The sequence below is a fragment of the Arachis hypogaea genome, chromosome 18, assembly GCF_003086295.3.
Source record: "Arachis hypogaea cultivar Tifrunner chromosome 18, arahy.Tifrunner.gnm2.J5K5, whole genome shotgun sequence".
NCBI lineage: Eukaryota > Viridiplantae > Streptophyta > Magnoliopsida > Fabales > Fabaceae > Arachis > Arachis hypogaea.
The window spans coordinates 12,064,908-12,209,086 of NC_092053.1; the positions used below are offsets into that span (position 1 = coordinate 12,064,908).

At 34.9% G+C, this 144,179-nt stretch overlaps 11 protein-coding genes, 1 long non-coding RNA gene, 3 other non-coding genes and 2 pseudogenes across 18 annotated transcripts; 9 read left to right on the forward strand and 8 right to left on the reverse strand.

Annotated features, from left to right (window-relative positions):
- Positions 1–8,404: 8,404 nt before the first annotated feature.
- On the forward strand, positions 8,405–8,512 carry LOC112773865 (small nucleolar RNA R71). Its single transcript, XR_003188390.1, has one exon. It is a non-coding gene; the product is annotated as a small nucleolar RNA R71 (small nucleolar RNA).
- Positions 8,513–23,657: 15,145 nt separating this feature from the next.
- LOC112771985 (fasciclin-like arabinogalactan protein 9) lies at positions 23,658–24,729 on the reverse strand. The gene has a single exon (XM_025816854.3). The coding sequence runs from the start codon at positions 24,551–24,553 to the stop codon at positions 23,810–23,812; it is 744 nt and encodes a 247-aa protein (XP_025672639.1). The 5' UTR covers positions 24,554–24,729; the 3' UTR covers positions 23,658–23,809.
- Positions 24,730–26,493: 1,764 nt separating this feature from the next.
- On the forward strand, positions 26,494–28,047 carry LOC112771986 (uncharacterized). Its single transcript, XR_003187299.3, has 3 exons — positions 26,494–26,980; positions 27,283–27,406; positions 27,541–28,047. It is a non-coding gene; the product is annotated as an uncharacterized lncRNA (long non-coding RNA).
- Positions 28,048–29,545: 1,498 nt separating this feature from the next.
- LOC112772478 (large ribosomal subunit protein eL27-like) lies at positions 29,546–29,942 on the forward strand (annotated as a pseudogene).
- Positions 29,943–31,017: 1,075 nt separating this feature from the next.
- On the forward strand, positions 31,018–33,548 carry LOC112771821 (uncharacterized). Of its 2 annotated transcripts, none has more exons than XM_025816640.3 (2): positions 31,018–31,948; positions 32,850–33,548. In XM_025816640.3, coding segments are annotated over exons 1-2 (663 nt in total). In that variant the 5' UTR covers positions 31,018–31,286; the 3' UTR covers positions 32,851–33,548. The 2 variants fall into 2 exon arrangements, with proteins under 2 accessions (XP_025672425.1, XP_072081280.1); XM_072225179.1 differs by having other exon boundaries at positions 32,854–33,548.
- An 11,367-nt stretch (positions 33,549–44,915) lies between these two features.
- LOC140181237 (serine/threonine-protein phosphatase 7 long form homolog) lies at positions 44,916–47,202 on the forward strand. Its single transcript, XM_072224765.1, has 6 exons — positions 44,916–44,993; positions 45,838–45,894; positions 45,940–46,259; positions 46,439–46,732; positions 46,843–46,897; positions 47,017–47,202. Exons 1-6 carry the CDS (start codon positions 44,916–44,918, stop codon positions 47,200–47,202), a joined length of 990 nt encoding a protein of 329 aa, XP_072080866.1.
- Positions 47,203–47,309: 107 nt separating this feature from the next.
- Positions 47,310–47,660, reverse strand: LOC114925763 (uncharacterized). Its single transcript, XM_029294872.1, has one exon. The coding sequence runs from the start codon at positions 47,658–47,660 to the stop codon at positions 47,310–47,312; it is 351 nt and encodes a 116-aa protein (XP_029150705.1).
- Positions 47,661–51,030: 3,370 nt separating this feature from the next.
- LOC112769224 (transcription factor VOZ1) lies at positions 51,031–54,585 on the forward strand. Its single transcript, XM_025813680.3, has 5 exons — positions 51,031–51,233; positions 51,515–51,761; positions 51,974–52,132; positions 52,942–53,443; positions 53,569–54,585. Exons 2-5 carry the CDS (start codon positions 51,540–51,542, stop codon positions 54,039–54,041), a joined length of 1,356 nt encoding a protein of 451 aa, XP_025669465.1. The 5' UTR covers positions 51,031–51,233; positions 51,515–51,539; the 3' UTR covers positions 54,042–54,585.
- Positions 54,586–55,370: 785 nt separating this feature from the next.
- LOC112769225 (ras-related protein RABA1f) lies at positions 55,371–57,461 on the reverse strand. The gene is made up of 2 exons (XM_025813681.3): positions 56,944–57,461; positions 55,371–56,002 (listed from the first exon to the last, which is right to left on the reverse strand). Exons 1-2 carry the CDS (start codon positions 57,165–57,167, stop codon positions 55,570–55,572), a joined length of 657 nt encoding a protein of 218 aa, XP_025669466.1. The 5' UTR covers positions 57,168–57,461; the 3' UTR covers positions 55,371–55,569.
- A 1,557-nt stretch (positions 57,462–59,018) lies between these two features.
- TRNAR-CCU (transfer RNA arginine (anticodon CCU)) lies at positions 59,019–59,091 on the reverse strand. Its single transcript has one exon. It is a non-coding gene; the product is annotated as a tRNA-Arg (tRNA).
- Positions 59,092–63,506: 4,415 nt separating this feature from the next.
- On the reverse strand, positions 63,507–86,026 carry LOC112769578 (rac-like GTP-binding protein RAC2; annotated as a pseudogene).
- A 670-nt stretch (positions 86,027–86,696) lies between these two features.
- TRNAA-UGC (transfer RNA alanine (anticodon UGC)) lies at positions 86,697–86,769 on the reverse strand. Its single transcript has one exon. It is a non-coding gene; the product is annotated as a tRNA-Ala (tRNA).
- A 46-nt stretch (positions 86,770–86,815) lies between these two features.
- LOC112771874 (pentatricopeptide repeat-containing protein At1g06270) lies at positions 86,816–89,592 on the forward strand. Of its 3 annotated transcripts, none has more exons than XM_025816706.3 (4): positions 86,816–86,954; positions 87,154–87,228; positions 88,258–88,352; positions 88,420–89,592. In XM_025816706.3, exon 4 carries the CDS (start codon positions 88,474–88,476, stop codon positions 89,503–89,505), a length of 1,032 nt encoding a protein of 343 aa, XP_025672491.1. In that variant the 5' UTR covers positions 86,816–86,954; positions 87,154–87,228; positions 88,258–88,352; positions 88,420–88,473; the 3' UTR covers positions 89,506–89,592. The 3 variants fall into 3 exon arrangements, with proteins under 3 accessions (XP_025672491.1, XP_025672492.1, XP_025672493.1); XM_025816707.3 differs by having other exon boundaries at positions 88,444–89,592; XM_025816708.3 differs by having other exon boundaries at positions 88,487–89,592.
- A 4,211-nt stretch (positions 89,593–93,803) lies between these two features.
- Positions 93,804–98,493, forward strand: LOC112772591 (basic leucine zipper 34). Its single transcript, XM_025817556.3, has 4 exons — positions 93,804–95,482; positions 95,814–95,904; positions 96,012–96,138; positions 97,758–98,493. The coding sequence occupies exons 1-4, from the start codon at positions 94,878–94,880 to the stop codon at positions 97,928–97,930; spliced, it is 996 nt and encodes a 331-aa protein (XP_025673341.1). The 5' UTR covers positions 93,804–94,877; the 3' UTR covers positions 97,931–98,493.
- A 3,006-nt stretch (positions 98,494–101,499) lies between these two features.
- Positions 101,500–102,981, reverse strand: LOC112769579 (uncharacterized). Its single transcript, XM_025814082.1, has one exon. It carries the CDS (start codon positions 102,979–102,981, stop codon positions 101,500–101,502), a length of 1,482 nt encoding a protein of 493 aa, XP_025669867.1.
- A 3,394-nt stretch (positions 102,982–106,375) lies between these two features.
- On the forward strand, positions 106,376–109,129 carry LOC112773165 (sodium/calcium exchanger NCL). Its single transcript, XM_025818227.3, has 7 exons — positions 106,376–106,906; positions 107,202–107,387; positions 107,508–107,689; positions 107,782–107,927; positions 108,026–108,299; positions 108,403–108,702; positions 108,793–109,129. Exons 1-7 carry the CDS (start codon positions 106,459–106,461, stop codon positions 109,039–109,041), a joined length of 1,785 nt encoding a protein of 594 aa, XP_025674012.1. The 5' UTR covers positions 106,376–106,458; the 3' UTR covers positions 109,042–109,129.
- A 647-nt stretch (positions 109,130–109,776) lies between these two features.
- LOC112773240 (RING-H2 finger protein ATL40-like) lies at positions 109,777–110,984 on the reverse strand. The gene has a single exon (XM_025818315.3). It carries the CDS (start codon positions 110,824–110,826, stop codon positions 110,095–110,097), a length of 732 nt encoding a protein of 243 aa, XP_025674100.1. The 5' UTR covers positions 110,827–110,984; the 3' UTR covers positions 109,777–110,094.
- Positions 110,985–144,179: the final 33,195 nt, after the last annotated feature.

The window sequence follows — 144,179 nt, forward strand, 5'->3', positions numbered from 1 at the left end:
TTTGGCCACCTTTAAATTTTAATTTATTTATTTTTGGATATGAAGAAGTCTGCAAATTGATCCATGCAAAGAGACCAGAAGAAGAAAAAGAAAGAAATAGTAGTTTGTTGAGAAACTTAATTCCTGCTTAGATTTATTACCTGCGCATGATTTGTTTTCTAAACAATAAAAGGTAGATCATAACATAGAGATTATATATGTATTATTATTATTATTATTATTATTATTATTATTATTATTATTATTATTATTAAGAAATGATATGCCTGCTGGCTGCTGCTAATGAACTTTGAAAGCTAATGGTGCTCGTGTCTATTGTAGCACTGATAATGATAGTGTTATAACAACTATGCTGGCTATACGGATAAAAGACTTATAGCACTAGTTTTAATTTTTAAAAATTTTGGTTTTAGATAATAGAAAAATTTTGGTTTTAGATAATATAAAAGACTTATAGCACTAATATTATTATCTTTTAACTTGTGTATTTCCGTTTATCAACTTTTGAATTTCTTATGCCATGATAAACTAATTATTGTCTAGTGTGCATTACTCTTGATGGATTGGTAAGGTATTGACTGTGCGTTAAATGTCCATTAAGTGTCTTTCCTTTGCTGCTTCTTTTAACTTGTATATTTTCCTTGATTAACTTTGTTTTATATTATTATTATTATTATTATCTATAGGCTGAAACCGATAAAGAAGCAGGAGATAATAAAGGAGTCTCAGATAAGTAGATTTTTCCAAAAAAAATTTCTCCAAATGTTCTGGATATCACACTTGTTGATCTTCCAGGCATAACAAAGGTTCTTGTTGGTGACCAGCCATCTGATATCGAAGCCCGAATCAGAACAATGATCATGTCATATATCAAAGTTCTCTCCTGTCTCATTCTAGCTGTCACACCAGCTAATTCGGATTTGGCTAATTTAGATGCTCTTCAGATGGCGGGAATTGCTGATCCGGATGGTGTGCTTTTGCTTCCTAATGCCTTAAGCTCTATTCTTTTCACATTTCTGTGATTGCTTTAAACTATTTATTGTTCTGTTGCAGGAAATAGAACGATTGGTGTAATCACAAACGTCCAGTACACTCTTTCAACATACATTTGTGAAATATATAATGTTATTTCAAAGTTCTAACAAGCTTAGGCGCTCGTATGGCCCGTCCTACAGTTAGATATCATGGACAGGGGTACTGATGCCCGGAATCTGTTACTAGGAAAAGTTGTTCCTCTTCGACTTGGTTATGTGGGTGTTGTAAATCGTTGTCAGGAGGGGCACTTGCCATTGCTCGTGCCAATAAATTGGTCATACTTGAGAATTCTGCCTTTTATGTAGCATGGTAATTATATTAATTTCCCCTTTTTTTTTTGAAAAAAAATCACATATATATTTAATATTTTCTATTGTTTATTGATGAACTTCTATCATCTAGCCCTGAAGCTTGTGCTGCAATATTGTGGAAATCTTCCAAAGCTGCTCTTAAGGTAATGAATTTAAATCAGTTCTGACTTTTGGCTTACTTTGAATATCTGAGCAATTTTATAGCGACTTTAGTTAGTTTTGTATAGGCTGCTGAAAAGCCAATAATTATGGTGCACGAAATTGTGATGTCCAGGCTCAAACTATTCCTGGCACGTGAGCAACTTGGTACGCGTAATCGTGATTACACATTCATAATTTGGCACAACTTCGATACAACTAACCAGCAAGTGCACTGGGTCGTCCAAGTAATACCTTACGTGAGTAAGGGTCGAATCCCACGGAGATTGTTGGTATGAAGCAAGCTATGGTCACCTTGTAAATCTCAGTCAGGCAGATATAAAGTGATAATGGTGTTTTCGAATATTATATAATAAAATAGGGATAGAGATACTTATGTAATTCATTGGTAGGAATTTCAAATAAGCGAATGGAGATGCTTTTCGTTCCTCTGAACATCTGCTTTCCTGCTATCTTCATCCAATCAGTCTTACTCCTTTCCATGGCTGGCTTTATGTGATACATCACCACTGTCAATGGCTACTTTCGGTCATCTCACGGGAAAATGATCCAATGCCCTGTCACGGCACGGCTAATCGTCTGGAGGCATCACCCTTGTCAATGGCTTCATCTTATCCTCTCAGTGAATAATATGCTCACGCACCCTGTCACGGCACGGCTATTCATCTGTCGGTTCTCGATCATGCCAGAATAGGATTTACTATCCTTTTGCGTCTGTCACTAACGCCCTGCAATCGCGAGTTCGGAGCTCGTCACAGTCACTCAATCATTGAATCCTACTCGGAATACCACAGACAAGGTTTAGACTTTCCGGATTCTCTTGAATGCCGCCATCATTCTAGCTTACGCCACGAAGATTCTGGTTAGGAGATCTAAGAGATATTCATTCTAGCTTATTTCATGTAGAACGGAAGTGTTTGTCAGGCACGCGTTCATAAGGGAGAAGGATGATGAGCGTCACACATAATCATCACCTTCATCACGTTCTTGGGTGCGAATGGATATCTTAGAAGCGAAATAAGATGAATTGAATAGAAAACAGTAGTACTTGCATTAATCTTTGAGGAACAGCAGAGCTCCACACCTTAATCTATGGAGTGTAGAAACTCTACCGTATGAAAATACATAAGTGAAGGTCCAGGCATGGCCGAGATGGCCAGCCCCCTAAAACGTGATCACAGGATCAAAATACAATCCAGGATGCCAAATACAATAGTAAAAGGTCCTACTTATAATAAACTAGCTACTAGGGTTTACATGAGTAAGTAATTGATGCATAAATCCACTTCCGGGGCCCACTTGGTGTGTGTTTGGGCTGAGCCTGAGTGTTGCACGTGCAGAGGCCATTTGTGGAGTTGAACGCCAGCTTCTGTGCCAGTTTGGGCGTTCAACTCTGGTTTTGGATCCTTTTCTGGCGCTGGACGCCAGATTTGGGCAGAGAGCTGGCGTTGAACGCCAGTTTACATCGTCTATTCTTGGCCAAAGTATGGACTATTATACATTTCTGGAAAACCCTGGATGTCTACTTTCCAACGCAATTGGAAGCTCGCCATTTCGAGTTCTGTAGCTCCATAAAATCCACTTTGAGTGCAGGGAGGTCAGAATCCAACAGCATCAGCAGTCCTTTTTCAACCTCTGAATCTGATTTTTGCTCAAGTCCCTCAATTTCAGCCAGAAAATACCTGAAATCACAGAAAAATACACAAACTCATAGTAAAGTCCAGAAATGTGAATTTAACATAAAAACTAATGAAAACATCCCTAAAAGTAACTAGATCCTACTAAAAACATACTAAAAACAATGCCAAAAAGCGTATAAATTATCCGCTCATCACAACACCAAACTTAAATTTTTGCTTGTCCCCAAGCAACTGAAAATCAAATAGGATAAAAAAGAAGAGAATATACTATAAATTCCAAACTATCAATGAAACATAGCTTCAATCATATGAACGGGACTTATAGCTTTTTGCCTCTTGAATAGTTTTGGCATCTCACTTTATCCATTGAGGTTCAGAATGATTGGCATCTATAGGAACTCAGAGTTCAGATAGTGTTATTGATTCTCCTAGTTCAGTATGATGATTCTTGAACACAGCTGTTTTATGAGTCTTGGCCGTGGCCCTAAGCACTTTGTTTTCCAGTATTACCACCGGATACATAAATGCCACAGACACATAATTGGGTGAACCTTTTCAGATTGTGACTCAGCTTTGCTAAAGTCCCTAATTAGAGGTGTCCAGGGTTCTTAAGCACACTCTTCTTTTGCTTTGGACCTTGACTTTAACCGCTCAGTCTCAAGTTTTCACTTGACACCTACATGCCACAAGCACATGGTTAGGGACAGCTTGGTTTAGCCGCTTAGACCAGGATTTTATTCCTTTAGGCCCTCCTATCCACTGATGCTCAAAGCCTTGGGATCCTTTTTATTGCCCTTGCCTTTTGGTTTTAAGGGTTATTGGCTTTTTCTGCTTGTTTTTTTTTTCTTTTTCTTTCCATTTTTTTTCGCCCTTTTTTTTTTCTGCAAGCTTTGTTCTTTGCTGCTTTTTCTTGCTTCAAGAATCATTTTTATGATTTTTCAGATTATCGAATAACATGTCTCCTAGTCATCATTCTTTCAAGAGCCAACATATTTAACATTCTTAAACAACAACTTCAAAAGATATATGCACTGTTCAAGCATACATTCAGAAAACAAGAAGCATTGTCACCACATCAATATAATTAAACTAAGTTCAAGGATAAATTCGAAACTCATGTACTTCTTGTTCTTTTGAATTAAAACATTTTTCTTTTAAGAGAGGTGATGGATTCATAGGACATTCATAACTTTAAGACAAAGTTACTAACTACTAATGATCATGTAATGAAGACACAAACACAAATAAGCACATAACATAGAAAATGAAAAACAGAAGAAATAAGAACAAGGAATGAATCCACCTTAGTGATGGTGGTGTTTCCTTCTTGAGGAACCAATGATGTCCTTGAGCTCTTCTATGTCTCTTCCTTGTCTTTGTTGCTCCTCCCTCATTGCTTTTTGATCTTCTCTTATTTCATGAAGCATGATGGAGTGCTCTTGATGTTCCACCCTTAGTTGTCCCATATTGGAACTCAATTCTCCTAGGGAGGTGTTGATTTGCTCCCAATAGTTTTGTGGAGGAAAGTGCATTTGAGGCATTTCCGGAATCTCATGGAAATGAGCTTCTTGCGCCTCTTGAGCTCCATGACTGGGCTCTCTTGCTTGCTCCATCTTTTTCTTAGTGAAGGGCTTGTCCTCTTTGATGAGGATATCTCCCTCTATGTCAATCCCAGCCGAATTGCATAGGTGGCAGATGAGGTGAAGAAAGGCTAACCTTGCCATGGTGGAGGACTTGTCAGCCACCTTGTAGAGTTCTTGAGGTATAATCTCATGAACTTCCACCTCTTCTCCAGTCATGATGCTATGGATCATGATGGCCCGGTCTATAGTAACTTCAGACCGGTTGCTAGTGGGAATGATTGAGCATTGAATAAACTCCAACCATCCTCTAGCTACAGGCTTGAGGTCCAATCTTCTTAGTTGAACCGGCTTGTCTTTGGAGTCAATCTTCCATTGAGCTCCTTCTACACATATGTCCATAAGGACTTGGTCCAACCTTTGATCAAAGTTGACTCTCCTTGTGTAGGGGCGTGCGTTCTCTTCCATGTATGGCAAATTGAACGCCAACCTCACATTCTCTGGACTAAAATCTAAGTATTTCCCCCGAACCATTGTAACATAGTTCTTTGGATCCGGGTTCTTACTTTGATCATGGTTCTTGGTGATCCATGCATTGGCATAGAACTCTTGAACCATTAAGATGCCGACTTGTTGGATGGGGTTTGTTAGAACTTTCCAACCTCTTCTTTGAATTTCATGTCGGATCTCCGGATACTCATTTCTTTTGAGTTTGAAAGGGACCTCAGGGATCACCTTCTTCTTGGCCACAACATCATAGAAGTGGTCTTGATGGGCTTTGGAGATGAACCTTTCCATCTCCCATGACTCGGATGTGGAAGCTTTTATCTTCCCTTTCCCTCTTCTAGAGGATTCTCCGGTCTTAGATGCCATCAATGGTAATGGAAAAACAAAAAGCTTATGCTTTTACCACACCAAACTTAGAATATTGCTCGCCCTCGAGCAATAAACAAAAGAATAGAAGAAGAAGAAGAAGAAATATGGAGAGGGAGAGGGATATGTGGTTTCGGCCAAGAGGAGTGTAGAGGGGTGTGTTGTGTGAATTTGATGAAGAATGGAGGGCTTTATATAGGGAAGGGAGGGGGGAAAGGTTTCGGCCATATGGGTGGGTTTGGGTGGGAAATTGGTTTTGAACTTTTGAAGGTAGGTGGAGTTTATGAGGTAGGTTTATGGGGAAGAGTGGATGGATGTGAGTGGTGAAGAGGTGATGGGGAAGAGAGTTTGAGGTGATTGGTGAAGGGTTTTTGGGGAAGAGTGTTTATGGGGTTGTGTGAAAGAGAGTGGTGAGAAGAAGTGAGTGGAGGTAGGTGGAGTTTATGAGGTAGGTTTATGGGAAAGAGTGGATGGATGTGAGTGGTGAAGAGGTGATGGGGAAGAGAGTTTGAGGTGATTGGTGAAGGGTTTTTGGGGAAGAGTGTTTATGGGGTTGTGTGAAAGAGAGTGGTGAGAAGAAGTGAGTGGAGGTAGGTGGGGATCCTGTGGGGTCCACAGATCCTGAGTGGATCCTATGGGGTCCACAGATCCTGAGTGGATCCTGTGGGGTCCACAGATCCTGAGGTGTTCAAGGATTTACATCCCTGCACCCATTAGGCATGTAAAAATGCCTTTGTACCCAACTCTGGGCGTTCAGCGCCAGGTTGGTGGCCATTTTGGGCGTTCAACGCCCATTTGTGTGCCATTTCTGGCGTTGAACGCCAGAACCATGCCTGTTCTGGCGTTCAGCGCCCAGAAGCTGCCCATTTTGGGCGTTCAGCGCCAGAACCATGCTCTGTTCTGGCGCTGAACGCCAGACAGATGCTCCTCCAGGGTGTGATTTTTCTTCTGCTGTTTTTGATTCCATTTTTAATTTTTATATTTATTTTGTGACTCCACATGATCATGAACCTAAGAAAACATGAAAAACAATAAAAATAAGAATTAGATAAACACTGGGTTGCCTCCCAACAAGCGCTTCTTTAATGTCAATAGCTTGACAGTGGGCTCTCATGGAGCCTCACAGATGTGCAGAGCTTTGTTGAGACTCTCCAACACCAAACTTAGAGTTTGGATATGGGAGTTCAACACCAAACTTAGAGTTTGGTTGTGGCCTCCCAACACCAAACTTAGAGTTTGACTGTGGGGGCTCTGGTTGACTCTGCTTGGAGAGAAGCTTTTTCTGCTTCCTCTCCATGGTTGCAGAGGGAGATCCTTGAGTTTTAAAGACAAGGGAGTCCTCATTCCATTGAAGGAATATTTCACCTCTGTCAACATCAATCACAGCTCTTGCTGTGGCCAGGAAAGGTCTTCCTAGGATAATGGATTCATCCTCTTCCTTTTCAGTATCCAGGACTATGAAATCAGCAGGGATGTAAAGGCCTTCAACCTTTACTAACACGTCCTCTACTTGTCCATAAGCCTGTTTTCTTGAACTGTCTGCCATCTCTAATGAGATTTTAGCAGCTTGCACCCCATAGATTCCCAGTTTCTCTATTACAGAGAGGGGCATGAAGTTTATTCCTGAACCAAGGTCACACAGAGCCTTAAAGATCATGGTGCCTATGGTGCAGGGTATTATGAACTTTCCAGGATCCTGTCTCTTCTGAGGCAATGTCAGTTGATCCAAATCACTTAGTTCATTGATGAACAAGGGAGGTTCAACTTCCCAAGTATCAATGCCAAATAATTTGGCATTCAGCTTTATGATTGCACCAAGAAACTTGGTAGTTTGCTCTTCAGTAACATCCTCATTCTCTTCAGAAGAGGAATACTCATCAGAGCTCATGAAGGGCATAAGGAGGTTCAATGGGATCTCTATGGTCTCCAGATGAGCCTCAGAGTCCTTTGGTTCCTCAGAGGGAAGCTCCTTATTGATCACAGGACGTCCCAGGAGGTCTTCCTTCTTGGGATTCACGTCCTCTCCTCTCCTCACAGGTTCGGCCATGGCGCTTATGTCAATGGCCTTGCACTCTCCTTTTGGATTCTCTTCTGTATTGCTTGGGAGAGTACTAGGAGGGATTTTAGTGATCCTTTTACTCAGCTGGCCCACTTGTGCTTCCAAATTTCTAATGGAAGACCTTGTTTCATTCATGAAACTTACAGTGGCCTTAGATAGATCAGAGACTAGATTTGCTAAATTAGAAGCATTTTGTTCAGAGTTCTCTGTCTGTTGCTGAGTTGATGATGGAAAAGGTTTATTATTGTTAAACCTGTTTCTTCCACCATTATTAAAGCCTTGTTGAGGCTTTTGATCCTTCCATGAGAAATTTGGATGATTTTTCCATGATGAGTTATAGGTGTTTCCATAAGGTTCACCTAAGTAATTCACCTCTGCCATTGCAGGGTTCTCAGGATCATAAGCTTCTTCTTCAGAAGATGCCTCTTGAGTACTGTTGGATGCAGCTTGCATTCCATACAGACTCTGAGAGATCATATTGACTTGCTGAGTCAATATTTTATTCTGAGCCAATATGGCATTCAGAGTATCAACTTCAAGAACTCCCTTCTTCATAGGCGTCCCATTATTCACAGGATTCCTTTCAGAAGTGTACATGAACTGGTTATTAGCAACCATGTCAATGAGTTCTTGAGCTTCTGCAGGCGTTTTCTTTAGGTGAATGGATCCACCTGCAGAAGTGTCCAGTGACATCTTTGATAGCTCAGATAGACCATCATAGAATATATCCAGGATGGTCCATTCTGAAAGCATGTCAGAAGGACACTTTTTGGTCAACTGTTTGTATCTTTCCCAGGCTTCATAGAGGGATTCACCTTCTTTCTGTCTGAAGGTTTGAACATCAGCTCTAAGCTTGCTCAGCTTTTGAGGAGGAAAGTACTTGGCTAAGAAAGCCGTGACCAGCTTATCCCAAGAGTTCAGGCTATCTTTAGGTTGAGAGTCCAACCATAATCTAGCTCTGTCTCTTACAGCAAAAGGGAAAAGCATGAGCCTGTAGACTTCAGGATCTACTCCATTAGTCTTAACAGTATCACATATCTGCAAGAATTCAGTTAAGAACTGAAAAGGATCTTCAGATGGAAGTCCATGAAACTTGCAGTTCTGCTGCATCAGAGAAACTAATTGAGGTTTCAGCTCAAAGTTGTTTGCTCCAATGGCAGGAATGGAGATGCTTCTTCCATGTAATTTGGAATTTGGTGCAGTAAAGTCACCAAGCATCTTCCTTACATTATTATTATTTTCGGCTGCCATCTCCTTTTCCTGTTCGAAAATTTATGAAAGGTTATCTCTGGATTGTTGTATTTTAGCTTCTCTTAATTTTCTCTTCAGAGTCCTTTCAGGTTCTGGATCTGCTTCCACAAGAATGTTCTTATCCTTGCTCCTGCTCATATGACAAAGAAGAAGGCACAAAAAAATAATAATAATAATGGAGATCCTTTATACCACAGTATAGGGATCCCTGTGTGAGTGGAAGAAAAGAGGGGGAGACAAAGAATGTAGTATAATGACAGAAACACAACTGTGAGGAGGCTAGAGATGTGAGATGAGATGTTAGGATATGAATGAATAAATAGAATGAGATGGGAGAGGGAGAATTTTCGAAAATATTTTTGAAAAAGAGTTAGTGATTTTCGAAAATGGTTTTTGAAAAATGTTAGTTTTTTTTTTTTCGAAAATTTTTTGAAATCAAAAATAAAAATAAAAATAATTAGTTAATTAAAAAGAAATTTTTGAAAAAGGGGGAGATATTTTCGAAAATTAGAAAGAGAGAATTAGTTAGGTGGTTTTGAAAAAGTTAAGAAACACAAAAAGTTAGTTAGTTAGTTGAAACAAATTTTGAAAACCAATTTTGAAAAGATAAGAAGTTAGGAAGTTAGAAAAGATATTTTGAAAAGATATTTTTGAAAAAGATAAGATAAGAAGATATTTTTGAAAAGATATGATAGGAATTAGTTTTTGAAAAAGATTTGATTTTTAAAATCACAATTAATGACTTGATTCATAAGAAATCACAAGATATGATTCTAGAACTTAAAGTTTGAATCTTTCTTAACAAGCAAGTAACAAACTTCAAATTTTTGAATCAAAACATTAATTGATTATGTTATTTTCGAAAATTTGGTATAAAAATAAGAAAAAGATTTTTGAAAAATATTTTTGGAATTTTCGAAAATAACTAAGAATTTTGAAAAAGATTTGATTTTTGAAAAAGATTTTGAAAAAGATAAGATTTTCAAATTGAAAATTTGATTTGACTCATAAGAAACAATTTGATTTTAAAAATTTTTGAAAAAGTCAATCCAAATTTTCGAATTTGATGAGAGAAAAAGGGAAAGATATTTTTTTTTATTTTTGAATTTTATGATGCAAGAGAAAAACACTAAAAGGATGCAATGCATGAAATTTTTAGATCAAAACAATGAATGCATGCAAGAATGCTATGAATGTCAAGATGAACACCAAGAACACTATGAATGTCATGATGAACATCAAGAACATATTTTTGAAAAATTTTTAATGCAAAGAAAACATGCAAGACACCAAACTTAGAATTCTTTAATGCTTAGACACTAAGAATTCAAGAATGCATATGATAAACATGAAAAGACACAAAACAAAAAATCATCAAGATCAAACAAGAAGACTTACCAAGAACAACTTGAAGATCATGAAGAACACTATGAATGCATGATATTTTCGAAAAAATGCAGGATGCATATGCAAGTGACACCAAACTTATGATATGACTCAAGACTCAAACAAGAAACATGAAATATTTTTTATTTTTATGATTTTCTAATTTTTTTGGATTTTTTTCGAAAAATTAATTGAAAAAAGAAAAATAAGGATTCCAAAATTTTTAATATGAATTCCAGGAATCTTGCATTCTTAGTCTAAAGCTTCAGTCCAGGAATTAGACATGGCTCACTAGCCAGCCAAGCTTTCAAAGAAAGCTCCAGTCCAAAACACTAGACATGGCCAATGGCCAGCCAAGCTTCAGCATTTTAACATCAGAGTATATTGATCTTGATAACAGATTGCAAGCCTCAGTCCAAATAAATTTAGACATGGCTTTACAACCAGCCAGGCTTCACATGCTTCATGAAACACTAGAATTCATTCTTAAAAATTTTGAATAATTTTTTTTTTTTTTGAAAACAAAGGAGAAAATTTTGAAATATTTTTGAAAAATTTTTGAAAACAAAACAAAAAGAAAATTACCTAATCTGAGCAACAAGATGAACCGTCAGTTGTCCAAACTCGAACAATCCCCGGCAACGGCGCCAAAAACTTGGTGTTGTTGCCGGGATTGGGATCTCAGACGATTCTTGGCGCCAAACAGGAACAATTAAGTCCCCGGCAACGGCGCCAAAAACTTGGTGCACGAAATTGTGATGTCCAGGCTCAAACTATTCCTGGCACGTGAGCAACTTGGTACGCGTAATCGTGATTACACATTCATAATTTGGCACAACTTCGATACAACTAACCAGCAAGTGCACTGGGTCGTCCAAGTAATACCTTACGTGAGTAAGGGTCGAATCCCACGGAGATTGTTGGTATGAAGCAAGCTATGGTCACCTTGTAAATCTCAGTCAGGCAGATATAAAGTGATAATGGTGTTTTCGAATATTATATAATAAAATAGGGATAGAGATACTTATGTAATTCATTGGTAGGAATTTCAAATAAGCGAATGGAGATGCTTTTCGTTCCTCTGAACATCTGCTTTCCTGCTATCTTCATTCAATCAGTCTTACTCCTTTCCATGGCTGGCTTTATGTGATACATCACCACTGTCAATGGCTACTTTCGGTCATCTCACGGGAAAATGATCCAATGCCCTGTCACGGCACGGCTAATCGTCTGGAGGCATCACCCTTGTCAATGGCTTCATCTTATCCTCTCAGTGAATAATATGCTCACGCACCCTGTCACGGCACGGCTATTCATCTGTCGGTTCTCGATCATGCCGGAATAGGATTTACTATCCTTTTGCGTCTGTCACTAACGCCCTGCAATCGCGAGTTCGGAGCTCGTCACAGTCACTCAATCATTGAATCCTACTCGGAATACCACAGACAAGGTTTAGACTTTCCAGATTCTCTTGAATGCCGCCATCATTCTAGCTTACGCCACGAAGATTCTGGTTAGGAGATCTAAGAGATATTCATTCTAGCTTATTTCATGTAGAACGGAAGTGTTTGTCAGGCACGCGTTCATAAGGGAGAAGGATGATGAGCGTCACACATAATCATCACCTTCATCACGTTCTTGGGTGCGAATGGATATCTTAGAAGCGAAATAAGATGAATTGAATAGAAAACAGTAGTACTTGCATTAATCTTTGAGGAACAGCAGAGCTCCACACCTTAATCTATGGAGTGTAGAAACTCTACCGTATGAAAATACATAAGTGAAGGTCCAGGCATGGCCGAGATGGCCAGCCCCCTAAAACGTGATCACAGGATCAAAATACAATCCAGGATGCCAAATACAATAGTAAAAGGTCCTACTTATAATAAACTAGCTACTAGGGTTTACATGAGTAAGTAATTGATGCATAAATCCACTTCCGGGGCCCACTTGGTGTGTGTTTGGGCTGAGCCTGAGTGTTGCACGTGCAGAGGCCATTTGTGGAGTTGAACGCCAGCTTCTATGCCAGTTTGGGCGTTCAACTCTGGTTTTGGATCCTTTTCTGGCGCTGGACGCCAGATTTGGGCAGAGAGCTGGCGTTGAACGCCAGTTTACATCGTCTATTCTTGGCCAAAGTATGGACTATTATACATTTCTGGAAAACCCTGGATGTCTACTTTCCAACGCAATTGGAAGCTCGCCATTTCGAGTTCTGTAGCTCTATAAAATCCACTTTGAGTGCAGGGAGGTCAGAATCCAACAGCATCAGCAGTCCTTTTTCAACCTCTGAATCTGATTTTTGCTCAAGTCCCTCAATTTCAGCCAGAAAATACCTGAAATCACAGAAAAACACACAAACTCATAGTAAAGTCCAGAAATGTGAATTTAACATAAAAACTAATGAAAACATCCCTAAAAGTAACTAGATCCTACTAAAAACATACTAAAAACAATGCCAAAAAGCATATAAATTATCCGCTCATCAACGGCTCAAGAACATTATAGACTTGGAATTGTGGATGGTGTTATTCCTGTAAGGAAATTGAAAAGCTCTGCTAGAGATTTTGTCTCATGACCTTCTTTGTGTTTTGAGTTTTGAAATGATGTTAGTACTATGATCTTCATATAAGAACCATTAGGTGGTGCACATGCTGATCCTACTTGGACTTCTCAGCAAATTAAGCTTACACTCACTCAGGCCATGGAGGTAATTAATAAAAATAATCTCATCTTTGTGAACATGTGATTGCATTTTCTTCTAAATCAAGAAATCATAAAGATATACAGAAAAATGTGCATGGAATTAAGGTTGTGCATGGAAACTATCTCAAAACAAGATATGCAGAAAAATGTGCAAATTTTGTCATAGGACAAAGACATGTTTGTTTTCGAATTATTCACTTTCTCTAAAGAGATTTGTGTCTCATGGTATCTCTATATTTCTGTCTCGAGACAGTTACCAAAGAGGGGCTAATGCCTAAGTTATGACTTTTTGTATTTGCTCATTTGATCTAATGGAAAAAATTAAATATTAAATTAATTGAAAGAAAGAGAAAAATGTACAAGACCAACAATGGTGTTGGTATAGCAGTTAAGCCATACTACAGCCTAGGAGAAACAGTTTTGTAGAGAACACCAATTGGAAGAGCAAGCCTGACTCACCAACAAATTAAATTTACTGACCATTTTCAACAACAAAAAATTTAGCTCAGCAACTAATTTTTGGCATGAAATTGTATGGCATGAATCTGATTAAAATTGTATGGCATGTTTAGTTACTATTCCATGTATAGCCATGTTGAGAAGTTAGCTGAAGACATTAAAAAGGGGGCTGCTTCCGTGGAAGGAGTAGAAGCAAAACTCTAGAAATCTTTAGTTAATATGAAATTAATAATGAGTTCTTATTAAATAGCATATTTCTTGTGAGACTACTGGTTTAGTTTTCTCTTCTTCAAAATGCTGGTAGTTTGCTATTTATTTGAGCAACTATCTATTTCTAACGTTCAATTTTTGTAACACCCTACCACACAGAGCTTTACACCTAGGATGTAAAATAGAGGTGGCGAGGCGTCACGACCTCTAAAATAAAATACATACTTATAATAGTAGAAAGAATATAATAAACTAGGAGTCTTGAAAAGTGGGTAAAACAAAATCACAAAATAAAAAGCGCAACGCTCGAGTAAATGGAATTACTTACGTGCTAAGAAACTTAAGAGTTGAGGGTAGGAAAAGTAAAAGAGTAACAAGAGTGCCAATAATACAGAGGAACTAGCTCCTGACTCAGCCTGCGAAGTCAAGGCTGGCCGGAGAATATTTACATATATATACATAAGTATCCCAAACACCCAAAATACAGAATCAAGTCTCTAGCTCTCCTGTAGCCTCTATGAGGAACAAAATAAATAAGTTTCTTGGAGAGCAAGCTAAGTACATAAGTATATATATACAAACAGAGAACCCAAAATGTCCCAAGGACTACTCCGCTTCAAAGATCAAAACGCCTAGCGAGGAGCCTCTCGACCTGCATCTGAAAACAACAACACAGTATGGGATGAGAACTGGAGGTTCTCAGCATGGTAAAGGTTCCATGCGTATAATAAGTAAGGTCCTAGGAATGCCATAGGCAATTCTAGAACTCCGTTATCACAATTACAGAACTTAACCTCTAAGTAAAAGCCATAAATAAGGTTAGGTGTTCTAAGTACACTATAATCTTTTGTCTTAAACCTAACACCTAACACTCAACCCATTCACCATTCCTCCGTCCCTCCATCTTCCATAAATTCAGCAGAGACAAGCAACCAAACAAATTCACGCACAAGTAATAAGCAGATAGTGCAAATAGCAAGAATAGCAGGTAACAGGACATATATGTTCAATTAGGCAATCCCAGATAATGCATAGCAATCACACAAACAAATACACATGATGCATGCCTGTTCTATAGCTGATGAGGCTCATTTGTCGGTTATCCAGCCAACCCGACAAGTCCGAAAATCTTAGACTATCCCCCGTCGCGCATCCCCATGAGTCTATGCATAGATTTCATATTCATACATCATTCAAACATTCATTCATGAATCACTCAATGGGGGGCTATCCATACCGGGAATTTCTACGTGCCCGGTCACCCTTACGACGTAGGATCAACAGAGTATCGAGATCCAACCTGGAACACGTGGTGACGAGCCATGGTTCTGTTACCCAAGGAAACTCGTATCTCAGATGTCGTCATTCATAAACCATTTAATACTCATAATCATTGTCTAGTCATTTATCAAGCCATGGCATCATTACTTCATTCAATAACCAATTTCCTTTCACATAACTCATCACATTTACCTCTTTCTTCATTCCCAAGTTACCTTAAAATTGTAACTTCTGCTATTTACTAAGCTTACTAGTAGAATCTAAGGTTAACAGGGCAAAAATAGGAGTTTAGGGGTTCAAAACCAAGCTTAAATCTTAAAAACTCAGGTGCTAAAAAACAGGGCGTGTGCGTACGCACACACCTATGTGTGCGCACAGCTCAACAAGAAAGCAAAACGTGTACGTGCGCACACATCACTGGGTGTGCAAGCGCCTCGCCTGTGCTAGTGCCACCAATAGAAGGCCCATCTTGGCGTGTGCGTGCGCACGACTTTATGCAAACTTTATATCGTTTTTAAGCTTTTAAAACCTTCTTCAATTTAGAACAAATCTCTTCTTCATCCAAAATTTGTGGAGCAAGTTATGGACGACCAAAGTTCATAAAAGTTTACTTTTTACCAAAATATACCAAACCCCATTTTTTACTAAAACTTACATTCCCCTTTTACAGACCAGTCACGTTCATGCTCAACATCTCAAAATCATCAACATAACTTACCCTTCACCATCATACAACCATTTTGCATCCTTAGCTCAATCATATTATATTTCTCCAACTTTACACATTTTGTTCACAACCAACACACTAATCCAATTCCACATTTTATCATCATCATAGAATTCCTCACCATTAGCACAACATTATTCATCATAATAATACCAACCAATCCAAATAAACATCATTCACTATCTTAACCATACCATTACTTTACCACAATCATAAACCCTTCATTCAACACCATCATACTAACCTATATACATACATGCATTTGACTCCCATTATCAATTTATTCATCAACATCACAAACACTAAACATTTAACTCATTTATCCATTTCAACTTATCCTATAGTGCTCTAGCCTAAGTTTTCACAAAACCTTATATGTTAAACGCACGAAACCTAAACCATACCTTAGCCGATTCCCGCGTAGTTCTTCCAAGGCAACCCACTAGGAAAGATTGCAAGCTTCAATACCAAAATTTCAGCATCTAGTTTCCAACTCCAAGCTTCCAATTAAGCTTCCAACATTCCCAATTAGCTTCATACCATATATATACACCTCACCTATATCATATCATGAATACCCATACATATACACTTAATTTCCAACACACATAACCAAGAAATCCAATAGGGTTTAAGAGTTTTCACCTGACTAACGGAGAATTGGGACAAGACTCAGTAAGTCCACCAAGTTAATTTGATCCTAAACACCGAAATTACACAAAATTTCAACACAAGCCCAAGAAATTTGAAACTGGAAATGGGAGAATTGAGAAAGAAAATGTGACTTTCTTACCTCAAAATATTATGAGCTTTGTAGAGCTTGACACCGCGGATGCGTGGCCGCAGACGGCTCGTCAATTGGAGTTCCGGATTGAAAGTTACGTAGAATTGAAAATTAAATTGAATTTGGGGTTAGGGTTTGATGGTTTCCCCTTCCTTCAGTGTGTTCTTCATGTTGGAAGGAAATGAAATGAGCTTCAGCTCATTATATATAGTGAATTGGTTGGGCCCACAGGCCCGGTTTGGGTCTGGTTCGACCGGTTCGGCCCAATCTTCGGCCAATTTTTTTTTAAATTGGTGTCAAAATTCTCGTTTTGACAAACTCTATCCTATTTTGATATTAGTTTTGTATTTCTAATTGTTCTAATTAAAATTCGATTTATTGACTAATTATTTACCGATTTTAGCGGGGTTTACAATTTTCTTTTGCAGGTAATATTTATTCACACGAACATGAACAATGAAAATGTTGGAAGGGCCTGTAGCAAACTTTTTGAGCATCTCTAGAAAAACTCCCAATGTAATAGAACTAACAATATTTCTTAGTTTGATATTTTGTATAGGAGTTATTACTTTTGATTTGCAATACTAAAAAATCATATATTATGTTTAATACTTTGAGTTATATAATATTTTGTCTATAGATTATAATTTTGTTATTGTGGAATTTTAATAAAAAAATTATTTGTTTAGTACGATAAAAATAACAGTAAAAACTACATTTTTAAAAGATAAAAAATGTCACTTTTATCCGGTAAAAAGGGCGGTTTGTAGCTGTCATTTTAAACAACATAAAACGCCATTTTAACCCGATAAAAATGACGATTTCAAATGCCGTTTTAACCAATAAAAATGTTACTGTTAGGGTAAAACGACGGTTCAAAAATTCCATTTTAACCAATAAAAACGCCACTTTGTTAGGGTAAAATTGGTGGTTAAAAAAACGCCGTTTATACCCTGGAAATAACGGTAGTTTGAACCGCCGTTTTAACCAACCAAAAACCGCCGTTTTATTTGAAAATAATGGTGGTTTGAACTGCCATTTTAACCTATCTAAAAACCGCCGTTTTAACCCAGGAAATTGTGGCGATTTTCTGAAAACCGCCGTAATAACCAAAATGGCGCCTAGAATTACGTCGCTTTCTAAAATCACCATTCTTGGTAATAATGGCGGTTCAAACCGCTGTAAATACCCAAAAAACTGCCGTTTTAACCAGAATTTTTTGTAGCGTCATACGATTCGTAGTTAAAAATCCTGAATTGTTAGAAGCAATTAATGATTCAGAGGGTGGGAAGATCAAATCCTTTACAATGAGAGAAGCTTTATAAGGTATTCATACCTGAGGGACTCATGTTTTATAATATGCCTGTGTGCTATGCTTGGAGTCGGTATTTGGTAGAACATAGCTCCTGAGCAATTGCTCTTAAGACCGTCTGCTTTGTGCTCCCCGAAAATCTAAACTCCTTTTTTCAATTAATAGATACTAAAAAATAAATATTAATATTCTACAGTAGACATAAAATATTTAGAGTAATAAGCTAAATTTCAAGAAGCCAATTTGCAAATAAAGCAGAATTTTTTCTCTAGAAAATTTACTTAAACCAAATCATAATATGGAACATCTACTAATTATGCATCAGAGCCTTTTCCCTTTGAATCCAGCTCCAACCAGCAAATACCCATGTTTTACTGGCTTAATGCCTTGAGACCTTTCCCTTGCTCTAGTCCATTTTTTGAGGAGAAAGAAAAAATAAATATTGAAGAAGAAGAAAAAAAATTCACAAAAAAAATCCATCTTTGAGCTTTCATGATAAAAGACTAAATAAACAACTATCAAATACACAAAAATCTTAATAAAATAGAAAATATTATTATATATTAATATGAAATCACTGTGATACACAATTAGGATTATCTGCATTTCATCTGCAAGATGCACAAAAGGAATATGTTTTGTAAAAAGTAACATCTAAGTGATTAATATTGCACCAACTACAAAAATAAAATTTTAACACAATAGTATAAAATCAACAAAAAGAAGAAACAACCTAATAAGCATGACACAGATAGCTAGCAATAAAATCCCAAAAGATAAAAAATAGATACTTTATACGCACCGGTAGAAGATTATTTGAAACTGCCGAAAGGAGTGCTGTCATAATCAAGGTAAATCAGCCATTACCACCTTAGCTCCTTTGACAACCCAGCACAATCTTATCCTTCAACCAAAATATAAGTAGGTTAAACTGAATAAAGCTTCAGGTTAGATTGCCAGATACGAAAAGTCTATGAAATTGAGCTAGTTTTAAAGAAAAAGTCGAAAAATGAAGTAGAACCATTCATTTTCTAAATATGCAACTACTTGAAACTCCTTAAACCGTATTCCATTGAATGAGTCCTAATTGCAACAAAAACTTAATCCCCTTTTCGACCATGGCTAACATCAAAGAAGAATTATTATCGCTATTACAAATCTAAAAGTTTGTACTCTTTGTGAACCAACATCATAGTCATGCAAGTATATGTATCACACATATGGCCACATTGGATTGTTAAAATATTTAACTTTCCTTCACTTGCCTGAAAAAAGAAAATAAAGTGAAAGTAAGTAATAAAATAAAAATTCAGTCCAGCAATCAGGCCGATGTACTCTCACACAATGAATTCAAAACGAAATAGTAGATAACAACCAGAATGAGTCTGAGATGCCAAAAACCATCCAAAAATAATAGTAGAATGACACTTTTCATCACACTCAGGCACTAAAACATAGCCTTCAAACAATTATTCGCCTCCACATAAAAAAAAATCTCAATCAGTAGGAAAAGATATGGTACAGAAGTAGCTAAAATTAGGATTTTCAGAGGCAACTAAAAATCTAAATAGCGTATATGGTGTAATTAGAGGATATGGAACGAACCTGCTGCACTCGGTGAACTTAAACAAAACCTGATTAAGCTACTTAAATTTTTTATTTAACTATTTCCTTAAACATAACCAAATCATTAGGCACGGGAACAAAAAGTTGTAAACATTTAGTTTTCAAATAACAAAAAGTTTATATATAATTTATAGATTTAACACACTATACTCTTCTCCAAAGCATAAACTAATTAACTAAACCTCATAATTGTCCAAATACTCGGCAACCATACAAAGGAAACAAATAATAAACAAAAATTGATAGGGATTCTCTTACCCTCACTAATTCAAAATTAACTAATCATTTTTTTCTCATTGGTAATTTTCTTTTCAATCTGACATAGAAATGAACATAAAAAACGGTATACCTTTTTCAAATTCCTCACTTTTAAAGGTAGTAGAACTCTCAATAACCACAGGCTTTAGAGATATTTCAATTGCAGAAATCTTCACATCCTAATTTGATTCTTATTAGCATATATTTTAACATGAAAATATAACAACTAAATTAATAAGAAAAAAGAGAGAGCACAATCCAAAAATAAATCCGAATCAAGCATTGGCCAAATGTCAACAACAGTGAAGAATAATAGTTTCATAATCACACACAACTTCAACATAAAAATCACAAAAATCTATTTACATCAAAATATAACAGTTTGGAACAAAAACTTAATCCCATAAAAGCCTGTAAATTTTGAAAGACATTCAAAGAAACCTTAGAATTAAACAAAGTGAATTCATAATTATGTGAAATACAATAATACCAAGAAAAGACGATGATGATAAACAAAATTAATTTCAGAAATAAAAACCTTACCCACTTTGAATCCGACTGAGATAATGAGAAAGATTCAAGGCAAAGATGCAACACCGCACATAACCTACACCAACGACCAGAGTGGTGGAGTTTCTTCCAAGCATCATAACGGCAGAGAATTTTTTCTAGCGACAGCACATGCGAAAACCAAACTACTTTCACCTTGATGAAAATAAACATTCAGAACAACTCAAACCATCGGAAAAGAAAACACATACCCAAACCCCAAATCAAAGACAACCAAAACACAAACGAAAATCCTAAATCACAGTTGATCTTGCCTTCCATAGATGCATCTGGGTGAAATACCCCCAATGATCGAAAAAATTCTCCAAACTCAATGACACCATTTTTCTTGAGACCAAACAGATAAAAAAAATCTACCAAGGAGAAACAAAAGTGACCATGCATTAGCAGGAGATTAAGACATAAAATAAAGCTAAGCTAACATTATACACTTTCGAACCATAATAGATGATTATCCATTAGAAAATTATCAATAAAATTTTATTTTAGGCTTTATCCATGGAATATATGTACCATCACAGGATTACACAACAGAACCAAAATATATATATAGTAATAATCTTTCTCAATATCTGATTTAATTATAAAGTAATTAAATCCCAAGAGCTGAGAAGATACGCAAACAGAAAAATACCAACTCTTTGCAAAAATTACGAAATAGCACACAGACCAACTAAACTTAAATATTCAACAACTTAAAATTTACATCAAAATGTTATCTTTGCAATTTTCAGATCTCAGATTTGGAAAAATTCAAATGACCAAGAAATTATGATAATCATAAGCTCGAGACCCCCAGGAGATGACTTTAACCCACTGTTATCCATTATCATCTTTAGCACCACTGCTTATCCTCAAAAGAACCGAAAAAATGTCAAAAAGGGGAAAATCAAAATTTAAAGACAAATTAAGATAGGATTGCAATGAAATCGAAATAGGAGAGGAGTAACCAAGATCCAAATTACAGTGAAAAGTATGGCTCCTCACCTGGCGAAACTCCTCGAAACCCTCGCTTGTGACCAGACAGCTATAGAGGAGGAGCCTGGTAAGTGTTGAACCCGTATTTTCCGTAACCGTCACCATCCATCGGACCGAACCCTTCACCAGGGCCGATTGGGAAGAAACCTACAGTCCTACTGGGAGAGCGATATGGCGGAGTTTGGAAGCCATAGCCGCCAGAGTAGAAGTGCGCGGGGCTCTGACAAGAGTTGTGGGGTATGTCATTGGAAAATCAGGGAAGTGAGAGTACAACCTCGAAGAGTGATGGTGGCCATGAGAATCATCGTTGTTGTTGTTTCTGTAGCGGTCTCCTCTGTACCTATCCAGCTTGGCCAATACTAAATTGGAATAATACCCTAACACCAGAAGAGATAGTTAGAGAGAGAGAGAGAGAGAGAGAGAGGATTTTTCATGTGAGATCTAACCTGTTTAGGATTTGTTTCAGGTTTATCGTAGCTGAACTCTTCTTCGGTCGAGGCGTCGCTGTCGCCGCTGCGATTTGCACCGGCCCAGACCAGAGAAACCGCGAGAGGCAGTTAGCCAGAGATCAAGAGAGAGCAGACCAGCGAGAGAGAAGGGAATACCGTAAAATGAAGGAAAGAGAACAAAAAGGAGAAGATGAGTGAGAGAGATTGCTATTATGGAGAAAAGAAGAATAGGAAAGAAAACCATTGGAGCTAGGGTTCAAAGTAATCATGACCTGTGGCACCAAATTCCTAAAAACAGCGTCATGCGAGAGGAAATTTGGATAAGTGTCACATGTACGATCGAATGAGAAGCAAACATGTATACCATTCAAAAGGAGATTTCATAAACGAAAAAAAATTCCAGCTAAAATATGAATCGACGTGAGATACAGAAAAATTTTCAGCTCGAAAATAAAACCACGCGAATTCTATTATTTATAAATATTCTTTTTGGTGGGGTTTAAAATACCTTAGGAGGAGAACTTCATACAGAAACAAAGCCGAAAAACAAAAAACAAAACCGGAAAACTTGAGGTAAAACCTCTCAAATTTTGGGACTCACCTAAGAGAGGTAACTAGATTTCTAGTTGATGATGAACAAACAAGAGATTACCTTAGCTTATCCACTCTAATTTGTAATTAGTTTCTTTTTATTTGTGCATTTCTTCCTTTTTGATGTAGACACTTTCGTATTGATTTCCCATGTCTATTCCATCAAGCTGTAATGCTGACTGCTGAGACTTTATTACTTATTAGTAGTTTTTGTTTTCCTCCCATCAGCGATTACAACACCAAGCAGTATCGCTTTTGCACCAATTTTCTATATTCTTTTATTTAAAATTAAAATGTTTTAGAACATATATAAGTCATATTTCCGAAAGAAAAAAAAAAAAGAGAAATGCTCCTTGAAAAAGAAAATTAAGATCCGTAATTTTAATTTGTATTAACTAACCCTTTTAGTCGCCATTTCAATCCCTTAAACTTAATAGTTTAATATTATATTATTTTTAGTTAATATTTTTAATAAAAATATTATTTATATACTAAAATTAGTCACTAATATATTTATGTATAAATACATGTATTGTTCAATTTATTTTTAATGTATATTTATATTTCAACATATATGTTATACTAATAACTGATTATCTTTTTAATTATTACTGATTAATTATTAACCAAACATAATAAATTTTGTGTTGATCCTATAGCATTACTCATGTTAGTTTGAAGGTGTTGTTTGAACATGATATTTTTTTTTTTCTTCCTTTTTTTGCTTCTTTGTGTTTGGGAGAAGTTTTCACGTCAATGAGTGAGTTCAACAACTCAGGAAAACAAAACATTTCTTCAACGATTTTAACCACTCCTTGCCCCCTCCGTTTTTTAGTAAGACGAATTGAGGGTTGGGTTGGAAAAATTATTCCTTTTATTTTGTCGTTCATTCAATAGTTTAATAGAAAAAGGAGAAAAGACTAATAAAATGATACAAGAGTATGGAAGAATAACTTTAAATCTACTGTATATTAGTTTCAACAAAAAAATATAGTTAAATTAACTATTTTAAATATATACCAAAATTAATTATTAAAATTAGTTATCATTATAAAATATATATTAAAATATAAAATATATATTAAAAATAAATTAAATTATACATATCTTTATACATATAAATATATAGTAATTAATTTTGTACCTATACATCATATTTTTGCAATACCATATATAAAATTTGTAGCAAAAGTGAAAATTCTAACCCACCACAATCCATCTTACAACTATAAAGCAAGTGAAAGCATGAGAGAATAATTAATAGCTAAATTGTATATACATATTAATATTTGTCTAGAAGAGAAAGTAAAACTGAAACATAAAGGTGTTATTATAAAATTTTATGTACTATCATATGATCTTACTCATGCATGTGATCCAAAATAGTTAAAGAAAAAAAAAAAAGAAAATGTGCATTAAATACACCAAAGAATAAGGTACATTATTATTTTAAAAAAAATCACCACAAATTTGCCTTGCAGAAAAGAAGACAAAGAAGAAGAAGAAGAAGAAGAAGAATGATAGAATTACAAGAAACACATATACATAGTTCCTCATGATGATGCCATCAAGAAAGAACACGCATGCAAAGCAAAAGAAACCCAAGAACCATGCCAAAACCCACATTATTCTTCATCCCAGCTACACCATTGCTATCATTCTTGCTTTCAGCAGAAGGTGAAGGCGCATCATCGGCGGCAGCACTTGTTGGGGTGGCAGTACCCTTATTAGAACCCTTCTTCTTGGGAGCCGGAGCCGGAGACGGAGAGTTAGCGTCGGCAGAGAATGCCTTGGGCCACAAAACCTTGTCGACTTGGTAAACAGCAAGCGGGAACTGTTGCCTCAGAGCGTTGTTAATTTGGACTTCAACAACGCCGGTGGAAACGTTGACTTGGTTGCCTTGTCCGCCGGTGAAGTTGAGACCCCAAGGAGATTGCGTCCTGACAGGGTTGCTAACGGTTAAGAGATCGCTGAGTGAGTAGTATTTTGGTGCGGAGTGGTAGAGGATGAGCTGGACTTTTTGGTCGTCCGAGAGGCCGTTGAGTGCGCCCGATGGAAGGTTCTGGAAGGCGTTGTCGGTGGGGGCGAAGACGGTGAAGCCTTGAGAGTTGGTTTTGAATTGGTTCTGGATTTGAGAGAGTTGTTGTGTGTCCTTTAGGAGTTTAAGGAGGGTGGTGTATTGGCTGCCTTTCTCCAGGATGGCTGTCAGGTTGAGTTGCCCCGAGGGGGCCGGGGCTGGGGCTTGGGCTTGGGCTTGGGGGTTTAGGAGGAGGAGGATGGGGAGGAGAAGAATGAATGTAGTGGAGGCCATGTTTGTTGTTTGGAAGAAGAGATAGTTAGCGAGTGATGTATGTGGTGTGAAGAAGTGAAGAGTGGCAAGGTGGGGTTTTATTCTTGGAATAGAATGAAGTTTGTCAAGGTTGATGAGACTTATTTGTTGGCATGAGCTGGCTCAAGCCTTGCAAAAATAATTCTTTTTAGACTTGTTACAATATATATATATATATATATATATATATATATATAAAGAAAAACTTTAGGATCCACCTATTTTTAATAATTTTAGTCATTATTTGACTGTTATAAATATTAAATTTTTATTTAATAAGTATAAGTGTAAATTATTGTTGGTCAAATAATAATAAAAAATAATAAATTTTGATAATTACGTATCATTGTATTATACATCATCATACTAAGTTCAGTTGGTTTAGTACTAATTAATTTAAATAAATCTCAAAAATTCAAATCATATCTTATACACACAATAATTTATTAACAAATAATAAATTTTTAAATAAATTTTCATAAATTAATTTTTAATATATTAAAGTAAAAAATATTATAAAAATAAAATATATATATATAATAAAAAAACTATTTACATATTAAAAATAATTATTAAAATTAATTATTATATATTTATATATAAATATTTTTATAATTTAATTATTTTTAATATATATTTTATATCATAACATATATTTTATTTTAATAATTAATTTTAATATACAAAGCATAATTGATATATATCAAGACATAGAGATTTAATCATTATACTTGGAACAAGAACCTAAACATGCAATCAGAATAACTTTGAAGATGATGTGCCGACAACATGAACTTTTCTCTATCTAGAAATAAATTTTAAAATTAGCTACATGTAAAATAAAAAAAAATTAAAATTGTGTGATTCATTTTATATATGTCGAGCGTTATTTGATATTATTAAGGTGATAAATTCCAAATTTATACATAATGCATAAAATATTTTATATATTATTATCTATGAAAAGGTCATCCCACTTTAAACAAAAATATAAATATATAGCCTATATAGAAGTAAGATAAGTATATTAATAAATCTAAATGTATAATTTAAAATATATGTCTCTTTTAATTTTAATATAATTATTAAATATAACAGTAAAAATCAATTATTTATATAATTTTTCCTTACATTAAAACATGAATAAGTGAAAAGTCGGATTGGATTATCTTATCCCTTCTACAATAGATGAACTCAAATTAAACTACCTTATTAGCCTCTATAGTTTACATTGTCAAGAGAGATGAAGTCAAACCTCTTGGCTTATACAATTTACATTAACTAAAGTTTTCTTATTGTCATTCTGTCTTTGTATATTGAAGATTTTGCACAATGAACAATTAGCCAGGCAGTTGAGGAAAATACATTATATATATATGTATAGTGGGTAGCATATTGCATAAAAAAAATTTTCCTTTATATTTGTACATACACATGCAGGTCTACTTTTTTAAAGTTTGTCTTGAGGATCAAAGTATATATCTTCGTTGTATGATTGTGCCGTTGAGGAAAATACATTATATATATGTACAAGTTGGACAGACAATAGGGGTAAAACCAGTGGGTGGCAGCCTGGCAAATGTAGTCATAACATACATGTGGGATTGTGGGCTCAATATATTAACCATGGTTCTGAAAACCGAACCGGACCGGCCGGTTCAACCGGAAAAACCGGGAACCGGTCACCTAGCCGGTCCGAGTAAGACCAGAAATCGTCTGGCAAAAAACCGGGGGAAAAACCGGTCAAACCGGCGGTTAACCGGTGAACCGGGAGAACCGTCCGGTTTTTTTGCGGTTTTTGGAAGGGAAGTTAAAAGATTAAACGGCATCGTTTTGGCTCTTTTTTTAAAAAAAAAAAAAAAAAAAAAAAAAAAAAAAAAAAAAGAAAACGCCTAAACGAAAGGAAGCCCTAAATCCCCTAATCAGTTTCCACCTTCCAGAGATCACCCACGGCCCCAAGCTCCAGAAGGCAGAAACCACCCAAGCACAGTTCACCACCCAGTCACACACAGCCATCAGCCTCTTCGCAGTCGCATACCCACCAGCCCACCACCACCAAACGAGCAGCCACAGCAGCGACGATGTTGACCACCGCAACCACCACCGTCGTTGCCGAGCTCGCCTCCTCCTTGGTCGTCGTCGAGCTCGCCTACTCGTTGGTCGTCGCCGACACCGCGTCCTCGCCGTTACTCGCCTCCTCCTAATCTACTAATCCGGGAAGCCTGCCCCCAAGCCTAGCCTCCACCACCGCCTTGTGCCTCTATTGCCGCTGCGCCATTCGTCGCACCGACCCCTGTTCGCTCTCAGACTCACCAGTCGCAGGCACGCTGTTTCTTCCTCGAGCGTCCGTCGTCTTCCTCTTCCCCTGGAGCTGCTGCATGCCTGCATACAAAGGATTTCTTGATTCTTGTAAGTGAAAATTTTTTCAAATAGGCACCAAAAACTGGTTACAATTTGCTAAAATTCAAACTAGTTTGATATTTTTTACTGTGGTGGGTGGTTTTATCAAACAGGAAGAAATGAATTATATAATATGCACTTGACTTAGTATAGATGCACAATGGGTAATCCCTTGAGGGACATTTATTTATAGACACAATTTTATGTGAAAGATATTGTTGATATTGATTTATCTTGACATGCTTACTTGCCTTTGGATATTGTTAAACAAGCTAAATGTAGAGATTGATAATTTGTTTTCATTATATCAGGAAGGTCATGAGGAAGCTCAAGAAGAGTTGCCTAAGAAAGCAAAAATCTTCTTTAGTACTGCAGTTCAGAACTGGGATGCTGACTTTTATGTGAAAGTTGATGACAGTATTGACATTGATCTGGGTAAAGAGTGTTTATATTTTGATCTCCTTATATAGTGTGTGTGTGTGTGTTTTTTTTTTTGATAAGCAGTTAACTGTTTTTTTTCCAATATGAAATTATTGACACATTTTTTTATATGTTGACTGGCCTAACAGAGGGATTAATTGACCTTCTTAACCGCCGCCGCGGTCAGGATGGGGCATATATTGGATGCATGAAATCTGGAGAAGTGATATCAGAAGAGTACTTTGTGAATTATGATTTCATATATTTTATTTCATGATAAGTTATCCGTGCCCCTTGCCTGCCTATGGTTATGCTTCTGTTTGTTGTTGGTTCTCCTTCACCAAATGTTAAATATGTAACCAAATACAAGTTGAATCTTGCCAGTTTTGGATTAAGCTTATAAGCATCATTTTGGTTGCTTTTCAGGGGCAAGGCATGGTATGAGCCTGAATGGTGGAAATTTGGGGATGAAAAGTCGTAAGTGATATAACTTTCTATGGAAGTTTTTGTTTATTAAAGGAGAGATTTAAGTAGCAATGGTTACCTTACTGCAATTACCTTGTCATACCTTGTCATTTATGTGCGTTTTGAATATTGTCATTTGAAGTTGTTTATGACCTTTTAATGATAAATTATGTATTGTAGATTTTGTGAAATTGTTAAATTTTGAATTTTATTAATTTCAAAATTATTGAATTTAACTTTTTAAAATTATGTATTCAATTTTTTATAATTTCACTCTATATATTAAACCGGTTCAACCACGGTTGAACCATTGAACCATTGAACCAGTTACTTGACCGGTTTGATGACCGGTCCGGTTCTCGCAACCTTGATATTAACCAATAAATAGTTAATTTGGAATAATTATTATTACCTTTACCTTATTTGTTTCTATATATGAATGTTCTCTAAGTCAATTGTCATAAGTTATAGGTATAAGGTCTGTTTGATTGGCCCATATATGAATATGATGGGTCTGTATATACATGTCCCACACACATTGTTTTGTTCTGTTACCTCGTTGGCGATTATAGATAACACAGCAATACAGATTCTGAGTACTTGAATAGTTGTTGATATAATGTGGTCGCCAAATACTTCATTCTGGTGGTGGTGGATAAGCATAAGCTGTCATTTTCGATCATACTAGACATCACCTGTGTTTGTGTAAATAATGAACAGCCGAGAAATATCTGTCCCAGATAAACACATAGTGGTAGGTCCAATTGCACCTTTTTTTTTTTTTTTTTTGGTCGGTAGATTGGATAACCCCCAATGTTAGGTACCCTAATGGATTGGACAACCTCCAATCCTAGATATACAATACACCCACACACTCTTCACATATTTTATCATATTTTTTTTTAATTGCACTCTCTAGGATTTGCACCCTAAACCTTAAGGTGAGAAAGGGGGAGAAATGCCATTAGAGCCAAGGCTCATTGCCCAATTGCACCTTATCTTTCAGCTCTGTTAATACCTGTACTATAACTATATATTCAGCCCACGTTCCTACTAAGCAACGGGTAATCCTCAAATTGGGCCATTTTCAAGTCGGCCCAATAATAGCAAATCAACAATAGCAAATCTAATCCCTGTTGTTTTATTTGAGTAAATTTTTATAATAGTTCCTGTAATTCACACGATTACTCAATTTAATTATTGAAATCGTAATTTTACTATAATAATCTCCCAAACGAAGCCCTGAGCACCATAGTGATTCCTAGTTTCCTTTTCAGTGCCGATTCAGCTCTCGGAGTACTGATATGGCTCTTGTTTGCCACGCCAGAGTGTATAATGACTAGTTGATATGGCTCTTGTTTATCACGCTAGAATGTACAATGACTAATTAACATAGTTAGATTGCAGTTGGACTTAATTTGATCCTTCTGTTATTATATAACCTAATTCATTCCCAATCTTTTCAAAACATTGCCTCCTCCTTCATCTTTTTTTCTTCTTCTTATCACTCTCTGCAACTACAATTACTTGATGTCTCAGATTTATGGTTACATTGAGTCTAGTCATCCCACTTAAGTTCAATTTTTCTTTCTACATATTTTCAACTAGTTTATGTTTAGAATTTTGCCATATTCCTTCGTACATAAACAAAAACAAAGAAAGCGCAGCACGCAAAAGCGGAAAACAAAGATGGTAAAGTTCTTGAAACAAAGTGGTTATCCTACTGTCGATACGTGGGTCGTGAAGCCGTCATCATACGCGCCTTCGACGATAGAACCTGCGACCGCCCCTACGGCCACTGCCTCGTCGTTGGGATCAAGAAGTAACCTTCTAAGGTTGTGAAAAGGGACTTTGCCAAGAAGACGGCAAAGAAGTTGCACACGAAGGCGTTCGTTAAGATGGTTAACTACTAGGACGTGATGCCCACGCGCTACACGCTTGACATGGATTTGAAAGAAGCCATTAAAATGCGTCGCTTCAGTCAAAGGACAAGAAGGTTGTGGCGCTCAAGGGAACCAAGAAGAGGCTCGAGAAGAGGTTCAAGTTTGTCAAAAATCATTGTCTCTTCACCCAGCTCAGATTTTAAGCATTTCAAAAAATAGTGTCGTTTCCATTTTATTTACCTTTGAAAATTTTTTGTGTTGAGTTTATTCAAGATCTGTTTGGATTTTAATAGTTTCAGTTTTGAGATTATATTTTCCAAATGATGTCTTTCATCAAAATCTACATTTTGAATCATATGCTAGTAGATAAATGTGGTTGTTGAATCTAATTTGCCTCAAATATTTAGTTTAATTTAATCAGACAAAAATAACTTAGTAACAAATAGAGTAATTTTGGCCTCCAAATTAAAGAGAAGAAGAAGAATAATTAGATTCATATAATGAGGGATAGACTAAATTGAGTCCAATTGTAATATAGTCATGCTAACTAGTCATTGTATATTCTAGCATAACATTTGTAGAGCACCGAAAAGGAGCTCAGGGACCACTATGATGCTCGGAGCATTAACTGAGATACCGCTATAGTGAAATTGGGATCTCACATATCAAATTAGGTAATTTCGTGAATCTCAGATATCACTTTGTGAATTTACTCGATCTCATTCACATGAGTCGGACTAACAGAAGATACGGGTCACTGAAACTCATATCCGATATGACTTGGGAAACAAATTAAATGTTTTGTCACTACTTAGGTTATCACCATTAAAGTGATAACTAATTCAAACATGATAGTAATTTTTTATTCTATAAATATCATCTACTATTTTATAAATATTTCGAATACTCAGGTATTTTTGTCAATATAATTTTACTTAAATTTGTTAAAATTTTTACTAATTTAAGTATCAAAATCTTTTATAAATACCTTTATTACTGTCCAAGTAAAAATGTAAAAAAAAAAATCATTATTTTAACAAATAATTCAAAAATTTCACACGAAAGCATTTGAACCTCAAGTCCAAATCTAAAATTCAATATGAAAAAAAAATTAATTCTCAAAATTCTACACCTAAGTTATAGTCTCTTTAAGTTATTACTATCCCGATATTTATTTAAACGGACTAATAAACTAACCACTAAACCAACCCAACTTAATTTTACAAAATTTTTTTAACAAATTAATGACTAATTTATCACATATCCAAATTCTATTTAAACGGATCAAATCAATCCAGCTTTTTTAAAAACAGTTGATAGATATTTTGGACCGGATCCAATGAAGTTGGGCTTGTGACGGTTGGCCTAGAGATTGCTGTGAGCCCATTGATTACTAAAAAAATAAAAAAGAAACATAATCACTTAATCGGTATTCGGTAATCATTCTGCTCTGGCTCTTGCTCTTGCTATAGTTGTGGTTGCAGCCTCCTCCTCCATCTGTGGATCGCAACATAATCTCTGTAAATTTTGATTTGTGAAGGCGGTGGATGGCAAAAAACAACAAGTTCACCTCCATCAACTTCAACCACATTTACGACAAAACAACCTCTTCCAACCATCAAACGCCCAAAACCGCCGCCCCTTCTTCTCTCCCCTCCTCCTCCCCTTCCTTCTCCGCTTCATATTCTTCTGTCTCTGCTCCTAACAAACCCCATGGCCGGATCCTCGTCCTGACCCGACCCACACCCAAGCCCATCACTCCACCCACACAACTCCCCTCCAAACAACCCCAACCCACCCCCATCCAAACCGTTCCCGATCAACCACCCTCCGACGCGATATCTCTTCGTCCCCAGGGCCGAACCGGATCCGGCCCGGTTCTATCGGGCCCCAATCTCAAGGACAGGGCGGTGCACGTGGAGTCGCCGCCTCCGCTGATATCTCCGAAGCCCGACAAGTTTGTGCCGCCGCACCTTCGGCCCGGGTACGTGCCGAAGGTGGAGGAGGTGCCGCCTGGGCCGGAGATGGGCCGGGGCAGGGATTTGAACTATAGGAGGGGTGCACATGTCGGGTCGCCGGGCAAGTATGGGGAAGATGGGCGGCCCAAGTCTGGCGGATACGAGAGGATTAGGAGGGCTGGCGGGTCGGATGCCGGGTTGATGGGCCGCCCGAGATCATCCAGTGGGAGTCGACCTAGTTCAAGTGGATGGTACGTTTCTTTTTTTTTTCCACTTTTTAATTTTTAATTTCCCTTCAATAGTTACTGTGCATGTGGATTTTTTTGTGGATTGTTTGGCCAATTATTGTTCCTTTTAATGGCGTTGACATTTTATAGAATTTTTTTCATTTTTTGGTTTTGTGGGTTTGTCGTTTCTTGGATTTTGGTGGAACGTCATAGTGGTAGACTGGTAGGTACTAGGAATCATCAAGCCAATAATACCTTTGGTTGTTTATGTGGATTATGTTTAGAGTAATTGGTTTGGTTGATGTGAATTTTATTAGTAGATGTTAAGTTAATTATCTTCCAATAATAGTAACTTTGGTTGTTAATATGGTTCGAAACTACCTGCTGGTTTTGCTAATTCTGGTGTTGATATGTAATCCGAACCAACTATTTTCTATTTGTACAGAGAAATGAGACCTGTAACGGCTGCCTTAGTTGTGAAAACTTTTTGTAGCTACTAAGTTATTAGTTATGACTTATGAATGTTTGTCGTGGCATGGTTATTTTAGATATTTGCCTAATAAGTTGACTTTTGTACTATCAAGTGGGTTGGCCACTTGCCATATTGTAATGAGCTATATCTTATTTATATGCCTTTATTAGATTGGGCTACATTCAAGTACTTGCTAAAATTTGATCACATTACTTGCTAATTGCTATCAATCATACAACCTTCCATATTGGTAACAAGAAATGTTTTAGGTACTCATTTTGCTTTGCACACCGAGTTAGTACATGCTAATTCTATAATTTGATGGAATGACAAACATGTGTAATGTGTTCTGATTTTAATATAGGTGTTTGCCATACTATTTGGTGTTTTCTTCTTTCCCTATTGAAGTCTGCCTATTGTTGAAAATAAAGGAGATTTATGTCTTTGTAACAGACAGGTTATGTTTCGAATTATTTTCCTGAGGACGAAGATAAATGCACTTGAAAGGGTTCTTCTCTCTGCCAATTCACTGCATGCATCATATGATGTATCCTTTGTCCCTCTGGAACTGACATCACTTCTCACAACATGAAATAGGTGACTACTCATGTGAAAATGATTAGAATAGTCTTTACTGAAAATAATAGCTAAGATGTGGACACGTATTATGTCAAACAGTTTAATTAACCATATCAAATCATCTAATAGCTTTCGGATGTTATCTTCAGATGAAGATTATTTTAACCATTTTCATGTGAGTAGTTGGGAAAATCTCAAATCAATGAAAAACAATACCTGACCATGTGGTAGCTTTTCAACACATATCTTCGGAGTTTATAACTAGATTTGTTTGTGCTAAGGAAGAGGCCTTAACACCCAAGTTATTCATTTTGTTGGTGTGAATTTGGCCCTTTCTTAACACCTCCCAATAGATTGTAGTATCAGCATACATATGTATTTGTTTTTCTTTCCAGCTAAACTGTTTAAAGGGCATGTTTTTATACTTTGATCATATGTTGTTTGAGAGGAGATTCAATCGTTGATTTTGCTTGTAGCAATTTGTTTCTTAACTGTTTTCAGCCAAGGCTATTTGGTAGTTGTCCCGTTGTGTGACCTACTTATATTCCTAAAAATCTTCTAATTATGGCCAAAGATCATGCGTACATAATATTGTAGTATTGTTGAAATTCATGGAAACTATTTTAACATAATAGAATAAAAAAAATGTGTCGGGTAGTAAATCAGTCATTTATATATAATATATATTAAAATAAAAAGTATATATTAAAATTAAATTAAATAATATATATTTATACACAAGTTCGTAGTATTTTTGAAAAACAATTAGCTTAAAATAATTCTCAAATGCAAAGTTTATAAATTGTTTTTTAGTGGTTATTTGTTTTACAAAATATCATCCTAATCCTTATATTTTAAATTTCACGAAGATTTTAAAATTCAGTTATAAATAGATGACAATTTATTTGAAATTAAATATAAGTCAATTATAATGGTGAAATATATTAGCAAATTTTTAAGAGTTTATTCTTAACATGTCAAATGTGCAATATAATTTTAATCAAGCTATATTTTTTCTCAATCCTAATTAACTAAGGGTATGTTCGCTCTAGGTTTTTCCCCCTTCGGTTTTTTGTATGCAACGAAGGTACTAGGTGTTAGCTAGTGCAACGAAACACACGGCGCGAAGCAAGTAGAGGGGTGTACATGGCCCAGTAACCCAGCTTCACTTGGACCATATACACCCTAAAGGGACTAAAAAGATATATATGTTTTAAATTAATTTTAATATTATGTTATATTAATTATAAATTTATTGTTTTGTTTGTAATCACACTTGTTGAATTAGAAAATAGATCAAAGAAGCATGAAATTAGAATTTATGGACAAATTCAAATTCAAATATGGATATCGACTTTTCGGTAATAAGTATGTTTTTTTCTTCTTTATAAATAAGTACATCATAATTTTTTGACATAAAGTTTATCAAGACCCGGATTTCACCGGTTTAGACCCGGTTTTATTGTGACCTGAAAGTAGTAAGATTTCACTGAATCTAGAGCCGGATAAGAATCTCAAAAATAGACCTAATCATTATTTAGGATCGAATCCAGGTCAAGATGAACCCGACTTCACCCAACCCATATACATCCCTAGAACTTCTAGTGGAAATGAAAATTGACCACGGGTCTTGCACAAAATAAACTGAACCTACACAGCAGTTCATTAATTAATTAATAATTTTTCTCCATATATAAGCTATTTTACCATACAAGTCCATACAAGTCATTTTTCCCTAAATCACCCTCACGCGCGCGTCTTACACACGCACATTTCAAGTGCCTCTTAATTTAACAGATTTCAATCAACACGCGAATATATAACTTCATTTTTCAAAAGAATTTTTCGTTTCTTTTTTCGAATTTCGCCTACGTTTTTCTTCCTTCGTTTTTGTCTGTTCTCTCTGCGTTCTCTTTCGTTGTTTCCGTGCGTTTCTACCTGTGTTCTCTTTCTTCGTTTTTTTCGATTTACTTTGTTCTCTACGTTCGTTTTTTAAATCAAGCTCTGAAATCCTTCTGAAGATAATGAATTATTCAAGTTCAGATTGTCAGTTGAACCAGAGCGAAGTGAATTATTGTTTTGAATCGAATGAAGTGCCTGAGGTGTGGTTGAATTCCAGTTAATATTTTCGTTAGTAGTTTATAATTATCTAGGAGAATAATGTTGTGAACCTTGCTTGTGAAAATTGTTGTTCATTGTTGATTGTTTGAATTGAATATAATGTAGTTGTCTGATGAATTTGTCCATTGCAGTCCATTTTATATCAGACTTTTTTGGGATAAATCAGACATATTTGGGTGTAATAAGGGAGATTTCGGTGTATTTACAGGTTCTGACTTTTCAACTGAATGAGGGTGAATTGTATTATTGTTTTGAATCGAATCAAGTAGTGAGGTGTGGTTTGAATCTAGACAATATAGTTTGTTTATAGTTTAAGATTTTACAGTTGAATTATTTTAGTTTCTGTTTGATGCTTATTCAATAGTTGTTGTTGCATTCTATAGTTTATCCTAGCTTTTAATATAGTGCATTATGGACTATTTTGGGTGTATTTTGCCGTTTCTGTGTGATGTTGATGAGGAGTTTGTTCCAAAGGTTGGGATGACTTTTAACACGCTTGAAGATGCTGCAAAATTCTACAAAGATTATTCGAAAGCTGCAGTTTTTTCTACAAAAGTTCGGAGCACAAATAAGAAGGGTAATGAAATTAAGAACCAATTGATTACATGTAGCAGAGAGGGGAAATGGAAATCGAAAATATTTCCGACCGAGAAGACAAATCCCTCAGCTGGTTTAAATTGTCCTGCAAGAATTTATATACACATATTGAAGGACATTGATGTTTGGATCATTTCGAAGGTCGTGTTGCATCATTCACATCCCTGTTGTCTAAATCAAGCAGAGATGCTTAAACAGCACAGGGAACTAAGCATGTCCGTGCATCGTACAATAAAGAATAACGAGAAAGCCAGAATCAGACCAAGTAAAACATACCAATCATTTTTCACAACAACCGGGGGTCACCGCGAGTTAAATTTTATCGAAAAAGACGTGAGAAATTACATCATGAGAGAAGTGCGGAATGTTTCGAAACTAGAGGATGCAAAAGAATTTGGAAAATACTTATTAAGAATGAAAGAGAAGAATCAAAAAAATTTTTTCGAGCTCGAACTCGATGTCGATCAGTCGATTAAGATTGCCTTTTGGGTGGATCAAGGAGCAGGGCTTCTTGTGAGTATTTTGGAGATGTATTTCATTCGATACCACATACAATACAAACAAGTAATATTCAGTTTCGGTTTATGCTGTTCAGGTAATGTTGTTTTTTAAATCTGCAACAGAGGTGTACATTGCTTGTTTTTGGGTTTAGAGAGATATTATTTCGGCAAATTTAACTATTCTTTTCTGTTTCGTCATATTCAGGCATAATCTGGTTTTTGGTTCTTTTGTCGAGGTGAATCACCACGGTCAGTCAACACTTCTCGGATGTGCTTTGATGAAAAACGAGGATACTCAATCATTCAAATGGTTATTCGAATATTGGCTTTGTTGCATGGGAGGAAATACTCCAAAAGGCATTCTCACCGATCAATGTGCATCGATGCAAAGGACTATCGAGGCTTATATGCCAACATCAATTCACTGGTGGTGTATTTGACACATCATGAAGATGATTCCAAGCAAATTAAACGGCTACAAGAGACACTAAGTAGTCGAACAAGAGATGAGCCATGTTGTTTGGAACTCTCTTACGAAAGAATCATTCGATAGGAATTGGAATGATTTTTTGATGAAGTACGGTCTTGGGGATAACAAGTGGCTTTCATGTAATCTTGTTTTTTAAATCTGCAGCAAAGGTGTACACTGTATGTTTTTGGGTGTATCTTAGTTCTGATTTAGGTATTTTTTGTAGAGCTTTTCGAAGACCATCATTTATGGATTCCAGTTTATTTCGATCACCACTTCTAGGTCGGGATGAGAAGCACACAAAGGAGCGAGAGCATGCACACTTTTTTTAACAAGTTCATTATATCTAATTCGTCAAACATTACGACAATTGCCTAGGAAGCAGGGAACAAAGAGAGAGAGAATCGAATGCTGCAGATTTTTATACTATCATACCGTGTGCAATAAAATCCTCAATAGAAGCTCAGTTTCAATACGTGTATACTCACGAGAAGTTTAAGGAAGTCCAAGCACAATTCAGAAAAAATGTGAATTGCATCACAAGATCAAAGCACTCCGCTTTAGGCTATACGGTATACGAAGTTGTAGAACAAGTTTTCAAATCAATATTCAACAAGTTTGCAGTTACATACAACACGGTAGCAGCTGAAGTTAAATGCCAATGCTTATTATTCGAGTCGATAGGGATATTATGCCGTCACGCTCTAAACATATTAAGCTTTGAATGAGTAAACAAAGTGTCACCGAGATAAATATTGGAACGATGGAGCAAGAACGTAAAGAGGAGACACAGACACATCAAGAGCAGCCACGGAGAGCCTCTGTTGGAGCCAATAAGCAAGAGATTTTGACGAATTGGTGTTTCGTTTGCAGAATATATGTGAATTTACATCAGAATCTGAGGAGCTCACTATGATTTTGCACCGGGCTTACATAATGTCATGGTTGAAATGCAAGAACACAAAGCCAAAAGCAAGGGGACATGTTCGTTGTCTCACGAAGATGCTAACTTAGAAATTATTAACGAGCTTCAAAGCCCTCCATGGGTGAGAACAAGAGGACGTCCCAAAAATAGACTAAGTTCAAAGATAGAAAAACAGATTGCAAATGCTTCAAAGAAAAAGAAAACGAAAGCTCTAAGCGAGGTAAAAGTGATATTCTTTAAACAGGGGGTAATTGAATTTATTTTTGTTAATAGTTTTACTAATACATGAGTTTATTTTTTCGCAGTTGAACCTTTTTTATGGCGGATTCGTGGTGCAATCAAATTCCAACCAATATCGTGGACATGTTATGAATTATCAGTTCAGAGATTTAGTAGCACAGGACAAGTTTTGGAGTGTAGTGTGACACTATTGGGGTGTATCGATGAACATTTTTTGGTGTATTCTGCATGCTCTTATTTTTTACATTTTCTTTTATATATATATATATATATATATATATATATATATATATATATATATATATATATATATATATATATATATATTGAGATGCTGCTGTTTGTGTTGGAAATTAGTGTCTTGAAGGGATTTGTTTGTTTTAAATTTATAATACATATACAATTCAATACCTAAGGAAGGTAACAATTCAAATTTCTGAATTGTCATAACTCCTGGTTAGATTTTAAAGAGAAATGTGTAAGCACGCAATAAGGTGTATTCCCGGTATTTTTGGGTGTATTATAAAAGGAATTCGGCGTATTAGTATATTTAATCTTTGTTTCCCTTGATTTTTTTGAACATGTAATTAACACCTTTTGAATACAACACAGACAGCTCCATAGAAGTTTATTTATGCAAACAAAATTTATAATAAGGTTGGATTAGATATTCACGAACTATACAATATTCAAACACAGTAAACTAATCATTGTCAATATCATCTGAACCTAATTGACAATATGGACTCAACAATGCTGCAGACGGCTTAGACAATCTGATTGCTTCGCTTTCTCGAATGGCTCTATCTCTTTCTTGATTCATCTCATGAAACAGAATCCGCAAAGCGTATTCAACTCTGTAATGGTCCACCTCCACCTACAGTTTAAAGAAATTTCTTTTCATTAAACTCTTTTAATTTAGCAAAATAATACATAGTTATATATTTTTAAACATAATTACCTGCGTCCAATTCTCCCAGTCATATTTGCCATTTTTAATGTTTTCCGGTTCAAGTATCTCGAGCCATTTCATTACATAAACCGCACAGTCGAAGATAAAAACAAAAACAAAACCAAAATAAAATAGGACAGTAAGAGAAAAGACAAAATTTCTCAGAGAGAAAGATGTATACCTCGTTTTCTGGCCCGCAATGTTGACATATGGCGATTCAATTTAATCATCCCTTTTAACGGGCAAATACCCTCATTCTAGAAATCACATAGCCCTAAAAACAAAAACAAAAAAAACAAACAAAATATAAGAAAGACTACATTTAAAACGTGATTACACCCAAATGATCCAATAATACACTTTATATTAAACAGCACTACACCCAATTCCTATATTGCTAACAACAGATAGAAACCAAGAAATTTATAGAGAAAACAAAATCAACTTACAACAAATCTATTAAGTTTCATTCTTTCTTTCGAGGGACAAGTTTTGTGATACGGGTCGATGACATGAAATTTTCTCTTTTTAACATCTATCATCCATATCCACCAATATTTTCCATAGCAAACCGGGGCAAATATCTGAAGTTTGGCCAGACAGAATAATTTTTTAGTTTAATTGGCACCTAACGAAAGAATTGTGATAAGAAGTTTTAGAAACAAAAACGTACATATGGATGGGATGACAATTTTTTCATATCCAAATAAGAGATGTACATTTTGTAGTCTTGAATATCGAAGGGCTTTTTATTTTTTAAATGTAAGAACTCGCCACCGCCATGATTCCAAAGCCATATTCTGCAGAATTTGTATAACACCGAAAGAAATAGTTACTACACACAATACATTACATAAATACACCGAAATTTGAGCTTAATACACCTTACCACAATATCAAGGGGCAGGCAATAAACTTATTATTCAAATCTTTTGATTCTTGTTTCGTTAAGAATTAGACACATTGCAATCACAATCTAGAAAAATAAAATACCCAAATTAATTATATCAATATTGCAATCACAACTCATAATTAAATCATTAATCTTATTCTAAAATTACCTCAGCTTCAATATGTGTATCAGCTTTTAAAGATGCAAAATGGATTTTTGAGATCTCCATCGATTGTTGAGCATTGAGGATGCACATTGTCTCCCACTCATTAATGCTTCCATCTTTATAGGTCTTTATATTAGTGGTCCAGAGGAAGCACTTTTCTTTGAGGTCGCCTGACACCTCACTCCTCCTCGCAAGAGTTTCAAACTTTTGGAGCGAGGGACTTCTATCCTCTGCAAAATTCAAGGCTGCCGCAAACGTTTGCAACTTGTTCCACCAGTTCCTCTAAGTCTTCAACCAGAATCGGGCTCTCTTGACTCTTTCTCTTTTCAGACGCCGATCGCCCCTCCTAATTCAGTGTCTCTTCTTGACTCGAATCAGTAAAGCCAAGGCTGAATGATGGCGTAGGAAATTTTTTCGGTACAAAGGATACTGCCCTGGCCATCATCATCAATGCAGCAGTGGCTTGAGGGGCTGGTTGACTGCATGTTGACGTACAAAATACTATAAGAATAAGAATAGACGATGATATCAAAAGAGAGTTATATTGTGTTAAACTTACATTTTAGAAGGAGCTGCTGGTTCTGTGGGTGTGCCATTAGCAGCTTGATGGGGTTGTGGAGTGCTGCACGACTAAAGAAAATGTTTTAAATTAGAAAAAAAATTAATTCCACCTCAATTCACAAGAGATACACCCAAATAAAAACCAAATACACCTCTATATAAAAGACATGTAACCAAATATTATTCCTTACCCCTTAATTGTTTCTTCTCTAATTTTTTCGCTCAGAGACTTTGGAGGGGTTGGTTCATTCTACAGAGAGCTTGATGCTCTCGTCTCTAACGGAGGTAGACATATTTAAAGCAGAACTCTAACCAAGACAACAATAAAAAGTTAATAAACTCTCTTAAAATAGAAGATTAGAAGGTTGAAATTTAGTTAAAAAACTCACATCTCGAGCGGTTCAGATTGCGAATGTGTCTCTTTCCGAACAACGATATTTTTTTGTTAAGCCAGGTCATTGAATGATTCTTCTTCTACACCCAACCTGAAATTCACAAAAATCATGTCAGAATACACCTCAAGCATTGAATAAAAACACAGCCTCTGTTTTATGAGAACTTACATAGTTGCAGATTTTTCTTTTTTTTCCTGTTTTTTTTTCTTGAATAAAACATTAAAGGATTTTTTTCTAAAAAAATATATACAGAATCAGAAGCAGAAGATGGTAACACAAGAATTAAGCAAATGGAAATAGAAACAAAAATTACATGCTATCACTTGGTTTGTTTACACTGCTTTGATCCGTCTGTGTTTGAAACATAGGATCATTTTCACTTTCCAGGTTCACCTCTGACATTCTAAGGACAAAATAAACATCATTCAGTAAAAGTAGACTATTTAATTACATCAGGATCTACGAAATTTTATCAAATAAAGGATCTTACGTTTCAGAGAAATCATAGTGAGCTTCTGTCGAGGGGAGCCTAGCTTCCGGTATGTTTGCCCTTTTTTCCTGCATCCTGGAAAAGCAAAAACAATCATCAGCAACAAAAACACCTTAAAATTGGCAATCTACACCCAAATTCAACATACTCTTGTGCAGCCTTTTCATTTGTTTTTTTCTTTTTTTGATTCACTAAAAATTGTTGTATTTCTTCAGTTCTGACAGTACATACAAAAGAATAAGTTAACAAATAAAATTTTGATGAAAAAGAGTAAGATAGCTTTACAATGTATCTTACAGATCATCGAATTCAGTTTCAGATGATGAATCCTCAACAAAGTACTTTCTTTTTCTGGATTGCGTCCTGGAAATCAAAGAAGTATCAATCACACAAACACAACAAAATTAATGATAAAATACCCCCGAAAGCAATGCATACTTTTTGGTGGAGTCTGTACTTTTTTCTTCGATTTTTATTTTATTATTGGCTCCGATTCTTCACTTCTGACAATAAATGAGAAACACTCTGTTACTACATAAAATTTTGATATAAACAGAAACATAGGAATGCAATGACAATTTCAGAATCTTACTCATAATCAGATCCACTTTCGTTTTCCGAAGAGCAATCCTCTACAGTCTGCTTCTTCTTTTTTGATATCATTCTGGACAGCAAACAATCATTAGCAAAAAATACCGTAAAAAGACAAAATACACCCAACAATATTACTTACTTTTTTGCTATTCTGGTTGGTTGTTTTCTTGTTTTTGTTGGTTCCTCTAAGTCTTGTTCAGACTCAGAGGAAATAGAAACATCACTCTCCGATGAAATGTCCCTTTTTTGTCTTTTTCTTTTTTTTCCCTCTTTTCTTCCTTTTTCATTGTCTTCAATTTCTTTTTCAGTTCCTCCCTCTTGACGATGCCCTAAAACAGTTAAAATATTAATGTACACCATGTACATAAAACAAATACACCCAAATTAGAGAAAGGATTCTGTTCAGTTACCATATGACCCTCAATTTCAGATTTGATTCTTTGAAGCAGTAACTTCCTATTCCAATGCCTCATCCAGGACGGTCTAGGGATTGCATCTGCATTCTTGTTTTTGTGTTTTGTTTCATGAAAGTATACAATCATCAAGGCATAGAGGCAGCCATCAATAGATTTTTTCTTTTTCAAGTGGTGCTCGCTTGTGCCCTTGATGATGAATTCGAGGACATAGCCACCCTAGTTCCACTCCCTTATGTTGTCCAGGCAAAAAATTAGAGGCATGTGGACCGGAGAAATTTTGTTTATCATTGTCGACAACAAGAACGCCATTTGAATATAAAGGATGAAAACCCTTTTAAACATAAGGCAATCTTCATCAGTGTCAACACCAATATCCATCATCTCATCCGTCAGATTCTTCAATGTTTTGCCCTGGAACCTTCTAAAAACTTCTTTTTCCTCCTTAGATAACTTTAAATTAACTTTTTCTGGAAATAGGTCCCCTACAGAAGCAGCAAAACAAGATCACCAATTACACTCTAATTCACTTAAAATACATCCAAATACCAACCATATACACCTCAATTTATTTTTTTATTACATGAGATAATATGAGTTCAGAATAATAGATTACAAAGAATGCAAGTATAAAGGTTTTGTGCAATCATTTACCAGATGCATTCAAGCGAAGTGCAACTCCTATTTTTTTGGGGTTGATGGTCAATTCATCGTACCGGGTGTCCAATTTGTTTATTACCACATTGAAGCTATATGCCAACTGCTTCAAGAGTTTATGTGGCAGATTTATCGGTGGGATGTGCATCAAACCATCAAATCCGAATTCCCAGACGATGACTTTCTTTTCTTCTCTCATGTGTTGGAACTTTTTATTCAATAGTCTTGTTGAGCATCTCAAATCTTTGGTTTGCTGTAAAGAAACGAAACGAAAATCATTTAAATAAGCTATATTTATACAAAGAAAAATTGAGTTAGTCTAAGATATATGTGTGCTTACATTGTATTTTTTTTTCCACCAGGGTTCTTGCTTGCCATTTTTACTGTAAGGAATAAATTAAAATATTGTTAATCGATAAAAAAACATCAACAGTTACATTCGAGTTTGATTGATATACACCCAAATACCAGCCATATACACCCAAATACCAGTCACATATACCTCTATTATTTTTTGAATTACATGACATTATATTAGTTCAAAATTATATTCAAAATTATATTCAAGTCAACCAAACCTGCATAAAATGACACCAAAAGCACAAGACAATACTCTGTTTCTAGTTACACTAGGTATAGAACAATAGCACCAATTACACTCCAATTCGATTGATATACACCCAAATATCAGTCATATACACCCAAATACCAATCACATACACCTCTATTATTTTTTGGGTTACATGACATTATATGATTTCAAAATGATATTCAAGTCAACCAAATATGCATAAAATGACACCAGAACCACAAGTACAAATTCAAGAACAACAACACCAGTTACAGTTGAATTTACTTGAAATACAGTGAAAGTTTCTATTTATACAAACTCAGTTCCAAACATGTAAACATGCACAAAAACACATTAAAATATACATTAAACAAAACGTAAAACAGTTATCACCTATTAAACAGTTTGACGAGAATGGTAATATCTATTTTCAACCAAGAACACATAATGAATCTACTTAACAAACAGGAATACGACGATATAGTGTTTCGCATTCGAAATGAGAAACAAAAAGTGAAAAACCTCGAAGATTAGTGAAACAATACCTTAAATAATCTTTCGGTTTTTTTTATGGAGATTTTGAAGTTTCTTGTTGATTTCCTTGAGCGTTGGCGACGATTTTGACAATTTTTCAGAGTTTTCGGACGTGGTTTGAATCTTGACGGTTGTGGTTTTGATCGAGGAAGAAGAAGAAGCATCTTTTATAATGGTGACTTTGTGAGTGAGCGTGCTATGAAAACTGTTGAGTAGCGCACGTGTTTACACGTTCGTACCGGTAATTCTCATTTTTATTGAGTTTGGCTTAACTTGTATGACTTGTAAACGAAAAAAATTGTATTTGTAACACGTCTGAATTAATTAGAATCAAAAGATAAAAATTAGTAGCTTCCAAAATGCTGTTTCCTGGTAACATGTTAAAGATAAATTCTCTTATTAAAGGCCCATTAAATTATATGTAGTGGACAGAGATTTATTTCGCTTTTTAATTTACATATAGAACCATCGAAGGTGTAGTGCGCTGATATGGGGGAGGGGAGTGCTATACAGAATGGTGGTGTCAGGGGGAATAATTCGGACCCTCCGAGTGCGAGTCACAAGACGCACGGTCCGAGTAGCGTGTAGTCTGTTGAGGCCACTGCCCAACTCGGACCCTCCAAGTTGCATAGCGTTACGGACCGTCCGATTTCTACTCAAACCAATCGCACGGTCCGAGTTCAGTCAAGCACTGAACACGCGTCGCTCTCTGCTTTATCCCCGAACGGTGCCCCTTTTTGAAGAAACAAACAACTTTAACCCTCCCTCACCATCCGAAAACCAAAGCCATCACTCACACTTCACTCTCACACCTTCTTCTTCCTTTCTGAAGCTGAGCTTTGCATGGTGGAGGAGAAGAAATAATGCCCAAAAAATATAAAGTTAAAGATGTTGATCGATCTGAGCTTCATATTATTCATTATCTCAGTGATCCTGATTATGTAAGTTTTTTTCAATTATTTTTAAATTTTACAAATTTTTTTATATTTATAATTATTAATATTAAGAATTTAATTTTTATAATTGTTGTTAGAAATGCAGTTGAAAAATATAAAAATAGATGGATTATGACTAATTTTTCAATATTTGTTAGATTTTTCTAAATTTTTTTTTACAGATTTTTAATAAGAAATATTATTATTAATAAGAAAACATTATCATTATTATTGATGGAAAGCTTTCGGTAGTAATAAAAGAAGAAGTAAATAGATCTCTTATTCAGTAGAGAATGTTATTTTTTTTTAATTTTTTATAAATTTTGAGTATAATTATTTGTTAGTTAATGATATTTAAATGTTTATTTAAAAAAGTAACTATAACTGTTATCGAAGAATTTAAATGTTAATGTTATTGTTATTGTTATTGTGAGTGAGAAAATGTTAATGTTGAATAATTAATAGGATTATTTTAATTAAGCCATGCTAGATTTTTTATTATGACAATGTTTATAGTTTTTAGAATATGAATGTTAAAATTTTGTAGAATACGAATGATGGCATATACTGATTGTTAATATTTTTTATTATTGAGGAGAAAATGTTTAACAAATGTGTAATTAGTATTAGATACTATTTAAGATGTTGTAATATTGTTGAGAATTTTCATTAAGAATAAATGTATTGGTAATGAATTTTATTTGTAATTATGAATAATTTTAAGGATTAATTAAATAATTTTAGAAGTTAAAAGAATTAGTTATATAAGGAATTAGTGAAATGATTGATGATGGGAAGTTAGTAATTGATAATTATAATATGACTAGTAATTTGTTATGTTTTTTTGTAGAAATTAAGAATGTTGACATGTAACCACCCAGTTCCTCTGGATCGGTACAACGATAAGGTGGAGGAGCATTTATGAATTACCGGGTTCTATCATGTGTCTCAGATTGGGATAGTTCAGTGTCAGAAAGCATTGGTAAATGCTCTAATCGAACGTTGGCACCCAGACACACACACGTTTCACCTTCCCATTGGTGAATGTTCCGTGATTCTTGAAGATGTGGCTCTAATACTTGGTCTTCCCACAGATGGTCTTCCAGTCACAGGGATGACAATGAGTAGTTTTGAAGCCATGGAGGCGGAGTGTTTGCTTCAATTTGGGGTTGCACCTCGTAAGGAGGACTGTAGATCAAGCTGCATAAAACTGACATGGTTGCGGAATCTAAAAGAGAATTTAGAATTGACTGACGAAATCAGTATACAGAGGTATGTGAGGTGTCATATTATGTTGCTGAACTTATTGATGTACTAGCCATCTGGATTATGTAATATTGTCTCATAATTGCCTAATATGCTAGATTAGATATTTTTCTATTAATGTATTAACCATTGTATTATATAATGCTACAGATATGTTATAATACTAGATTGTCATTAATTACTAGGTATGTGAGGTGTCACATTATGTTGCTGATTGGGACGATACTGTTTGGGGATAAGTCTGGGGCAGGTGTGCACTGGAAATTTCTACCCTTGCTTCGTGATTTTGTCAATATTGGACAGTTTAGTTGGGGTTCGGCATGCCTAGCACACCTTTACAGGGCGCTATGCAGGGCATCTCGTTATAACTGTAAGGAAATAGATGGTCCACTAACACTTCTGCTCGATTGGGCTTGGATCCGATTGCCCTATATATCGCCGTTTCCTAGAGAACCCCGCAGTTTTCCACTAGCAAACAGGTAATATTATGTTACAATCTATCCGTTTCTTGATATTTAAGATTCAGTTGAGCTAATTGAGGACATCGTATTAGGTAGCTTAACTGGGAGCGTGGTGACCAACGATATAGATTTCTGAAGCTAGCTCACTTTAGGAAGGCCTTTGATGAACTTCAGGAAGGCCAGGTGTGTTTTAATTAAAGAAGTATTAGTTTTGGGAATATTGGGCTTCGACAAAACTATCAGTCATTGTTATTGTTATTTGAATTGTGGGTTGTAATCATGAGTTTCCTTTATTTGTCCAGTTTGCCTGGGTTGCCTATGCTGTGGATCGTGTGGATCCGAACATAATTCCTGCTGAAATCTACATGCAATCGGTTGTCTGGAGCGCCACAGTACCATTGATGTCATTTGAATGTATCGAGTGGCATGCCACCGATAGGGTCAGGCGACAGTTTGGTTTCGTTCAGGGAGTACCTACTCAGGAATAGAGTTTGGATAAGGCGCATGGAGAGGTTCTGACTGGACCTAAAAACCTTAACTGGGCCATGACACCGACTCATTCAATTTGGGTGATGCATTGGACAAACAGGTATCACTACGTGCAGGGAATTCGGTCCACCTGGAACTCACCACAGTCACATCGAAGGCTACGTAGATCAACTGCAAACTCCAGTCCACTTGGCATCTCACGAACCTCAAATACCTCATTCTGGCGGTCAAAACAACTAACTTGGATGTTTCCTGATGCAAGTTGGTTTGCATGCAACTTCGATGTCACTATCTCAGAAAACACATGGCCAACATTGATCCGAGCTTCCGCCTCTGCTCTTTTACGGGTGAACAACTCATTTAGCCTGTAGAATGTTGCCTTCACAAGAGCAGTAATAGGAAGATTGCGTGCACCCTTCAAAACTGAGTTGATGCACTCCACTAGATTCGTCGTCATGTGACCCCATCGGTACCCGCCATCAAAGGCCAATGCGTACTGTTCGCGAGGAATTCGGTTTAACTAGTTTGTGTACGCCTCTCCGCGGTCCCTTAACCCCTGGTAACGCACTTCGTACTCCCGCACTGTCCTGGAATATCCTAGCAGATCAAAGCATATAGAAAGCAAAGTAATTGAGTTCAATAGATTTATTTAAGGCAATTCTATTAATAATTTGATTAAATTTAGTAAACGTTTACCGATGTTAACGGCCAATTTTTGTAGGTGCGGTGCCTTGAACTTTCTCATAAAATTGGACTCTATATGCCTGATGCAAAACATATGAAAAGCTCTAGGAGGTGACCAAGCTCCGTTACTACGTTCCACAGCTTTATTGATGGACTCGTGCCTGTCAGATATTAGACCCACTCCATCCCGAGTAACAACATGTTGACGGAGGTTACTAAGGAAAAAATGCCATGCCTCAGAAGTCTCTCCCTCAACAATAGCAAACGCAATCGGGACGATATTGTTGTTGCCATCCTGTGAAACTGTCACAAGCAGACAACCCTTATACTTTCCGTACAAGTGAGTCCCATCCACCTGGACAATTGGCTTACAATGTCTGAATGCCCTAATACAAGGGTAATAACTCCAAAATATACGATGCAGTACCCGAATGTCACCCACCAAGTCATCGCCTTGATATGCAGGCATAGTCTCAAAATGGACAACAGCTGATGACTCCTTGTGACACATGGCCTCAAACCATATAGGCAACGCTTCATACGATGCTTCCCAACCTCCAAATATTTTTTCTACTGCCCTCTGCTTAGCCAACCATGCTTTCCGGTAACTAACGGTGTTGTTGAATTTCGATTGCACTTCTGCTATAACCGATTTTACCTTTAAGGAGGGGTCAGCTTCAACCAGTGGCTTTATTGCTTCTGCAATTGTGATAGAGTCCAGCTTCGAATGATCCTGTGAAATGGTGGCTGTAGTACATGTGTGGCTACCATTATACCTCCTTATAACCCAACAGTACTTCGTGCTGATCAAGCTAACCCTGATAAGCCAATCACACCCTGACCCATACTGTGTACACTTGGCATAAAATGTCAACGGCTCAGACTCATATACCCGGTAGTCTATGCTTCGTCGTATGGTATACTCTTTTACCGCCTTAATAACAGCTTCTCTGGAACTGAACTCCATCCCAACGGCAAATTCACCATCTGCGACGATAGGAATTTCTGCTGGGACAAATGCCATAAGATAAATCTCATTAATACGCAGATATTTCAAAACCGATTCTAAAGGTAAATCAAATTTTACTGCATCCAGTATGCTATAAATCAAAACCTTCAACATGTTATGATGTCACGCTAAACAAAATAAGCACATCAACAGCAAATATAAAAAACCGGACCGGCCGGATCGACCGGAAAACCAACCGAACCGCACCGGTCCTGTCCAGTTCATGGCATTTGAACCGTACAATAGATCGAACCTGTGCACATAATAATTAAAAAGTCATGCAATTTGCTACAACCATATCATAGCCAACTTAAATATTATTTCCTAATAAACACTTTAAGCATATAAAGGAAAAAAAAACTCCTTAACGGGTCGAGGACCGGTTGGATCCTTACAACTACGACACATAATGCATGATTAAATAATGCTAAAAAAGGGTAAATTAGTAATAAATCAATCAATGTCTAACTAAAAAAACACTTCTATCACGATTACGTACCTGCAGTCATATATTCTGAAAATTCCGGAACATGCATGGCTTCCAAGTCTAAAACTCGCATGAATGATGACTCCTCAAACGGCACTTTGTTTGCGAGTGCATTTGCCACTTGTGTCACATCTGGCTCCATGGTTCTGTCACCTTGATCTTCATCACCATCTGGAACAACAAATTTATAGTTGCTTTCGAACTCTTCTTCACTGTCACTATAATAATCTTCCTGTAGAATATTCCGGTCAGCCTCAGATTGTTCAAACTCAACATACAACTCGATGAACGAGATCTGAGACCAGTTTTCAATATACATTGAAAACATCTCCTGCATGCTCGCTTCGTCCGTCACATATTTGGTTTGATACTGTACGAATCCACCAAACACCGGTATGGGATATCTGTATAGAATACATGATATCTTTCTTGCCCTCTCAGAACCAATTTTTTCACAGATTACTCCTTTGAGCTCCTCAAATGAGATAATAAAAGGAATAACAACATCTACTGGGTTTTCACAAATAAATTTTACTCCTTCAACCGTTTCTAACAAAATTTGACCAAAATAAAATATTTTTAGCAATACTCTGTCACTCATTTTTTTCACTCACCACAAAAGAAGCATAACCTTAGTCTTAGATACTACATTATCAAAATCAAAACTGAAAAAAAGAGAGAGTTTTTTTAAGAAGGAAGACGCAGCCGTTCAAGAAGAAGAAGGAAGACGCAGTTAATGTCCCACCACTTCACTTCACCCTTTTATATCACCAACTTTAAGGAACTCGAACCCTACGACTAGGTTAACTTGAACAAAAAAAAAAATTAAAAGATTGAATGCGGACCATCAGATTTCTACCAAACCGTTTCACAAAACGGAGGGTCCGAGTTCAATGATCTCCAATTGAATCTCTCAGCTAAGAACTCGGACCGTGCGATTTGCATTCCCATTCCTTAGTTTTGAATTCGTTGGGTCCGAATTCTTCTACTCGAATTTCTATCTTATTACCCATCAATTCGGACCTGCGATTTGTTAATAAAAAATACCAACCCAAAGAACACGCACGGTCCGAATTCCTTCAGCTCAAACTGACAAAAATCTGTTCTATATATTAGTGTAGTCCCCCCTAACTCCATATCCAAGCATAGCACACACATGCCCTCCATAACCATAAAATTGAGCCGATTTATTTCTGGCTGGTTTATATTTCAATATGACAACCTTTTTGTGTTTGTAAATAAACCAAACATAAATACAATATAGACTTTATTAAATTTAACTTTTGTTTATGAAAAGTGATTTAAGGAGCAATATGAGGAGCGAGGACTTCGTATTAAATCTAAGTAGTACTTTTTAAGTTATTAGCCAATTTTGTATATAATATAACAAAAATAAAAAAAGTATAGAAAACTATTTTTAATATTCAAATCTCATTTGGAGTATTTAGAATTTAGGATTTAAAATAAAAGTGTAACATTAGAATTTAAGATAAAAAGGATAATTTTAAATAAAATTAGTTTGATTGAAAAAAATTAACACCTTAATTAAATTCTAATACTTTATTATTAAATATCAAATAATCGCTTCCTCTTTTCAACATTTTAGTGCAGGAAGCTTACATTATGTGTGTTTATCATTAAATAAATACTTATGAAAATATTCCTTTTTTTAATAACATTTTTCCCATAAGAAAAAATAATATTAATAATGAGGAATGACCAAAAAGATCCCTAATATACATACGCTAATGCAATGCGGTGCGAAGCTTTGATGGTAATGTAGCAGACACAAAGGAAAAGAGATCTCCTTCCAATTGTAGAAGAACTTGTATCTTCTGTCCTTCTTCAAGGTAATTCTCGTTTCCACGTTCTTGGACAACTTTCAATCATAATTGCGCTGTTGAAATTTTACAATTCAATTAGGAAGATGGACAATTTGGTGATTTCAGTTTCATTCCCAAAATCGAAACTTTTTCCCTCCCCGGTTAGGGTTTTGTGTAGTCAAGTCAACAACCCACTGCTTCCTTCCTCCAACTGATTATGATATATATTTTTTCTTAATTAGTTTATTATTCCATAAATTTAGCATCCATGTGTAAATACTGAATGCTGATGGTGATTCTAATTGCAGATAGTCTGTTTTCATAAATATTGCAATGATGAAAGACAACTTGAAGAACAAATGTGGATCTTCTTCTCATCAATCCATGAAGGAGAAGGAAAAACACCATCTTGATAAAATTCAGGGAATTTTCATCAATCTTCAGTCTTCAAGGAAGGAGAATAGGTATAAAGACATTGTTATGTTTGAGGAGCAGATGCATCAACTGCTTAGAGAGTGGAAAGCAGAACTAGAGTCTCCAGCAACCTCCTTAGCTGTATGTTTATAATCATAGACATAGCTAATTAAGTATATATATCAGAAGTTATTTGTGATATGCATAGTAGTTTTAGATTTAAATGGTTTGATTGTAATTATAGTTTACATAGGATTATGGTGTCGTTTATAAAACCAAATTGCTTGATCTTCCCACTTGGTGGGGCAAGGCTTGGGTTGTTATTGGTAATCAAATATGCTGGTTTTCTATAGGAAGGAAGCCTTGGTTCATTTCCAGGGGAGCTGGCTCAACTTTTGCAAGAACTTGAGGAGAACGATGATGCAATCAGTCCATTAGAAAAGCCTGAAACATTGAAGACTCAGCTGCATCCTCACACTGTTCATGATGTGAACTATCCATCTTTTCATGAAGTGAGTTTCTGCCACTAGTTCTGGAAAGTCTATGTTGCATGGCTGTTACTTTCATTTAGTATGCTTCTTAGTTCTCTTTTAGAATTCGCTAAATATGGATTGCATCCTGTAAATAATGTTTTGGTGATCTTTTAAAGAGTTAAGATATGGAAACTTTTGCAAGATAAAGTGGTGCTTTTCCATTGCCAAGTATGGATTTCCATGGACCATGGGAGAAAGAGATCAAAGGATCAAATTGTTTAACTGTTTATGACATAATTATGTCAAGTGAAAGAGGGCATGATTCAAAATTAACTATAGTTTTAGGGATCCATTAGGGGAAAAGAGAAAAAGCAACAAAAAATGCATGATTAATTAGCTCTGTACAATGCATTGACTTAATAGTTTGGGTACTGTTTTCATCGGTGTGATAGTTATATAGCTTAGTAGTAACAGTTATGTAAGTTTAGTGTCCTGATACACTGAGTCTAATTCATGTTGTGTGTTTTCTTTTCTCATCATCTGTTCCGTTTAGTCCCGGTTATGTATTGTGTACTCTCAGCTTACTTTTGCAAAACCATAGTTCAATATATTTGAAAGTGTTGTTGAGAATTTTGGGAAGTGCATGCAGCATTGCTCTCGATTTCCTGTTTAGATTAATTTTAACTTGTTAAATTCGTAGATTTAGGTTATAAGCAGAAAAGAAATTCTGTGATATAATTTGAAATAGAATATGCATGAACAGAATATTTGTAGTGTATTTAGTTTTATTTCGTGCTTTCACTGATTCGATGCAATAAATAAGCTGATGTGCACTTGGTATCTTGCAGAAGTCTTTTGATGATAGCCACATGTTACATGATACTTTTGAAGGATTTGGTCAGTTTGATGGCCCTGCTTCAACTCTACAAAGTGATACCTCAGATATGATTACTCAGTTGGATTCCCATACACTAGTTATCGAAGAAGGCTTTGATTATGGCCAATTTTTTGAAAATGAGGCCAAACAGTGTGAAGAGGATACTATGCCCAACGTTCTTCCAAATATCTGCCCTCCTCCTTCTGCTTTTTTAGGCCCTAAATGTTCTCTATGGGATTGTTTCAGACCTGCTCAAGGGTTGCAAATTTGCCAGGACTACTGCAGCAGCGGTCATGAGCTTTTGGCAAATAACGAGGGTCTTCCTGGAATGACCCCAATTTTGCGCCCTGGAGGCATTGGAGTAAAAGATGGCCCTTTATTTGCTGCACTTCTTGCAAAGACACAGGGAAAGGAAGTTGGCATCCCTAAATGTGAGGGCGCTGCTTCAACTAAATCCCCGTGGAAAGCTCCTGGTGTGTTCGTGAAGTCAATTACTGATAACATTCTTACAATTTAATTTGTTGTTTAACAACAATCATGCTATCATCTGCAGTTTTATTGTTCAAGTTTAAATCAGTACTTTCTTCTGTTGTTGCAGAGTTATTTGATCTCTCTTTTCTTGAGGGTGAAACTTTGAGGGAGTGGCTCTTCTTCGACCAGCCTAGAAGGGCATTTGTGAGCGGAAATAGAAAGCAAAGATCGCTTCCAGATTACAATGGGCGTGGCTGGCATGAATCAAGGAAGCAGGTGATGAAGGAACATGGGGGACATAAGAGGTCCTATTATATGGATCCCCAGCCCCTAAGCTATCTCGAGTGGCATTTGTATGAGTATGAGATCAACAACCAAGATAGCTTAGCATTGTATCGACTGGAACTAAAGTTTGTCGATAATAAAAAGAAAAGTCCTAAAGCAAAATTGACAAAGGAATCTCTTGCTGATTTACAAAATAAGATGGGAAAGCTAAGTGCTGATGTTTTGGGAGATGATGGAGGCACCGCTGACGGAAAAATAAAGGCCAAGTCTGAGAATGGTGGATCTCCTGAGCATGAAACAAAAAATCCAGAGTGATTTTGTTCTTGCCAAATTTCTCACTAACATGTACATACATAGGATAGGTAGCAGCATGAGGAAACTTCTAACATTCTCTGGTTAGAGGAACACAGTTCCTTGTGGTAGATAGTGTCTCTGAGTCCAACGTTACAAGTTTGCATTGAATTTGACATTGTGCTGCCTTTGTTATCATTTGGGAAGATTCTGATCCTTTTGGGGGGGCATCAGTGGGAGCTCCCTTTTGTGGTCAAGCACCTCCCAATTTCTGACACAGCATCAATACAAATAGAACCATTAGGTTGCATGCCTTAGTTTTCTATTTTGTAGCAAGTTTTAGCATTGGTGTTTCATGGTGGTGGTGGCAAAATTGATTTTCTATGCAGATCATGTATGTTCTTAAAATGCGCATGAAGTTTGCTGCCATCTGGTAAATGATGCATTCTCATACAAACAGTACCCATTTTAGCATTAGTGGAGCAACATAATCGTGTAATTAAGTTACATTATAAATCTGTAATTCATGAATCTGCACTTCATTATTTTTGCTTTGTGGTTCTGCTCAGTGGCTTGTCTTTGTCAGATACTTATTTACACAGGACAGTTTTATTGCTTTCTTATAGCCATTAATGAACTTTAAAAATTGGATGGTAACTTCAATTCATTGTTTTGAGTTTTGACAAAGAAGACATTCATTTTTAGAGTGCTTTTGAAATGATGAGTTTCTTGTGAAAAAAATTTGGTAATGCTAAATATTACTTGAATCAAATATTACTAGATTTCCCAAATATGTATTATCCTTAAACAATGCAGAGTGTATCACGTTTTGTAAATTATGTTATGATAAGGAAAATGAAAGAGCGATATCATTACATCGTGTGGAGCAAGGAATTTCATAAGTATAATATTATAACATGAAGGGGTTTGAGGAAAGCTGGAGATGCTTCGTCCGCACGTTGCTTCGCCATGAAACCAACCACTTGGTCCATGCTACGTACTACTGGTTCATGCACCAACAATTTGTCCAAGTTTGGAAACTGACAAAAAGAGCCAAACAGGAAATATATATATATATAGTTCTTGTTAAAATCTCATTATTTTATTTTATTTTATTTCCATCTTTTAAGATATTTTAAATATTTACTTGATTTTAAGAACCAAAGATCCAACACACTTGTTTTTCTTCCTAATTCTCCACTACTATACGTCTATACCCAATGTAAAATAAATAGATTCATAAAAGTCCTATTTGTAAATTAAATTTCTTTAATGAGTCATCCTAACCCAATTCAAATGAGTTAAAATCCACTACCTTAAATATTATCTTCAAAATCCCAAAAAAAAAACACAAAAACCAAAAAGATCACTCATTCATATCAATCAATAGAATATGCCAATACACCAAATTTCCCAAAATAAGTGGGAAAAAAATGTGAAGAACAAAATGGTAAGGTATCAAACATTCATATGCATTCTAAAAAAAAATTTCAGTATACTACTATTTCGCACTGTCTATGATGATGAATTGCTCTCTTTGATCTCTCACAAACTATGCCGAGCAGCAACCAGATTTCTTAACAGCTGAGACATCATCTTTGCTTCCAAGATTTATGGTCTGTCCCTTTGGCAATGCTGCAGTGTCATTCACAGCCTCAAGGCTCTTCCTACTCACAACATTGTATATCTGAGTTAGCACTTCTGTGAAGGCACTGTCCACATTCAAAGACTCAAGTGCTGATGTTTCCATGAAGTATATCTTCTCTCTCTCAGCAAACTCCTTGGCTTCCTCCGTTGGCACGGCACGCAGGTGCCGTAGATCCGCCTTGTTCCCCACCAGCATGACGACGAGGTTGGCGTCCGTGTGGTCGCGAAGCTCCTTCAGCCATCTCTCCACGTTCTCAAAGGTCACATGCCTGCTGATGTCATACACAACCAATGCACCTACAGCTCCTCGGTAATAAGCACTTGTGATTGCCCGGTATCTGTGATAATTGAGAAGAAAGAAACAGATAAATATGGCATTCACCATTCAGGAATGAGTAAAGAATGTAGAATGAGTACACATATTTTGGAAAAAGGAAAAAAAAAGAATGCTGATTAGAATATTAGACTAGACTAAACTAGACAAGGCCACAAAGATTGTATTATTACATAATAGGTTATTCCATAATCCATATGTAACATAGAACTTTTCACCTTACATTAAATATGTTACACACTTTCTCTCTATTTCACAATTTATGTAACACCATGTTCTTGTATTTGTAAGACCATTCTCACTGGCAGATTAAGATTGACCTTAATCGTCACATTATCTCACTTCAAAATGGTTTATTTTACCAGAGCCATTCACACAGAGCTAAGAGTCCAATACTCCAATGCATTAAGTATTGATCAGAACAACCATTGTTTAGGATTAATTCATCTTGACAAAAATGAACAAATTGCAAAACAACCAAAATAACACAACAATTTTGCATCCTACCGCACCCAGATCCAATGGATTGAACATCAAGCATTCAGACACACTCCCCCCCCCCCCCCCCCCCCCCCAACACCAAAAAAACAAAAAACAACCAACACACACTAAGGAAATCAATTATCCAACATTAGCACATCGATGATCCATCAAAACCATATCATTAAAGCATAAAGAGAAAGAACTAGCACCATCATTGGCACACTAATCAATCCTACTCCAGATTTCAGAATCCCCTGTTTCATTGATCAGTGACCAGTGATCCAGTGCCCAGATCATCAAGATCAAACCCAACAATACCTCTAAACATAACAAGATCACTCATTTGCGAAATTTACTCAATTCAATTCATCATCGGGAAACAAATCTTACACATAGCATTGAGCAAAACAAAAATCAAAAAGAGAAGAAGAAAGATCATGAATTGAGGAAAAAAGAAAAGACCTTTCTTGGCCAGCAGTGTCCCAAATCTGAGCCTTGACGATCTTGTCGTGAACATGGACGGTTCGGGTGGCGAACTCGACGCCAATGGTGGACTTTGAGTCCAAGGTGAACTCGTTCTTGGTGAACCTCGACAACAGGTTCGACTTCCCAACACCTGAGTCTCCGATCAGCACCACCTTGTACAAGTAGTCGTACTCTTCCTCTGCTTTGTAAGCGCTACCCATTTTTTTGAAGAACTAAAGGATTTCGATTGGAGTTTGAATTGTGAGTGTTCTTGCCTTTGTTTGTGCTGATCGAAAATTCAGCGTGGGGTTTCTTTCTCTCTTGATTGTTGTTAAGGGCCGTTGAGTTTGGTGCTGTTCAGGGTTTAAAGCTTGAAACTTTTTTGAATTTGTAGTTGAATTGTAGAAGACAGTACACGGAGAACGAGAGAGAGAAGGAAGAAAGGCGCGTATTGAAGAAGGGAGGGAGAAGCCTTCAAAGCTCAAATGATGAATGATCTCTTCTTATTTAATACTATTTTATTTTCTTTGGTAAAATGATCATTAATAAATTAATAATTAACAATCATAATATTAATAAAATAATGATGATGTCAAGTGGGGGATTTGTTGCTTTCTTTGCTTCTCTTGTTGTACTATTCCTTCAACATCAAGATTCAAGGAAATCAATGTTACTTATCTAAATGATAAAAGTAGAAAAAATATATTGGGCAAAATAAAAAGTAAAAATTGCCCCCAAAATAAGAAACTTGAAAATGGATTTGTGTGATTATTTTGGGTATGCAATAAATTTTGAAAAGAATGACAAAAGGGAAGAGAGAAGGATATACAAAGAGAATAACTAGGAACCAAAAAACATATCAACCAAAAATCAGTCAAAATATGTTTGGGTTCCATGAAAAATCGAGTTTTGATTTGTGCTCCGTTATCTCAGGAGCGTTTTCAAACATATTATTCAAAAAGTGATTTTAATTAAACGATTTTGTTTACTTTTTGGCTGGTCACATTTTGGTTCCATATATTTTTCCATTTGAAAAATAATAAAAGTGAGGGGACAATTAATTATCTAAAAATATTATTTATACATAAAAATAATTATTAAAATTAATTTTTATATATTTATATATAAATATATTATTTTGTTTAACTCATTTTTAATATATATTTTATCCTGTAATTATTTTTTGCTTTTTGTATACACTTAACATAGTTATTAATTATCATTAGAGATTTGTTTTAATACAAATGAATCTCACAACATAATTCAAGTGTGATTATCTATTATTTCATCACTTTATAATTCTCTTTATTTTAGAACAAATAAAATTTATTTGAGAGTACTTTACTTGAAACCCTTATAAAAAGAGATGTCTTGAATTAACCAAGTAAAAGAAAATGTACTTTTTGAAGCTTTAACATACTTATATCCAATAAATAAATTAGCTTTTAGTTGAATTATTTTAACATACTTGTATCCAATAATATTACGATTTTTTGTTGATTAAGAAGTTATCCATCTTCATTCTTCAACAATATGACTAGTTGCATATTGAGACTCTGAATTACTGAAATGGATATATACCTCTATAACAGTTTTTGTTTTTTTTTTTCCTTTTTACATTTTGCCAAGAATTAAGCTTATAACAAAGTGTTCTAAAAAATATACCATTTGCTAACTCTGTCAAATCTAGTTGGTTGGCAAGACACATTTTAAGTAGGGAAATACTATGTCATATCATTCATTCTCATTATCATACTTCATTTCATGACATCATGTATAATGCAAATGCTATATTATTCAATACTAATATATCGTGTGACAGCAAATAAGTAATAGCTCAAATGACATAGTCTCCCCATACTCTTAATAGCTCAAATGACATAGTCTCCGAGTTCGAGTCCCCTATATATATATATATATATATATATATATCGTGTGACAATTTGCTAGACGGAAAAGAAAATGTCTGGTCATCGCTATATTAAGGCTGCGATTAAGCCAAAGAATGTTCAATTTGTGTAAGGTGTGAACACAAATAAAAAAACATTTCATTCTCTAGTGGTTTATAAAAACGCGCCAGGTAGGGGTCGAACCTACGACTTTCTGCTTAGGAAACAGACGCTCTATCCACTGAGCTACAGGCGCTTCTATAATAGCACCTTGCATATTGTTTTCTTGATGACAATTCAATAAAGAGGAGGATGATGTTTATGTATTGTACGTATTTGGAGCAAGTTTCGGTGCCTGCCATATCGGCTTTAAAAGTACCAATATCTCTCTGATTATTATTTCGGTGTGTCTTAATATTCATTTATCCTTAGGTATTGAATATTGATATCCTTTTAAGATATTGAGTGTACTATAGAAAAAAAATTAAAGATTTTGACGCTTAAGTTAGAAGAATTTTAGAAGTAAACGTTAGGTTTATGTGAATGTGTGTGAAGTGACCAAAATCATATCTAACAAATTTATACTGTGTTGTTTCAAAGTGATGGAGGTAGGTTCATTCGTTCAATCTTATCTGTATTTTCGATTTGTAAGGAGGTTGTATATGGTGGAAACAAAGTTCAAATATGATGAAATTCTATTTAATAAGTGGTTAGATTGTAGGTGAAAATTCAAGTGAAGTTGACTTCACATGAAGTTGATATCTTAGATGAAAATTTAGTCAAATTAGTTAAATCATCTAATGGCTCTTAGATATCAACTTCACGTGAAATCGATTGCACCTGAGTTTCCACCTAAATTGTTACTTAGGTCCCTCAACCTATGCGGTTTGGGCTGTGAGTTAGACAACTCTTATAGATTGATCGGATTAGTTGATGGATTCGAACTCATAGGGAACATCCAAAATAGATAACTTTATTAATTAGAATCTTTAATTCTTTATTGGACATCAATGGATCAAATTAGAGTTGAAATGCATTAAGGGCTAGTTATTTTCACAAACTCTACGCTCTTGTATACCAATTATCCTATCTATATATGATGTGAAACTCCGGGATTGGATCCTTTTATTTTTTTTTCACTTGAGAAGGTATTCTTATAGTATATTTTATATGTGAGACAAAAAAAAAATGAAAGATAAAATATTAAACGGTTAAATATTATACTTTACATCTTCAACTAAAAAAATAAAAAGATTTATTTTCGTAAAAAAAGAAATACTAGAGGATCATCAGAATTTATTATTTTTTGTCATCAATGTTTAAAAGTATATGATAAAGTATGTTGTTAGACTATTAAACTAAACAGTCATGCTACATATTCATATAATTTTTTATCCAAATCCATCTAAACTGGCCCAATAAAAAAAAAACCAATACCATTAAATGAGCGTGTATACATGCGCCCAGAGCACCGAAACGTTAACATATTCATTCGCGCCTTGATATGAAATAACGTTCCTTCTTTAACATTGAAACTGCTACTCGAGAACTTTGAATCTCTTTCAAAATCTCTCAAACTTCATTCGTGTTCTCTGTGAAAACCGGTACTGGAAAAGAATCGCGAGAAAATTTCGAAAGGAAGAAGAAAAAACGAACGAAAACAAGAACAGAGACTGCGAAAGATATGATAAAAACTACTGTTAATTTAAAATTTTGTATTTTCGCATTTCTCTTAGTTGTATTTTAGGTTTACTGAATTGAGTTACTTCGTTTAGTAGATTGACTTAATCTAATTCCATTTTTTTGGCGTAACTAGGGCATAGGAATGGAAATGTGTTCTTATTTTCTTTCTGTTCAGTGGAGTTCCGCATTTTCATTCATTTGATTGTTAGTGTGTTTAGTTGAGTCATTTTACATGCAGAAATGATTTACTTGATGATTGAATGTTTATCACGTTTTATTCAGCACATGATTGGTGTTCGGTTCACTGGTGTTTATCATTTGATTCACCTGATTGTTAGCGCGTTCAGTTGAGTTTTCTTGCATGTAGAAATAATTTACTTGATGATTGAATGTTTATCACGTTATATTCAGCACATGATTGGTGTTCGGTTCACAGGTGTTTGTCATTTGATTCACTTGATTGTTAGTGCGTTCAGTTAAGTTCTTTTGCATGCAGAAATATTTTTCTTACTGATTGAATGTTTATTAAGTTTTATTCAGAACATCAATGAAATTCAGTTCAGTGGAGTTGGTTATTTTAATTCATTTGATTATTAGTGTGTTTAGTTGAGTCCTTTTGCATGCAGAAATTATTTACTTGATAATTGAATGTTTATCACGTTTTATTCAGCATATGATTGGTGTTCAGTTTAATGGTGTTTGTCATTTGATTCACTTGATTGTTATGTGTTCAGTTGAGTTCTTTTGCATGCAGAAAAGTTTTTCTTGATGATTGAATGTTTATCACATTTTATTCAGCATATGAATGGTCTTCGGTTCAGTTGGGTTGGCCATTTTGACTCACTTGATTAAAATATGCATGATTGTCCTTGTCGGTGTATTGAGTGAAGTATTGATTAAATTTTTTTGGCTTCAGGCTCGAATATGTTTCAAATATTCTGTTGCACAAACTGAACAAAATCAGAGATCAAGTGATTCGGGCATCTGAAGAAATAAGACTCCCAAAGATATTTGCTGCCCTCTCTAGCCCTTATTGTAAATTCACATTTGGGGATATAGATAGTAAATAGGATATATTTTGTTTGACTGGTTGTAATTAGCACTATTTTATTTAACTTGTTTAAAAAACCAAACAATGTATATATGTGAATATTAATGTAAATGTTATTGGAAATTTAATGTTAATGTATATATCTAATTCAAGATGAATTAGTCCTTGTTCTGTTGGTTTGAAATGTTAATATATATTTGTTAGAATGTCTGCCTGCTATTTTGTTCCAGGTTGACAGTGAATGGAATCAGGGTATTTATCAAACATTAAGAGCCCCGAAAAAATAAATGAATCGAAATTAATACGCAGGGTGAATCGAAAAAGTGCATATATCAATATAACAGAGAGATAATTTAAAAAAAAATGTTACTATCAGTATTCAGTTTCAAAAAGTCCTGAACTCTTTGGAATAATTTTTGTAGAACTTTCCGACTTCTTCTAGTCTCTTGAAAATCATCCTAACCTTTGGGATAAATTTTTCATCCACAACACACCTGGTCTGCAGAATGAACCGAACATATTATTATGGTGAAACAATTGTCTAGTACAAAATGAATGGAATATTATCCATTATATAAATTCAAATTCAAACAGTTTTTCGCATAATGAACCGAACACGTCATTATGGTGAAACAATTGTATAGTACTAAATGAATGGAACATTATCCATTATATAAAATCAAATTCAAACAGCTTTCTGCATAATGAACCGAACACGTTATTAAGATGAAATAATTGTATAGTACTAAATGAACGGAACATTATCCATTATATAAAATCAAATTCAAATAGCTTTCTGCAGAATGAACCGAACACGTTATTATGGTGAAACAATTGTATAGTACTAAATGAACGAAACATTATCCATTATATAAATTCAAATCACCTGTGTCTACAATTGATTCTCAATTCAATTCAGAACACATGCGTACATTCAATTCAATTCAATTTAACAATTGCATTCCATTCAATCCGATTAAAAAAAATCCAAACCTCGTTCACTTGATTCGTTTTAGAAGAATAATCCAAAACGATCTCATTCAACTAATTTGAAGTTGAATAATTCATTGTTTTGATAGAATATTGAAATCTGAAAACGCAGAAGATAAATCCACAAAATTAAAGAAGAAAACGAAGAAGAATAGAAAGAAGAAAGACGAGCAACATAGAAGAACAACAAGCAGAAGAGAAGAAAAAAGAAGAAGAACGACGAACAGTAGAGATTGCAGATCCGAAAATTGCAATGCAAATCGTTAACATTGAAGAATAGAAGAAGAAGAATATTTACGTTGAAAAAGAGGTTTACGTAAATCTATTACGTTGATAGGAGGGAGAGGGGGCGCGCGTATATTTCACGTAACTTGGGGGAGAGGGAGGGGGAGGGGGAGGCGCCTCAAAAAAAGTGCTTAGATGACTTGGATATGTTTTTTATATGGATATAGAATATTATTGTAAACTAAAAGAATTAGAATAAAAGAATTGAATTAATGACTAAATAATAACTAAAAACAATAAATTCTGATGGTCCAATATTTCTCTTTCACAAAATTCCAGCTTTGTGACACAGACACTATCGTAATTCTTCATGGCCATTACGTGAGTCTTGTGAAACAGAAATTGACAAAACGTAATCATTTTGTAGGTTGCATATACATCATCTAAAATTTGATTGATGCTAATAATTGCGACAATAATTAACACAATCACTTAAAAAATTTCTAAGAAAAACAAAAGTGTTGAGCAACATAGAAGTGATGAACTGATGATAATGAAAGTATTGTATATATTTTTTATACGACAAAATTTGTCTTCAAAAAATGATAAAGACTAAAGAGTTCGTAATAGGCGTTGAAGAAGAGTAATACAATCAAGTAAAGAAATTTGAAAAGAGAGTTTCAAATTATTTTACATGATAGAGAATCAAACACGAACACCAATTAAAGAAAAATGGATGATCTTGTCTTCCTTTTTTTCTTTGGCTTTGGCGGCTGCAAAACAACCTTGATTGCAGCATCAAATACGACCTTCACATTCTGAAATATTGCAACAATGACATAAAATTATGCTAATGTTAAAAACTTATTAGTTTATACATATATTCTCAAGTTTGTAATACAAAATCAATATCCCTTCGTATGATGAATATATCTGTGATGAATTATTTTCATACATGCATTCAGTGACTTGAAAGAAAAAATAGAATAGGATTGGCATTCAGTCATATACATGTTAAAATTACAAAGAATTTCAAAATTAACATTTAAAGCAAAAAAGAAAAAATAGGTATTAAATATATATAAACCTGTTGAGTCTTTGAGCTGCATTCTATGTATACAGCAACACCAATTGCCTTCTTCAGCTCTTCTCCCTGTCCAAAATATTTTAAAAAATTTAATAGTTATTAAAGGAGAAACAAAATTAACAAATAATGAAATTTATTTAGAAAATTGACTTACTTGGGAAGTAGTTATAGGTGTAATTTCAGGATGATCAATCAAATAGTTCCTGTCTTCTCTTAAATCTGTAACCAATTATAATTATTGAATTACATGCAACATAATATAGATAAAAAATTATCAAGTATTTCAAATGATCTTATGATACCAAGTTTTGTTCCTACAAGAACAATTGGCACAGTTGGCGCATAATGTATTAGTTCAGGAATCCATGCAAAAAAATTAGCCTAATATCAGATTCTGTTAGTTGGAATTCTAACATGCCATATATACAATATAATATAATATCATATAATGATACAGTCATATAGTAATTAAGGTAGACATATTGGGTATTTTGGGAATAAATAACCTTCTTAGAGAAGGGAAAATGCAAGCAAGAACACATCTGCTGCTCTGTAACTCAAAGGCCTAAGTATGTTATAATCCTCCTGTCCTGAATTCATGATGCTATGAATTCAATATGAAAAAATAATAACTAAACATGTATAGTAGTTGCTAAAGACTCACGTACAATTGTTTTCACATGAAGTTAATAGGTGATAATTATTACATTTGTCAAATTATCTAATGATTTTCAAGTAACAACTTTACATGAAGACTGAAGGTTGTAGTAGGCTTAGAGAAGGGGGTTGAATCTATGCCTTCCTTTTAAGTTGCTGTTATTATCCTTTTAAAACAAACTTTCAATTCTGATTCTGTTTGTACTCAGCAGCGGAAATTTATGAGACAATTTGTTTTTGTCTCATGAATATCAGAAAACAGAACACAGCAGAGAAGAGAAAAGCTAACACTAGCATGTATCCTGGTTCGGTTGCCTTGTGCTATGCAACCTATGTCCAGTCTCCTCCACAACTATGGAAGAATTTCACTATAGTTAACAGTATTACATACACCAATTTCACAGGATTGACCCAATCCTTTCACACTCAAGTTCTAACCTAACTTGACATTGGCTATGCTAATACCTAACTATTCACTCTTAGTGCTAACCCAACTAAGAAAGGGATACCTTACAGGTATAAGATACAAAACATAAACTTACCTAAAGAAATATGAAAATAACTCTAGGCTTTTCTCTCAAGTGTATCACTCAGCCTTTTTCCACTCATGGTTTTTATTTGAGCTTTCTCACAATGTCTTTTCTCACAAGAAATTACAGAAAGATAAACATAGAAAAGTACATTACAATCTGTAAAATATGAAGGAGATTGATTTCATCAACAGCCTCTGTGCTATGCGAAAAACCAGATTGGCAAGCCTCTGATTCAGTTCTTCATACTGGCGGAATGCACCTTTGATTAGGTTACACTGTCCAGTTAGTTAAACTTCTTCAAAGAGCTTTCTCAGAACAAAACCTCTATTCACTGGTTTTCTCTCCTTGGTTTCTGAATGAATAGCAAACCTCTTTTATCTCCTTGCATGTTGCTGGGTTCTTCTTCCAAGGTCAACACCTTGAGCTTTGAGCTTCACCAACCCACAGATTCACTTTTTCTCAATAAACCTTAGAGTAGAAACTCTCCTTCTGACTTCCTTACCTTGACCAAAAGCCATAAAACAACAACCATAGAAATCTTCCAATGGTCAACTTGATCTGAGCCATTGAGAAACTACTTAGTCCCCAAGTATCACTTGTGACCGTAGATGTAAAGCAGAATAGGGCAGAGAACAACTTTCCCTTAAATGCCATTTTCGAATAGAGCAGAGAGTTGGGAAGAAGAGAAGAAGATCTGATGCATGCAAGAGGAAATGGGTTACCTTTAACCTAAGCTTGATTTGGTTTGAACTTGGTGATTTGACATCTGCCTTTCAAGCTTAATCCTTCTCTCTTGCTTCTTTGGTTACTAGCTTAGGGAAGAGGCTCTTTCTCTCTTTCTCTTTCTTACTTTTCTAAAGCTTTGATTTGACTTGCTCAGAGAAGAGAGTAACGTTGCTTTTGGTAAGGCAAGATGGAGGGAATTGAAATTCACTTTGGGCTTGGATCGATTTGGTTCATGTAATCTATTTGGCCCAACCAATTCCTTTGGCTTCTTTATTTGCTTTCAGCCCATTTTCCTTGCTATTTGTTTTGCATTTCATTTGAGCTGCTTAATATTGAATTAAGATCTGCAACACATAATAAATAATTAGTAATAAGTAATTATAATTAAACACCACTAATTATTTATTTTGCCCAAAAATAATGTTTGTCATCACTAAATATTTTAGTTAATTTCTTAACTCAACAATCTCCCCCTTGATGACAAACATGATTTAAGCAATAATCAAAAGGAAATGAATTTGAGTAAGGTTTAGAAACTCCCTTTGATTGTCATTTTCTTTTATGTTACTCCCCCTTTCCTTTTCAATATTAGCTCCCCTTGGATTTATGCTTTCCTCTTTGTTCCTGTTTTATATTACACTTAAAGAAAGCACAATAAAGAGCTATACACATTTATCTTGGCTAAAGGATATCAAATAAGCAACATCACATAATCAGCCCAACATCAAGCTAATATCATCAGCAAAAGGATTTAGCATGCCAAAAGATTCCTAGGACCTATTATCCTATTGCTATTACTCCCCTTTTTGTCATCAAGGGCGGACAATAAGCATGAACAACAAAAACAAGGTTCTTGAATCCTGCAGAAAAGAGTTAGTACACAGTGCAAAGTACTAACTAAACTACCAAAGGTGCAGCAGTATCTAGAGTTATTACAGTCATCCAAAATGAAACAGTTCAAAAGTTGCAAAAGAAACAGAATTCATGAGACAAAAAGAGAGCAGTAGCAGTAGTTTTCATGAGACAAATCCTAGGCATCAGAACCATTCCCCTCCGAAGCAGCTTCTTCCTCAACATCAGTGGCAATGTCTTCATCATTTTGAAGGTTATCAATGAAGGTCATGAGCATAGCCACCCTATCCCTTGATTTCTTCAGAAAGTTCTCATGCTTGCTAGCCAGCTTCCTTTGCTCTTTGCTCATTTCAATCAAGTGATTTGATTGGGAAACAAACTCTTGAGCGACATCCTTGACCACATTCAGCAGAGTAGATTTCTTCCCAGTGGAGATGGAAGTACCCTCAGTGGAAGGACCAGGAGAATCCTCAGGGACAAAATCATCATCTTCATCATCTAGGACAACCCTTTCAGATCTAGTGGGTCCTTTGTTTTGTTTCACTGAACCACCCCCCTTTAGGTATGAATGTCTATTTTCATAGTTCTCATTGGTCAAGTCAATACCAAAATACTCAAATATGCAAGTTAGAAACATGCCATAAGGAAGTGCTTTGTCTTTTTCACTTCTAACAGAGTCAAACATATATCTAACCATCAAGTATGCAAATGAAAGTTCAGTTTTGGTGAGAAGGGCATATAAAACAAGAGTATCAGTATAGGAAACCCTTTGATATGAGCCGCTTTGAGGCAGAATAATATGGTTGACCATTCGGTGCAATTGAGCACGCTCATATCCTAGGGCTTTGTGAGTGGGTGTAATGCCATCAATTAAAGATACATGTTCACAGATGTGTGCCAATGCATCATGATAAGAAATTCCAACACCTTCATCCTACTTAACAGAAGTGTAAGCACAAGACCCAACATCAGTATACTTCAAAGTGATGGTTTCAGTGGCTAAGAGAAGGGGGGGTTGAATCTTAGCCCCTTTTTTTTTGCTAACACTTGCTGGATTTAGAGGAGACTTTTCTGTTTTTAGCTCGTCCCTAGCCACGAGACTTTTTCGTTTTGTCTCGTCACTTGGCACGAGACATTTTTGGTTTTTGCTCCTGTGCAGTAGAAAACAGAAATGGAGTAGGAGAGAAGAGAGATTACACCCAGATATATCCTGGTTCAGCTGCTAAGTGCAGTGCAGCCTACATCCAGTCTCCATCACAAACATGATGGAATTTCACTATAATCTTCCAGATTACAAACTGTAAAGTGCTAACCCAACTTACAAGGGGATTCCCACAGAATCATGAAACACAACATAGATGAACAAAGGAACTCTAAGACATGTATGGCTTTTTCTTTTAATTTTGCTCTCTCTGCCTTTTTCCACTCTATGGCTTTTTCATACAAACCTCACTATTTGTCTTTTTCCATGAGACTCAAGACATGACAAAATTAAACAAAAAAATTCTAAACATAATACATTGAAGGAGAAGAAAATCTGTAAGCTTAGGTAGCTCTGAGAATCCTGTGCCTTGCACTCTCACTGCTTACTTCTAACTCCTTGCTCCAAATAGTGGCTGTTCCCCCTTTTTATAGAAGAGAGAAGCCTCCACACATGAAGCCAAAAATCCAAGCCAACTTCTTCTTCCTTCAAGAAACCGGTTCGGCCACACAGAGAGAGAAGAGATAACCATGCAATAACCAACATGCAATTACCTCTAGTCCTTCCTTGGTCATCACACTTCATCAATCCGAGCTCTCCATCCTTGGCTTGCTCTCCAAGATGGATTTCTGGCCCTTGATACTTCATGATGATGATGACTTCATCTGCTTCAATCTCTGCCTCTACCATCACTTCGCCACTCTAGCTACTTCCTGTGGTGGTTGAGCAGAATCAAAGACAAGCCATCCTCCAAGAATCTCACCCTGCTGGCCGAGATCTTCTTATTCCTTTTTGAGCATGGAGAAGCCAAGATTACCTCACCAAATCTATCCAAAATTAGTGATAATCTCAGCCACAGCTCTTTTTTATTTTAGTATGTTTTCTTGCCATCATTGTGATGGTCTTTAGGCTTGCTTTCTCTTCCTTTCGGTAGCTCATTTTTGCTTCCATGGCTGCCTATATTTTCTGTGTAATAACCGAAGAGAGAAAGAGATGAGAGAGAAGAACCAATCTTGAAAGAAAAGCAATTTTATGAGATAAACAAAATTAATTTGATAAAAGGTTGCTTTTACTTCCCTTTAGGTGGAGTAGCGTGAATCATAATGATTCCCTATCAAATCAAAGTCAAGTTCTCTCTCTTGTTCCCAATGTTAGTGAATAAAATTTCAAATCCTTCCAAAGAGTGAAATGGAATCCGTTGGAAGCATTGAGGCTATTTCTTTGCTTCATGGATTCGGACAAAGCATGAGGAATTCTTATCTCAAATGGAGTTGGGCTTAGTTGCAATAATAATTAAATTTCTGGCCCAATAATAACATTTACTTTCCTGATAAAATTTGGAACGGATCAAGCATAGGAAACTTCCATCAAAATTAAATATGGGCTTGGTTGCAATAACATTGAGCTTGGCCCATTAATACAACAATTTCAGCCACATAATAGGAAACATGTAGCAAGGCTGATTGTTGGTTTTAATTTGGGCTAGCAACATTTTTATTTTTCGGCCCAATTAAAAACCTGCATCACAAAATTATTAATTAACATATGTTATGTGAAAGTCAAATTAATAATTTTGTAATTTAAATATTTTAATAATGTTTGTTCATCATCAAAATTAAATTAGAGTTTTCCAAACTCATCAATCTCCCCCTTGATGACAAACATTATTAAAATTGAAATGGAAAGAAATTTGAAAAAATTGAGTATGAGTACTCCCTTTGAAGATTGAATTTCTCCCCCTTTCTAAATGTCACATGGCTCCCCCTTAATATATACCATTTTTACCAAGGGAAGCACTAACCTGTAACATTTTAATCAAGCTTCAAGAACAATGTTATTTAGCATGTTATATGATGCTAAATGCTTGATTTATGAGCAGTTTTAATTGATAATCAAAACTCATTTGATATCATAAACTGATTTACTGCTCAAACTTTTCATCAACTGATTCCAAAACAATGTAGTTCAAAAGTTTTAAATATTTTCCAGTCAAGATATCAGAGCCATATTATTCAAGTAAGGAAAATATTTTTGAATCACATATGATCACATCAAAACATGGCAGCTGTTAGATATCACAATTTAAAGGAACTGCCAAAAATAAGTTTTCAAACCAACATGTTTACCAAGATGAATAAGAATATTCCTATTTCAATACAAGCATGTTCATCAAGATAAATCAACAATCAGGCATTCATATGATCAATACAAACATATTGTCAAACATCATCATAAACCAAATGCCAAGTGCATTTCCAACAGCAGTAACCATAGTGAAACAAATGCAATAACATGCATTCTTTAAACAAGGGAGATCGTGAATTTTCAATTTAAAAATTTCATCCCCTGTTTCAGCAAATCCTCCCCTGTTTCATTAGTTTCAATTTCAATTTTGGAAACTAATTTTCCTCCCCCTTTTGGCATCAAGGGGCACCTGCACAAAATATGAACAACATAACAAAATATCCATAATAAAGTAACAAGAGTGTAGCAAAGTATCATAGAGCAGTGAGTATCAAGTCATGCTCCTACAAAAAACAGATTGAGTCTAATGGAGCCAATATCAAATAAAGTAAAGAAACAGTCATTAATCATCAGAAAGATTGATCTCTGAACCGGAATCATCATCATAATTCCCTGTTCCCATGCCATCATCAAAGCTTTTAATCATGAAATCAACTCTTTTGTGACATTTCTTCCAAGCCCTTTCCTGATCATATTCCAATTTCCGGGCAGCCTTGTGAGATTTTACGCATTAACTTGGCCATGTTGCGAAACTCTTTGAGAACTTTCCGGATTGATTGAGTGACATCTGAGGATTCAGGACGGCTCTCCAGATCGCCGAGAGATGGTTCAGAGGGAACAGACCGCTTGCCTTTCTTGCTCGAAACTCCTCCTCCTTTAATCATGGAAATCTTGTTCTCAACAGATTCATTAGACAAATCAACCTTAAAGTACTCAAATATACATGTGAGGAACATGCCATATGGAAGATTAGCCTTTTTAGTACTCTTTACTGCTTCCCACATATGACGTATCATAATATAAGCAAATGAAATTGGGGTAGAAGTAATGAGAGCAAATAGGATAATAGAATCAGAAACTGTTACTCTATGGTGAGAACCACTTTGAGGAGTGAGGATATGAGTGATGATACGGTGCAAAAGAGAGTTTTTTGAGCCGAGTGCTTTATGAGTTGGGATTAATCCATCTAGTCCAGAGAGGTTTGCACAGATGTGTTGCAAGACAGCTTGTTGTGTGACTCCTACTTGATCATCCCATTTATCAATCATGTAAACTTTTGGTCCTTCATTTTCATACCCAAGAGCAGCACCTATAGTTTGAGGATTGAGAGTGATGTAAACACGCTTGACGTAAGAATGGATTGAGCCATCAATCAAACGCATGTTTTCATAAAATTCCCGGACCAGTCTCGGGTAAACCAGTTTCTGAATATGAACCAGAGGGGTCCATTTCAGAGCATCAAACAGAGAGGAAAAGTTGATTCCTTTGGTGGCCAGATTTTCAAGATTCACCAAGTAAGAGGGGCAGAGATGTCGTTTCAGCAAGACCTCTTTGTGAAATTCATAGAACGCACATGAGTAGAACCTTTGTATCATGCAACACAAAGTTTTTCTGCCTCTTTTGAGAGCTCCTTGCATGAGGGGTGGATCTTTTTGGTGATGATTGAGGAGGCGAGGTATGTGACTCGTCTTCTTCCTCTTCAACACTTGGTTCCTTGGACTTTTCAGATTTGCCTCTCCCTGACGTTTTCTTAGCAACAACCTTACGGCGCATGGTTTCGGTCCTTTTGGAAGGAGGGAAATGAGTAGAAGAGGAGGTAGAATGGAGATGGATATGTGTATGGGTTGGAGGTGATAAAAAAGGTAGGTTTTTTGAAATGGGGGTTCGGTTACTTCTCCTAAGTGCAGTTTTCTTTTTCATGGTAGGAGAAATGGAGAGGTTGAATATGAAGAGGTGAGTGCCGAGAGAGAGTGAGGGTAGAAGAAGGTTAGTGGTGCAATAAATGAGGATTGGAGAGAGATTATGGGGAAGTTATTGACCATAATGGCGCGGTTATTAACCAAATGGGAGTTTCAAAAAGTGATAAAGAGGGAGTTTTCCTTGAATCAAGGGATTAGTTAGAAGGAAAAGATATGATTTGACAACATACTTCTTCCAACAAGATTTGAAAAGACAATCCAAGGGATTTTGTGATTTTATTTTTCAAAGAGAGAATAACTAACTAAACTGCCATGGTGGGGTCAGGAATTATTAGGTGGGGCCTATGAAAATTTAAATCTGCATTGCCTCCCCCTTGATCATAGCTCCTCCATCAAGCTTGCGTTTTTATCTCGTCCAAACCTACGAGACAAAACTGAACAGAGTTAAAAATTCACAAATTTTCAATGAAGCTTAAATCAAACATTCCCAAACTCTTTCTCAAGGTACAGAATCTGTCTTCACAGAGGGGTTTTGTAAAAATATCAGCAACTTGGTCTTCAGATTTTACAAATTGAATATCAATAGTTCCCTTTTGCACATGTTCTCTAATAAAATGATATTTAATTTCAATGTGCTTTGTTCTTGAGTACAGAACAGGATTTTTTGAGATGTTTATAGCACTCATATTATCACAAAATAAGGGTATACTATTGATTTTTAATTTGTAATCTTCTAATTGTGTTTTTAACCAAATTAATTGAGTGCAACATGCAGATGCGGAAATGTATTCTGCTTCAGCTGTGGATAAAGCCACTGTGGCTTGCTTTTTGCTTGACCACATATTGAGTGAGCTTCCAAGAAAGCAACACATGCCGGATGTGCTTCGTCTATCCACTCTATCTCCCGCAAAATCTGCATCACAAAACCCTACTGCACAAAAGTCATCAGATTTAGGATACCATAATCCATAATCACAAGTTCCCTTAATATATCTAATGATGCGCTTAACAGCCGTGAGATGGGATTCTTTTGGGTGAGATTGGAACCTTGAACATACACCCACACTTTGGACAATGTCCGGTCTAGAGGAGGTAAGGTACATGAGTGAACCTATCATTTCCCTATACCTTGTTTCATCCACATCTTGACCATCATCATCTTTTTCAAGTTTTGTGTTGGGATGCATTGGTGTACCCATTGCTTTGGAATTTTCTAGGCCAAACTTTTTAATAAGTTCTTTTGCATATTTTTCTTGGTAAATAAAAGTACCACTAGGAGTTTGTTTAATTTGGAGGCCAAGAAAGAAAGTAAGCTCTCCCATTAAACTCATTTCAAACTCACTAGTCATGAGTTTTCCAAACTCTTCACACAAGAAAATGTTGGCCGATCCAAATACAATATCATCAACATAAACTTGAACAAGGAGTATGTCATCATTAGATGCTTTAATAAATAAAGTAGTGTCGGTGGTACCCCTTTGAAATTGATTTTCCAACAAGAAGGCACTAAGCCTTTCATACCAAGCTCTTGGAGCTTGTATAAGACCATAAAGAGCCTTAGTTAACTTGAAAACATGATTTGGAAACTCTTTTTGTTCAAAACTGGGGAGTTGTGCCACATACACTTCTCTATCAATAAAGCCATTAAGGAAAGCACACTTAACATCCATTTGAAACATTTTGAAACCTTTATGGGCAGCATAGGCAAGAAGCAATCTAATTGCTTCCATTCTAGCTACCGGAGCAAAAGATTCATCAAAATCTATACCCTCTTCTTGATTATAACCTTGGGCCACTAATCCAGCCTTGTTACGAACAACTTGTCCATCCTCACCAAGTTTATTTTTAAATATCCACTTAGTACCGGTAACTTTCTTACCATCCGGATGAGGTACTAGTGTCCAAACCTCATTCTTGTCAAATTGAGCAAGCTCCTCTTGCATTGCTTTAACCCATGATGGATCCTCAAGAGCTTGTTTGACATTGTTGGGCTCTATTTGTGACAAGAGAGCAAGATTGCTAGGTTCGGCTTGCCTTTTGGTGGATGATCTTGTTGTTACACCATGAGAGGGATCACCAATGATGAAGTCATGAGGATAACCCCTCATCGACTTCCATTCTCTCGGCTTTCGGACAGGTGTAGAGCTTTGATGATCTTCTGGTGGTCTCACTGTTTCAGTTGCTCGTGCCTGCTCAGGAGCCAAAATGGAAATGTCTCCTCCAATCTGACGAGACAAAACCGGGCTGACAGATTCTTCACTTTGCACAGATTTGGGATTTTCTTTATTTGTTCCAGCCTCTTCACAATATGAATCAATATCCTTCACAATACTGGGAATTAAGTTAGAATCACAAAAAGTAACATGTATGGATTCCTCTATGGTTCTATGCTCTTTGAGATAGACTCTATAGGCCTTGCTTGTGGTGGAATATCCAACAAACATTCCTTCATAGGATTTTGGATCAAACTTTCCAAGATTTTCTTTATTATTAAGCACAAAACATTTGCATCCAAAAACATGAAAGTACTTAAGATTTGGAGGGGTTCCTTTCCATAGCTCATAAGGGGTTTTCTTTAACCCTTTTCTAATGATTGTTCTATTCAAAATATAACATGATGTGTTCACAGCTTCAGCCCACAAAAATTTAGGAATCTCATTCTCACATAGCATAGCCCTAGTCATCTCTTGAAGACTTCTATTTCTTCTTTCAACCACCCCATTTTGTTGGGGGTTCTAGGACATGAAAAATTATGAGAAATTCCTAAGTCATCACAGAATTTTTCAAAATCTTGATTTTCAAATTCCCTTCCATGATCACTTCTCAAATGGGCAATTTTCAAATGCTTTTCATTTTGAATTTTCTTGCAAAGAGTGAAAAAGGCTTGAAAAGCATCATTCTTATGAGCAAGGAAAAGTACCCAACCAAATCTAGAGTAATCATCTACTACCACAAGACCATAGAATTTACCTCCTAAACTTTGAGTTCTAGTAGGACCAAAAAGATCAATATGTAACATTTCTCATGGCCTTTTGGTTGAGATTCCATCTTTTGATTTAAAAGATGATTTTACTTGTTTGCCTAATTAGAAAGCATCACAAGTAAGATCTTTTTCAAACTTAATATATGGAATTCCTCTAACCAAATTCTTTTTGACTAGCTTAGAAATTTGGTACATGCTAGCATGACCCAACTTTCTATGCCAAAGCCATTTTTCAGATTCAAGAGATGTAAAGCATGTTACATTTTGTTCCTTTAATTCCTCAAGAGTTAATCCATACACATTGTTATACCTTTTGGCTTCAAATAAAATATCACCAATTTTCTCACAAACAACCAAACAAACAAACTTCTTAAAAACAACTTCAAAACCCAAATCACACAATTGACTAACACTAAGCAAATTATGTTTCAAACCATGTACAAGGAGAACATCATTTATACAAGAAGAAAATTTTTTACCAACTTTCCCAACAGCCACTATTTTTTCTTTTGCATCATCACCAAAAGTGACAAGTCCTCCATCATATTCATCAAGCTTTATGAAGAAGGTTGTCTTTCCGGTCATATGCCTAGAGCATCCGCTGTCCATATACCACATATTTTCTTTCCGTTTGGATGCTAGGCACACCTACAAAACAAGCTGATCTATGTGATCTGTCATAAGACATGGTTGTGACTTGGTCTCGGTTTCTTCATCATCATCATCTGAGTCATTCTCCAAGTCTTCCCATGAGGCCATCAGTCCCTTCTTCTTTCTTCTTTTCGGCTTTTCCTCCTTCTTTAACTTGGGACAATTAGATTTGAAGTGCCCCATTTCCTTGCAATTGTAACAGGTTACTTTGCTAAGGTCTTTCTTCATCTTCCTTGAGCTGCTGCCTTTACCTTTGAGCTTCACCATTTTCCTAAATTTTTTTGCAAACAACACAAACTCATTTTCAGAAGAGTTATCACTGGATTCATCATCCAGAGGGTTAGTTACAGAAGAAAAAGCTATTCCTTTCTTTTTTGAATCTTTTTTCAAATAGGTGTTTTTAAAAGCAAGAAGATTTCCTCTCAAATCATCAACTGTCATGGAATCTAAGCTACTGCTCTCAAAAATAATTAAAGCTTTTGTTTCCCACTCTTTTGTAAGACATCTCAACACTCTTCTCACTAGCACAAATTCTGAATGTGTAATTCCCAGAGCATCTAAGCCAACAATGATGGTGTTGAACCGTTCGAACAGTTCATCAATGGACTCTCCTTCCTTCATTGCAAACATTTCATATTCTCTGTTCAACATGTCTGTCCGAGTTTTCTTGACAATGGTGGTTCCTTCATGAGTGATTTGTAGCTTGTCTCAGATTTCCTTTGCCGTTGTGCATCGTGATACCCGTCGGTACTCCTCAAAGCTGATAGCACAGTTGAGCAGGTTTACTGCCTTGGCATTTAACTCTATTTTCTTCATATCTTCTTCGGTCCATCTTGCTTCTGGTTTGAGAGAGACTACTCCTTCTGCACTTGTGGTAGTTGGAAATTGAGGCCCTTCCAGAATAATCTTCCAAAGTCTGTAATCCACTGCTTGTACAAATATCTTCATCCTCTCCTTCCAATAGGTATAATTTTTTCCATTGAAAAGAGGAGGTCTGTTGCTTGATTGACCTTCAGTCAGATTATAGGACACCACATTTACGCCACTGTTTTTTGCCATGAGGATCTTTACTCCAAGCTGCAAAGCTTGATCTCTTTGAGACCAAGCTCTGATACCAATTGATGGTTTCAGTGGCTAAGAGAAGGGGGGTTGAATCTTAGCCCCTTTTTTTTTGCTAACACTTGCTGGATTTAGAGGAGACTTTTCTGTTTTTAGCTCGTCCCTAGCCACGAGACTTTTTCGTTTTGTCTCGTCACTTGGCACGAGACATTTTTGGTTTTTGCTCCTGTGCAGTAGAAAACAGAAATGGAGTAGGAGAGAAGAGAGATTACACCTAGATATATCCTGGTTCAGCTGCTAAGTGTAGTGCAGCCTACATCCAGTCTCCATCACAAACATGATGGAATTTCACTATAATCTTCCAGATTACAAACTGTAAAGTGCTAACCCAACTTACAAGGGGATTCCCACAGAATCATGAAACACAACATAGATGAACAAAGGAACTCTAAGACATCTATGGCTTTTTCTTTTAATTTTGCTCTCTCTGCCTTTTTCCGCTCTATGGCTTTTTCATACAAACCTCACTGTTTGCCTTTTTCCATGAGACTCAAGACCTGACAAAATTAAACAGAAAAATTCTAAACATAATACATTGAAGGAGAAGAAAATTTGTAAGCTTAGGTAGCTCTGAGAATCCTGTGCCTTGCACTCTCACTGCTTACTTCTAACTCCTTGCTCCAAACAGTGGCTGTTCCCCCTTTTTATAGAAGAGAGAAGCCTCCACACATGAAGCCAAAAATCCAAGCCAACTTCTTCTTCCTTCAAGAAACCGGTTCGGCCACACAGAGAGAGAAGAGATAACCATGCAATAACCAACATGCAATTACCTCTAGTCCTTCCTTGGTCATCACACTTCATCAATCTGAGCTCTCCATCCTTGGCTTGCTCTCCAAGATGGATTTCTAGCCCTTGATGCTTCATGATGATGATGACTTCATCTGCTTCAATCTCTGCCTCTACCATCACTTCGCCACTCTAGCTACTTCTTGTGGTGGTTGAGCAGAATCAAAGACAAGCCATCCTCCAAGAATCTCACCCTGCTGGCCAAGATCTTCTTCTTCCTTTTTGAGCATGGAGAAGCCAAGATTACCTCACCAAATCTATCCAAAATTAGTGATAATCTCAGCCACAGCTCTTTTTTATTTTAGTATGTTTTCTTGCCATCATTGTGATGGTCTTTAGGCTTGCTTTCTCTTCCTTTCGGTAGCTCATTTTTGCTTCCATGGCTGCCTATATTTTCTGTGTAATAACCGAAGAGAGAAAGAGATGAGAGAGAAGAACCAATCTTAAAAGAAAAGCAATTTTATGAGATAAACAAAATTAATTTGATAAAAGGTTGCTTTTACTTCCCTTTAGGTGGAGTAGCGTGAATCATAATGATTCCCTATCAAATCAAAGTCAAGTTCTCTCTCATGTTCCCAATGTTAGTGAATAAAATTTCAAATCCTTCTAAAGAGTGAAATAGAATCCGTTGGAAGCATTGAGGCTATTTCTTTGCTTCATGGATTTGAACAAAGCATGAGGAATTCTTATCTCAAATGGAGTTGGGCTTAGTTGCAATAATAATTAAATTTCTGGCCCAATAATAATATTTGCTTTCCTGATAAAATTTGGAACGGATCAAGCATAGGAAACTTCCATCAAAATTAAATATGGGCTTGGTTGCAATAACATTGAGCTTGACCCATTAATACAACAATTTCAGCCACATAATAGGAAACATGTAGCAAGGCTGATTGTTGGTTTTAATTTGGACTAGTAATATTTTTATTTTCCGGCCCAATTAAAAATCTGCATCACAAAATTATTAATTAACATATGTTATGTGAAAGTCAAATTAATAATTTTGTTATTTAAATATTTTAATAATATTTGTTCATCATCAAAATTAAATTAGAGTTTTCCAAACTCATCACAAAGCATCACTGATAGTTTCATTATTTAAAACTATGTCTCGACCCTTTACATATGAGTGAGCAGTGCCTTCATGATAAGTCATGTTTGCATACAATTCTTTGACCAATAAGGGATAAACAGGCTTTTTGATGTCAAAAGGTGATTCCAGTCTAGAAAAATCAAGTTATCAACAAATGGAAAATATTTTCTTTTCAAAGATGGCAAATCAGCGAGAAAAGAGGGACATAGGGTACGATACTGGATAACCCCTTCATAAAAATCATTGTTCATGGCAGATTTAAATCTATAAGGGTTATAGTTCGAATGAGAAGTCAAAAAGTGAGCTTTGTGATCAAAAGGGCCAATGTCTGGTTCTTTAACTGACTTAAGAGGAACTCGAGTTTTACCTCTTTGAGAACGTGATGGAACAGACCTAGACTTTGGTTGTGTGGACTCAGGTGGAGGTTCTGGTGCGGCTGGTCGCTTCCCCTTGGATGAACTCGGTTTCGATGACCTTGGCTTGGATGGTGTGACTTTCGGTGGTGGTGTCGGCTTGGCAGGGACAGGGTACCTTGGCGTGGTCTTGGTTCACGCCATGGGAGCAGTGCGAGGAGGAGAGGTTGGAGGAGATGGTGAAGGTGTGAAGGTTTTGTCTTGGGAGTGAGTGGAACGCTTGGATGGAAGTTTATACACCTTTTCACGAGGAGGTTTGTGTGCTATGGTTTTCTTCCTCATTTGGTGGTTTTTGATTTAAGAAGAAAAAGAGTAATGAGGGTAGTGGTGAAAACCGAAGGGATAGCGAAGGAGTTATGGAGGGAAGAGATGGAGTGTTGGTAACCGTACCCAAAAAGAAAATTTTCAAAACCATGCAACTGCATCACCATTTGAAAAGACTTGAAAAGACATGACCTCATAAAAGAAAGATTTGATTTGATTTTCAAAACAAGGAAATTTAATTTTAAATAATCAAAATCCTAAAAAAAATTAAATTAAACTGAAAATCTTTTTGGACAAAAAATTAAAATAAAACTTTTTCAAAAAAAATTTAAACACACAACCCAACAAAAAAAAATTTTAACAAAAAAATGTAACATTTATATTTGGGCCCAGGGATAGTTGGATTTAATGGAAACACATTGGACCATTCTAGATCTGATTTTTGAGGTTGGCCCAAATCATTTTGCACTTGAAATAAGCCCAGTTCACGCTGATTAAAGGGAAAACGCTCTTCTTCTGCCCAGAATTGTCTCATACTTGTTTATGAGACAAAAAGCTCCAGCAAACACATCAGCATTTTTCAAATAAAGAATCATAACTCAAAATTCCTAGACAAGTCCTAAGCATGCAGAATCTATCCTCAGCTAATGGTTTTGTGAAAATATCTGCTAATTGCTCCTCTAATTTAACAAATTGAATGCTAATATCTCCCTTTTGGACATGCTCTCTTATTGAGTGAAATTTCACTTCAATATGTTTAGTTCTAGAGTGCAAAATTGGATTTTTAGAAATATTAATGGCACTCGTATTATCACACATTAAAGGAATATTTTCAGCATTTAGTTTGTAATCGGCAAGCTGTGTTTTTAACCATAAAAGCTGAGAACAACATGAAGAAGCAGCTATATACTCAGCCTCAGCAGTGGATAGAGCCACAATTGGCTGTTTCTTATTGGATCAAACATTCAAGGACTTCCCAAGGAAGCAACATAAGCCTGAAGTGCTTCTTCTATCAACTCTATCACCAGCAAAATCTGCATCACAATAACCAACTACAGAAAAATCATCAATCTTAGGATACCAAAGACCAAAATTGGATGTGCCATGAACATATCTAATGATCCTTTTAACTGCAGAAAGATGTGACTCTTTTGGTTTGGATTGGAACCTAGAACACAATCCAACACTTTGCACAATGTCGGGTCTAGAGGAAGTTAAGTACATAAGAGAACCAATCATTCCTCTATACCTAGTCTCATCAACATCTTTCTCAGTTTCTCCCTTATCTAATTTAGAATTAGGATGCATGGGAGTTCCCATGGGTTTGGCATTTTCCATACCAAATTTCTTAACTAATTCCTTGGCATACTTTTCTTGATGAATGAAAATACCTTTTTTAGTTTGTTTAATTTGCAGCCCAAAGAAAAATTAAGTTCACCCATCATACTCATGTCAAATTCACTTGTCATGAGTTTTCTAAATTCAGAACAAAGGGATTCATTGGCTGATCCAAAAATAATGTCATCAACATATATTTGGACTAGAATAAAAGAATCATTAGAGTTCTTGATAAATAGAGTTGTGTCAGTGGTGCCTCTTTGAAAACCATTTTTCAAAAGAAAAGAGCTAAGTCTCTCATACCAAGCTCTAGGAGCTTGTCTTAAACCATAGAGAGCTTTAGATAATTTGAAAACATTATTAGAATGCTCTTTATTTTCAAAACCAGGAGGCTGCTCCACATATACTTCTCTATTTATCACTCTATTCAAAAATGCACATTTCACATCCATTTGATATAATTTAAAACCACAAAATGCAGCATAAGCTAAAAGAAGTCTTATGGCTTCCATTCGGGCAACAGGGGCAAAGGATTCATCAAAGTCTATTCCTTCTTCTTGGTCATATCCTTGTCCCACCAGCCTTGCCTTGTTTCTTGCAATGCTACCATCTTCTCCCAACCTGTTCCGGAATATCCACTTGGTGTCGGTCACTTTCTTTCCACTTGGCCTTGGAACCAAAGTCCATACTTGGTTCTTTTCAAACTCAAGAAGCTCATCCTCCATAGCTTTAACCCAAGAGGGGTCACTAAGTGCTTCCTTGACGTTTTGAGGCTCTATTTGTGAGAGAATGGCAATGTTTGATCCTTCATTTGCCTTTCTAGTTGAGGACCGTGTTTTCACTCCATGAGAAACGTCCCCAATGACAAATTCCTCGGGATAGTTCTTCAAGAACCTCCATTCACGAGGTCTGGTGGATTTGGTGGCAGATTCAGTCACCAAGGGATTCTGGGTGCTGCTGTTTCCAGTTTTCCTTCAAATTCATGAGACAAAATAGAATTGTCTCTCGAATTTTCAGCAAGTGCAGTTTCTGGTTCAGTTTGACCAGAATTTTCCTTTTCATGAATTTGAGTGATTTCATCTTCCTTTTGAACCTGATTTTCTACTTTTCCAACAGCAATGATTTTACCTTTACCATCATCTCCAATGGTCACAAAACCTCCATCATACTTATTTAGTTTGATGAAGTAAGTTGACCTTCCAGTCATGTGCCTTGAACATCCACTATCCATGTACCACATGTCCTTTTTGTTCTTGGATGCTAGGCAAATCTGCATGAAGAGTTTCAAGCAGCCTTAGGTATCCAAATTAATTTGAATCCTTTGAAGTTAATCCATCTTGGTTGCCCAAGTGCATTGAAATCACAAATAACATTGTAAATTTTGTTTCCTACAACTCTCTTTTCAATGAAGCATTGTGTATATGAGTGACCAAATTTCTTGCAATTGATACAATGATTTTCTGATGTGTGTCGCTGAAATTTAGGTGAATTAAATTGCTTGAAATGATTAAAGTGTTGAGATTTTCTGGTTTTTGGAGTAGATGCATTCCTTTTGACAAACTGGTTTTTATTAAAGTTATTCCTCTTTGCAAAAGTATTTTCACCAGAATTTCTTTGAACATTTTTACCTTTCGAAAATGAGGTTTTGTTGTAAAATAGTGATTTCTCGAAAACAGCCTCATTTTTCGAAATGTAACCCAAACCTGGCCGGTTTGAACTCAGATAAGTTCTTGGTGACGGCTCAGTTTCACTTGTGTATACTTCATCAAATTTTTCTTCAAAAGTTGAAACATATCCAATACCCGATTTGTTTGGTATGGATTTAGTATTTGATGAAGAAGCCACAAATTTTATAGAGGAAGTATTTGAAACTGCATCTTCCTTGGCTATGTAGCCTAAACCAGATTTTTCAAATAATGGTCTTTGACTTGCAAGTAATTTGTCCAAGTTGCTAGAACCTTGAGCAAATTTTGCTAAGTCGCCATTCAGCCTTTTAATCATATCATTTAATCTTTCATTTTCAGCAATTAACTCATGAGTAGGATCCACAATGTGCTTTCCTTTTAATTTTTCAAGTTCAGATTTTAGAAATCTGTTTTCTTCAATGATGTCCAAAGCACATTCAGTTTCCTTCACTTTTTCTTTTAAAAAATTATTTTCAACTCTTAACACATCTCTTTCAGATCTGCATTCATTGTATTTGTCAAGCAGTTTTGATGTGTTTAAAGTGAGATCATCAATAATAGCATGCAAGTCCTCAATGGTCAAATCATAATAGTTTACCTCATCAAGATTGTTGTTTCCATCCATGAAGCAGTCTTTTTCATCTCCTTCAGATTCTTCTTCTTTATTTGAGTCATTCTCAAGATCCTCCCAAGCTGCCATGAGTACTCTCTTTCTTTCCTTCTTTCCTTTGTCATCCTTTTTGAGCTTTGGGCAGTTTAACTTGAAGTGTCCAGCCTCCTTGCAGTGATGGCACGTCACTTTGCTCAAGTCGATCTTGTGCTCCTTTGAACTTGAACCTTTGTATTTGCCCTTGTTCTTCATCATTCTTCTTAATCTCCTAGCAAAAAACAAAAGCTCGTCATCTGAAATACCATCACTAGACTCACTCTCTTTCGGTTCTATTTGTGACTTGAGGGCTATTCCCTTTTTCTTTGAGTCTGTGTTTGTATGTGTGGCTTCATAGGCAAGGAGTTTTCCTCTCAGCTCATCATAGGTAATGGGATTTATGTTGTTACTCTCGGTTAGGACAGTGGTAGTGTTTTCCCATTTTTTTGTGAGGCTTCTAAAGAGTTTTCTCACCAAGGTTTGTTATGCATAGTTTGTACCCATAGCATCAAGGTTGTTGATTATGATTGAGAATCTCTCAAATGCTTCATCAATGCTTTCTCCATCCTTCATGCTAAACATCTCGTACTCTTTTCGCAGCATATCAATCCTCGTTTCTTTTACTTGTTTGGTGCCTTCGTGTGTAACTTGGAGTTTTTCCCAGATTTCTTTGGCTGTCTTGCATCTAGACACCTTTCGGTACTCTTCAAAGCTGATAGCACAGTGAAGAAGGTTGATTGCTTTAGCATTCAGCTCTATCTTCTTCTTATCATCCTCATTCCATTCAGCTTCTTCTTTTGGAGTCACTACTCCATCAGCACTTATTTTTGTTGGGATCTTTGGACCGCTCACGATAATCTTCCATATGTTGTAGTCAATGGATTGGATAAAAATCCTTATCTTTTCTTTCCAGTAGGAGTAGTTCTTCCCGTTGAAGAAAGGTGGCCGGTTGTTTGACTGGCCTTCAGTGAGGGTATAGGCAACTGTGGTTGTGCCCAAGTTGTTCGCCATTGGATCTTTGCTCCAAGCGGTTAAGCTTGATTCTTGAGACCTTAGCTCCTGATACCAATTGAAGGTTGTGGTAGGCTTAGAGAAGGGGGTTGAATCTATGCCTACCTTTTAAGTTGCTGTTATTATCCTTTTAAAACAAACTTTCAATTCTGATTCTGTTTGTAATCAGCAGCGGAAATTTATGAGACAATTTGTTTTTGTCTCATGAATATCAGAAAACAAAACACAGCAGAGAAGAGAAAAGCTAACACCAGCATGTATCCTAGTTCGGTTGCCTTGTGCTATGCAACCTACGTCCAGTCTCCTCCACAACTATGGAAGAATTTCACTATAGTTAACATTATTACATACACCAATTTCACAGGATTGACCCAATCCTTTCACACTCAAGTTCTAACCTAACTTGACATTGGCTATGCTAATACCTAACTATTCACTCTTAGTGCTAACCCAACTAAGAAAGGGATACCTTACAAGTACAAGATACAAGACATAAACTTACCTAAAGAAATCTGAAAATAACTCTAGGCTTTTCTCTCAAGTGTATCACTCAGCCTTTTTCTACTCATGGCTTTTACTTGAGCTTTCTCACAATGCCTTTTCTCACAAGAAATTACAGAAAGATAAATATAGAAAAGTACATTACAATCTGTAAAATATGAAGGAGATTGATTTCATCAACAGCCTCTGTGCTATGCGAAAAACCAGATTGGCAAGCCTCTGATTCAGTTTTTCATACTGGCGGAATGCACCTTTGATTAGGTTACACTGTCCAGTTAGTTAAACTTCTTCAAAGAGCTTTCTCAGAACAAAACCTCTATTCACTGGTTTTCTCTCCTTGGTTTCTGAATGAACAGCAAACCTCTTTTATCTCCTTGCATGTTGTTGGGTTCTTCTTCCAAGGTCAACACCTTGAGCCTTGAGCTTCACCAACCCACAGATTCACTTTTTCTCAATAAACCTTAGAGTAGAAACTCTCCTTCTGACTTCCTTACCTTGACCGAAAGCCATAAAACAGCAACCATAGAAATCTTCCAATGGTCAACTTGATCTGAGCCATTGAGAAACTACTTGGTCCCCAAGTATCACTTGTGACCGTAGATGTAAAGCAGAATAGGACAGAGAACAACTTTCCCTTGAATGCCATTTTCGGATAGAGCAGAGAGTTGGGAAGAAGAGAAGAAGATCTGATGCATGCAAGAGGAAATGGGTTACCTTTAACCTAAGCTTGATTTGGTTTGAACTTGGTGATTTGACATCTGCCTTTCAAGCTTAATCCTCCTCTCTTGCTTCTTTGATTACTAGCTTAGGGAAGATGCTCTTTCTCTCTTTCTCTTTCTTACTTTTCTGAAGCTTTGATTTGACTTGCTCAGAGAGGAGAGTAACGTTGCTTTTGGTAAGGCAAGATGGAGGGAATTGAAATTCACTTTGAGCTTGGATCGGTTTGGTTCATGTAATCTGTTTGGCCCAACCAATTCCTTTGGCTTCTTTATTTGCTTTCAGCCCATTTTCCTTGCTATTTGTTTTGCATTTCATTTGGGCTGCTTAATATTGAATTAAGATCTGCAACACATAATAAATAATTAGTAATAAGTAATTATAATTAAACACACTAATTATTTATTTTGCCCAAAAATAATGTTTGTAATCACTAAATATTTTAGTTAATTTCTTAACTCAACAAAGACAACTCTACATGTGAGTTTAGACCATAGTAGTTACTACTATATTAGGTCATAGTCCTAAGAAAATATAAAAATACTATTTGTACACTAAAATTAGCTATATATTTGTGTATAAATATATGTGTGGTTTAATTTATTTTTAATATGTATTTATATTTCAATATATATTTAATACTAGTGACTGATTTTAATAACTGATTTTGGTGTATATATAACATGATTAAAGCAAAGAATAATGGCATAACAAATATTTTTCTTAGAGAAAGTCTAAAGGTCATCACTTTTATTAAAATTTAGCCAGTATTTAATCAGCAAAAGAAAAATGAGTTCATACTATTAGATGTAATCTCATACCATTAAAAATATAAATATTGACTAATTAATGGCTACAAATCACAAAATCTACTGGCTCCTAGCACTTCTCATTCTCTTATATGTGAAAATTACAAAAGTAGTTACCAGCAGTGTCCCATAATCCAAGGTTAACTGTAAAGCCATCAACCACAACATTTGCACTTAAGTTGTCAAAAATTGTAGGCACACATACATGTCTTTCCCACAGCTCCATCTCCTATAGTTGCATACTTAGGTAGCGTTTGGTAGAGAGACAGAGACGAAAAGACTGAGACTGAGAGACAGAGACTAAGAGACAGGGATTGAAATAAATCTCAGTATTCTGTTTGGTGCAAAATAGGAGACAGGAATTGAAACAAGAATGAAACTCTAATTTAATTTGCACAAAGAGTAAAATTGGAATTAATTAATTGAAATGAAAGTATTTTAAGTATAAAATATTATTAAAGTTTCAGTCTCCATCTCTAAAAATTTGGTGCAAAATAGGAGACAGGAATTGAAACAAGAATGAAACTCTAATTTAATTTACACAAAGAGTAAAATTGGAATTAATTAATTGAAATGAAAGTATTTTAAGTATAAAATATTATTAAAGTTTCAGTCTCCATCTCTAAAAGTTTCAGTCCCCTGTGTCCCTACTTTTTGGAGGTACTGATATACTGAAATTTTAGAAACAGAGACAGAAATTTTAGTATCAGTCTCTGAACTAACAAATACAATACTGAGTGAGAGAAGAAGTATTTTTAAATAAATAAAGGCAATACTGAGTGAGAGAAGAAGTATTTTTAAATAAATAAAGGCAATAAGTAGCATGCTACTACAATAGTGTTTTGCAAGTTACCTTATAATTCTTTTGAATAACATTCAAAAGAGATAATCTGTTGTGGAGATGCGGGGGATCGAACCCCGTGCCTCTCGCATGCAAAGCGAGCGCTCTACCATTTGAGCTACATCCCCATGTTGACATGAAAGAGTTCACAAGCTTTCTTAACCAAATAAGAATGACCACACCCCTAAGCAAAAGAAAGCAAGTGAAAGAGAACATAATACATCACTGCTTCTTGTTGCTCGCCTCAGCCACCAGCCTCTGCGAAGCTCTACCATCGCAGCCGCCCCCTCCCCGTTCCCCAAGCTCACTGCACGTACGCATTAGCCAATAGCCACTGTTAATTTCATTTTTTTAAAAAATTGAAATTCTGCAATAATCAAGTTAATTGAAAAAAATTATTTTGAAAAAAGTTAAATTAAGGTCTGATTATAAATTGTATCGTTATGCATTTAGGATTAAGAAAGGACATGAATGCTCAATAGTTTCTTTGATTTTGAATATCTTTTATGCAGTACTTGGAGGAGCTTCTGGGATCAACCCTCTTTTGTTGTGTTGCCTGTGGTGTAGGCATAGTTGCGCTTGTCGAGGTAATTTTATCTCCCTATTTAGTTTAGTGCATATGAGTTTTCTAATACTTAGTAATAACAAGACAAGAAAGCCTGTTATTCTGTAAGGCGGCTTTTTTATGCTACTCGATATATAGTGACATTGTTAAATTTCTGATAATTCAAGGTGGAAAAATATGTGGATTGTTCGTTATAGATTTCTAATTGATGGATTTACTAGTCATGAAAATATTATTGGTAAGGTGAATGGAAAAAAATGGAGAACAATTTTCTGAAGTTGGGGACTATTACCAACATACTTTAGTTTTTCACTTATACAGTTATACTTGATTTGTTGAGTCCAAATTCTAGCAAAATATCTGACTCTTGGTATATGGATCTGTTCTTGCAAATTGATGAGTTGGAACTTGTATAAGATAAATTTGTATCAATGTTCAACTCTGCATTTTAAGTTCCATTGGCAGCAAGTTGTTTTTCATTCTTTTTAGTTTAGGATTTATAGAGACCCGGTTTTATTGTAGTCCGAAAGTAATGAGGTGGTAAGGGTCTTAGAACCAGTCAATATTTAGGGTTGTGTCTGGCTCAGACAAATCTGGTTTCATCCGGCCCATGAACACCCCCCTAGTGAGTAGCGATGCACTTTTTTTAAGCACTTTTTTTAAGACAAGTCGAAAGGTTCTTCCTTTAATTTACTTGCCTCCCTTGTGCAAGCAAAATGGATTTTTTTATCTGTAATTCTTTTGTTATTGAAAGGAGCTAAAATTAGTTTAGGGTAGTATGCAATGGCGTGGGAAATTGGTTGTTGTTGTTGTTGGTTTGGTAATTTTTTATTGTTAGTTGTGATTATGAAAATACTATAATGTTTATTTGTTTCCCCTTATGTCTTTGATAAATTATTTTCAGGTGAGCTACTTGCAAATTATGCAAAATGGGATTTTGGAGGATGACCACTAATGATTATTTGATTTTGTATCGATGATGATGTTATATGACTTTATACACAAAAAGTGATTTTTCTTTGCCTAAGTGTTCTGATTTCTTTACTTTCAGCTGAATTATGATTAACACATGACCATGACTCAAGATCTATTTGGCTGCCCACCAAGTGTTTGCCAAAAGTCCTCCACGAACAGAGGAAAACAAAGGTGCTTTATTATTAACTTCCATCTATTTGACTCAAATTATCTCCTTTTTTTGACTAACTTCAAACAGGATTCATGTTTCTTGAGTCACAAGGTGCCTTGGGAGTATATTAATTCACCAAGAATGGTGTTTGCAGCTACAATGCATAGGTTTCTTTTACCTTTCCACCCTCTTTTGAACCAGTGCCATTTGGTACGTTCGGTGTCATCACTGCAAAAGCTTGAGAAGGATATTAGAGCTGAAGTGGAAGCCAAAAACTATGTTAAAATCCCTGACCTTCTCATTCCCTTAGAGTCCTGTCATAGTTCAAAGAATAATCCTTTTTCTTTCTTTTCTTCATTTTCCCAGAACATGCAAGTGCAAGTTATTGATGAAATGTTGCAATCTTTTATACCTCTCAGACCTCGCTCTAAGCCTAAGATAGCCCTTTCCTTCTTGCTAACTTACACCCTCCAAAGTTCTCATCCGCTCCCAATTGCACTTGCTGTCTTACAACGGACTCTGCGTTCTGGCTGCTTTCCAGTTCCTCAGACACATGTTCTCCTCACTTCTGCTTGGTTGGATCACCGTTGTCTCTCTCATTCTGTAGCTAATGTTTTGCTTGAGATGCAATCAATTGGATATCATCCTGACTGTGGGACTTGTAATTATCTACTATCGTCTCTTTGTGCAGTTGGTCAATTGGCAGAGGCAGTTAAAGTCTTGAATGGCATGGGTGGAGCAGGATGTATTCCCGATTTTAATAGTTATGGCATTGTAATTGGTGCAATAAGCAGAGCCAGAAAGACTGCTGAGGCAGTGGACTTGATGAAGCAAATGGTTGTGAAATATGGGTTGACTCCAGGACAGGGAACACTAGTGAAATTGTTTGCAGCATTGCGGGCAAACAGGGAGATATGGAAAGCTGTTGAGATTATTGAGTTACTGGAGAAAGAGGGTCACTCTGTTGGGTTCGAGAGTTATGAGGCAGTCATTGAAGGGTGCTTGGAGAAACATGAGTATGTTTTAGCTGGAAAGGTTGCAATGGGAATGACAGAAAGAGGTTTTATACCATATATCAAGGCCAGGCAGAAAATAATTGAAGGCCTAGCTAGCATAGGAGAGTGGAAGATAGCTTGTGCTGTGAGACAAAGATTCACATCACTAAAATCTTAGCTTTGAAACGATTTAGAATTGTCAAATAACAATTCTTGATGTTGAAGGAGTGACTACGTAATGCAATAAAATTATGGATTTTCAAAATCTATCGAGCTATAATCTTTGAAGTTAAAGCATGAAAAAAATGTAAGTATATATAACACAGATGGATTTTCTTTGAGCTTTTGAATACATTCCATTATAACATGACTTTTTAGCGATATTAGTCTCGTAGGATTGTCTAAGAAAATGACTGACGTAGAAGCTTGTCGCAGAAATAAATGCACCATATTATTAACTGCTCTCGTAGGATTGTCTAAGAAAATGACTGACGTAGAAGCTTGTCGCAGAAATAAATGCACCATATTATTAACTGCTCTATGTCATGTCCTTTTTGCTCTAGTGTTACATTGTTTTTTGTTTTACTAGTTTTCACATTCAATACATGTAATTCATATAGAATCAATGGACTTAGATTTAGTTTATCTTTTCACTGGAATTGGTTAAGCTATCTTCTTTTCCATTTGTTGAAGTTTTGTTTTCTTTTTTGATAATATTATAACTTCTCCTTCCCCCATTTTGTTCCTAACTTTTGGTTCCCAAAATATTTCCGAATCTTCTTGCATGTTACTCAATTTCATATGATAGTTTCGAGGCCATAGTTGAACACTTCTAAAGCTTTGTAATAATCTTCTTGAGCTAACATGTTTCATTCTATAATCACGGCCTGTCACTAGGCTACAATACTGCTTCATCTGTGATGACAGGATAGCTAGCATCCGTAGTAATGCCACAAGTCCCATCTTCGTCCATGGTTTCACGCTTCATCCTAATATAGCCAGCTTCACCCCAGTTACTTGCCCATGAGTTTTCCACTAGTCAATACTTGATACCTTCTTCTCCATATCCAACTATAGTCACAGCATGACTTAGGTCCCTTCCACAATTTCATGAAAAGACACCGCTTGAATAAAGTTGAAATGGCAAAACAGGCTTCCCGTTCTTCTCTATGTTGTGCATGTCTGGCCATGTCATTTCAGCCAACTTTCATATCTGCTGCTCAAGATTTTGTTTACTTCAGATGAATTATTCTTGTGGCTTTCAGAACATGCATTCGCAGTTATCCATAGATTGCACGCTACATGGACACAAAGGATTTTACTAATCTTCATGGTTTGTCTTAGTGCAAATTGGAGAACAAGAATCTGATTTGATTTGATTTTTACTATGAACAATCTGCTTTTATTCTTAAAGAATATAGAGGGTAAGACTCTTGTCTTGCTTAATGCTTTTATTGTTTACCCATTTCAATGCATGCTCATTCTTTTTAGAGGCATTGCGGCTGCATATTTATGTTCTTGTACCCATGCCTTTCAATTCTTATGCTTCTGAGTTTTAACAAAGCAAGGATTCTGTGTACATTTATTTTGCATGACCAAGAAGCATAAGGTCTTGAACTTGCACAAGGGTATTCTTTTTCTTTCCTCTAACGGGTATTCTTTTTCTTCCTCTAACTGAATTATGTCACCTTTCAGTGTTTTCATGGGTGTGAATTGACCGTTCTAGCCAAGTTTTACATGAGCAGTGAGTAATAGATTTACTCACTCTGTATTAAAAGCTGTTTCACACACCTTCTATTATTGGATTTATTGCAACTTTATTCAAAGTGGGAGTCACATCCTATCCAATAAGGGTAATGATAAGGATGTGAGTAAAGTACAGTGCAAAAGGTTTCTATGACTAATGAAAAACAGATTCAAGTAGCATTATTTAAGTGGGAGATGGTATGCAATAATGTTAACATAATTTCAGAAATGTATATATAAAGATGCAGGGATAATGAATCAGTGATAGCTGTCTATCCCCGCTAACTTCATGCCAAAGCCAATAGCACATGGGTATTTTTTGTAAACTCAATACAACATTGATTAACAACTTGGATTGTTTGAACTCTGCAATAATATATTCCATAGTATACTTAAGGATATGATTATCAGAATATTCTGTATAATCACTTGACAGTCTTTGTTAATAGTGAAGCAGCTGAAAGCTAGACTTGGAAACTTATTAATAGATATCAATTCTTGGATTATGTTCATTTTTAAAGCAAAGGGAAATTCCTTCATTAGAAAATTAAATCAATGGCATTTGGGTTCTTAAAATCAACATATTGAGAGACATAATTAGTCACCAAAAAAAGAAAATATTGAGAGTCATAATTAAACGTGGCTTTCTTTTTGGGAAGGAAAATGCAAAATTGCAAACTATATTTGGGATTCTTCTCTTCTCAATCAATTAGTTGGGATTCTCTTCTGAGTTATTATTAGTTGAGATTCTTTTCTTAAAGATTGGTTGGAATTCATGAGCGAGAACTAAGTTACCTTTTTTTCTTTTTATCTCCAAAAGTAGACAATATAATATGGCGAAACGAACAGATGTTGCAATCATGATTGGCATCATGATTGTGGATGATGAATTATTGTCAGTTCATTTTTCTTCCGTTTATTGAAAATTTGTGATTATGTTTTAAAATAAATTAGAAAATCAGAAAATAAAAATAAGAAGGAAGGAGAGAAGGGGGGGTTGAAATTTGGTGTATAATATCATCGACTCATAGTGAATGATCATAATTCATAATTGGCCAACGCCAACTGGCTCTAGTTATTCCTTCTCTTATGGATGGGATTATAGTATCCTTGTTCTTGTTCATTCTAAAAATAAATAAATATCTAATTCGAGTCTTGTATTTAAAAAAAACACAATTTTTAACAAAAACTAAATGACAAAATGGCCTTTAATTATGTAATTTTTTTAGATATACTTATCTTTTTTCACCCAAAAATTATGATTGAGAACTGACGGAGGGCTTAAAAAATACAGGGAAATGCAAGAGCTACTATACTAATCAAATAGCTAGATGCTACATATTAATTATATATGATAAGAAATTCGTCCTTGAAGATGCTCTATTGGCAGGCACTTCATTATATTGATTATTTATATAATAAGATTCGGAATATAAATGATATACAAAAAAATATATAGTTTATATGCACATCTCATCCAGTTAATGATGACATAGGAAGCTTTGTCAAACACTATTGGTCTTTAAATAATTAAAAATATTATTCATATATCAAAATCAGCCACTAAAAATAACTATCAATATATTTATATATTAATTTATTTGTAATATATATTTATATTTTAATATATATTTTAGAACAATGTTAGGAGACCAGTAATTTTTGTGATTAGTAGTCATTAAATAACCATCAATGATAATTTAATAATGTGAGATTGGTGTGAAATTTTATCTAATGAGTCACATTTCTCTACTGATTACATGTATGCTGGTCAAAATTCAATAAAATTACTGGTTTTCTAGACTTTTTCTATATTTTTATATTAATGGCTGAATTTGGAGTACATATAGCATGGTGGTAAAATAATACATTGATTGCGGTTAAGATAAGATGAATGGAAGAAGGTACCTCGAAACACAGGCACACGCAGAGAGAAAGAAAGGAAGAAAGAAAGAAAGCATATACCCTACATGTGGGAATGCTTTGAGAAGAAAGCAAAGAAAGAAACCACTTCACAGCTCATGTATCGTCTCAATTATTCCACTGCTTATCCTAATTACTTCATTAAACTAATACCCTTGCACCCATATATATATATATATATATATAGGCACCACTAATAGAGTATAAAATCTTATGCACATGGGGTTTGTTCTCCTCACATATAGATAAAGATCATTATCACATTCATAGAGGCATATGATTTCAGCAATCACTAATCCCATCAAGTGGGGCTGTCTTGTCTTACCTTTTGTCTTAAGACACGGTCTTTAAAATTTCATCAACAGTAACCTAACGTGATGTATGGCCACCTTATTTTTAGCAACATAATAAGACACATCTTTTTCTTTTCTCCAGTAACTTGTAATTAATTAATTATAGGCGGCATTGCAAGCCAACCATTTCCAATTTAAGATATTTTCTCCAACCTTTAATTAGCACTCGAAGAATATTCAAAAATTTGTTAGTACTTAGTAAATTGATATGCGTAATAATATAGGCTTTTGACATACATACATACCTTGTTTGACTGTGTTATGTTAATGTTACACAAGCATATATATGCAGACCAAAATGATGCACAAAATGAAAGCAATGTTGTTAAGATAAGGGATATGAAAAAGGGAGCAATGTGGAGTAGTAAAGAGAAGGTCACAAGGGGCACGTGGTGGATGATTCCTCCCACTAGCTAATAGCTATTAAATCTACTGGCGACTTTCAAGCAATACCGTTGAGGCTTCAGAGACCCCCCTCCCCTCCCTTCCACAGCTGTTTATAGCTGTCCAATCCCATGTGACATTCCACTCCCACTCCCACTCCCACAACATTACACCATATCCTATGCTATCTTTATTTAAGAGTGGAAATTTACATGCAGTTATTTTCATATGAAATTAATATTTAAAAATAATTAAATAATTTGACAAATTTAATTAAATTATCATTTACAATCTTGTATAAAGACAACTACACGTGAATTTTTACCTTATTTAAATCATAAATTAATAACATGCATATATTTATTACAATTATATTATGTACATAAAAAAACATTCATTCTTATATTGTTTTTATTCACATTTAAAAAAATTTACACAAAAAATATATAATTTATACTTGTATTTATTAAAATTTATACACATAAATTAATATAATTTGTATGGTGGAAACTCAGGTGCAGTTGATTTCACCTGAAGTTGATAACTGAGAGTCGTTAGATGATTTGACTTATTTGACTAAATTTTCATCTAACGGCATCAACTTCACATGAAGTCAACTTTACCTAAGTTTTCACCAATTTGTATTTATATTTATTAGAATTTATTCTTATGAATTAATAATATTTATTTATTAAAAAAATTTGGTCTGTTAAAATTGCTAAAAACTGTTAATTCCAAAATTTTTTTAATATATATATAAATTTAGTGGTTAATTTTGAGTATATAAATAATATTATAAGAAATTGATTATATATGGTGTGCTTGTAGTTCTTGTGGCTTTATATCTTTCTGTGTGACATTCCCTGCAATGGGGGATATTATTATTCTAGTATAAATATTCAATTTTGGGTTTCCTTTTTTCTTTCTATCTCTCATCCTTGATCTCCCATTGACACATTTATATGCAAATGTTGTTAGGGAGACTGCAACGACGTCAACCACATCATCAACAATAACAATAATAACAGCCACAACCAACCAACAACAAAAACAACTATCTCCTCCTCTTCTTCTTTGAAATAATTCTTAGATTTTTATATATTTTGAAAATATATCTCGCACATTCTTTCATCCACACTCATCAATGGCGCAATTGCCTCCCAAGATTCCAAATATGTCGCCAACCTGGCCGGACTTCCCTTCCCCTCAGAAAATGCCACCGCCGTCTCTCAATGCAAGCCAATATCAGCTTCCTCAGAACCCGTCCTGGGTGGACGAGTTCCTAGACTTCTCCTCTGCCAGACGAGGCGCGCATCGCAGGTCGGTGAGCGACTCGATCACCTTCCTGGAGGTGCCGTTGCTGGCAGGGGAAAATTGTCGCGGGGACGGTGCCGTCCCCCCAAGGGATAATGAGGAGAGTGAATTCGAAAAGTTCGACGATGAACAATTCATGTCGATGTTCACGGACGAGATTGCTAATGGTGGGGGTATTCCGATGCCGCCAACGATGTCGTCTTCAAACACTACAAGCGACGAGAAAGAAACGAGTTACCAGAATGAGGTTAATGTGAAGAAGAATTCGAAGGATGAGCAAGAACAGGAAATGAAATTGAATTTGAAGAATGAAGCAGATGAGGTTGAAAGCCAATGTAAAGTGGAAGAAGAAAGTAATAATGCGCTGCCTTCAAACAACACCAACAATCTTGCTTCTTCCAATGACCGAATTACTGATCCCAAGAGAGTCAAAAGGTACATCAATATTCTCATTTTACACATTATATTCATCCATTTACTTTCATGCTGCTAGTCATAATTTTAATTTTTAACTTATTATTCATCTACAAAATATTTTTACTTAAATATAATAATAAAATTTATTGATTAAATTTTTATATTTTTTATATTAAAAATTTTTCTCCTAAGATTTTATGTAGCAGAATTGCAAAAATATTATTATAATTTGAGTTTGAGTTTATTATAAATGGTTGCCAATAAATTTTATTGAGAATTATTATATGAAAATTGCTTTACTTTACATTTTTATGATTTTAACTTAAAATTTTTGTTTGTTTTGTATTAGAATTTTGGCAAATAGACAATCTGCACAAAGATCGAGAGTGAGAAAGCTGCAATACATATCAGAATTAGAGAGGAGTGTAACTTCATTACAGGTGAGTTATTTATTGCAGCACATAATTTAGCACCAATAATACATAATATTGACTTATATTATTAGAAGGTTGACTTTGTTTTTTGTTTGCGTTGACCAAAATTGAAGGCGGAAGTTTCAGTGCTGTCACCACGGGTTGCATTCTTAGATCATCAGCGTTTGCTTCTAAATGTTGACAATAGTGCTATTAAGCAAAGAATCGCCGCCCTTGCCCAAGACAAGATTTTCAAAGATGGTAATTTCTTCATCAACTGTTCATTACTATTTATAAGGGTAATATTAGGTAGACAAAAAAAAAATAGCTAGAACTTGTTTTATTTAATATTAATTAATTGTTATAATAATTAATGAATGTTAAATAAGACAAATTATGACTGTTTTTAACTGATTTTCTTTGGTTACCAAACATTTTCTAATAATTATTATACATGCTATAAATAGATTTGCATTCATTTATTTAACTCCTCTTAGGGTGGAAGCTACTAGCTAGCTAGCTAGCTAATTATAGTTATCTTTTATTTAATATATATGGTTAATGTATGTAGGGAGCAATAATAGATCAGATCAATAATAAGCATTAAGTAATAATTAAAAGCTACTTGTTCTTGTATATATAATACAATTAGATTTGGATCTTCCAAAGTTTGAATTTTACTTTAGAAAATAAAGTATGATTTCTCACCATTAATTTTATAAATGGGATCAATAATAAATATAAAAAAAAACTATTTAAAAATAAAAAATCACACTTTATTCTTTAAAGTAAAATCCAAATTTTGGAGAATTTAAATCCAATACAATTAGTCATAATGTTTTAAGATATATGTGGTGGGTGGATGTTATCAGCTCCAGTACTTTTATTGCCTATAGTATAATAATAGTAGATTAGTAGGATCCACATTATTTATCTTTCTACTTAATTTTTAAACTAAATTATATGATCAACTAACCATCATGTTCAATACACTAAAATTAATTATTAATATAAAATATAAATTAAAACATAAAATATATAATAAAAATTAAATGAGTTAAATAATATATATTTAATATAATAACTAAATTTAATAACTAATTTTAATATATAAATAGTATTTTTAATTTTGTTTACCTAAATTTTTTCTTTTGTTAGACAATTGATAATTAGTTTTGTTGAGAGATTTTTCTTTGGATTTATCAGCATATAAGTAATACTACACATTCAAATTTTTTTATAAATTAAATCTAATCAAATTAAACAATAAAATTTAAAATAATTTTAATTATAACTAATTTTTATTATGTTAGACCAACTTAATTAAATTTAGATTAATAAAAAAATTTAGATATATAATATTATTCTAAAAATTTTATCTAAAAGTAAATAAATAAAAAATTAATTCAATATAATAATAATAATAATAATAATAATAATAATAATAATAATAATAATAATAATAATAATAATATCTACTTTAGAAAGGAGAGCTACTAATTATATATGAAACCGGCGATGCATGTAGTCCTAGTATAGGTAGCTTTGATCGGAGAGATATATATGTATGGTATATGATATTCGGTTATATTATGGATATACTAAAATTAGTTATTAAAATTAATTATTAGTATAAAATATACGTTAGAATATAAATATATATTAAAAATAAATAAATTATATGTATATTTATATATAAATACATTAATAATTAATTTTAATGTATGAATAGTATTTTTTATACTCTCTTATAATATGCTAATAGGATGAAAATTATTTTTGTATTATTAGATAAAGTTTGATAATTATGTGGATTTTACGTATGATAGATAATAAAATGAGTATATGAAATATTTTTGATGGGTTGTATATGCATGTAGCTCATCAAGAAGCACTGAAGAGGGAGATAGAGAGACTGAGGCAAGTGTATCACCAACAGAACCTTCAGAAGATGGAAAACAATAACAATGCACCATGCTCATCACCGTTACGAGCGTCGCCGCCGTCGCCATCGCCGTCGCCAAGGCAGAATGAACAGATTCTCAATGTTTGACAAGAATTAAAGGTTGTAACCCCAACAACATCAACCAAATTATCTATCTAGCTAGGATTTAAGTACATGATGATGAAGATGAAGACAAATTAAAGCTGTGATTCTTTATATTTTTTTACAAAGAAGTTGCAGAATAATTTCGTTTTTGGATGTAAATGTATAAATAATACTGTATGATGGGGTTGTGAGATATTTGGTGAGAAGTTTTATTAGGAAATTGATGATGAAAAAGGGGGAAACTTTTTCTGTTGACTGAGAAGAGTCACGTTCTGAGGCCACATTTTGATGGTTCTGATCGATGGTGGTGGATGCCATGAAACTGTTGCAACCACGTGATGTGTTTTAACTTTAATTTCATTTCTTAAGGAAAGGGGACCACTTCTACTCTCTCTCAAAAAGCTCTGTTAATTTCGATTCATGTTGGAAAACATATGGCCTTGGAAATTATTTGATTTGTGGTTTGTACTATTGTGTAACCATTCTTATTTGATTATCGATTCAAAAAGGGTCCAAATTGTAAATAAACCAAGTTATTATTATCTATGATTTCCAAGTTACTATGATATAGCAAGTTGATTGTTGTTTAAGGAGATAATTAAACCAAATTGGTCATGCATTAATAATATTATTTGAAAGGGACACAGCCATAACTATAAAATATTTTTTTGTCTCGTTATAGTAAGGTCTTTTATATCTGATATCATATAAGTATGCATAACATCAGAACATGGGTATTGTAAATATTATTAAAACTGTATCTGGCCATGCATTTATTTGATGAATGAAATACGGATCCTAAATGGAGGAAGGACATTTAAGAAATTAAATGTGGGAGAGTGGAGACAATAATATTTCTGCTCTCTATACTACTATAGTATCTGCAGTGCATGTAGATATATAATATGTAAAAATGAAAAAAAAATGTTTAAATTTTCTGTCATTTAAGAATTAAGAGAATTATTATATATTTAAGATTCTCAATCATTTTCAAAAGTTAGATTTAAATTTTGGAAAATTGAGAGTGACAATTTGTTCTTATATAGATATATAGATACATGTTAGAGCTAGCATATAAATAGTGTTATGACATTTACAATGCCATGAATGTGACGTTTTGGCTGTCACGAGTCATGACATTGTGGATGGTCCAGTTAAGTAACTCAACTGCATGTGCCTGAATCATAAGAGATGTTAATGCAAGATACCACTACTTTTTTTTTCTTTTTCTTTTTCTTTTTATATTTTGTTTGTCTAGATTTTTTTTTATGTATATTTAATACACAGCCAGATCATGTAGGTATAGACTTATAAGATTTATGCAGTTTCAGTGTGAAACTGTGAATACAAGTTTTATTCTACATGATCAAGTGTATTATTTTAGGTAGAGTTATATATGGCTAGCAGCATATACTTATTTCATTAGTACTGTGGTGCCGCAAGCACAGAGAATAAGTAGAATTATACTGTGTCCTTCTCAATATACCAAGTTTTTGGTACAAGAAACTTTTGTCGACATATATATAACCCTTCTTTGGAATGGCAAAAGATACTCCTTCGTGTTTTTTCTTTTCATTTTTTTGAAATGTACTTTGTTTGGTAAATTATTGAGAAATAACTTACAATAATTATCAGTAACTTTCTAGGACTCAATCATAAGCAATCTAATTATCTCAAAATATATAATATTTTTATTACATCAACCTAAGTATCAAACATAGTAGATAGTCAAATTTATTTTTAAAAGATTATTTATTTTTTAAATTGGTCTTCGAATTTTTTAATTAAATTCGTCTTTTAAAGATTTTAAATTAGTTATTTTAGTCTTTTTATTATTTTTTTATTGACTGCATTAAAATTTTTTGATGTGACATATTAAGTATACCATAGCATACATAACAGTCAAACATGATAAGTTTATAAAATTAGATGAAATCAAATTTTAATTGAAGAAGACCTAAAAGAATTAGAATCACTCAAATTAGAATTGATTTGATCTAATTTTATAGACTTATTATGTTAACAGCCAATTAGGATCGTTAAGTATGTACTTGAGTATCACTTAACATGCTATATTAGTAAATTCTGACGTTCGTTAATAACAAAAGTTACAAAAAGACTGACATGACTAACTTAAATAATTCAAGGACGAATTTGATTAAAAAAACTTTTTGGATACTAATTTGAATAATGAGTGATATTTCATAAACGAATTTAAATATTTACTCAATATATTATATATTTATATAATTATGATAGATGTACATTAAAATTAGATCCCAGCATAAAATACATATTAAAATAGAGATATATATTAAAAATAAATTAAATAATATATATTTATATATAAATATATTAATAATTAATTTTAGTGTAAAAATAATTTTTAATATTTATAAAATATAAAATAGATGTGACTCACGAATATGCACCTAGCTAGTGTGTGTGTGTCAGATTTGTTTGGAGCTTTCTATAATATGGTCCTTTTCTCTTTTGGTGCTAGTCTACAATACGATGGTAATACAATAATTAAAAAGAATGTAATATGTTTAATTTTAATGACTGTTAGTGTAAAATCGTTTTACACATACATTAAATCACATAATATCACATTAACAAAAATAATTATCTTTTATATTAACTGCGTGAAATGGTTATTTAAGAAAACGGTTGTGATTACACAATTGTGTAAAACGTTTTACACTGTTGGTGTATAAAAATTAAACCTTTATTTTGTGTATATTTCTCTTGTATATCTTTTATCTTTAATATTAATATTAATAAATAAAAATAAAATTGGATAAACAATTTGTCTTTTACAATAGGATGGTAACATAATAATTAAAAAGAATGTTTTATGTATTATAAGTGCAAGCATAATTTCTCAATCATTCATATGATATAAGCATTCTATGTAACGCATCAGTGAATATAAGATTAAGTGATCAATTTCATTCAGAAATCCCAATCCAAACTACCAGTGTTGTGTTGTCCCTATAGTGGAAAGTGCCAACACCACTAACACTTACACAAGTTTTGGCACATGAATAGTTTTAACCTTGTTTTTCTTATATGCTTGTAGCCTCGTACTACTACTACTGCTACCTTGCATACATGTAACATGTGACTGGATATAGACATAGTACGATAAAAGAACGCCAAATGGCAAAGGATTTTACTTTCACTCTATAACAAAATTGTTGAAGGCATACCAATCATTGTAGGTGCAAAAAGGATTGATTTCAAAAGATACCACTGTTGATTATGAAAAGGAATAGAGGCTGACAGAAAAATACACTCAATTCAACTCTTTGCTATACCAAGCAACAGAATATAGACATTGATATATGTGTTTGTCCACAAAGATCCAAATTACAAGCAGATAAAACAAATATTCATTATTTGTTATGCGCTACCACATAATTCTATGTAAGAATGAATTACCATAGTTTGTTCCTTCATGTTCTCAGTTTCAACAATAAACATAGAATTAATCAAACATTAAAACTCTACTAAGCAGTTAGAGAAGCATCTTCAGGGGAGTTTCAAGAACTTGACTTTTAACATTAATTTCATGCAATTGTTTTTACGTGGTCCTCCTTCAAGCTCTGTTCAATGGCCAAATGCTTCTTCTTCAACTGTCCCTTCTTGGTGATCGGCTTGTGCTTGATGATTGCTCTGTATTCGGCAAAAGCCTTGTGAGTTTCCCTCAAGGCCTTTCTGTATTCCTCCAGAAGACTTGCCATCATGTCAAGTTCCTTCTGTAGTCTATACAAATTCATCTGTCCCTTCTTTCTTTCATCCACCATTGTCCTGCGCAAATCCTCTATCTTGTTGTCGCGGTTCTGAATCTCGTTTAGTAGGTTCTGTAGACTCATTGCAGAGTCTTCACAAGACCTGTTCTTTGTTGCATACATCAATGCAGCCTTCCCCATCCAATCTTGCATCCGTGCCATACAGGCATCAAAGTCAACAGGCTCAGCATTATTACATGGATTATTATCTATTCTCAGCTTCTTGTTATTGCCACTCAAAGAAAGATTTGTGTTATCATAATCCAATTCAATTGCTCTCTTGTGACCCTTACCAACAAATAAACTTCCGGAAGTCATTTCAAGATCATCCTGAGAAGAGATAAAGTCTCTTTCAGAATTCAACTCCAAAGAATCATTCTCATACTCTTCATCATCTTTCTCTTTCCCGTAGTCGAAACTATTCACATTAACATCACATTGCAGCAAAATCGGCTTACCCAGATGATCATCCAAACCAAAATCCAAAATTTCCTCGTCCCCTTCAATACTCTTCTTTTGTAATTTAACATTCCCTGAACTGAGTTCAGTATTATGCTCCTGAAACTCATCATCAACCTCTATTACCAAAGGAACTTCCTTCAACAACTCCTCACATTGCACCTGGATCAAGAGCTGCAAATGAGAGGCATAGTAACACTTAACCAACCCAACCTCCCTCATCTCCCTCTCTACCATGCTCCATATCAACCCAACCCAATCAACCTTCCCAAAATGGCCTTCCCTGATCAAACTTTCACACTCCAAAACTTCATCAGGCATCACCATCACACCCTCATCATCATCATCATCATCATCCAGAACCATCCAATTCCACATAAACTCCTCAAGGAATTGAACCGATTCAGCAAAGTCCAAACCTTCCAACACTTGTCCAAAAATCTCACCTTTCTCCTCCTTCAGGGGCAGCAGCTTCAGCGCTATCCCCAATTGAGTTCGATTCGCCGAAACCCTAACACCGTTGACGTAACCGCATCGTAGGGAAGGTTCGTAACTATCTACAAGCTGTTCTATGAGATCAACCCGAATGTGGCGATCGAATTCGAGATGCGCGAAGTCCCAGAGACCGATTCGCCTTAAGAGCTTCTCGTGGCGCGCAAAGTTGAGGTTTTTAGAAGGTTTGAAAGGAACAGGTTTGAGTGTTCGGGTCATGAACCGGGTCTTCGGTTCCTGATGGGTTAGGTTCGCGAAGGGTTGGTTGCCGTTTGCGTTGAGAAGAGGAGTGTCGTTTTCTTCTTCCATTGGAAGATGTGGAGAGTGCTGTTGAGGATTGAGAACGGGAATTGGGATTTAGGGTTTTCGAGGAATGAGTATTATTAAGCTTTAAGAATTGACTAAAGGTGTGTAATTTAGTGAAGGGTTTAAGACGGAATACGAGGGGATTAGAGTGGATTTAGACAGGGGTTAATTATTAATGGCGGTGATGACGATAGAGATTCTCTGACCCCAACGGACGCTTCTTTGTTCGTTATTCGTTCCCGCCAAACTACAAATAAATTAATTTATGAGTAATTATTAAAGAAAAAATATGGGAGCCAATGTAATTGGTGTACAATATGTACAATGGTGGTTAACACAAAAATAAACACTTTTGAAATTAGAGTAAACGTGGGTAATTTTTATTTTTAACTCATATTGGGTCAAATAAACAATCTATTGTACACATTATACAGATACTCCATTGGCTCCCTAGCGGGATTAAACATTTTCCAAATTAGTTTTCGGTGTGACTCATTAATAGAGAATACTGAGTTGAAAGGTTAACTCGTAGCCATAATTATTAAAATTAGATCGGACCGATCGGTTCGATCAAAAAATAAGTGAACTAGACTTTATATCGGTTTGGTCTGATGTTTGGACCGTAGAAAACAAAGAACTGGACCAAACCGTCAAACTTGGAGTGAACTGATAAAAATCGGTCTGATCGAACCTACTAAGTTGAAACGTTAACTCGTAATTATAGTTATTAAAATCGGATATGATCGGCCGGTTTAACCGAAAAACCAGTGAACCAGATCCTATACCAGTCAAGTCCGATGTTTGGATTGTGCAAAACAAAGAATTGGAACAAACCGGTCAAACTCGGAGTGAACTGATAAAAACTAGTCCGACCGAACTGCTTGAAATTTATTTTTTTTTTAAAAAATGCTTGAGATAGAGTTCGAACCACTGTCCTCAATAGATATCTTTTATCAAATAGTTTATTTTATTTAATAGATTTTAATGTTAGTTATAAACTCATTTATTCTTAAATTAATTATATTTTTATTTAACAATAATTATAAACTCACTTATTTTTTCTTTTTATAATTATATAATATCTATTAATATTATTTTATAATAAATACTTGTAGTATATAATAGTATAATAGATATAAACTAATTAATAAATTATTAAAATTTAAAAATAATAATTATTTTAATATAAAAACAAAATAAAAATATTTATGATAGAGTAAAATTAACAAAATACTTATTGTTCATATTTCATATTGTTTTAGAATAGTTAAATATTTTTAAAATATTAGTGAAAAATATGGATATTAAATTTTAATTTTAAATTTTTTATTCACATATGACCGGATCAATCGGTTCAACTAATGACCCACCGATTAAACCAATAATCTAATAACCCAATAACTTAACCGGTTCAATCATCGATTCAGTTCTGACAACTATCTCATACACGACTTTTAGGTGTCCACGTGTGCGAGGTTTATGTGTGCAAGATTACAAAATAGTGTTTGACTTTTTTCTTTACCTTCTCAATTATGTTCTTCATCCATCACACTACCCTCTTTTTATTCTTCCTCCTCTTTTCCTTCTCCACTATCTTCTTTTCTCACCCATTTTCCTCTCTTGACAATACCTCCTCGATTACAGTTCTGCCGCCCCACTTGCCATCGCTGCCACTTCCTCTCTCTCCGCCGACCACTGCCTCCTCTCCGCACACCTCGTCCGAACACCCAACTTTCTCTTTTATTCTCTTTTAAAGAACTTGGATCCTCTAAATTTTAGATTTTTACTTGAAAGAGTAAAGTGTAATCTCTTACCTTTAAATATTTTTTCTCTCATACTTAATTCTACCTATAAAATAAATAACGAAAAAGCACACTTTACATTTTCAAGTGAAATCTAAAATTTAGAACAACTAAATTCCCTTAAAAATGAACATTAACCTCAGTAAAAAAAATATTACAATTACCAATATTTACATTTCTTGAACCTGTATTTTATGTTGCATCCCTTCGAATTTTGATTTTGTGAAAATTAACTTTTGACTATAAATTCTCTTGACTCCTATGTTTGGTATGAATTTAATCACGAAGGAGGAGAGTGAAAGGGAGAATAATTAATTTTTATTTTATCACTTTATTAATTGAGTCATTTTTTTATTTTAGAGAATTTTGATTTTTTAATAATATATATCTAGTTAAATATTTTAAAAATATTGTTTGTATACTAAAATTAACTATTATAGTTCATCACCATATATTTGTGTATAAATATATATTTTATTTAACTTATTTTTAATAAATATTTTATACTAATAACTAATTTTAATATACATCTAAATAATTGTAAATTTTTAAAGTTTATTCTCTCTAATGTAAAATAAATAAATTAAATTATACCATATCGAATCAAAATAAAAAACATCAATTGAGGCATAAAAATTAATATTTTAATGAAATTTTCACCGCTAAAAATAGATAAAAAAACTTTTTATTATTTTTTTTAAAGCGTTAACGAAAGTAGAAATTTTGTTAGGTTGAAGTGGTCACCACAAAGATAGAAAAGAGTGTTAATATACAAGAGGTAGGTAACACAATGTGACAAATTGTAGATTAATAGTTTAATAATATTGGGATATCGAAAGATGATGCTTGAGGTGAAGTCATTCCGTACAAGTTTATGCTAATCACATAGCAAGGGAATTGAGAAGACATCCATGCTCAAGTGGCGTCAACTCTGCTCTTTCTTGTCACACAAGAAACTATATTATTGACCGCAAGATACCACTTCCCAATACATTAATTGAATGAACTTATTATTTTTTGGTGACAAGAATGAACTTATTATGAATAGTATTTATTTAACTCTATAATATAATATATGAAATGGGAGGTTAGATTGTTAAGGTTGTGATAATACGCTGCTGAGTGTAGAGAGGATTATGCCAAATGAAGAATTTAAATATTTATTTGACTTGTTAAATAAGAATCCTTACAGAATATTCTCAATGATGTTTCTTGTGTAATAGGTTCTCCAGCAAGATAAAGCAATGGAAAAAAAGAAAGGGTCGTGGTTTCTTCTTACAAGGTAAACAATTTAGAAAATATTTGCATTCATTCAGATCCCTCTTATATATTAGTATTAAAGAAAAAGGCCTTTTGATTGGATCAAAAAATGAATTGAAAATAAGCAATCCTATCAAATTGAAACTTGAAACCAATTTTGATAGGCATGCCATCACAGCAATGCATATATATCTCCACATTGTAAATAACAAACTTAAGATATTACTTTTTGAATCATATTGTACACGTTAAGCAAAACCTCAGCTAGCTATAACAGAATTACAGAAGCAACTGCATAATTTTCTTTATGTAACACTTTATAATATGTATAACAAACAATTCCAACATGTTTTTCTTATCTGGTTCAGACTTTTCTATGCCTTCAAGACTTTATCTTCCTCCACATACGTAGAAATCAATGAATATATATAAAGGAGAAGAAATACAAAGTTCCTTTCAAGTTACAAGTATTCTAAAGACCATGAGACACAAGTTTTCATTCATTTACCTTGTCATATTCTTGCTCATATTACCACATTCTAATTATGGTAGACCTATCACAAAAGAGGCACCTCTATTGATGGTTTCTGATGGAATCCATGATCATAGTAGTGAGCCTTCTCTTATTTATGTGAACAAGCTAGGTTCTTCAGATACATGCACAGAAGCTTATGGATTTTTGCCCTGTACAAATAATGCTCTAGGTAATGTGTTCCTCATGTTGGTGTATGGCTACTTTATGTTCTTGGCAGCAAAGTCATTATCAGCTGGCAGTGAGATTTTGCTTCAAATTCTTGGACCTGGCATCATTGGTGGACTATTCCTCCCTCTCTTGAGTTCTCTTCCTGATGCAACCATCATTCTTGGTATGTTTCTCTTTTCCTCAATCTTTGATGACCATTGAGCACTTTCAAATGAAATGCTACGTGTACACTAGCCTGTTGTTTAACTCATTTGCAATATGTATTTTGTATTTGAACATGTATTTTATACGGATAGCTGATTTGGTGGCTGATTTTTGGCATACACGTAGCTTGGTTAACTTTCAGAAGATGTTGTTTATGGTTTTACAAATAGAAGGGTACCACGTGTAATATCCCTTAACTTCAAGGGTGGTCAAAAGATGATACACTAATAGATTATGTTGTTTAATTGAATCAGCATCTACATTATCTGGGAACAAAGAAACAGCTCAAAGTCAGGTCTCTGTGGGAATGGGACTACTTGCTGGATCAACTGTAATGCTTCTAACTATTCTATGGGGTTCCTGTCTTATAGTTGGAAGGTGTGACCTTGAAAATTCAGTAGCAATTGATCAAAAGGATACAAAAGGCTTTGACTTAGCTGGTACATATGTCCCTATAACTATGTTGATTTTCTCAACTTCTTTTGAGTGTTCACATACACCATTGTATGATATTACACTTATTTGATAACTAGCACCAAACTGAAGATGTTTTATCACAGGATCTGGTGCAAGCACTGATATTTGGACAAGCTATGCTGCAATGTTGATGATAATATCTTGCATTCCACTTGTTATTGTGCAATTACCCCAAATTTTTCATGGAGCTACTCCAAGTCGCGCAGCCATTCTATTTTCGCTCATTGTCTCCATTTGTTTATTGGTTGTCTATACCATTTATCAGGTACCAAAAACTTTATATATTTGTTGCTATATTCATAACATGAAGTTTCTTGGACAGCAAGCAACTGATGTTGTCGAAATTCAATAATAAAGGTTTGTCAGCCAAGGATTCAGAGGAGAAGACTTGCATATGCCAAGTACAAGAACATAATGTCAGGATTTCTAGAACAATTGAAAACACAAACAAGAGGCCGTTTCCTCAAAGACAATGGTGAACCTCACATTGAGGTTATACAAAAGTGAGTGAGTCTCAATATTATTACAAGAAGCATAAAGAAAAAGATGCAAATATCTTGAAATTTTTTACATTCATTTGAGAACACTGGTAAATTGACAGGTTGTTTGACTCACTCAAGAATTCTGAAGGGTACATAACAGCCAAAGATTTAAGAGCTTTAATCATAGGAATGCACTTTGAGGAGGAAGATATGGACATTGATGAAGCTGTTGCAAGCATCATGTTGGATTTTGACAAGTCACATGACTCTAGAATTGACATGGAAGAGTTTGTGAGAGGAATAACAAGATGGCTTAGCAAAGCTACGCGATCCGCCACACACGACAATGATCACAGTCCCACAACACCTAAGATTCTAAATGATTTCCATCAGGTATGTTTTTGACACAACAATATCTGAGGAAAGAAAATACAGAAACACTTAGAACAAGACTAAACATGTAAATGATGTAATGAAATCTTTGAGTACTAAGCAGAGGATGAAAGCAGAACAAGATGTATGGAGTGATCACAGTGATGAGGCTGTGGAGAGTGTAAAGAATCCAAGATGGAATACTTTCAAAGCAGTGTTGATGTTGCTTCTAGGAACTGCTGTGGCTGGTGTATTTGCTGATCCTCTTGTTGATTCAGTGGACAACTTCTCAGCAGCCACTAGTATCCCTTCTTTCTTTGTTTCCTTCATCATCCTTCCTTTCGCCAGCTCCAGCGAAATTGTGTCGGCTCTTATTTTCGCCAGCCGGAAGAAGATCAGAACCGCCTCACTCACATATTCTGAGGTACAATGGACTAATCAATTATCTTCAGATAAGCAAAATTAAACTGAAGAACATAGACCTGATCAGTTTGTTTTTTTCTCTCTTGTGTAGATATATGGATCAGTGACAATGAGCAATCTCCTTTCATTATCAGTTTTCTTGGGTTTGGTTTACATTCAAAACCTGACATGGAGTTTCTCAGCTGAGGTTTTGATCATTCTCATTGTGTGCATAACAATGGGACTTGTTGCAAGCTTTCACACTACCTTGCCTCTATGGCTATGCTTCCCTGCCTTTGCACTTTATCCATTCTCTCTGCTTTTCGTCTATATTCTTAATTATGTTGTTGGAATACCTTAAAATCAATCCTTATTTTCATTAAATTTAGTTTTAAGCCATTGTTAAATATTAATATCAAATTATTTAGAAAACTATCTTTTAGCAAGCATTATTAGTCCGACCATTGCAACTTTTTTAACATAATATTCTAAGGAGTTGTTGGGTTTAGTTTGAAGATTGCATCATGATTCTTGTTAGAATTAACACTTTGGTGCATTGTAAAATTTGGAAGTCCCTTTTCTGACAAGGTAAAATACTACTCTCATGAATTTTATATATAATATCATGAAAGTCAACATAAACACCCTGATATTAGGGATCTTGATTCTTCACACTTCACTAAACCTTGTGTTAAAGAAAGACAAGGAAGATTAAATAGAATCTTGTCAGTTTAATTTGCTAATTAAGCTCACATGGGATTACCACCTAATCTGCCATACCATTATCACCAGCGCTTATAATTATATGTTTAGGTTACCAAACACCAAATCCTTTCTTTAGAAATAATGATAATTAAAATACGATGCAGAGTCAAATTCAACACAAAATCTCTTAGATTTGACTAACGCGTACGAAATAAGATTTCAAACTCAAACTTACACCGTCACCTTTAACCGGTACCCATTTTTTTTCTTTTTTTATTTTCTTACTAAGCTCCTTTTCATGTGCATTATTCAGTATAATGGAAAATCCAAACAATGGTAAAAGAAAAATATCAGTGAAAACTGGGATTGAACTTTCTCAGTTGAATTTGTCAAGTGTGATCTCTTATTGTACAAAAGATTATACTTTAACAAGATCAATTATAAAAAAATTGAGAGAAATTATTTCCACAAAAATTTATTCTTTTATTTTGTATTTATTTTATCTCAGGATCTTCTGTATTTTATTATGGTTAGGTAGAGCATAATTTTAACTTTTTTATTTTACTTTACGACTATAAAATTCAATTATATTATATATACATAAAAAATTAATCATTAAATCAGACATTGGTAAAAAAATAAGAATAAGAAAACCAAGAGGGAATGGTATTAAGAAGGAATTAATGAGTGGTGCTGGTACTATATATTATTACTGGCTCTCTAAATCATGATCATCAAGATGAGTAATTATGGAAGGTTGAATTCTTGTGCTAGAAGATCTATCCCTACTTAGTATCCTTCTAAAGGAGCTGCTGAATCTTGAAACAGAAGAACCAGTAATGTTCTTACCCACAATAGCAGCATTGTTGTTATTATCAGAAGTAGCTTCAAAAGTTGAAGCATCATCATGAACAAGAATAGGAGGCTCACGAGGGTGAGGTTGAAGTTGAAGGCCTATGATTGGTTCAGCCTTGGTTCTACAAATTGGACACGTGGAATGAGAAGCCAGCCATGTATCTATGCAAGCAACATGGAAACTGTGCTTGCAATTCGGCAGCAACCTCACCTCTTGTTCATCTTCTACACCACTCAAACACACAGCACACTCGCCATCTTCATCATCTTCTTCTCTCTTTTTTCGTTTGTAGATGAAGGTGGGGAGAGAGGCTATGACGTTAGGGTCCAGGCCTGTGTTGTATTCGTGGGCTTGGGCTTGGGCTTGGGCTTGTACGGTGAGGCTGAGTTGGTGAATGGCGAATCTTCTTCGAGCTTGGCGTCTCAGAACCACCCTTGCGTAGATGTGAAGGGCCAAGACCACGATGATGACCATTGTTAAGGAAGCTACGGCCATCACCAAGATTTTTTTGTTCGAGTAGCTTCGATCCGATGATGATGGGTAGTTGTCATGGTTTCTATGGCCATCAACATCGTAACCACTCATGTTTGAGAAGAAGAAGAAGAAGAAGAAGAATGAAGAGGATCGGAGGAGGGTGCGGTTTTTGTTATGTTTGGTTTATGTGTGTATATGAGAAATTAAAGTGTATAGTATATAGTGTGGGGTGGTGGATATGAAAAGTCTATGGCATAAACTAACAAGAAACCAAGAAACACATACGCCAGTATATATATATATATATATATATTTCAACTGATTTGACTGTTGAACATTGACCTTGATTGTGGAATAATGGAGAAGGTTGAGGAGTTCTTACTTATACACATTACTTGTGCTATGTTGGTGTGGTGGTAAATATTTAGATGGTTTTAACCCGATCATTTTTGGAGGAAAAAAATGTTATTAACAAATCTTGATTTTTATACCTGACTTCCAAATTTGGTTATTAATTATATTTCTGATAATAAGATTCAAATTTAAATAATTTAGTCGAGACAAAAATGAAAAATAAAAGATCATTGTTATTTTTTATTTTGATATAATTCTTATTTAACTCTTCATTTTCACCTTTAAATTAGCTAGGGTATTATTTATTTTAAGAAAAATATAGATAGATAATGAGAATATTAAATAATATAAATAATGGATATGTTAGATATTTAATTCAATAGGGGATGAGTATGTTCATTATTTTTAATTGAATTGTTATTTCTTTTGATTTAATTTACTCTTGCATAGTTAATAACGGTTGGATGTTCAATTTACTAGGTGTGCAAATGTTTATCCTAATATCAATATTTAGAAAGTAATTTAGGAATGAAATATTTTTTACTTTATTAAGTCAAGAGGAGTGCTAGAAAACCAGCAATTTTTGTAATTTGTAGTCATCAAGTAGTCATTAATAATATTTTTAATGGTGTGAGATTACTCACTTTTCTTTTGCTGATTACATGCTGGCCAGAATTTAATAGAGCGTGATTTCTTTCATACCCAATTAATTTGAGGGTATTACATACCCTTCTTCCATGTTCCAATTAATTAGTAACATGTGTAATTGTGTATTCATTAATTTCAATCAACAAATGAATTTTTAATTTTTAAAAATAAAAATTAATAAATTTAATACATGAATATATAAAATACTTTATATATACATATCTTAATACACTATACATACATTTAAGTCTGGTTAAATCAAACCACTATATGTGACAAACCTTAAATAAATTATTTAAAAAAAAAAAGAATTAAAATTGGACCGTTGTAATATTGCTGATTGAAATTAATGAATACATATGTCATCAATTAATTGAAATATGTAAAAAGAATATGTAATACCTTTAAATTAATTGAGTATGAAAAATATTACCTTTAATAAAATTGCTAATTTTCTAAATTTTTTTAAAATGTCTAAAATTTATTATTTATATTATTTACAAAAATTATTATCTACCTAACAAAACTATAAATTTTAATATTTTTAATAAATACATCGTGAGCGAGGGTGCATGCTCAGCGCATGAAAAGCTACATACATAGAGTACTACACGTATCAATTATATTATATTATATTATATTATATAAAAAAATTTTCTCACTTCAGGATAGGATTCACCTAGCATACTTTTTTTAAGGGTATTTTTTAATTTATTTTGATAATATTTTTTTAATTATTTTTTTAATATTTTAATAGTATTTTTAATTTAATTCGTTTAATTTATTAAAATAAATAAATTATAGTAATTATGTGTATTAATTAATATAATTAATTGATTAATTATTAAAATAATAAATTTATAAATAAAATAGATAACTGAAATATTTTAACTAATAATTAAATTAAATCAAATTATACGTATTAAGTTAAATTCAAATCATATGAATTAAAGAATAAACTAAAATAAGATAATTTTTTATTTATTTAAATTAAATACAATAAATATAAATTAATTTTATTAGTTAATTATGATTTTTTTCTATTTCTGTTTTTTTTATGTGTAATTTTTTTTTTATGTATAAATGTACTCAAAATGAGAAGACATGGATGAATGTTTTATTGATTATTTGTTTGATGAATATTATAATCCAAAAATGTCTCGTTTAGACATTCTACCGCTATCAATGAAAGTTGAATCTATAGTAATTTAAGGTGGTCAATGTATTTTTACAGTATTAGATAGAAGAATATTTGTTAAAATAAATATATATTATAATAAATTGTCTTTGTCAATCTATTATTTTTTACCTAACAAACAGTATCTATGTTGAATATATTATTTTCATCAGAAGTCATACATGATTGATTGATAATTCTTTGTAAAAATATTTCTATGGTGATCAAATACTATATCGTTAACTCGCTAAAGTTAATGTTTATATAATTATACCAATGTATAGCACTATCAGATCGAAACTAATTAGATTACATTTGTTTTTAATGAGGTGGACAAACTTTTGGATCTAATTATGGTTGAAGTTGAAGAAGGTCATACAAAATGCAAATAATACAAATACTATTTATTTTTAATACCCAATAATACTAAATATATAAATTAAAACTAATATTGTTCTGTACAAAATATAAAATGTATATTATACTCGAAGTATATTCAATCTGTATCTATTGTCATTGTTTATCGGTTATGTTATGACAAATTTGGTTGTTAAAAAAATAAAATTAACTTAAATATGTACAATATTATTCCATATCTTCTATTTTTATTTTATCATCATAAAAGGTCTGATGTGTTTAGAGAACCAAACTATGATTAAGATAATGACTAAATATTATTGGGCTATTATCCAATTGGTTGTGTAATTTGTTTTGTTTAGTGTGCAGAAAATAAATTAATCACATTGGCACAAGAAGAAATAAAATAAGCACAAATGACATCTGATCCACTTACACACAATCATGACTACTCAAGGGCTATTTGTTCCATCACAAATGTTTCTCATAAAAAAAAAGCAAAAAAAAAAAAAAGAAAGAAAGCAATTGGCCCAAGAAACAAATGCTCAAGCCCAAATGCACACACAATGGTCCAAGGATATATAATTACTACCATTACAAATAATTCTTGGCTGAAACAAATAAACCTCTAGTTAAATAATGAAAGATGGAAAGGAAGCCCATAATCAAACCAAAGCTCAACGGTGCTCAACATTTAAATTTATTCATTCACTTAGACAGTAACTAAGTGATTCAAATTCTATTTCATTTGAACCATTCACTTCATCCACCGAACCAAAATTCTTTCTTCTTCTCTTTCTTTAATATCACATCACTCTAAAGTAAGAAGAAAGAAAAGAAAAATTCTAGAGTTAGGGCAAAGTAAAGAACAAAAAGTAAACTTTCATTTTCAAGTAAGAAGAGAAGGTCAAAGGAGTTATAACAAAAGGGAATATCTCATCAGGAAGAAAATCACAAAAAGGATATTTTTCCATTTATGCTTCATCAATGATTATTAAAGAAATCAAATGGGTCACAAGCACCATTCTGAAAAAAAATGAAGGTGAAGTCAATGGTGCCCTGCTTAAAATCTACGGTCAAGAAATAAACTTGGGGCCAAAATAAGAATGCACGGCTCAGATTCAAGATTCTTGAAGAAAAATGTTGAAAGAGAAGATTGAAGGTATGGTTGCATGTCACTGCTTCTACCCTCTCTCTCCTCTGTGAACGCCGCTGTTGCATCTATGTATTGGGAGAAGAGAACCAACATGTGCTGAAGAAGGTTTCAAGCCCTGAAAGCTTCACTCCTCTATAATAGGGGTGAAAAGTCAAGGATTGGAGTAAGGAGTAAGAGCACACATTTGGGTTCCCATAGCTCTTTGAGCTGTTTATTCTTCTCCTTCATGATTTTCATTTTGTAATTCTTTTTCTCAATTTAGTTTGTTTGAGTTTCATTGGAAAAAGGCAAACATGGTGATGTTTGTAAGAAAAAGCCAATGAATGAAAAAAGACAGTGAGCTAGACTTGGAGAAAAAACTTAAATTATTTCAGAAATTCTTTGTTAGTATTTCTGTTTTGTGTCATGATCTTGAGGGGATTTTCTTACAAGTTGGGTTAGCACTTTGCATTTGAAAGCTAGGATGAGTTCTAGTCAAGTTCAGGTTGGGTTAGAATCTGGACTTGTTTTCTTGCAAGTTGGGTTAGCACTTTGCATTTGAAAGCTAGGGTGAGTCTTAGTCAAGTTCAGGTTGGGTTAGAATCTGGACTTGTTCCCTTACAAGTTGGGTTAGTACTTTACATTTGAAAGCTAGGTTCAGTCTTAGTCAAGTTCAGATTGGGTTAGAATTTGGACTTGTCTTAGATAGGATTGGGTAGATCCTGGAGAGAATTGGTGAATGTTGTGATGGAGACTAGATGTAGGCTACATTGCACTGGGTAACCGAACTAGAATATATCTGTGTGTCATTCTCTATTTTCTTCTCTATTTCTGATTCGACACTATAGGAGACAAAACAGAAGCATCTTCTACTGCGTTAAGAGACAAAACCTTAATGCATCTTGTTTTTTACTCAAAGTATCTCTACTGAACTCAAGGTTGAAAGCTAAAGAAAAATGAGAACAAGATTCAACCCCCCTTCTCTTAACCACTAATAACCATCAATTGGTATCAGAGCTTGATCTCAAAGAGATCAAGCTTCACAGCTTGGAGGAAAGATCCTGATAGCGAACAACATGGGTTCCAATATAGTGGCTTATACTCTGATAAAAGGACAGTCCAACAACAGACCTTCATTCTTCAATAGAAAAAACTATAACTATTGAAAAGAAAAAATGAAGATATTTGTTCAGTTAGTAGATTGCAACCTATGGAAGGTAATCATAAATGGTCCTCAAATCCTACAAAAATTGGCGCTGATGGTGTTGTCACTCACAAAGCTAAAGCAGAATGGAATAAAAATGACAAGAAAAAGGTGGAACTAAATGCCAAGGGTGTCAACATGCTAAACTGTGCAATCAATTTCGAGGAATACCGGAAGGTTTCAAGATGCAAAACAGCAAAAAAAATCTGGGATAAGCTCCAAATCACACATGAGGGCACCACACAAGTAAAAGAAACCAGAATTGACATGTTGAGCAAAGAGTATGAGATGTTCTCTATGAAGAAAGGAGAATCAATTGATGATATGTTCGAAAGATTCTCTATCATTATTAATAGCTTGGATGCTATGAGAGTTACTCATTCCAAACAAATGCTAGTGAGAAAAGTCTTGAGAAGCTTGACAATAGAGTGAAAAACTAAGGCTACTGTTATCTCTGAAAGCAGTAACCTAAGTCAAATGACCTATGATGAGCTGAGAGAAAAATTACTAGCATATGAAATCACTCACATAAAAAATAATACAAAAAGAAAAGGAGTGGCTCTTAAATCTTGCACTAAATCATTGGATGATGAATCCAATGACTATTTATCAGATGACAAGTTTGTACTTTTTGTTAGGAAATTTAGAAGGATGATGAAAATCAAAAGAAGAAGCAGAGGTAGCAGCTCAAAGGAACCAAAAAATGTAACACCCAACCACACGGAGCCTTACACTTAAGCCGTAAAACAGAGATGGTGTGGTATTATGACCTCTAAAATTTAATGTATACATATAATATCAGAAAGAATATAATAACCAAGAGCCTTGAAGAACATATGAAATAAAAATCGCGAAATAAAAGCGCAATGCTCAGGAAACGAGTTAACTTGCGTACTAAGAAAAACTTTAACTATCAAGCATAAAATAACAAAAATAAGAATAGAAGGCCAAAGATACAAAATAACAAGCTTCTAAATCAGTCCGCGAAGTCAAGGCTGGCCGGAGAATATTTACACATATATATATGGTGCACGTAGGGCTGGAAGTGAGTCAAGCCAGCTCATGAGCCAGCTCGAACTCGACTCGTTAACAGCTCGATAAGCTAAGCTCGTGAGCTAGTGAGCCAAGCTTGAGCCTGGAATTGAGCTCATAAATTAAATGAGTCGAGCTTGAGCTTGGATAAGCTCAGCTCATTAGCTCGTGAGCTGGCTCGATTATATATATATATATATATATATATATATATATATATATATATATATATATATATATATATATATTTTAATATAGGACATAAATAAAAAATTTATAATTTATTGATAGATAAACAATATATAAAATTGATCTTTTCAAATATTTTTTAAAATATATAAGTTATAATTTATTGATATAGAATTATAGATTATGTATTTATGTTTCTCTTATTTGAGCCAGCTCGTGAGCTCGAGTCAGCTCGTGAGTTTTTGGTGAGCCGAGCTTGAGCTTAAGAAATAAGCTCGATTGTTAATGAGCCGAGCCGTGAGCCAAGCTCAATTTTTGTGAGCCGAGCTTGAGCTTGGTCTAGCTCGGCTCAGCTCGGCTCACTTCCAGCCCTAGGTGCACGAATTGTGAATCACACTTTTCACAACTCGTACCACTAACCAGCAAGTGCACTGGGTCGTTCAGGTAATACCTTACATGAGTAAGGGTCGAATCCCACGGAGATTGTTGGTTTGAAGCAATCTATGGTTATCTTGCAATTCTTAGTCAGGAGGTCAATTATATTTATCAGTTGAATTGCGAATGAATAAGAGAGCATGGGTTAAAGGTTACTTGTTATGCAGTAATGGAGAATATGTTGGAGTTTTGGAGATGCTTTATCTTCTGAATCTCTGCTTTCCTCTGTCCTCTGATTCACGCACGCACGTCCTCCTATGGCAAGCTGTGTGTTGGTGGATCACCGTTGTCAATGGCTACCATCCATCCTTCCAGTGAAAAGGGTCCAAGTGCGCTGTCACACGGCTAATCATCTGCAGGTTCTCAGTCGTACCGGAATAGGATTTACTATCCTTTTGCGTCTGTCACTACGCCCAGCACTCGCGAGTTTGAAGTTCGTCACAGTCATCCAATCCCAGAATCCTACTCGGAATACCACAGACAAGGTTTAGACTTTCCGGATTCTCATGAATGCCGCCATCAATCTAGCTTATACCACGGAGATTCTCATTAAGGAATCTAAGAGATATTCATTCAATCTGATGTAGAACGGAGGTGATTGTCAGACACACGTTCATGGATTGAGGAAGGTGATGAGTGCCACTAATCATCACCTTCTCCATAGTTAAGCGCGAATGGATATCTTAGATAGGACAAGCGTGTTTGAATGGAAAACAGAGATACTTGCATTAATTCATCGAGACACAGCAGAGCTCCTCACCCCCAACAATGGAGTTTAGAGACTCATGCCGTCAAAGAGTACAAAGTTCAGATCTAAAATGTCATGAGATGCAAAATAAGTTTCTAAAAGTTGTTTAAATACTAAACTAGTAGCCTAGGTTTACAAAAAGTGAGTAGACTATGACAGATGGTACAGAGATCCACTTCTGGGACCCACTTGGTGTGTGCTGGGGCTGAGACTTAAACAATTCACGTGCATAAGGCTGTTTTGGGTGTTCAACGCCAGGTTTGGATCCATTTCTGGCGTTGAACTCCAACTTTTAATCCTTTTCTGGCGCTGGACGCCAGAATTGGGCAGAGAACTGGCGTTGAACGCCAGTTTACGTCGTCTATCCTTGAGAAAAGTATGGACTATTATATATTGCTGGAAAGCCCTAGATGTCTACTTTCCAACTCAATTGGAAGCGCGCCATTTCGAGTTCTGTAGCTCCAGAAAATCCACTTTGAGTGCAGGGAGGTCAGAATCCAACAGCATCAGCAGTCCTTTTTCAGCCTGAATCAGATTTTTGCTCAGCTCCCTCAATTTCAGCCAGAAAAATATCTGAAATTACAGAAAAATACACAACTCATAGTAAAGTCCAGAAATATGAATTTTTCCTAAAAACTAATGGAAATAAACTAAAAACTAATTAAAATATACTAAAAACTATATGAAATTAACCCCAAAAAGCGTATAAAATATCCGCTCATCACAACACCAAACTTAAACTGTTGCTTGTCCTCAAGCAACTAGACAAATAAAATAGAAGACTAATAGGTTGAGAAGCAATAATATCTTAGAGTTTTTGAGTGAAGCTCAGATTCTAATTAGATGAGCGGGACTAGTAGCTTTTTGCTTCCGAACAGTTTTGGCATCTCACTTTATCCATTGAAGCTCAGAGTGATTGGCATCTATAGGAACTTAGAATTCAGATAGTGTTATTGATTCTCCTATTTCAGTATGATAATTCTTGAACACAGCTATTTCATGAGTCTTGGCCGTGGCCCTAAGCACTTTGTTTTCCAATATTACCACCGGATACATAAATGCCACAGACGCATAATTGGGTGAACCTTTTAGATTGTGACTCAGCTTCGCTAAAGTCCCCAATTAGAGGTGTCCAGAGTTCTTAAGCACACTCTTCTTTCTGCTTTGGACCTTGACTTTAACCGCTCAGTCTCAAGTTTTCACTTGACACCTTCACGCCACAAGCACATGGTTAGGGACAGCTCGGTTTAGCCACTTAGGCCAGGATTTTATTCCCTTAGGCCCTCCTATCCACTGATGCTCAAAGCCTTGGGATCCTTTTTATTACCCTTGCCTTTTGGTTTTCAGTGCATATGTCTTTTTTTTTTGCTACTTTTTCTTGCTTCAAGAATCATTTTTATGATTTTTCAGATTATTAATAATATGTCTCATGTTCATCATTCTTTCAAGAGCCAACATATTTAACAGTCTTAAACAACAAATTCAAAAGACATATGCACTGTTCAAGCATTCATTCAGAAGACCGAAAGTATTGCCACCACATGTAACTAATTAGAATTTCTCTTATTAAAAACTCGAAATTTTATTGCCTCTTATTCAAAAGATCTACTATTTATTCATGTTTGCTGATGATGAGAAAAATAAACTATGGCTTAATTGGAGATAAAATCAAAATAGATACTAATTACTACTATATGACTCCTAAAGTGAACTTCTATAATGACACTATCACAGAGTTAAAGCAGAAATTAGAATTTAACAACCTTTATTCTGGGAAGTGGATGTTCCTCTGATCTGTGGGATGCTTGGTCCTTCAAGAGATAACTTCTGGCGCTTCAATTCCCTTAAGTCACGCCCTTGCTCCTCTTGTTCTTTAAACAAATAGGTAAGAATTTGACTGTGTTCCTTCTGTTCTTTTATTATTTGTTCCATAGCCTCCCGTATCTTGGTAACAGACGTCTCAAGATACTCCCAGTATTCAGATTGAGGGATTTCTGGGAGAAATTCTTGTGTTTTCTTCTTGATAGGATCATCCTGTGCTTGTTGTTTTTCTATTGATGCTTTGATGATTGGTTTCTCAACTGAGATATAATCAGTTATTCCCATCCTTACTCCAGCGTCCTTGCAGAGCAGAGAAATCACGCTTGGATAAGCCAACCTGGCCTCTTTAGAATTTTTGTTAGCAATTTTGTAGAGTTCAACTGAGATCAGCTGATGAACTTCCACTTCTTTTGCCATCATGATGCAATGGATCATCACTGCTCTTTTGACAGTGACTTCAGAACGGTTGCTAGTGGGCAACAGAGAATGCCCAATGAAGTCCAGCCATCCTCTGGTGACTGGTGTGAGATCTTTTCTTTTGAGTTGATTCGGGACACCCTTTGTGTTGGTGGTCCACCTGGCTCCAGGGATACATATATCCTCTAGAATCTTGTCCAGGCCCTTGTCTGTTCTCATCATTCTTCTGTTGAAGGAGTCTGGATCATCTTTCAGCTGAGGTAGCTTTAAGATTTCCCTGATCCTGTCAGGGTGGGTATGAACAATCTTTCCTCTGACCACGGTCCGATAGTCATAGAAAGCAGTCCCAGATAGTTTCTGCTTGTCTGTTTGCCACATATTAGCATAGAACTCCTGGACCATGTTCCTTCCCACTTTCGTTTCAGAATTAGCTAGGACTTCCCAGTTCCTGATTCGAATTTGCTCCTGGATCTCCGGGTATTCATCTTTTTTCAGATCGAATCTAACTTCCGGGATCACTGATCTTAGACCCATTATTTTGTAATAATGGTCTGCATGTTCTTTAGATAAGAACTTCCCTTGATTTCAAAGTGGTTTTGGAACGCTCTCTTTCTTGCCTCTTGAAGTGGGTTGTTTTTCCTTAGGAGCCATGCTCTTAGTGATCACGGATAAACACACCAAACTTAGAGGTTTGCTTGTCCTCAAGCAGAAGAAAAGAAAGGAGAGGGATAGAAGGAGAGCTAGGTGCAATTGTTGATGGAGGAGGGTGGAGGCCGAACCCATATATAAAGGGAGGGGGGGTGGGTTCGAAAATTTTGAAAAGATATGATAAAAAGATTGATTTGGAAAAGATAAGATAGAAGATAGTATAAGAGAGGATATAGTTTAAAATTGAAAAGATATGAAAAATTTTTGAAAAAGATAAATCTAGATTTTGAAAAAGATAATGTGGATATTTGAAAAAGATATTGGTTGAAAAAATAGATTTGTTTTGAAAATTTGAAAAAGAGTTGGATTGAATTTGCAAAAGAGGGTTTGTGCTTATGGATTAAGATACATTTGATATTTTTAAGGTAGGGTTTTTAGAAATTAGGGATTTTAGAAATCAGGGTTCTTAACATATTTATGCAAGAAATCATGAATTGAAGCATGAAAATTAAGATTAAAATGAAAAATATGAAGAAAAAATGAATTTACCTCCTCCCCGCCATCCTGGCGTTTGAACGCCCAAACACTGCCTGTTTTGGGCGTTCAACGCCCAAATGCTGCTCTCCTGGGCGTTCAACGCCCAGTTGTTGCCCTTTTCTGGTGTTGAACGCTAGATAGCTATCTTTACTGGCGTTCAGCGCCCACTGGATGCCCCTTTTGGGCGCTGAACGCCCAAAATGGACTTTCACTGGCGTTTTCTTGCCAGTGAGCTCTTTTTCTCTGTTTTGAATGCAGATTCCTTCTGTAACCCTGTGAATTTATGCAATTGATTCTTTACCTTAGTGTCAGTGAACTTTATATAAACAAATAAAAATAAAAATAAAAATAGGACAAAATACTTAGAGGATTGATGCCCCATGGCTGGGTTGCCTCCCAGCAAGTGCTTTTTTATTGTCTTTAGCTGGACCTTGCTGAGCTTTTAGTCTAGCTTCAGCCTTGAGCACTCTTGCTCAACGTTGCCTTCAAGATAGTGCTTGATTCTCTGTCCATTGACAATGAACCTCTTATCAGAATCAATATCTTGAAGCTCCACATAACCATATGGTGATACACTTGTAATCACGTATGGTCCCCTCCACCGGGATTTCAATTTCCCGGGGAATAGCCTGAGTCTAGAGTTGAACAGCAGAACCTTCTGTCCTGGCTCAAAGATTCTAGATGACAGCTTTCTGTCATGCCACTTTTTTTATTTCTCTTTATAAAGCTTGGCATTTTCGAAAGCTGTGAATCTGAATTCCTCTAGCTCATTTAGCTGGAGCAATCTTTTTTCTCCTGCTAATTTGGCATCAAAGTTTAGGAATCTGGTTGCCCAGTAGGCTTTATGTTCCAGTTCCACGGGCAGGTGACATGCCTTACCATACACAAGTTGGTATGGAGAGGTCCCTATAGGGGTCTTGAATGCTGTTCTGTAAGCCCACAGAGCATCATCCAAGCTCCGTGCCCAATCCTTTCTACGGGTACTTACTGTCCGTTCTAGGATTCTCTTTAATTCTCTGTTAGAGACTTCAGCTTGCCCATTAGTTTGTGGATGATATGGAGTAGCCACCTTATGGCGAATTCTATACCGAACCATGGCAGAGTAAAGTTGTTTATTGCAGAAGTGAGTGCCCCTATCACTGATTAGTACTCTAGGGACACCAAACCTGCTAAAAATATGTTTCTGGAGGAACTTCAGCACTATTTTAGTATCATTGGTGGGTGTGGCAATGGCCTCAACCCATTTTGATACATAGTCAACTGCCACCAGAATATAAGTGTTTGAGTATGATGGTGGGAAAGGTCCCATGAAGTCAATTCCCCATACATCAAACAACTCAATTTCCAAGATTCCTTGTTGAGGCATGGCGTAACCATGAGGCAGATTACCAGCTCTTTGGCAACTGTCACAGTTACGTACAAACTCTCGGAAATCTTTATAGAGTGTGGGCCAATAGAAGCCACATTGGAGGACCTTGGTGGCTGTTCGCTCACCTCTGAAATGGCCTCCATATTGAGATCCATGGCAATGCCATAGGATCCTCTGTGCTTCTTCTCTAGGCACACACCTACGGATTATTCCGTCTGCACATCTCTTAAAGAGATAGGGTTCATCCCACTAGTAGTACTTTGCATCAGTAATTAATCTCTTCTTTTGTATCCTGTTGTACTCCTTGGGTATGAACCTTGCAGCTTTATAGTTTGCAATATCGGCAAACCATGGTGTTTTCTGAATGGTAAATAAATGCTCATCCGGAAAAGTCTCAGAGATATCAAGAGAGGGGAGGGGCGTCCCTTCTACTGGCTCTATCCGGGACAGATGATCAGCCACTTGGTTCTCTGTCCCTTTTCTGTCTCTTATTTCTATATCAAACTCTTGCAGAAGCAACACCCATCTGATGAGCCTGGGTTTTGAATCCTGCTTTGTGAGTAAATATTTAAGAGCAATATGATCAGTATACACAATCACTTTTGATCATACTAAGTATGATCTGAACTTGTAATTTTTCTGGGCATCATTTAGAACGCGACTAGCGTAATGAATGACGTGCAGAAGCTTGTCATGCCTCTATCCCAATACTGCACCAATGGCATGATCACTGGCATCACACATTAGCTCAAATGGTAATGTCAAGTCTGGTGCAGAAATAACTGGTGCTATGATCAGCTTAGCTTTCAGCGTTTCAAACGCCTGCAGGCACTCTGTGTCAAACACAAATGGCGTGTCAGTAGCTAGCAGATTGCTTAGAGGTTTTGCGATTTTTGAAAAATCCTTTATAAACCTCCTATAGAATCCTGCATGCCCCAAAAAGCTTCTGATTACCTTAACATTGGCAGGTGGTGGTAATTTTTCAATTACCTCTATTTTTGCTTGATCCACCTCTATTCCCTTGTTTGAGATTTTATGCCCAAGAACAATCCCTTCAGTCACCATGAAGTGACATTTTTCCCAGTTTAAAACTAGGTTTGTCTCTTGGCATCTTTTCAGAACAAGTTTCAGGTGATCAAGACAGGAGCTGAATGAGTCTCCATATATTGAGAAGTCATCCATGAAGACTTCCAGAAATTTTTTCACCATATCAGAGAAAATAGAGAGCATGCATCTCTGGAAGGTTGCAGGCGCATTACACAGCCCAAATGGCATCCTTCTATAAGCAAACACTCCAGATGGACATGTGAATGCTGTTTTCTCTTGATCCTGAGGATCTACTGCAATCTGGTTATAGCCTGAGTAGCCGTCCAAAAAGCAGTAATAATCATGACCTGCTAGTCTTTCTAGTATCTGGTCTATGAATGGTAAAGGAAAATGATCCTTTCTGGTGGCTGTATTGAGCTTTCTTTAGTCAATACACATGCGCCACCCTGTAACTGTTCTTGTAGGAACCAGTTCATTTTTTTCGTTATGAATCACTGTCATGCCTCCCTTTTTTGGGACGACTTGGACAGGGCTCACCCAGGGGCTATCAGAAATAGGATAAATAATCCAGCCTCTAGTAATTTGGTGACCTCTTTCTGCACCACTTCCTTCATGGCTGGATTTAGCCGTCTCTGTGGTTGAACCACTGGTTTAGCATTATCCTCCAATAAAATTTTGTGCATGCATCTAGCTGGGCTTATGCCCTTAAGGTCACCTATGGACCACCCAAGAGCTGTCTTGTGTGTCCTTAGCACTTGAATACGTGCTTCCTCTTCCTGTGAATTTAAGGCAGAGCTTATGATCACTGGAAAAGTGTCACTTCTCCCAGAAATGCATATTTCAAGGATGGTGGTAATGGCTTGAGCTCGGGTTTAGGAGGTTTTTCTTCTCTAGAAGAAATTTCATAGGCTCTTTCATGTCCTCTGAATCCTCTAAATCAGACTGAACATCTTTAAAAATGTTTTCCAATTCTGATTCGAGACTCTCAGCCATGTTGATCTCTTCTACCAAAGAGTCAATAAGATCAACTTTCATGCAGTCTTTTGATGTGTCAGAATGCTGCATGGCTTTGACAGGGTTCAACTTAAACTCATCATCATTGACTCTCAGGGTTATTTCCCCCTGTTGGATGTCAATGAGGGATCGTCCAGTTGCTAAGAAGGGTCTTCCTAGAATGAGAGTAGCACTCTTGTGCTCCTCCATTTCCAGCACAACAAAGTCAGTGGGAAAGGTGAATGGCCCAACTCTGACAATCATGTCTTCAATCACGCCTGATGGGTATTTAGTGGAGCCATCAGCAAGTTGGAGACATATCCGGGTTGGTTTAACTTCTTCAGTTAAGCCAAGCTTTCTGATAGTGGATGCATGTATTAGGTTGATGCTTGCCCCAAGATCGCATAAAGCTGTCTTGGTGCATTGACCTTCTAATATGCATGGTATCAGAAAACTCCCAGGGTCTTTAAGCTTTTCAGGAAAGCTTTTCAGAATGACTGCACTACATTCTTCAGTGAGGAGAACTCTTTCTGTTTCTCTCCAATCCTTTTTATGACTCAAGATCTTTTTCATGAACTTGGCATAAGAAGGTATTTGCTCAAGTGCTTCTGCAAATGGAATCTTTATTTCAAGAGTCCTGAGATAATCTGCAAAGCGAGCAAATTGCTTATCCTGCTCCTCTTTCCGGAGTTTTTGAGGATAAGGTATCTTGGCTTTATATTCTTCAACCTTAGTTGCTATAGGTTTATTGCCTACAAAAGTGGTTGGAGAAGCCTTTTTAGAGGGGTTGCTTTCAGCATTTGTGTGTGTCTGATCCCTCACTGGCAATTAAGTGCCAGAGTTAGAAACTGGAGTGACGTTAGATGCCAACTCCTTGTTTGTTCCTGGCGTCTGAACGCCAGAACTGTGCCCATTTTGGGCATTCAGCGCCAGATCTTGCCCATTTTGGGCGTTCAACGCCAGATCCTTGCCTATTTCTGGCGTTGAACGCCAGTCCTGCCTTGTTTCTGGCGTTGAACGCCAGTCCTGAGCATGGTCTGGGCGTTCAGCGCCAGCCTTCCACCAAATTTCTGGCATTTTAGTTCCAGAATTGCTTCTCCCTGGGCTCTTACTGTCCTCAGGTGAATTTTGGGTGATTTGCTCATTTCTTAGCTTTTTGCTGCCTTGAGGTGGGGTATTTAATGTTTTCCCACTTCTTAATTGAACTGCTTGACATTCTTCTGTTATTTGCCTTGACAGCTGCTGCTTTGTTTGCTTAAACTGTTCTTCCATATGTATATTAGCCATCCTTGTCTCTTGTAGTCTATCTTTGAATTCGGCTAACTGCTTTGTTAGAAAGTCCAATTGCTGATTGAATTCAGCAGCTTGTTTTACAGGACTGAGTTCAGCAGTTGCTGTTTTAACCTCTTCTTTCATGGAAGGGTCACTGCTTAGGTACAAATGCTGATTCCTGGCAACTGTATCAATGAGCTCTTGAGCCTCTTCAATTGTCTTTCTCATGTGGATAGATCCACCAGCTGAGTAATCTAGAGACATCTGAGCTCCTTCAGCAAGCCCATAATAGAAGATGTCTAACTGAACCCACTCTGAAAACATTTCAGAAGGTCATTTTCGTAGCATCTCTCTGTATCTCTCCCAGGCATCATAAAGAGATTCACTATCTCCTTGTTTAAAGCTTTGGATGTCCAGCCTTAGCTGTGTCATCCGTTTTGGGGAAAAGTATTGATTCAGGAATTTTTCTGTCAGCTGTTTCCATGTCCTTATGCTGGCCTTAGGTTGGTTATTCAACCACCTCTTAGCTTGATCTTTTACAGCAAATGGAAACAGTAATAGTCTGTAGACATCCTGATATATTTCTTTATCATGTATGTGTCAGTAATCTGTAGAAACTGTGCCAGAAACTCTGTAGGTTCTTCCTGTGGAAGACCGGAATACTGGCAACTTTGCTGCACCATGATTATGAGCTGAGGATTCAACTCAAAGCTACTGACTCCAATGGAGGGTATGCAGATGCTACTCCCATATAAAGCAGTAGAGGGGTTAGAATATGACCCCAGAGTCCTCCTGGACTGTTCATTTCCGCTTAGGTCCATGATGGAGAAAGGGAGATGATGTAAAATAGAGTAAGGGTCGTTCAAGTAATACCTTACGTGAGTAAGGGTCGAATCCCACGGAGATTGTTGGTTTGAAGCAATCTATGGTTATCTTGCAATTCTTAGTCAGGAGGTCAATTATATTTATCAGTTGAATTGCAAATGAATAAGAGAGCATGGGTTAAATGTTACTTGTTATGCAGTAATGGAGAATATGTTGGAGTTTTGGAGATGCTTTATCTTCTGAATCTCTGCTTTCCTCTGTCCTCTGATTCACGCACGCACGTCCTCCTATGGCAAGCTGTGTGTTGGTGGATCACCGTTGTCAATGGCTACCATCCATCCTTCCAGTGAAAAGGGTCCAAGTGCGCTGTCACACGGCTAATCATCTGCAGGTTCTCAGTCGTACCGGAATAGGATTTACTATCCTTTTGCGTCTGTCACTACGCCCAGCACTCACGAGTTTGAAGTTCGTCACAGTCATCCAATCCTAGAATCCTACTCGGAATACCACAGACAAGGTTTAGACTTTCCGGATTCTCATGAATGCCGCCATCAATCTAGCTTATACCACGGAGATTCTCATTAAGGAATCTAAGAGATATTCATTCAATCTGATGTAGAACGGAGGCGATTGTCAGACACACGTTCATGGATTGAGGAAGGTGATGAGTGTCACTGATCATCACCTTCTCCATAGTTAAGCGCGAATGGATATCCTAGATAGGACAAGCGTGTTTGAATGGAAAACAGAGATACTTGCATTAATTCATCGAGACACAGCAGAGCTCCTCACCCCCAACAATGGAGTTTAGAGACTCATGCCGTCAAAGAGTACAAAGTTCAGATCTAAAATGTCATGAGATGCAAAATAAGTTTCTAAAAGTTGTTTAAATACTAAACTAGTAACCTAGGTTTACAAAAAGTGAGTAGACCATGACAGATGGTGCAGAGATCCACTTATGGGGCCCACTTGGTGTGTGCTGGGGCTAAGACTTAAACAATTCACGTGCATAAGGCTGTTTTGGGTGTTCAACACCAGGTTTGGATCCATTTCTGGCGTTGAACTCCAACTTTTAATCCTTTTCTGGCGCTGGACGCCAGAATTTGGCAGAGAACTGGCGTTGAACGCCAGTTTACGTCGTCTATCCTTGAGCAAAGTATGGACTATTATATATTGCTGGAAAGCTCTGGATGTCTACTTTCCAACGCAATTAGAAGCACGCTATTTCGAGTTCTGTAGCTCCAGAAAATCCACTTTGAGTGCAGGGAGGTCAGAATCCAACAGCATCAGCAGTTCTTTTTCAGCCTGAATCAGATTTTTGCTCAGCTCCCTCAATTTCAGCTAGAAAAATATCTGAAATTACAGAAAAACACACAACTCATAGTAAAGTCCAGAAATATGAATTTTTCCTAAAAACTAACTAAAATATACTAAAAACTATATGAAATTAACCCCAAAAAGCGTATAAAATATCCGCTCATCAATATACATATCCAAAATCCAAATTTATATAAACAAAATTCTATCTCTCCATAAGCCTCTAAGAGGACCAAAAGGAACAAGTCATGCAGAGAGAAAACTAAGTACATATATATACAAGACTATACAATCAAAAAGTAACCCGATAACCACTTCGCTTCAGAAGTCCAGACGCCTAACGAGGTGCCTCTCGACCTGCATCTAAAAAACAACAACACAGTATGGGGTGAGAACCAGATTCTCAGCATGGTAAAGGTGCCACACATATAAGATATAAGGTCGTGGGAATACCAGAGGCAATCCTAGAACGCCGAATACTCAGATTATAAAGCTTAAAGTGTTCAATAGAAACCATAAAAGGTGGTTTTCTAAGAGTATCTAAACCTAACTTAACTTAACCTTGAATCTCAGTCTTACCGCCTTTCCTCCATACCTCCATCTCCGACAACATATCACAGACAAATAAGCAGATAAAGGCAAGTACAAGAAGGTTACAAGTACTGCAGGTAACAAATATACATTTAACATAGCAAGTACACTTAGGCACACCCAGTTAATGCACAAACAAATACTTCAAGTAATATGCACATGATGCATGCCTGTCCTATGGCTGATGATGAGTCTCATTTGTGGGTTATCAAGCTAACCTGACAAGTCTGGTTTGCTAAACGCTTGGACTGTCCCTCGTCGTGCATCCCCAAGAGTCTATACATAGTTTTTTCTTTTATATAAATATCAATTGCTCAATGGGGGTACCATTCCCAGGAATTTATACATGCCCGGTCACCCTTATGACGTAGGGTCAACAGAGTATCGAGTTTCGATCTGGTACACGTGGTGGCAAGCCATGGTACTTTACCCAGGGAATCTCGTATCTCAGATCATTTGATTATTTAAGCCAAATATCACACATAATCATTCATAGCATTTCACATTCAATTCATCACTTTTTCAGCTTTATTTCACCTCCAAGTTATCCCTATTTCCTAACTTCATCTGATTATCAAGTTTAATACTATTATTTATGACTAAAGGAATGAAGATAGAGGTTTAGAAGTTTGAAATAGGGTTTAAAACGTGGGAGTGTAAAAAGGCAGCTCGTGCGCGCATCCTCTTATCATGCGTACGCATGGACATGCATGCTGGCTCATTACACGTACGCATACAAGGAGGTCAGCAAAAAATTCCATGCTACGCGTACGCGTGGACGTACGTTTTTCCAAAAATCTGATTAAGTAAAAAGCTGCAAAATTTACATAATTCCAAACCCAAACTTTTGACATACATAACTTAATCATTTTAAATCGTTTTTCATCCGTTTTTCATACGGCATAAACTTTACGAACCTAATTTTTTATCAAAATAAGTTTGAAACCATTTGGGGGTCCGGAGGCCAAGTTATAGCTCGCCGAAGTTTGGCCCACAATCAAAATTTTGCAAACTTTCAAAACCTCATTCTCATTCAAAACAAATCCCATGCCATTGATCACCAAACATGCACTTGCTAACATAATATGTCCCTCTTCATCAACACAACAACCACCATAAAAATCATACCTCATACCAACAATAATTACATATACACTTCTCAAATCCAACAACCAAAACCATAGCGTACAAATCCTAAACTTATATGCTTATGTCCTCAAATGATTAATCAACAATTCACCAAACCATCAACTAACCAACAACACCAACCAAAACATACTTATCAACAAGATACTAAACAATAATATACACATACATTCCAGTCTATCCTATGGTCATCTAACCTAAGTTTTCACAGAACATTATATATTAAATGCAAGAAACCTAAACCATACCTTGGCCGATTTTCCGCGTATTGTCCAAGGAAACTTACTAAAACAAACACAGCCCCCAAAAGTTCAATAAACACTAGTGTTCAGCTTCCTCCAAGTTCCAATATCCACAATTTCAAGCTCCAATTATTTATTCACAACCTAATACACATTCATAACACATATACACCCAATTTAATACCCAAAGCACAAATTCAGAAAATTAAATATAATTTATGGTATTCTCACCTTACCCAAGCTTCGTATAAGCAAAAGTGAACATTTTCTTCAAGCTAATTGGATCATAATACATCAAAAGCAAAGAAATTCAATACCTCTACATAATTTTCAAAAATTGAGAGAAGGAGTGGCTAAGAGTAATTAAATGGCTTACCTATAAAATTGTTCTGGTAAAATCGTAGAGCTCGATGCGGTGGTCGCGTGACCGCAAACGGTGTGGCAATCGGAGCTCGGACGGAGGAGATACGGCGTTTGGAAAATGGAATAAGGGTTTTGTACCCTTCTCTTCTCCTTGCTGCGTTCAGCGCTGCTTGATGACTCCATATTTGACGGTACATTTTAACTCAATTTAGATAGAATCTAGCACATGAACTCACACTTAATCACCAAAATAGCATATTTTTGTGTTTGATCCCTAATTTGAACTTAAATGTAAAAACATGCAATTTTGTGCTTGAATTGAGTAATTTAATTCCACTTTCATGCCATTCGATGCCGTGATATATTTGCTGAGTGTTTTCAGGCATTAGAGGCAAGAATAGATGGCTAAAAGTGAAAGAAAGCATGTACAAGGGAGAAAACATGAAGAAAACAAGGAAAAGCACACACAGCGAAGTGTGCGTGCGCACAAGCGAGAATTTCCATGTGTGCGTGCGCACAAGCACCTGTGCGTACGCACAGGTCAATTTTCAGCCGAGTGTGCAGACGCACACACCCGTGCGTCCGCACAGGTTCCTGCACGTGATTTCATTAAACAAAAGTGTATTGCGCGATTTTGGGGGATTGAAGCCATATGAAGGCATGAGAGTAGAAGGCCACTTTTTACATTTTTTTGCATAGTAATTAGGAGTATGAGTAGTGTAGAGTAGAGAGCTCTCCTAGGGTTTATGTAGTTTCTATGTAGCATTTTATAGCAAGCTTAATCTTGGATTTGAATCATCTTCAATTGTAAGTACTCCTTAATTCCTCTTTAATTATATTGGCTTTATTTTCATTTCCTTTGGTTCAAGCACTTTGTTTATAATTGCAATTTTGAGTTCTTGAAGTTTTGATTGATGAATTTAATGTTTCATGCTTTCTTTGTGTTTGTTTGGATGTTTATTGTTGGTATTGTTGATAGTTGGTTATAGTTTGTTAATTTTCCTTGTAATTTTTCATGTTTTACTTTTATGCACACAAGGTGTTTGTGAAAATGCTAACTTTAGATTTTGAGTAGATTTTTCCACCTTGGCTTTTGGTTTGAGTTCCTAGGATACTAGAGTCATAATGTCTGACATTTAGTAGTAATTCTTGAATAGTTAGTTGACTCTTGTTTCCATTGACGCTAGCTTTTTATCAACTAGTTTGGTAAGTTAGCTAGGACTTATGGATTAAGGTCAATTATGCTTGCTTGACTTACTCCTCGATGGTTGGGGTTGACTAGGCAAGATTGACTCATGATAATTACCATAGTTGTGGTTATGGCAATGATAGGATTCCTTAGACTCTCATTCCCAAGTCAAGGCCATCTTTATTGCATTTATAGCATTTTCACTAGTTTTGATTTTATTCCTTGTTGCTTGCACTAATTCCAATTTTGATCATCTCTTTGTTCTTTTATTTTTTAAGCTCTTTTAATCTTTCATTTCTTACTTGAAAACCCCATTTTGCCTTAACAACCGAAAGAACAACACTTCCAATTGCATCCTAAGGAGAATGACCCGAGGTTGAAGTACTCTTGATCTCGGTTATTATAATTTGAATCTAAAACATTTGATTGAGAGAATTTATTGTTGGTTTGGACTATGCTACTAACGAATTGATTCTTGTTTTGATTAATTCCGAACCATACGACAAATGCTCATCGTCACTGCTTCTATTGCATTTGGAGAAGAAAATGAGCTTTGAATCATTTAAATGTTGGGCCGATTAGGCCCACGGGCCTGGTTTGGGCCCAGTTCAACCGGTTCGGCCTGTTCGGTCCAATCTTGGGCTGAATTCTTTGAAATTAGTGTCAAAATTTTCGTTTTGATGAGCTCTATCCTAATTTAATATAATATTCACATTTCTAAGTTTTTTTATTACAAATTAATTTATTGACTAATTATTTCTTAATTTAACGGGGTTTACAAAAAAGGACTCAAGCAAGGTCATTTGTCACAACTGCAGAGAAGCTGGACACTACAAATACGACTGTCTAAAACTGAAAAAAGAAGACAAGTCTCAAAAGGACAAGAAGAAGGGACTTATGACTTCTTGGGAGGATCTCAAGATTGACTCAGATGAGGAAGAAGACTTCAAAGATAAAACACAAATCTATTTCATGGCTGGTGAAAATCAATAAGAAGAGATAAATTACTATGACTTATCTCTTGATGATTTGTATGTTACTATTGATGATCTCACTCACTATTCTGAAAAATTGCTGAATAAATACAACAAATTCAAATCTAAAAATGAAGTTCTAAAAGTTGAAAATGAGTTTTTGAAAGAAAAGGTGAAGGAGATCGAATGTGCTTTTGATCTCGTTGAAGCAAATAGATTTTTTAACATCTGAAATTGAAAAGTTCAAAGGAAAGCACATTATTGATCACTCTCAATAACTTGATGCTGAAAATAAAAGTTTAAATGAAATGATAAAAAATTTGAACAATGTTTTTGCAAAATTTGCACATAATTCAAACAACTTGGACAAATTACTTGCCAATCAAAGACTTTTGTTTGAAAAATTAGGTTTAGAGTATGTAACAAGAAATGATGTAATTTTTTTAAAAAAAAAACTACTTGTAAAATTCACAGCATCATCTTCAAAGATAAAATTATCTTTTGATAAATTTGGTCTTGGATATTCATCTAACATTGATGCTGACTTTGAAAAGCCATATTTTTTTATAAAAATATATCTTATTCAAAATCTGAACTTACTTCAAATAACTCTGATCTGGGTTATATCTCTAACAATGAGTCAATGAGGCCATTTTTAGAAAACTCTTTTTTCACAAAAGAACCTCACATTCTAAAAAATCATATGTGTCAAAAAAATTTGGTTTAAGGTTTTTTTTTTTGCAAGAGGAGGTACTAATGTTAGAAATGGATCTTTCAAAAAAAAATACACCATTTTCAAATAACATAAAATTCAAACCTTTTAATCACCATCAGCATCATAACTTCAAGTATTTTCAGCGACATGCTCACACGAATCACCATTTTAATTGCAATAAACCTGGTCACTCTTCTTCCCAATGCTCTATTGACAAAAGAAGAGTAGCTAGGAAACAAAACATACAAGGTTGTTTGTGATTTTAATACACTTAGACTACCAATAAGGATTAACTTCAAAGGATCCAAATTAATTTGGATACCTAAGATCACTTAAAAGCTTTGTACAGTTTTGCCTAGCATCCAAAAAGAAAAAAGACATGTGATACTTGAATAGTGGATGATCTAGGCACTTGACCTAAAAGTCTACTTTTTTCATCAAGCTTGATAAATACGATGGAGGCTTTGTGACTTTCGGAGACAATGGTAAAGAAAAAATTGTGGCCTTAGATAAGGTTGGAAATTGGAATGCTTGGTGGTATGTGAAAAAAAATTGGTGAAATATTGTTTGAAACTAAAAGATGCAATAATGTGTATGGACTAACCTTAGAGAAACTAAAAGAACAAAATATAGCTTGTTTTACTTCCATGAAATTTGAAAAATGGTTATAGCACAAGAAATTGAGACATGCAAGCATGTTTCAAATTTTTAAGCTTGTGAAAAAGAATTTAGTTAGAGGTCTTATTAAAATAAAATTTGATAAAGACATCACTTGTGATGCATGTCAATTGGGTAAACAAACTAAAAATTCTTTCAAACTCAATGATGACATCTCAACCAAAAGAACATTGAAAATGCTACATATTGATCTTTTTGATCCTACAAGGACTCAAAGTCTAGGTGGTAAGCATTATGGATTGGTGGTGTTTGATGACTATACTAAGTCTGGATAGATTCTTTTCTTAGCTCATAAGAATGATGCCTTTCTTGCTTTTTCAATTTTATGTAAAAAAATTCAAAATGAAAAGGATTTAAAAATTGTCTCCATTAGAAGTGATCATAGAAAGGAATTTAAAAACCAAGATTTTGAAGCATTTTGTGATGAATTTTGTATTTCACATCATTTTTTATATCCTAGAATACCTCAACAAAATGGGATTGTTGAAAGGAGAAATAGAAGCCTTCAAGAAATAACTAGGGCTATACTTTGTAAAAATAAAATTCCAAAATTCTTTTGGGTTGAAGCTATATTTTGAATCAAACTATCATTAATTTTTTTTTAAAGAAAACACCATATGAGCTTTGGAAAGGAGTACCACCCAATCTTAAGTACTTTTATATTTTTGGATGCAAATATTTTGTGTTAAACACTAAAGATAATGAAAAATTTGATCCAAAATCTTATAAAAGTGTCTTTGTTGAATATTCAACCACTAATAAAGCTTATAGAGTTCATATCAAGGAACATAGAATAAATGAGGAGTCCATATATGTCACTTTTTGTGATTCTAACTCCATTTCAAGTGTTGTTGAGACAATTGATGCAGGAACTAAGATTGCACAAAATTCAAATAGAATTCAAGAAAAAGACAAACCTGAACCTATAATGGAAGATGTTGTTCAAGATTCTGCAGACTTGAATCTAGGAGACAATTCTGTTTTGTCTCCTCCTGATACATAAACTTTTAAAAATCTCAATGGAACTGATCCTGTTCATACTCAACCTGAGATCACCTCGCCAAAGCCAAGAGAATGGAAGTTCTTGAAGAACTATCCACATGAATTCATCATTGGAGATCCCTCTCATGGAATTACTACAAGATTCTCAAGTAGAAAGAGAGACGAACTCAATAACTTGCTCTTATATCACAAGTGGAACCCCAAAAATGTGAAGAAAATACTTGAAAAGATCCCTCTTGGATAAAGACAATAGAGGAAGAGCTGGTCCAATTTGAGAAAAAAATGAGCTTTGGACTCTAGTGCCTTATCCGAATGGTAAGAAGGTAACAAGTACCAAATGAATCTTTAAAAATAAATTGGATGAGGATGGTAGTATTGTTAGAAATAAATCTAAATTAGTAGCTCAAGGGTTTGATCAAGAGGAAAAAATTGACTTTGATGAGTCATTTGCTCCGGTGGCTAGAATGGAAGCAATAATATTATTGCTTGCCTATGTTGCCAATAAAGAATTTAAAAGCTTCCAAATGGATGTTATGTGTGCCTTTTTTGAATGGCTTTATTGATAGAGAAGTATACGTAGCTCAACCCCCCGATTTTGAAAATAAAGATTTCCTAAACCATGTTTTTAAACTTTTTTTAAAACTCTTTATGGTTTGAGACAAGCTCCAAGAGCTTGGCATGAAAGACCTAGCTCTTTCTTGTTGAAAAATGGCTTTTTAAGGGGTACGACAGATACTACTCTTTTCTTTAAAGAATTTAATGATCATTTCATACTTGTTCAAGTTTAAGTGGATGACATTGTGTTTGGATTGGCACATGAAGTCTTGTGTGATGAATTTGAAAAATTAATTACTAGTGAGTTTGATATGAGTATGATGAGAGAACTTATATTCTTTCTAGGACTCCAAATCAAACAAACTCCTAGTGAAATTTTTGTACACCAAGGTAAATATGTCAAGGAGTTAGTAAAAAAATTTGATTTAGAAAATTCTAAACCAATGAGTACACCTATGCATCCAAATTCCAAACTTGAAAAGGATAAAAAATGAAAAGATGTTGATGAAATAAGGTATAGATGAATGATAGGATCTCTCATGTATTTATCTTTCTCTAGACCAAATATTGTTTATAATGTGGGTGTGTGTTCTAGATTTCAATCACAACCCAAAGAATCACATCTTTCTACTGTGAAAAAGATCATTAGATATATTAATGACACTATTGATTATGGTCCTTGGTATCCTAAAACTGATGTATTCTGTGTAGTTGGGTATTATGATGCAGATTTTGCTGAAAATCTTGTGAATAGAATAAGCACTTCAGGGATTTGTTGCTTTCTTGGATAATCCTTGAATGTGTGGTCAAGCAAGAAGTAAGCTACTGTTGCTCTGTCAACGGCTGAGGCCGAATATATCGCAGCTTCCTCTTGTTGATTGATTTGACTTAAAACACAACTTGTAGATTACAAATTGCAATTCAATAGTATCCCTTTGTTCTGTGACAACTTGAATGTAATAAATATTTCTAAAAAAAGGCTTGTTTTACACTCAAGAACTAAGCACATTGAAGTAAGGTTTCATTTCATGAGACAACATGTGCAAAAGAAAATAATTGACATACAATTTGTGAAATTTGAGGATCTATTAGCTGATATTTTTACAAAATCTCTATGTGAAGATAGATTTTGCAAATTGAGAACGGCTCTAAGGATTGTTAATGCTGATTTTTTAAACTGAATATGCTTAAAGAGTTTTCTGGTTGTTTGTGTCTATGAAGTGAGTCTCATTGCTTGTTTTAATCTCTTACACCAAAAAAGGAGTATTTGCATTCATCCTTTTTTAAGTCAAATCAGTTTCAAATTCTTTTTAATTTTTTATTTGACTTATCATTTCAAAACTGCCTGCATTATTTTTAAAATTTAAAATTCTTTAAGTCTCATTTTATTTAATTAGTTTGTGTTTTCAAAGGATTTTTTAGCATTTAAAATAGTTAGTATGATAACTTCTCATCTTCTTCACTGCTCCCATTTTTTCTTACATATAGAATATTTTTTTAACTTACATCATTGAGTATTTTGATATTGATTTGAGCAATGAAACTCAAGACAGAATTTTATATCTTAAGAGTAGTGGTGCTGTGAAGTAATCTAAGAAAAATGACACAAATGTAGCCAAAGATACAATTTTGGAAGAAAAAGAAGATCCTCTTGCAACTGAGGATTAGGGATCTGAGGTCTAGCCCTATTTGATGCTGCTGTTTTTTTACAATCTGTTTTTTGATGATACAATTTCTTACAATTTCTGATGACACTAACACTATTACCTGTTTTGTACTTGTGGTTTGCATATTGAATTGATTTTTGTAGGTTTACCCTCCTTGATAACAAAAGGGGGAGTAAGTGTTGTGTGAAAATAAATTAAAATAGCTATATTGAAACTATTAAACTTATGATGCTTGAAACTGGCTGCAAATTTTTTTTGTTTTAAACCATTATTTCACGTAGCTCTAATTATGCATATTACTCTGATTGTGAATATTGCTTATACTTATTATAGCTTTTGTTTTGGTTTCTGATATTTTAATTAAGGCTGCTCCACGATATTGCTACTGAAAAATTGTTTCTAAAACATTAGTTTATCATTTATTTTTGTTGAATTTTATTTATAAATTTTAGTTGTTGAACTCTATTGGATGACTTTAATTTAACTTTTACAATTTTACTTGCTTTACACTTTTTGTGTATGTGTTGAACTATTTTTCTATGCAGGTGTCCCTCCTTAGTAAAAAAAAGGGAGAAAGAAAAAAGAATTGAAAGGCTGCTATCTGTTTTTATCTTGATTTATGATGATGATGTTTGAAGTTGCTGTTTATGATTTGAATTTGTGTTTTAAAATTCGCAGCTTGATCTGGTTGTGAATATTGTTTATAGCTTAGCATATGAGCTTTTGAATAAATAACTTTTAATTAATATTTGGATTAGTTCTGATTCATGCTTGTTTTAAGGTTGGCTGATGATATTTGTGAACTGATAATAGCCTTGCAAACTTTGACATATGATCAAACAGGTTCTATAAGATACAAAACTGTTTGAAAATTATTGGATGTTTGGCATTATTTCTGTGAAAAGCTTGTTGGTATCAAGTTATGAAAATTAAACATTCGGAAAAAGTTTAGAGATCAAAAGAAAAGGAGAGCTTCAAACCAAAGGAAACATTAAAGAAAAGTTTTTAAAAACTCCTCTCATTTCATTTCAATTTATTTAATAATATTTGTCATCAAGGAAAAGATTGTTGAATTTAGAGAACTAAATTATGATTAAGATGATGACTAAATATTATTGGGCTATTATCCAATTAGTTGTGTAATTTATTTTGTTAAGTGTGTAGAAAATCAATTAATCACATTGGCCCAAGAAGAAATAAAACAAGCACAAATGACATATGGCCCACCTACACACAATCATGACCCAAGGGTTATTTGTTCCATCATAAATATTTTCCATCAGAAACAAAAGCAAAAATAAAAAAAAAAAGAAAGAAAGCAATTGGCCCAAAAAGCAAATGCTCAAGTCCAAATGCACACACAATGGTCCAAGGATATATAATTACTACCATCACAAATAATTTTTGGCTGAAACAAACAAGCCTCTAGCCAAATAATGAAAGATAGAAAGCAAGCCCATAATCAAACCAAAGTCCAACGGTGGTTAATATTCAAATCAATTCATTCACTTAGATGGTAACTAAGTGATTCAAATTCCATTTTGAACTATTTACTTCACCCACCAAACCAAAATTCTTTTTTCTTCTTTTTCTTTAACGTCACATCACTCTGAAGCAAGAAGAAGAAAAAAAAAGTTCTAGAGTTAGGGCAAAGTAAAGAACAAAAAGCAAGCTTCCAATTTCAAGTAAGAAGAGAAGGTCAAAGGAGCTATAGCAAAAGGAAAGATCTCATCAGGAAGAAAATCACATAAATGTTAAGAAATCAACTGGACCACAAGCACCATTCTGGAAAAAATGAAGAAGGTGAAGTCAATGGTGCTCTACTTGAAATCTACGGTCAAAAAACAAACTTAGGGCCAAAGCAAGAATGCAAAGCTCAGATTCAAGATTCTTGAAGAAAAATATTAAGAGAAGATTGAAGCTATGGTTGCATGTCACTGCTTCTACCCTCCCTCTCTCTCTCCTCTGTGAACGTCGCTGCTGCATTTGTGTATTGAGAGAAGAGAACCAACATGTGCTGAAGAAGGTTTCAAGTCCTAGAAGTTTCACTCCTTTATAATAGGGGTGAACGGCCAAGGATTGGAATAAGGAGCGAGAGCACACGTTTAGGTTCCCATAGCTCTTTGAGTTATTTATTCTTCTCCTTTATGGTTTTTATTTTGTAATTCTTTTTTCTCAGTTTAGTCTGTCTGAGTTTCATTGAAAAAAGACAAATATAGTAAGGTTTGTAAGAAAAAAGCCAATGAGTGGAAAAAGGTAGTGAGCTAGACTTGGAGAAAAAGTCTAAATTATTTCAGAAATTCTTTGTTAGTATTTTTATTTTGTGTCATGATCTTGAGGGGATTTCCTTGCAAGTTGGGTTAACACTTTGCATTTGAAAGTTAGGGTGAGTCCTAGTCAAGTTTAGGTTGGGTTAGAATCTGGACTTGTTCTCTTGCGGGTTGGGTTAGCACTTTGCATTTGAAAGCTAGGATGAGTCCTAGTCAAGTTCAGGTGGGTTAGAATCTGAACTTGTTCCCTTGCAAGTTGAGTTAACACTTTGCATTTAAAAGCTAGGTTGAATCCTAGTCAAGTTCAGATTGGGTTAGAATTTAGACTTGTCCTAGATAGGATTAGGTAGATCCTAGGGAGAATTGATGAATGTAATTCTGTTGAAAGATAGTGAAATTTCGTCCTGTTGTGATGGAGACTGGATGTAGGCTACATTGTACTAAGTAGTCGAACCAGGATACCTCTATGTGTCATTCTCTATTTTCTTCTCTGTTTCTGGTTCTGCACTATAGGAGACAAAACAGAAGTATCTACTACTGCATTAAGAGACAAAATCTTAATGCATCATGTTTTCTACTCAAAGTATCTCTACTGAACTCAAGGTTGAAAGCTAAAGAAAAAGGAGGCTAAGATTCAACCTCTCTTCTCTTAGCCACTGATAGCCATCAAGGTCATATATACTATAAGATAATCTCATCTTTTTACCAACTGTTCTTTCATTCAGTAGTTCCTATAAAAAAAAGATGGATGGTTTTATTCTTTTCAATTTTTTGGTGTGGTGTGTATAGAAAGGAAGCATAATAATATTGTATTTTACAAGAATATATGAGATTTTAAAAGGTTTAAGCATGAGTTTGACACTTGGCATATTCATATAGATGAAGTGTAGAGTGAATTAAAAGATGGCTAATAAAAGAATGAATGGTTAAAACTTTCTCAATGCTAACAACCGCAATGCTTAATAGATGTTCAATAACTTTTTTGGATTTAATTATTTTTTATTATTATATGTTGTTCTGTTTAATTTGTATTAAAGAGACTTATGATGATGATTTTATCGTGTTAGTGTAAAAAGTGTGGGTGTTATATTTATTTTGTACGCTCTTAAATTTCATGTCTTTAATGGATATTTGTGACTGAATAATTATTAAAAAATTAATTCAATATCTAATTTATATTCTATTTAAATTATAATAGCGAGTAAATATTTTTTATTTTTTTAAAATAAATAATACAATTTTTTCTATAAAAACAAAGTTTTAAGTTTAAATAATTGTGAGATTAGATTATCCTGCAAATGATGATAAATATCTTCGCATTAGATCTACTATTAAAAAAACTTATAAGAATATTATGTTGTATTATATAATTTGGTTATATTTTTTTATCATCAATCTAGATTATTTAGATTGATATACTTCTAAATGTGAATTTAATTTTTTAAATTATTAAATAAAATCAATTATATTTAATTAATTAATTTAATTAGATATCTAAATATCTTATAATTTAATATAATTTAATTTATATAAATACATGACTTTTACTATTTATATAACAAATTCTTGAGATAGTTTTTGTAAGTTGTAATTTACTTTTTTATCTGCATATTCAACTTTTAATAAGATTTTTATATTTATGAATAGATTATTTTTTTTTACTTTAATGTGTGTGTGATAGATTTTTTTTTTTTTTACTTTATGAATAGATGAATATTTAACTTTATAACTTGGATTATTGTATAAATATAACTAATATGATCTTATTTCTATTATTTGAGCCAATAATGCCCTTATGAATTTTTTTTATTACATAATTTACTTCGATACAAAAATAAAATTTAATTTATAAAAATTTAAACTTAAACACTTATTATAGTTAAAATCAAATTTCAATTTATTTTATCATATTATATAAATATTAAATTCTTTGATTAAACACTTATTTGATTGTGATATGATATTATATATGACTTATATATTAGCAATTAAATTTTAATTGCTACACAAATACTATATTTTTTGTCATTGTACTTTTTTTGTTATTTTAAAAATTATTATATTTTTAAAAATTATTTAATTATGTTTATTTTTAAAAATTATTGTCATTATTGGAGAACCACTAATATTCGTGATAGTCTAAAATTGAAAAAATAAAAAATACAAAATATTAATACTCTGAGCTTTCGAAATATCAATTTTGTGGTAAATATATATGATTATGATTAATAATCATGAGGCCTTTATTTTATTTTTAAATTTTTCAGAATATATTTGTCTTACTTAAATTTTATTTTTTTATTGATTGTTATTATTGTTTTTTTGGCATATTTAAGTGTCATTAGCTTATATCAATTAAAATTTATGACTTGAAAAATAGACACATATTTAAAAAATTTTAAAAAAATACTTTTTTAATAAAAAAAATTATGTCATTGTACTTCAGTATTTTTTCTGCATCATATCTTATATTTTTACTATAATTTAAAATTTTACGGATACAACAAACTAATTGTTACATTAATAAATGTATTATTAATTTATTATAGAGGTAAATTATTAAAAAAATATATAATATTTAGTTAATTCTCATAATTTAATTTAAAGGTATTTAAGTTATTTTTATATAATAAAAGTGATGATATGTTTCAAAAAATTTATATGATATTTACCATAAATTTTATTTTTAATAAAAATATATCATTGTATTAAAGTGATGCATTTTAAAGGTGTATAAATGTGATTTTTATTAAAAAAATGTTGCAAGATAACAAATGCTATTTTGTTTTAATTTTATCCTTAATATTTAGTTATAATTTATCCTTGATGTTTTAATATGTTTTTATTATACCATTAGGGCGAACAAATTTAATTATAACTAATCAATTATATTTATTATTTGGTTTGACCTAGATAAACATTAAATTATTTAGAGTATTCACCAATTTTGGTCCTCAAAGAATTTTGGATTAGACATTTTAGTTCCCAACTAAAATTAATTATTCAATTGGTCCCTAACAATTAATTCCGTGAGTCACTTTGATCCTTTGATCCATCAATTCTAATGGAGACAAAATAGTCTCTGGTAACTCTAACATAAGATAAAATGGTCACTGACTCCTTCTGTTCAGAAACGACATTGTTCTCCTTCAATTTCCATCATCTCTCACAGAATCCTAACAGTCTAACACTACAACTTCAAGTTGCATGTGCACACTCTGCAACTTCAATGTTCACAAGAAAAAAAATCCTCAACTTGTTCTCAACCAATTCATACTCTAAAAATCAATGACTATGTCTCTCAAGTGCTTATCATCTTTGATGGATCCCATAATTCCATGAATCTAGACAGCAAATCCGATTGTTAAGACTCGTCGTCGTCGATTGCTTCCTTCATCTTCTTCTCCAAACCAATGTTCAGTAATCGCTTTAGTTTTCATATGAGCGGAGACGGTGACATTGCTCATTGCACTGATAGCTTAGATACGAGGTCGAAACTGTCTGTTGATGCGTGAGTATCTTTTCTATATTTTCTTAATGATTTAGATATAGATTTATTGAGTTTTTATTAGGTTTTGGTGTTTTAGGCATGTTTGGATGTTACTTTGAGATGCATTGTGATTTTATTAATTTCAAAAAAGATTTGACGAGTTTGACAAAGTTCGTGCTGAAGAAAAAGGAAGAAATTGAATGCTGTCATGCTTGGCGTTTGGCACCAAGCACCTCGTATTTCGTGCAAACTTTCTGTTAAGCTGGCGCTAAATGCCACGACTCGGAGTTTAGCGCCAGGTACCTCGTAAAGCGTGCCCAAAACCACACGCTAGTGGCGCTAAACACCAATCCTAACGTTTAGCGCTAGGAAACCAGTAACTTCAACAAAGCTTTCTGCCTCAGCATAACTAAATGTCGAGCCTAGCGTTTAGAGCGTTTTGGAGCTCCAAGGAAAGCTTCGTACTTTAGTTTTTCGTTTTTTTATTTATTTATTTTTTATTATTTAAAACAAAACACAATCTTTTAGGTTTTAGAATTTATTATTTTATTTTATTTTTAAATCATTTAGATTAGATATAAAAGGGAAAAAGATTTAGCCCTTCGAGCTCTCTTATCTCCTTCTTTCTCATTCTACATTTACATAATTTGAGAACCCTAGTTTTTCTCTAAGTCATGAATAACAAAACCTTTTCTGTTAATGTTAGGAGCTCTATTTATTTTGATGGATTAATTCTATTGTCATTCTACTTTTGATTAATGCACTGATTTAAATTCAATGATTGCTTTTGTTCTTTATCTTAGGAATTAGAGTATATTGGAAGATAACTCTCTTTCTACATGAATTCTTGTTGAATCTTGAAAAAGTTAACTCACTTGAATAACAGCTTGAAAGTAATTCCTTATAATTCTCTAATTACCTGGACTTAACGTGACCAAAGAATTAAGTGACCAAAGAATTGGCGGATGATTAAGTTAGAGGAGAAAACAGTGTCGTTTCTGAACAGAGTGGTCAGGGACCATTTTGTCTCCGGTTAGAGTTGCCAGTGACTATTTTA

What these genes read in the sequence shown, in the direction of transcription:
- LOC112773165 (XM_025818227.3), top strand. Translation starts at nt 106,459, where the DNA reads ATGAATATATATAAAGGAGAAGAAATACAAAGTTCCTTTCAAGTTACA. An exon ending in TGATGCAACCATCATTCTTG is followed by an intron (nt 106,907 to 107,201) that starts GTATGTTTCTCT and finishes TAATTGAATCAG; the next exon opens with CATCTACATTATCTGGGAAC. An exon ending in AAAAGGCTTTGACTTAGCTG is followed by an intron (nt 107,388 to 107,507) that starts GTACATATGTCC and finishes GTTTTATCACAG; the next exon opens with GATCTGGTGCAAGCACTGAT.
- LOC114925763 (XM_029294872.1), bottom strand. Translation starts at nt 47,660, where the DNA reads ATGACGACGAATCTAGTGGAGTGCATCAACTCAGTTTTGAAGGGTGCA.
- LOC112771821 (XM_072225179.1), top strand. Translation starts at nt 31,287, where the DNA reads ATGGCAAAAAACAACAAGTTCACCTCCATCAACTTCAACCACATTTAC. An exon ending in CGACCTAGTTCAAGTGGATG is followed by an intron (nt 31,949 to 32,853) that starts GTACGTTTCTTT and finishes TGTAACAGACAG; the next exon opens with GTTATGTTTCGAATTATTTT.
- LOC112771874 (XM_025816706.3), top strand. Translation starts at nt 88,474, where the DNA reads ATGGTGTTTGCAGCTACAATGCATAGGTTTCTTTTACCTTTCCACCCT.
- LOC112769225 (XM_025813681.3), bottom strand. Translation starts at nt 57,167, where the DNA reads ATGGGTAGCGCTTACAAAGCAGAGGAAGAGTACGACTACTTGTACAAG. An exon ending in GACACTGCTGGCCAAGAAAG is followed by an intron (nt 56,003 to 56,943) that starts GTCTTTTCTTTT and finishes CAATTATCACAG; the next exon opens with ATACCGGGCAATCACAAGTG.
- LOC112769224 (XM_025813680.3), top strand. Translation starts at nt 51,540, where the DNA reads ATGATGAAAGACAACTTGAAGAACAAATGTGGATCTTCTTCTCATCAA. An exon ending in ACTATCCATCTTTTCATGAA is followed by an intron (nt 52,133 to 52,941) that starts GTGAGTTTCTGC and finishes GGTATCTTGCAG; the next exon opens with AAGTCTTTTGATGATAGCCA. An exon ending in ATCCCCGTGGAAAGCTCCTG is followed by an intron (nt 53,444 to 53,568) that starts GTGTGTTCGTGA and finishes CTGTTGTTGCAG; the next exon opens with AGTTATTTGATCTCTCTTTT.
- LOC112772591 (XM_025817556.3), top strand. Translation starts at nt 94,878, where the DNA reads ATGGCGCAATTGCCTCCCAAGATTCCAAATATGTCGCCAACCTGGCCG. An exon ending in GATCCCAAGAGAGTCAAAAG is followed by an intron (nt 95,483 to 95,813) that starts GTACATCAATAT and finishes GTTTTGTATTAG; the next exon opens with AATTTTGGCAAATAGACAAT. An exon ending in GGAGTGTAACTTCATTACAG is followed by an intron (nt 95,905 to 96,011) that starts GTGAGTTATTTA and finishes CCAAAATTGAAG; the next exon opens with GCGGAAGTTTCAGTGCTGTC.
- LOC112773240 (XM_025818315.3), bottom strand. Translation starts at nt 110,826, where the DNA reads ATGAGTGGTTACGATGTTGATGGCCATAGAAACCATGACAACTACCCA.
- LOC112769579 (XM_025814082.1), bottom strand. Translation starts at nt 102,981, where the DNA reads ATGGAAGAAGAAAACGACACTCCTCTTCTCAACGCAAACGGCAACCAA.
- LOC112771985 (XM_025816854.3), bottom strand. Translation starts at nt 24,553, where the DNA reads ATGGCCTCCACTACATTCATTCTTCTCCTCCCCATCCTCCTCCTCCTA.
- LOC140181237 (XM_072224765.1), top strand. Translation starts at nt 44,916, where the DNA reads ATGCCCAAAAAATATAAAGTTAAAGATGTTGATCGATCTGAGCTTCAT. An exon ending in ATCTCAGTGATCCTGATTAT is followed by an intron (nt 44,994 to 45,837) that starts GTAAGTTTTTTT and finishes GTTTTTTTGTAG; the next exon opens with AAATTAAGAATGTTGACATG. An exon ending in ATGAACTTCAGGAAGGCCAG is followed by an intron (nt 46,898 to 47,016) that starts GTGTGTTTTAAT and finishes TTATTTGTCCAG; the next exon opens with TTTGCCTGGGTTGCCTATGC.